At 39.2% G+C, this 106369-nt stretch overlaps 4 protein-coding genes across 8 annotated transcripts; 2 read left to right on the plus strand and 2 right to left on the minus strand.

The window, feature by feature from the left end:
• Positions 1–3064: 3064 nt before the first annotated feature.
• Positions 3065–23892, plus strand: slc17a6a (solute carrier family 17 member 6a). Its single transcript, XM_084397058.1, has 12 exons — positions 3065–3579; positions 5030–5285; positions 5507–5625; positions 6330–6444; positions 10385–10472; positions 10552–10638; positions 10737–10879; positions 12642–12791; positions 15918–16050; positions 16150–16260; positions 16408–16535; positions 20250–23892. The coding sequence occupies exons 1-12, from the start codon at positions 3494–3496 to the stop codon at positions 20595–20597; spliced, it is 1764 nt and encodes a 587-aa protein (XP_084253184.1). The 5' UTR covers positions 3065–3493; the 3' UTR covers positions 20598–23892.
• A 25565-nt stretch (positions 23893–49457) lies between these two features.
• gas2a (growth arrest-specific 2a) lies at positions 49458–97261 on the plus strand. 5 transcript variants are annotated; one of them, XM_084397064.1, is made up of 9 exons: positions 51452–51893; positions 54633–54697; positions 56437–56585; positions 62997–63121; positions 75698–75839; positions 79546–79609; positions 80284–80482; positions 80625–80732; positions 96408–97261. In XM_084397064.1, the coding sequence occupies exons 3-9, from the start codon at positions 56438–56440 to the stop codon at positions 96615–96617; spliced, it is 996 nt and encodes a 331-aa protein (XP_084253190.1). In that variant the 5' UTR covers positions 51452–51893; positions 54633–54697; position 56437; the 3' UTR covers positions 96618–97261. The 5 variants fall into 5 exon arrangements, with proteins under 5 accessions (XP_084253187.1, XP_084253188.1, XP_084253191.1 ...); XM_084397061.1 differs by lacking the exons at positions 51452–51893; positions 54633–54697 and adding an exon at positions 49458–51195; XM_084397062.1 differs by lacking the exons at positions 51452–51893; positions 54633–54697 and adding an exon at positions 49458–51195 and having other exon boundaries at positions 62997–63103.
• Positions 50143–50925, minus strand: fancf (FA complementation group F; the record flags this gene model as incomplete). The annotated part of the gene is made up of 1 exon (XM_084397674.1): positions 50143–50925. One exon carries the CDS (start codon positions 50923–50925, stop codon positions 50143–50145), a length of 783 nt encoding a protein of 260 aa, XP_084253800.1.
• A 153-nt stretch (positions 97262–97414) lies between the features above and the next one.
• svip (small VCP interacting protein) lies at positions 97415–104459 on the minus strand. Its single transcript, XM_084397068.1, has 5 exons — positions 104343–104459; positions 104014–104077; positions 102993–103043; positions 100106–100219; positions 97415–99470 (listed from the first exon to the last, which is right to left on the minus strand). Exons 1-5 carry the CDS (start codon positions 104363–104365, stop codon positions 99456–99458), a joined length of 267 nt encoding a protein of 88 aa, XP_084253194.1. The 5' UTR covers positions 104366–104459; the 3' UTR covers positions 97415–99455.
• Positions 104460–106369: the final 1910 nt, after the last annotated feature.

Consider the following 106369-nt stretch of genomic DNA (forward strand, 5'->3'; position numbering starts at 1 on the left):
CGGTACATTGGTCAGCACCTTATGGCCATAGCCGGCTTTGGGTAAAAGAATGCCTTGACCATCCCCGGTGTAAACTCAAGGCATGCAAGCGATACCAACAGGGCCTGGAGGTCTCCAACTCTTTTAAGACACGTTATGGCAAGAAGAAAAACTGGATCATCCTCCTAGCACAATAGCCAGGTCCCAGGCTGGAACTCTGGTGCGAATTGCAGGCCTTAGCATCAGAGCACCACAGAGAAAACGTGACACCAACTGGTTTCTCCCCACAGATATACCACCCAAAGGGACGTGGTAGGCAGTATGTGGTTGGCTGCCACATATCTTCAGTGTGGTAGGGGATAACCCTGCAGAAAAAAATGATCTTGCAGAAACTCTAGCACTGAATCAACCAGGCGGTTTACTGGATCCCACTGTTGCATTCCACACCAAGAAGCAAAACCTCTCCACTTCAAGGTGTAAAGTTTCCTCGTGAATAGAGTGATGGTCTCAACAACCTCAGTTGAGAGATCTGAGTCTATGATTTGGGTCCCCTCAGAGGCCAAACCCACAGGTTCCATAACTCAAATAACTAGCTTCCGGCAGACGGCCGTACGCATCGACTTGCGTAATGACGAACGCAGTTGCCCAGCCCTGTTTGTTTGAACCGCGAGAGGCGCCAACTGCCGTCATTACGTTGTGCGTCAAGTTCAAGTGATATTCTTTTGGCGTAAGTCAATGCGTTGGGCCGTCTTCCGGAGGCTAGTTATTTTAGTCGATAAAGTTTTAAATATGGATATTTTTCTTACACAAACGCATCGCTTCACTTCAGAAGGCCTTTATTAACCCCCGGAGAGACGTTTCAAGCACTTTAATCATGAATAGATTCACTTTAATGGACTTACAGTTTCCATTAAAGTGATAACTTGCAAATGTCTATTCAACAGGAGGCATCGACAAGCGGTGAATGCGAGCAGTGTACGGGTTCTTCAATGCCTTCATAACCTCTGTGTGGAGGTTGGGAAGGAATGGAAGGCTCACAGGGGCTGGTGGGGTGTGGCCAGAGAGAAAGTGCTTGTCAAGCCTCCCATGAGCGGCTCCCCTCTGACGCGCCGCCGTGGCAACTCAAGCCTAGGGGTAGCGTGCTCCATCACCTCCACCCGCTCTGCATACACGGGGCAGGGGGGCTGGGCAGGTTCAGCCATCTCGGCATCTTCACCCACTTCAGCCTCCTTCTTCTCATCCAGGCTCGAAGCCAGTAGAGCACTGGCTGCTGGACCAGAGGGTGCATCAGAGAGCGCATCCTCGCCCAGCAGCTCGCTCTCGTCAGCCGCCGACAAGTGTGAGAGATTCACCCCTCTCTCAAACTCGTCGGCGAGCTCCATCTGAGACCCCCACGATCTCAGTCTCCTCTCTGCCACAGCGCGAGCAGGACCCGAACCGTGGGGTACAGGTGACTGTCCCTCTTCCCTCGAGAACAGAGACAGACAAGAATGGAGCGTTTTCATTGAAAAACGCTCACAGTTCGCGCGCCCCCTCAAGGACCGAGCATGCGTGTTCTTCACCCAGGCAAAACACGCATAGGTTGTGAGTGTCACCAGGTGTAAGAAACCTCTTACACGGGTCGGCACACTTCCTAAAGCGCTTGTTCCCAGCCATAATTTTCAACTCACAGTGTCAGTAAAACAGTCCCTGAAGACGAAAAGAGGATGAGATGTTCTCTAGGCGCCCCTTTATACTTCCTGGTCGCGCTAGAGAGTGACGTCATGGCTGTTGCCGGCCAATACGATTGTCGTGATTATACAGTGTTTCAATCATCAGTCACGCTGAGGCGTTGACTGATGAATGCCACAGTGCGAGTTCCCTTTCGAAAGGGAACACCAGAAAAACTGAGAAAACTGAAGGCCTTAAATACACAAGATAATAAAACTCAATATGAAACAGGTGTGAACTAATCAATGAAACAATGAATCTGGAAATGATAACAAACTAAAAGTCCTTGAAAAACAAAACATGTTGTATAAGCTTTACTGAAAATTATGGACTTTTGAATTTTTATTTATTTATTTATTTTAGTCAAGAAGAAAAGATTATGTATATTTTAAAAAGACATCAGAATAAGCATTACAGTCTTTCGAAGGCTGTCCCCAAAATCGCTCCCTATACCCTTAAATAGGGTGCTATTTGAGGGGACAGCCATTTGTAGGTGTGTCCAAAACCATAGTGGAAATTATCGTGTCCACTCATTCAATCCCACAATGCACCGCAATAACGAGCCTACAACCATAATATACGTTAAACGGCTAGAGAATACCCATAGTGCATGACGGTATGAATTCCCGCGTCTGACCAGAAGATGGCGCCGCAGCTAAAACATCCATCCATCCATTTTCCAAACTGCTGGTCCAATGTTGCTGCAGCGTAATAGCACACAGGTTTAAATTCCTTTTTACTTTATTATTAAATTGTTTAATTAAGGTTTATACTTGCTAGTTTCCATGGCATAGTTCAAGATTAATCTTTTCATTACTACTGGAGCTGCCAGTTTGCTAAATTTCAAATAAACAGCAATAGATTATCGATTTTTTTTTTTTTATTATTATTTTTTTTTTTTATGAGTTGCACTGCTTATATGTATTTATGAATAATTGAACAGATCAGGGCAAACAACACGACACAGAGTCTAGCGCCCTCTTGTGGTCATTATTCGAAATCTTTTTTTTTTTTTTTTTTATGCCCAACCCTGTTTTAATAAATTATTATTGGTATTTTTGGTATAATCTATCATGAATATTCCTAAATGAATGAAAATAATTATAATTCTGACTCCAACAATAACCTACTCAATTGTCTCGTCACAAGAGCCCATACAATGCCAGTCAAAACTGATGACTTGTTCGCATTTTTGTAAGCATACCTGATAAAACCACTCAATGCATCAAATAATAATAGAATATGACTCATAAATATGTTTGCCAATGGATCTTTGCTAATTGCTAGATTTCAATACATTTCTTTTAAGCAGTTCATGAGTGCACGAGGGGAGCGCGCAGGTGTGGAGCGCGCAGCTCACTCGCTGTCTGTCTCTCTGGACGCGCGCTTTCCCTGTCCACGGTCCCGAACGCGCTCCCGCACCTAGTGCTGGCTTCCACCGCTCCACGTTTATTTTCCTTCTTCTGTCTTTGTCATCTTCCATCTTTTGGCTTTTTCAAAGGTGAAATCTGATGGATTATTCTCGTTTGTGATTAAAAATATGTCGACAAAATGGAAAAGCGAGGAATTACAGAAGTCGGAAAGGGAGTTTCAAAGGACATTTCAGTGACTGTGAAACAAGATTTTAATTGATTGATTATCTTGTTGTTTTGTAAGTCGTCTACAAGGAATAAAAACGCTTTTTTTTTTACTGGGTCAAAAAATACTGCTCAGGTTTCCACACTCAAGGAATATGCTGAAATATCTTACAGCCAATTCAAATTAAAATTTCTTATTCATATCGAGTGGAATATTATCTTTGGAGATGGATACGATGAAGGAACGAGTTTTGGCTCCCGGTAAGGAGAGATTGAGGAATCTGGCCGGGAAAACCCTGGGACACATGCACAGGTATCAGCCCCTTTCATTCAAAAAATGAAGACAGGAAAAATACTAGATTATTATCTCGATGTCAAAGTACAATTTTCATGTCTACAGAAATTCAAATAGCCTATTTCCCTCCCATAGCTACATAAAAATGGCTACATAACGCATCATTTACAGTGATTTAAACAATTTGTAGTGTGGCACATTTTTTGCGTCATTTTTCGTTAGGAGAAAATTCGACAGAAATTACTGTGTGCGTTGAAGATCGTGATATGATCGTGTGTAGATCTAGAGATGAAAGAATTCCTCCGAGGATCGTTCCTCTGCCCACAGCGTTCCTGAATCAATTAATAATTCATGAAAAGAAAGTCGTGACATGACGAGCTTAGAATAAGTCCCTTTAATTAAATTATTATTATTTATTTTTTTCATTCTTTTTAAACGTAAAAAAAAAAACACAAAAAATGTAGGCTTGTCTATTTCTTTTAGTAAATTTCAGAATAGAATCACAGCTTTTTCCGTCCTACTTTGTCAAAAGCGTCTAAATTCTTTGTATTGTATGAAAACAGTGCGATAAAAACATTGTTCAGAGCGTTTTTGTATTTTGTATATTTCATTTTAGGCCAGTGGTTATGAAACGCTCAGAGTCGGAACGAATCAGTAAATGGTTTTCATCACAAAAAAAAAAAAAAAAAAAAAAAATCTTCACTGTGATCCGATACACAACGGTCAATCTAATATGATTCACAATCTAATATTTCTTGTAGGCTATTTCGTTTGTTTTAATGTTTTTCCCCCCTTATATTTAACTGTTGAAGCAGCCATAAAATGTGTTGAAAAAAAAAAAGAAAAGAAAAAAAAGAAGAAAAGAAAAATATGGTCACGTCTGCATTTAAGGCTGTAGATATGTATTTATATAAGGATGTAAGAGATAAAAATGCTGCAATGCGGTGCAAATAACTCAGTTTGCCAAATCGTGATCAGACAGAGATATATAGCCTAACTCTGTCTGTCCTGTTATTTTGCTGAATGGTTGATGGATTTAATAATTAAATAAAATAAACAAACATGATCATATCCAAAAACTAGTGGAATAAAATTAATTTAATGAAAACAATAATAAAATAAAATAAAATGTGTAGCCTATCTGTTTTTAACAGAGATATCTATGTATTTTGAACAGTCTATTAGCAAACACAGAATAACGTTCGACTAACGTTCCGGGATTTTTTTTTTTTTTTTTTTTGGGGAAAAGGTTTCGGGTTTCGAACTTTATATTAGAGTGACGTTTTTGTGAGATGATCGAATATTCGAATGTTGTAGTTTAGCCCAATGGTTATTTTCCCTTGCTTTTTAAATTTATTTATTATAAACTAACGTTCCCAGAACACTCCACACACGTACACGCACACACAATTATAGATTTTTTTTTTTTTTTTGTATGTAGAAAGTGAGCAATGTAGTATCTTCACAGGGTGATGGAGAAGAAGCAGAAGACGGGTGAGGTGATCGAGCTGACGGAAGATGGGCGTCCCGCGCAAATGAAAGAGAAGAAAGCGCCTCTGTGCGACTGCACGTGCTTCGGGCTCCCGCGCCGCTACATCATCGCCATCATGAGCGGCCTCGGCTTCTGCATCTCGTTCGGGATCCGCTGTAACCTCGGAGTCGCGATCGTCGGCATGGTCAACAACAGCACCATTCACAAAGATGGAAAGATCATAATCACAGAGGTGAGCCTGAACCTCTCAGAGCCAGTGCTCCTCCCTCAAGTCCCTGTCACTCAGAGCATCCTCATGTGAAGAAACACCTCCAACTGTTTCAAAAATATCTACATTTTATGAGGAAAAACAAATGGAAAATGTTTCACTGAAAGCTTTTGAAGTTCCAGTGTTTCATATATGTTTATAAAATGACAGCTGAATTAACCGTGCGTTATTGTTTTTCCCATAAGAAAGCTAAGTTTAACTGGGATCCGGAGACGGTGGGAATGATCCACGGCTCGTTTTTCTGGGGCTATATAGTGACACAGATCCCAGGTGGATATATATCCTCACGACTGGCTGCCAACAGGTAATTCACCACACGCATTTAGACAATATATTTAATTATCAATTTATATATTTACAAATAGCCTAGAGATTTATTTCACATAGGTGTTTATATTAGGTTGAAAGGCCTGTGCTTTATTTGGTTGCCATGAACCCTGAATGCAGAAGAGCAGACACGCTTTCCTCTGGAGACCTCATTAACCAGCAGACATGATCACGTGTCTGTGCGCTTCTGAGGCACAACATAACTCCCTTTGACTGATAGACTCATATTTTTACATAGGACCTGTTTAAATAGGCTATATGTATATACATTTTGTAGATTGTGTTTTTTAAATGTTGTGCGCATTTTGAGCCTGCATGCATATAAGGAACATGTCTGCCTTAGGATAGGACCTGTTAAATGTCGATTTTTTTATTTCATTGTCTTTGCATCTTGGCTTTAGAATTTTGAGATTTCACTTATGAATTTGATTTCACACATTAAAACCGATGGCTGCAGCTCGTGTAAATTAGATTCCGCACGCAATTAATAAAACATGTTTTCCTGCCTTTGAGCGTTCTTAGAATGATTTCTCTACTAGACACTGATGCCTTCGGGTAAAGCTGAGTTAAACTGAGTAAATGTTCTTAGCTATCGGGTCCTGGCGTGTATTTCCTTCATCTGCACTTTCAGTCATTAATTAAAGAGTATCACATTGTTTTTCTGCCCACTGTGATTTGCAGGGTGTTTGGTGCTGCTATCCTGCTGACGTCCACACTCAACATGTTCATCCCCTCTGCTGCACGCACGCACTACGGCTGTGTCATGTTCGTGAGGATACTGCAGGGCCTGGTGGAAGTAAGACTCTGTTCTTTCTTTTAATCCATACAATGCTAATCAAATTACTGTTTAATTATTTAACGCATGTTTTATCCAGAGCATTTGCACTAAACATAATATAACAGGTTCAGCCCCCCTATAGCAACCAGATGTTGAAAGATTATTGGGGTCAAGTTTAACTGGACAGCATTTGTAACATGATATCAGTTACCGTAGAAAATCATGTCTACTCATCTCTTAGTTCAGAACAAATTAAAATTGTGTTTACAGTACAAGTCGTTACACACGGATGAATGTTACAGTAAAAGGCACAATTTAAAAAAGCATAGCCATTCACATTAAATAAACATAAAATCGACAGTTAACATGAAAAAAATCGATTACCTTGTCTGTGTGATCAGTAACACTTTACAATAAGGTTCCATTTGTAAAAACTATCATAAAGAATATGCATATCAGTAAATATTTTAACAGTTAAATTTGCATTAACGTTAATGTATTTTGAATGAACATGGATTTCCTTAGACATAAAGCTCAAAGTTTTAAAACTTGGGGAGTGCTTTTAGGGATAGTTCATCTAAAACGTCATTCCTTATTACCTTTTTCAAATGTGAAACACAAAAGAAGATACTTCGAGAAATATTTTGGACCCCATTGACTTTAACAATATGGAGAAAAACATGTATGTGAAGAAATCAAGTCATTAAGGTGAAATTTTTGTCATTGTTTTCCCATTGTTTTGCAATGAGAAAACAGTTCAATCTTTCAATTAAAGGAGTAGTTGAACCAAAAATGAAAATTCTGTCATCATTACATGTTGTTCCAGACCTGTATGAGTTTCTTTCTTCTGTTGAACACAAAGGAAAATATTTTGAAGAATGTGACTTCCATAGGCTGTCTGGTAACCACGTTCTTTAAAAGATCTTCTTTTGTGTTTAAAAGAAGAAAGAAACTCATACAGGTCTGGAACAACATGAGGGCGAGTTAATGATAACAGCATTTTTATGTTTGGGTGAACTAACCCTTTAAAATCTGCCTTGATTTATATGCTATTGTTGACTCTTGTCTGTATGAAATATGATGATATTAAAATTTACCTGGATTGAATTCACAAAAATATGCTAATTTAAGATGGTTTTCAACCATGTATTTTACACCAACGCACATAACACCGGTTAGAGAAAACTTGTGTAGTGTGGATTTGTGTATTGCCTCTATGACCAGTGTAATTCCTTGATCTTACTCCTTGAAAAAAAGGTAATAGGACGTCCCAGGTTCATTATCCCAATATCACTCCTAAAAATAAAGGTTCTTTATTGGCATTGATGGTTTCATGCAACATCCTTGGAACAAAATGTTATTTACACTGGAAAACGGTTCTTTAGATTTTTAAGAAAATGTTAAAACCATAAAAAAATGGTTCTGTTACTGTTCACTGAAAGGTTCCTTGGGGAACCAAATATAGTTCTTCTATGACATCACTGCGAAAACCTTTTATTTTTAAGAGTGTACATCAGCGCAGCAGACACACTGAGAGCACAGGAGTGAATAAACAAATGATGAAAAATGAAACGCTTGAAAAGGAGAGTATACTGACTTATGATGTCATCTCTTATTCAAACAAAACTCAAAAGATGAACATTGAAAGAGTATTAGCAGCTGCTTGCTGGCTTTGTCTGTGCGCCGGTCGCCTGCTATTCTACACTATTGTTCAGTATATGATGAGTGCTGACTGTACATGAATTAAAACTCATTTGAGGTTATTGTAACCACACTAGCTTGTGTTGTGTGTATTGACATTAGCTCTGCGGATGTGCTTTCCTTTGCTGGCTGCAGCAATTTGTGTCTATCAGTGACTGATTCTGTGACAATTACCTAGTAATGAAGATTTAATGGGCAGCATTAGTGTGTCTGTGGTGAATCAGATCTGATCTGCTTGCGTTTGCGCAAGTCTGCATGGATCATTAATCCTTATTTGAATTGCGATTGTATGCGTTACTGTTAATTTGTTAAGGGTTCGATTTATCTCTGTTTTTATGACCCCTTGTAAGGTATTTCTTTACAACTTTTGTTCTAGAGCTTTTAAATATTTTTATTGCACATATATATATATATATATATATAAACGATGCTTAATTGGTACTAACAGTGGGAGTAATACATTACAATCAGATTACGTTTTTCAAGTAACTAGTAAAGTAACGCATTACTTTTAAATTTACAACATATCTGAGTTACCTTTTCAAATAAGTAATGCAAGTTACTTTGTTTTCCAATTTTTTGACTAGCTCTCTCGTCCCCATGTTGAGAAAAAATGTGAGTAAGTTCAGAGGCGTTGTGTGTAAACATGATGGTTACTGAAGTTCTACTCGAAATGTGAGTATGTGTTTACTAATCTCACCTGCACAAAAAAAGATTCAGTATTCCTCAAAATGAATAAGATTTGTGAAATGCAAAATCAGAATATTACGCAAACCTCCAATAATTAAATATGTTAAATAAAACAAATATTTTATGCATCTAATCTCACTTTATTGACCAATGTACTTGCCTCTGACTTTTGATGACTCAGTTAAACCAAAAGTTTAGATTTTTATTGGTGAAATAAAGTCAAATTTATACTTCTGCGTCGAACTCACGCCGTAGCTACGTCGTAGGATGTGTGTAGCGCGCGTACCCTTCGGCGTACCCTGGCGTGCACCTCTCCAAAAATGTAACAACCCGTCAACTCTACGCGGACGCAAGCACTGTGATTGGTCTGCTAGAACCACTCCCTCGGGTTCCACATACTCCCTCTCCATGTGTAATTGTGCGTCAACGCGAACTACAACGCAGAATTATAAATGAAAACCAACGCGTAGCCTAAAGCGTAGAGGCTCCGGCATAGGTCCGACGCTGAAGTATAAATCATCCTTAAGGGTTAAACTTTCTTCTCCCGCATTCTATTCTTCTGCGATCCAGAACAGCAGCACAGCTGAAAGCATTGTTTGAGCTGTGCCCTCTAGTGTACAGGAGTGAATTTGCATTTCCTTCAGCTTTATTATTTCAATTTTGGTGTGAAAGGGCCTTTACATTTGGCCAAAAATATAACTTTTTGTTATAAAAAAAACAACACAAACAAGCCAGGTGAGAAAAAGTAATACTAAAGTAACATAACACATTGCTTTTCTAAAAAAGTAACCAAGTAGCGCAATTAGTTACTTTTTAAGGGAGTAACGCAACATGCATTACTTTTCAAAGTAACTTTCCCCAAAACTGGGTACTAAGAGGCTCAAATTGTGCCAAGAAAATATCCTCCACACCGTTACACCACCAGCAGCCTGAACCGGGATGGATCCATGCTTTCATGTTGCTTTATGCCAAATTCTGACCCTACCGTCTGAATGTCGCAGAAGAAATCGACACTCATCAGACCAGGCAGTATTCTATTGTCCAATTTTGTTGAACCCGTATGAATTGTAGCCTCAGTTTCAGTTCTCAGCTGACAGGAGTGTATTCTGCTGCTGTTGCCCGTCTGCTTCAAGGTTGGACGTGTTGTTCGTTCTGAGATGCTCTTCTGCAGACCTCGGTTGAGTGTTTATTTGAGTTACTGTTGCCTTTCTATCAGCTCAACCAGTCTGGTCCTTCTCCTCTGACCTCTGGCATCAACAAGGCATTTCCGCCTACAGAACTGACTCTCACTGGATATTTATAGTTTCGGATAGTTTCAGTAGTTAATCCCAGCAGATCAGCAGTTTAAATACTCAGGCCAGCCCGTCTGGCACCATGTTCAAACTCACCGTTCTTCCCCATTCTGATGCTCAGTTTGAACTTCAGCAGATTTGTATTGACCATTATGTAATGAAAATATTTAAAATCTTTCTTTTATGTATATATGTATATCATATATAGGTATCTTTTTTTTATGTATACATATATAACACTATTGTAATATATATAAAATATTGTGTGTGTCCAGGGTGTGACCTACCCAGCATGCCATGGAATTTGGAGCAAGTGGGCTCCACCCCTTGAGAGAAGTCGCCTAGCAACCACCTCATTTTGTGGTAAATACAGTTTGGCTTTTTAAAAGCATACACAACACAGAATACCCCAAATAAAACCTTTACAAACACCGTGTTTCAGGTTCATACGCGGGTGCTGTGATCGCCATGCCGTTGGCAGGAATATTAGTGCAGTATTCAGGCTGGTCTTCTGTCTTCTATATATATGGTAGGTTTATAATCTTGACTGCGAACTCTGAAATGATAACAGAATGTTCTTTTTTGTGTGTACTTGTTCTCCATGATTTTCTCTCCATTGGTCTACAGGGTGTTTTGGAATTTTCTGGTACATGTTTTGGATTCTGGTTTCATATGAGAGCCCAGCAGATCATCCCACCATCACAGATGAAGAGAGAACTTACATAGAGGAGAGTATCGGAGAAAGTGCCAATCTACTTGGGCCGTCTGAGGTACGTTTTCTTGTGTGGTTTCTCCTGGAGAAATCCGAAGATCCCATGAAATCAAATTTGGGTAGTAGTCCATGTCTATTAGCTTTAAGGTAGCAGTGCTGAAGCAAAAAAAAAAAAAAAAAATTCTCATGTTGTCTGTGTTCTGAGAGCTTTTGCCCTGGAGAGCTTGAGAATCTTTTAGATTCCTTTTCATTGTCAATGGCAGTTGTGCAGCTTGAGAATATAAATTAGTGATGAGTTGTTCATGAACATTGCATCTGTCACGTGACAAATGAACGAAAGACTCAGAAGGTAAAGTAATTATGTTCCCTGTAAATAATTTTTGACTGCATTATAATGATTTCTTAATTCAGAATATGATCAAGATTGCGTAGGTGGATGTGTTCGGGGAATTTGCCTGTTAAAAGTATAACATTTAAAGCCCCTTAAATGAACGAAATGACTCGGAAAAAGATTTGTTAATTTTTACGAACGAGATCGTACAAGAGAGTCAGTAAAATGATCCGAACTTCCCATCACTAATATAAATACATTACATGCTGTTAAGTGTAAATAAATACAGGAACTGTGTAATGTTCAGGCTGAGGAAGAAGATGAGGCAAGGTGTAGCGGATCTAAATGACAGCATAACTTTATTAAACAAAACAAAAGAGAATAATCCAACACGAAGGAATCAAAGAAAGTGTTCATAAGCACATCCATCACCCAACAATGAGTAAATAAAAAATGAGGGCATTATGTACACAACTAACTAAGGATCATAACAAGGAACAGGCGTGTGAAATCAATGAATTAATAAGTAACCATGACAACCAATGATAAACGTGCTAGAAACCATGACAACAGAAAGGAAACAGGAAATAATGAAGACAAACTAAGGGTTTACACTACATTTACACAGCAACTAGGCACTAAAAATGAAAAAGTTTTTCCTTTGCAACACGACAACGCTGTGACGTACAGACGACAACGTTGTCAAAACGATGTGAAATCGATTAAAAACGCTGTAGTTGGCAATGTTACTTTGTAAAGAAACACTACGCATCTATAGACCTTATGTAGCTCCGTCCCTTTTCAGCGCTGCGCTCGTTGTCTTTTGACTTCCGGTCTGTATTTTCACAGCGTTTCGCGTGTTTATTAATGAACGGCTCGTTTTAAAATCTTCCCGGTCGATTTACATTTGTTAAGTCATCTGCTTTAAACATTACAGTCCTCATGATAACTTTCGTTAACTTTCCATTAAGTAAATCCACTTAAAAAGCTAATTACTCCTGGACAGAAATGCCATATAAATATACAGAGCGACCGCAAAATGGAAGTTAAAAGACAATTTTCCAAAGATGGCGGCGCCCTTGTTTCTCTGGTGCATAAGGTCTATAGACTGAACATGTAATACGCATGCGTATGACATCACCATTTTCACAAATTCAAGTTTAAATGGAGATAAAAAAACGGTATTGGTTTTAAAAACTTGCACTTTGAAATCCATTTTCTAAAGTTTGTTTTCAGGCCCCCAAAACACTGTAGTCATCTAAATGAGCGGCCAAAACGCATAAAAAGTTTTCCGTTTTCCATTAGTCGTGTAAACTGAAAACACCACAGTATGTGACAAACCGGTAAAAAATATATGAATATTATTCATAAATAGAGAGACTGGAAAGTTGTAGTAAAAAACTCATGTTTGTCAAACTGTTTTGATTGCTTAAAATCTTCATGCTACAGGTCTTCTATAGATTTATTAACATGTTTCTTTTTTCTACAGAAATACAAGACACCCTGGAGGAAGTTCTTCACCTCCATGCCGGTCTATGCAATCATTGTGGCTAACTTCTGCCGGAGCTGGACGTTCTATTTGTTGCTCATCAGTCAGCCGGCGTACTTTGAAGAAGTGTTTGGCTTTGAAATCAGTAAGGTGAGAGAATTTAGGGAGAAAATGTTGTTGCATTAATCAAGTCTCAATATTTGACAGCTCGTAAGGCTTACAGCACATGTGCTTGTGTATTTGCTGTATGAATTGGTCTCACATGCAATCCTTTCTGGTCAGGCTTGAATCATTACTGTCTGTTGTGTCTGACCCCTCATTCACCGAGTCGCCGTGTTGGATTGTATTTGAGATGTTGGGCATTCAGAAATGTGTGTTCATAGTGGCGTACATAAATGAAAGCTGACATTGTTATTGATCTTCGGCTCCTGAGCTGAGAGAGTGATATAAATCCTGCAAGCCTGACAGGAGTAATTGAACCACTGCTTTAATTCTGCTGGTCAAACTGTCTCATATAGGTGCAGTATGGGAGATTAGACTTACAAGTTGTTTTGGGGTTTTATCAGCCAGGGCTTGTTTAGGATTTCCATTTTAGTGATATTTTTAAGCCACACATTTGGTTATTTAGGATGCTATATTGTATTGTAGAGGCTTTCAGTGTTTTCACAGTGTTTCTCAGCCAGACACTGTTCACTCCTGTTCACCCGAAACATCTAAACCCGTATGACTTTGTTCTTCTGTGTAAACCTATAGAAAATTAGCATAATATTTCAGCTGTTGTTATGCACCATAAATATCTTACAAGTTGTCCATATGACTTGTGCACTACGTTTTAAGCCATATAGTGAATTTGTGTGAGTAATATGTGCAAATTAGCTCATGTCTAAAACTTGCTATGACTGGTCATAACACATCCACTTTTAATCTGTTCAACCCTTTTAGCATACTTTTAAAAAGGTTATTTTGGAAGTAATCTACTTGAAAATAATATATAAAGTAGTTAAGTGTGAACTGAATGTAATGTTTTTGGATACTTAATTGCATGTCGTCCAGAATAAAATGAAAATGTATTATAGTGTAAATTCATATTAAATGAAATTAGCTGAAATTAAGAGTGCTTTTTGACCCATTTTTATTAGGATTTAAGTACATATTAATGTAATTTCTTAATTGTCTTTGAAATATGGTTAAAGTGTACTGCCGAATGTACTGACAAGCAATTACCGTAAACTAAAATATACTTTAACATTTGAAACGTGTATGTTTTGTATTTAAATATATTTGTAATTACACATTTTGCAATGTTTTTAGTCCATTATAGATGAAGATAAGCAAAGTAGTTCCAAATAGCAGCGTGGTTTATTAAATAAAGTTATGTAGGGGCAGGACATTTCCAAAACAAGCGCTAAGCGCTGCCAACACACTGGCCAGCTAACCAATCACATCACATTCCGTATTTCAGAAGGCGGGGCTTCATCGAAATCAGCGTGTTCGTGCCAGACTGACCTCTCTAGATGCTGTAATAATGTAAAATATGTGAAAAATAGTGAATTTTTTGAACAATCAAAAGCATTAATTCTAGTATACTTCATAAAAGGCCATAGACTTCATAAAAGGGCATAATAGGAGCCCTTTAAAACACAAGGTTAATGAACACAACTGAAGGTGTGCTAATAATCAAAAACCATAGTGAAAAATGATTGCATTTCCTGTAGTTGCGCGCTGGACTACTGCATCTTCTGATAATGTCTCCATTATATTGTCCTTTTCTGCTCGTTCGGCAACAATACAGCATTGTTTCTGCAGCGACTTTCCAACAACAACGTCTGATGTTTATGTTTTCCTTGGCGTGAGAAAGATACATAAACCACGCAAATCTGATCAGAGCAGTCAGACTGAAACAGATTTCCAAAAATGAATGTAGCTTGAAATGGATTTGTAAAAATTGCATTTCACGTGTTTTTTGCCATTCACACTTGCTATCGGATATGCACAAAATAAATCGGATTTGGACTGAACAAGGCTTAAAGTACAAACAAGTACGTGTGTTGTACAAAGTACAACACACTAATCGTGACACATTTGTACATTTAGTAGGCTACATATATTGAACTTTAAATCTAAATCAAGTAGCACACTACAGTTAATATAATAAATATAATAAAGTACAATATAATAAACTATTTTACATGTTAGCCAAGACATTTAAATAAGTATATTTCTTTAAAGCATGACAAAAGATGATTAAAACAATGATTTAAAATGACATTATTACATTTTTAAGAAACCTAGTCATGAAAGTGTACTCTTAAAGTACACTTAAGTGGCATTTTATTCCATTTATATCTGTAAGTACAGGTTTTTTTTTTTTTTACATACGTAAAATATGCATATAGATTTTCAATCTCTCCTCCATAGGCTTCTAAGGCATTATAACTTGCTGGCCCAGAAAATGTATTAAAGACATCGTTAATATAGTCCAAGTGACTACAGTGGCTCAATCTTAAGTTTATAAAGCGACGAGAATACTTTTTGTGCGCAAAAAAAACCCCTAAAATAACGACTTTATTCCACTATTCATTTCCTTATCTCTGGGCCTCGAGTGAGTTCACGTAGTATAACTGCGCAGCGCGTCTGTGTTGGACGTCACACGCATCACACACATGACCAGCGTCGGCCAATAGTGAGCCTACGTGTGACGTACAACACAGAAGCGCTGCGCAGTTATACTACGTGAAAAGACTCGAGGCCCAGAGAGAAGGAAATGAATAGTGGAATAAAGTCGTTATTTTAGTCTTTTTTGAGCACAAAAAGTATTCTCGTCGCTTTATAAACTTAAGATTGAGTCACTTGGACTATATTAACGATATCTTTAATACATTTTCTGGGCCAGCAAGTTATAAGGCCTTAGAAGCCTATGGAGGAGTGATCCAGCTCTCAGATTTAATAAAAAATATCTTAATTTGTGTTCCGAAGATGAACGAAGGTCTTACGGGGTTGGATCAACATGAGGGTGAGTAATTACTGACAAAATTTTCATTTTGGGGTGAACTAACCCTTTAAGTTCACTTCCCTTCTTTTTCACAAGGGAAATGCAAATGAGCTTTAAAGCTTTAGCGGAGGGGACTTAAAGTACAAGTGCATAAAAATCATAAAAATCACCAAAAGTGTGGCTCAGGGATTCATCAAGAATCACATGGGTTTGGAACGACTATTTTTGTAAATGGTTATTTTTTCAGTTTTCATCATTTTGAAGTTTTCTTTGGCTGTTGTCAGGTCGGTATGCTCTCTGCTTTACCCCACCTGGTTATGACCATCATAGTGCCAATTGGCGGCCAACTGGCTGACTACCTGCGCAGAAAAAACATCTTAACCACCACCACCGTCAGGAAGATCATGAATTGCGGAGGTGAGAGTGACCATATTTGATTACATTATTTGTATCTTTTACGAAATTAATACAATAATATTTGTTGGTATGACCTTTAACCCACCCATGTTGCTGTAGGGTTTGGAATGGAGGCAACGCTGCTGTTAGTGGTTGGTTTCTCTCACAGTAAAGGTGTGGCCATCTCATTTCTGGTGCTAGCCGTTGGTTTTAGCGGATTTGCTATATCAGGTGAGATGCTTTATAATTATTTTGTCACACACTGACATGTTATAGACATCATTGCAAGTTTTGAAATCCCATTTTGATTTAAAAATATATATAAAAAGTCTCCCAATATTTCTGAATTTCTTTTTTTAAATCCGGCTCCTCTCTAAGGTTTTAATGTCAACCACTTGGACATTGCGCCAAGGTATGCCAGCATACTGATGGGCATTTCTAATGGAGTGGGCACACTTTCTGGTATGGTCTGCCCTCTCATTGTAGGAGCTATGACCAAAAATAAGGTGAGAAATCCTGAAATTATCCACATTTTCTTTATTCATTTAATCATGTTTTTTTTTTATTTATTTATTTATTTTTTTATCATAACACTTTAAAGCCTGACAGATGATAGTCAGACTTTTATTTTTATGGAACAGTTCATTGAACCTTTAGGATATATATATATATAAACAAAAAGTTTGCATATGTGTTTTCTGTTGAGTATCGTATTTGATACATCAGCCATTTATGGCTCATATAGTAAGAATATGGAGCTCATACTCGAGGATAAAAAAAAAAGGCCCAAACTTAGCATTTGGTGCAGTTGTTTATATGGCCTAAAAAAGTGAGATGAAATTCTGATAGCTTGTAATATAAATCAATGATATTTATAACAGTAAAGCAGACAGTTCACAGTTGTATACTTACATAAAATGCATATAAATATAAGTTCCCTTTCAGCCGCTCACATTCGACGTAGTCGACGAGTCAACCGATTGGGATCCCACTTAGGGAGCCTGTCATCTTCGAGTATTGTTAAAAGAGCCAATGCACATTAGCGTGCGTGAATTACATCACACGCTCCGCCCCGCAGCGCGGGTATAAATACGGAAGTGGATGCATGCACTAGTTGTTTTTCACTGAGGAGCGTAAGTTTAAGTTATTTATTAACTTAAATATTTTTGGTAGTAGAAACTTTTCTGGCTTTAACTAACTAATAGCTTGTTTGCATATGACGTCACCTCACTGCGTTGCCATGGCGCGAAATGCAGATGGAGGGCAGGAAGTGATTTGCTACATTTAGAACCACTATAACAAACTCAAAATGCCTATGTTTTGCGTCGTTTATGGTTGCTCAAATCGATGAAACCACGAGGAGTTTTTATCGAGTACCAAAAGTTGTTGTTCATAAGGGGGAAAAAGGCAAGAAATTGACCGAAAAACGCCGGAAAAAAATGGCTTGCAAACCTACGTCGGAAAATGCCTGTGTGTGCAGTGATCACTTTGTCAAAGGTGAATTAACTTATGTGGCTATGTTTGTGTAACGTACCAGTTTCTGAACTTTGTAAAGTCAAAGTAATTGTTTCTTCTTTTCTTTGAGTTTGTAAGTTACCCCTGTAACTGAAGACAAACTCGTAACGTTACAGGCAAAATCTTTCAATTCAGTTGAAAAATCGCTCCTCTTCATAACGTAAGGATCACGTCCAACATATGTTTCGATTTTTTGTTGTATATTTCTCTTGTAATCGCGTCAAAAGTAGTCCAGTACGGACTTTCCGCCATCTCGTCCATTCCGCTCTTCACTTCCTGCCCTCCATCTGAATTTCGCGCGTCATCACAATCACGTGACTGCAAACCACCTATTCAGTAAATGCTAACTTGCTAATTGGTAACACAATGCTTTGATAGCATTAGAATAGCATAGCAATTGCTGAATGAGTACAGCAATTTAGAATAACTAACTTTTATACCTGTTCTCAAGCAAGCTCATGCTCCACTCTTGGCAAAGCATGCTGAGAAATACTGTCTAATCCCAGCCCACTTTCTGTTAAATTTAAGTGTGTCTAAATTAAAAGAAACAAGTTCATAAAAAAAAGAAAAAAAAAGAAACAATTCAGATTACTTAAGATGTGTCAGTTTGGTGAACAAAAGAAAAAGAAAGGTCTAAATACTCATTAAAGTTAATTTGATTGAACTAATTTGTTGAATTTAAGTTTACCCGACTCAAACCAATTAATTATTTTGAGCAGCTTTACAGTGTAGTAAGATGATATCAAAATGCTTAGCTAAAGCTTTGTGGTTTTGATTTTGGTGGGCAAAACATATAATGCAGTGCAATACAGTGATGACTGAGAGATAAATAAACATTCCCCCAAAGCCTACTTGATACTTACATTTTAACATCCTATAAAATATAAGTTCTTCAGTCTAGTTCTGTAAGTGTTCAACTTAAAATATTAATAACAATATAAATGTTATCCTTACATTTCATTTAGAAAAAATCAGTAACGATTTCACAGCAAAAAGACACCTGAAGGTTGTTGTTTTTACAATTAAAAGAATTGTACTTGCTAAAAATGTATAAACTATCAAACAGACGACAGAAGGCATGTAGATTGTGTAGTCAAATTTTTATCATATTGATAATTTAGAGGCCTTTGAGTAACAAATAAGATACAGGAGGCTTAGAGTTAAAAACACTTTGGTCCCACTCAATGTTAAGTGGCTTTAAGTACCATGTACTTACATAAAAAAATAAGTACAATGTCCTTATTGGGTTCATGTTGTATTGTAAAACACTTTTGCTGCTATTGAGGTGGGATACGGGTAAGGTTAGGGACAGGTGTGGTGGTATGGGTTGGTTTAAGATTTAAGGGTGGGTGAATGTGTAAGTGAAGGATCAACAGTGTAATTACAAATGTAATTACATAAATAAATTACAGCTGTAATTACATGCAAGTATTTTCAAAATATAAGTACAATGTAAAAACATGTATGTACACAATAAGTCCATTGCATCAAATGATTAATTTCAATGTTAGTACATAGTTAAAGCCACTCAATATAAAGTGGGACAGACACTTGGTCAGAACTGCATATTCTACATAAGTATAACTGCTACATTTGACAAACAGAACTCACTGATGAGAATGTGGCATCCCACAATATGCGCTCAACTTGACATTCCATTTCCAGTTTGGCCAATTATAGATATATAAACTATTATTTTTATCATAATTTTTCACAAATTTGGTACATAAGTTCAAAATAATATTTACTTCCATTGACTAAAAATGCATTGTAATAAGTCCATGTGACTGTAATGTGCTAGAGAAAACTGGAGAATGGGAGGATCTAAACGCAGGGTTTTTAATAAAGTAATACATTAAACAGTTAACACAGAACTCAAGGAACAAAAGGAACAAAACCACGAGGATCACAGAGACAGAAGCAACCATTACATGTACAACATCTGACAAAGTAACACGTGAAACACAAGGGCTATAAATACACAGGGGCAAACAACTTAACTAGATAATGAGGAAACAAGATACAGCTGGGGAGACTAATCAACATAAAAACTACAAAGGACTACAAAACATGGCACAGAACAGGAAATAACAAAAGTTCACACTAGACAAGGGGAACACAAGACAGGAATCATGACAGTGACAATAATGTAGCATACATTATTGTTGCATTATGTTGCAGTTTGTGATCAACAGTAGACAATCATTCAATTCTAAACACAGCCAAATAGAACTACATAATATTTACAAAAATTGCATTGTTGTTTTCTGCATTACAAAAAGTCAAAGATTACATTATAAGGGCCAGATTTACTAAACAGGGCAAATTAGTAAATACAGTCGGATTTTCATAATGACCAACATAATCTACCAAGAGCAGCGCGACTCAGCATCTGGTTTAAGACAAGCTTTTTTCAGCATTAAATAATGGCGCAAATACCAGTACATTGAGTAGCGCAAACCGTAGTAAATCACCTTGCATGATTAATTTAAATACGCTCCTCCCATAAATGTTGAAACTCCTACAAATGCATATGCAATAAGATCAGCCGCAAAAATAACCCTGTTCGCGACTTTACAGCGCTAATTTTCCACTGCGTGTCTTTAGTAAATCCTGGCATTAGTTTTTGAACGCCAAAACAGGGTTTGCGCTGGTGCAAGCTGTTAGTAAATCAGGCCCTAAATTTTCTCTTTCTTGTCCACCAGACTCGTGAAGAATGGCAGAACGTGTTCCTGATCGCCGCACTGGTGCATTACGGTGGCGTCGTGTTCTACGGGATTTTTGCGTCCGGAGAGAAGCAGCCGTGGGCAGATCCAGAGGAGACCAGCGAGGAGAAGTGCGGCTTCATCGATGAAGACGAGTTGGCGGAGGAGACCGGTGACATCACGCTGAGCAGCGCTCCTTTCGGAGGCCAGGCCGGTCTTGGAGGCCCCGCCAAATCATATGGGGCCACAACACAGCTGAATGGGGGATGGGCGAAAAGCTGGGAGAAAACCGAGGAATACATCCAGGAGGACGCCGAGCAGACGTATAGAGGAGACGGGTACTCGTAGATATTTCATTTCCATTGAGTCAAAACAAAACAAATCTTTAGAAATAAGACAAAGTAAAAAAGAAATAAAGAGAGATATAAGTGATTATAGACACAGTACTCAACAAGCATAGCTGTATGAGTCAGAGACATCTATTCAGAGGCAAAAATATTTAAGAAGGAATAATGTATTGAGATATATAAATGAGAATATACAGCTAATTAGATATAAAATGTCATATTTAGGATTATATAAAGAATTTATATGGCTAAATCAGTTTAAAGACAATGTAAATGTTTCTTTTAAAAGTACAGATGTTCAATTATTACTGTGGTTTACAACATTTAATCAACTGACAACGTTTAATAGCACAGACATCTGTAATCAAAGCACAGGTCTTGGCTGTTTTTTTAAAGGTTTAGACTAGTTTTGTTTTTAGTTTTGTGTCTTCTACTGTAACTTTAATAGACGAGTAGTTGAGTTTAATTGGTCAGGACCAATCAGAGCAGTAGAGTAGTTTAGATTAACATGTAGTTTTGTTCAAAAGAAACAAGTGTTTACTCTGGTTTAAAGAGCTCTTGCCATTGACCTTACAGAAAATATGCAAAATTTGGGTTATTTAACTATATTATATAACTTAAACCAACAAAGAATGCTGTTTATCATTATGTTCATGTACTGTATTACACATTATAAACTGATCCCTTTAATTGGGACATAAACCTAGAAGGTAGAGCAAAAATAGACATTATACAACTGCTTGGTGCAGAAAGAATCTAATAGCACAAAATTGCAAATATATCTGATACTCATGTGTATTAAAATAAGTGTGAAATATATTGAAAAAACTTTAAATGTTTGAAACGTCCTAAAGTACACTTGAGAAATTTTTAAAGTGCAATCTTGTATACATTTTGTTCAGCTACTTCACATCAACGATACATTCAAGTGTGTGCTTGGCAATACAGTCCTGTATTTTAAGTGGTATTAAGCTGGTCTTCATTTGAAATGTTTCATTTTAACCACCATATAATGACAAACCAGACATTTTGATACTTTGAATGCACTGACATGTTGTTATTTGAAAAGAAAAAAAAGAAGTAATTTCTATCTTAAGTATGTGTTTTGACATGGATTTACTGTTTCTGTGAGACTGTTGTGAAGCTGGGTCAGTGATATCTGTGCTTACTGTTTATTGGGCCATATTTATCATGGAAACTGTCATAAGAGTGAGGCGGTTCATGTGGGATGTATATTGTGATGCAACTGAGAGCCTTGTATGGTCGAATCCTGAATAAGGACCAGGTGATCATCTAACGTATTTAACTGTCGCCATGCAAAGCTGATGTGACGTGTTCTTGAGTGAATCTCACGAAACCTGTCAGGAACAAGTCTACAGGTCTTATTTCACCTATTTCAGTTTTAGTGTTTATTAAAAATGAATAAATGGTCATCAATTGCTCACCCTCATGCCGTCCCAAATAAGACTTTTGTTCGTCTTCGAAACACAAATGGAGATCATTTAAATAAAATCGGAGAGATTTCTGTCCCTCCATTGACAGCTCTGAAACTACCACTTTGATGCTTCATAAAGTACAACTAATCAAATTTTCGGAAGAGACTTGATGGTCTTTTATTCACATATTAACATTGATCAGCGAATATAAACAGAAGTTCAACCATAACTGCTTGACACGTGAGAACAAACCTCATTGGTTCTTCTCAAATGTGCTGCGTAACACCAGAATGACCATCATTCATTGGTTCTTGCATGTAAAGCAATCACAAAACTCAGTTTGAGCTTCCTTTTACCTTAACTGATGTGTGAGTTGATGATTATATGTGAATAAAAGCCTAAATTCAATCTGTTCATCATATAAAGTGAGCGTGTCTCCCCAGAAAATTTGGACTAAATCACTTAATTCATATGGATTAGTTTTACGATCTCTTTATGAACTTTTTGAAGCGTCAAAATGGAAAGCTCAGATTTCATCAAAAAGATCTTCATTTGTGTTCAGAAGATGAACGAAAGTCTTACGAGTTTGGAACGACAACGGTGAGTAATTTTTGGGTGAAGTAACCCTTTAAAAAGACATATTTTGCATTAAGAAAATCAGTTTTTTGACAATTATGACAATTAAGCACATTTCCCCCAAATTCTAATTATAGTAATGCAAAAAAAAAATAATATAATATATTCCTTGATATATATATATATATATATATATATATATATATACTTTTTATTTATTTATTAAACAGTAAAGTATTTCAGTCTTATTATTAATATTATTTGTTATAGAAATGAGTAACCTGGGTGGTGCTTATTTTCATGAAAATAATGTCATTGTAATAATAATGTAATAATTTTACAGTCCTAAAGGCTTAATTTTCTTTGAAAAATGTTACTTGAACATGTTTTGTGAGATTCACTCTGATGCTCCATTCATGACACAAACCAGTGTGTTGTGTTTCGTTAACCAGCAGTAATGTGTCAAAGTCTTACACTGTTCCTTGATCAAAAAAATATGAATAATAAATAACAAATAAACAAACAACTATTAACTATTAAGAACATGTACTGCAATAATTTACTAATAACATCAGCAATCTTGTAATATTCACCATCGACAAATCTGGATTGTGTCTAGTTTACAGAGTCATTCGAATGGTTGCGAAAGTCTTATCGAAACGTCAGAACCAGCTTATGTGTGTTCTGATTAGAAGATACGTGGACATTTTCAGAGGTTGGAATCTGAGCCATGCTTTAAGTTGTTCTGAAACTCAGCTAAATGTTTTCTAGATTTGTGTATTGTGTGATAACTATATCAGAAACCTAAAGCTCTTTTCATGGCCTCTTGCCTGAGACTGAAGTGCACAAGTGATTGTTATATTCTGTTGTTGTGTCAAACAGAGCGATTTGTTGATGTCAAAAGGTGTTAAACTGTATGAACTGCTCACTAAGTGTGATTTTTATATACAATTATTCAAATGAAGACATCATGATGTCTTTCCTTTGATTTTTGTGATCGGTGGACCAAAAATTAAAGGCAATTTTCTGGTTTTGAAAAGATAAGAGTTGATGTTCTTTATAGAGTATGATGATTATTTTTGCATGATATAGTCATTAAAATCATCCTGGGCATTGATTTGTTGTGTCTCTCTTTGATTTTACAGACTTTTCTGTAACAAAGTAAGTTTCTCTTTTACAAACATCAGCTTGATAAAGTGGATCTCACCTTTTTATGATGTGTTGTTAAAGTTCTTCAGCGCCTGGAGTTCAAGCCAGTTTACTGCATTGATTTCAATGAGGATGATGTATCACAGCCCTTGTGAAAAAGAAGTGCGCTAAATAAATCAAGGTGACTTGACTATTTATAAATGTATATAATATTAATCAAATAAAAGACAGCGTAAGTGTACTTAAAGAGAGGACACTTTCATGATTGATTCTCAACACACTGAAGTATACTTTTAAAAAAGTGCACTTTGTAACAATGTTACATTTTATTTTATTAGTGTATTTTAAATCATTACGTTTAATAATCTTTTGTCATGCTTTAAAGTGCAATTATGTTGATGCGTTGACTAACATATTTAAGCATATGAAAAGTACTTGTAGTTCGGTAGTGTGTTAAACGATATTACCTTTGAAGTTAACATATTTCAAATATTCCAAATGGTAACCTCATCGTTACAAATGTGCAATTACAAAAATAGTTAAATAAATGACATATGTTTAATAGAAATTACATTAAATTATACTTAACTAAGTAAATGCTTCTCAGTACATTACTTACAGTATAATTTCCATAAAAAATACTCTTTTAAAAAAAAAGTATACTAATGTGTAGGGCATACACTAGGGCTTGTGAAAATGATGCTCCACATGCTTCCTGCAACGTACATCCTCAAAATATATTTAATATCCATCAAAAAAATCAGTCAAGCATTAGTGTGTAAACCTTATATGTAGCCAGAGTCGATAGATTTGACTCATTACACCAGTGGTCAGACCTGATTTAGGTGCATGACCAACAAAGGACAAATTACCACCAGCAATTAAATGGAAACAAATCTCTAATCAATACCACTTAACAGCCCTATAACAGACTGCTGAGCATGCTGGTCTTATTTGTTTTTAGACATAAAAGTATAGAACAGAATTAGAGACCAAGGCCAATACCAGACCCCCCAAAATCTAGACCATACCAAACCTTCAAAAACCCAGGCCTTCTAAACCCTAGACCAGCACCAGACTCCCAAAAACTAAAACCTAGACCAGTACCAGACTCAAAAAAACTAAAACCTAGACCAGTACCAGACTCAAAAAAAAAACTAAAACCTAGACCAGCACCAGACTCCCAAAATCTAAAACCTAGACCAGTACCGAACTCCCAAAATCTAAAAGCCTAGACCAGTACCAGACTCCCAAAAACTAAAACCTAGACCTGTACCAGACTCCCAAAATCTAAAACCTAGACCAGCACCAGACTCACAGACTCCCAAAAACTAAAACCTAGACCAGTACCCCAAAAACTAAAACCTAGACCAGTACCAGACTTCCAAAAACTAAAACCTAGACCAGTACCAGACTCCCAAAAACTAAAACCTAGACCTGTACCAGACTCCCAAAATCTAAAACCTAGACCAGTACCAGACTCCCAAAATCTAAAACCTAGACCTGTACCAGACTCCCAAAATCTAAAACCTAGACCAGTACCAGACTCACAGACTCCCAAAAACTAAAACCTAGACCAGTACCAGACTCCCAAAAACTAAAACCTAGACCAGTACCAGACTCCCAAAAACTAAAAACTAAAACCTAGAGACCTGTACCAGACTCCCAAAAACTAAAACCTAGACCAGTACCAGACTCCCAAAAACTAAAACCTAGACCAGTACCAGACTCCCAAAAACTAAAACCTAGACCAGTACCAGACTCCCAAAAACTAAAACCTAGACCAGTACCAGACTCAAAAAAACTAAAACCCAGACCAGTACCAGACTCCCAAAATCTAAAACCTAGACCAGTACCAGACTCCCAAAAACTAAAACCTAGACCAGGCAGACACCACAAACCCCAGAACAATAAAGACCCTCTAAATCAAAACATCTCAATCAGTTGTTTGATTTTAAAGGATGTTTCATTGTTTTTAGTTCAGATTCATAGTTTTAGTTCTAAATTCATTAATTTGTTAATCAGTCAGCATAAATATCTTTAAATTCTCCCTTTACGCTTCAACCCTGCTGTCTTGACTGGACAACGGTATGCTCTGTTGAAAAGAAAGATGAGCCGTCTCACTGTAATGACCTGGGCTGGCTTCCTCTGTGGCATGTGTTAATGTGACAGGACACACATTGCTGTCACCAGCCGACCGGAACGTGTTTTCCCACAGCCCACCGATGACACGCGTCACGCCAATTGCCTCCGTGACAAACCCACCCGCGTGATACCCATCATCTTAAACCCCCCAAAATGCAGCACATACAGTATGAATGTATTTGTGATGGTGTATACTGATAGGAATAGGCTAAACTTAGTCAGTTTTGGAATCACTATTCTGTTTTTGACCAAACAAAGAGTAATGGATGTGTATGTGCGTGTGTGTGTGTGTATAATAAATGAGTTTGATCCAGTGCTGTGCTCGGGGCAGCAGGTGTTGAAGGGTATCCCAGCATCTCTAGGGGCCGTGGGGCTCTAATCAGCATCCAGAATGAGTATGTAATGACCAAACCTCTGCAGGGCTCATGGGACACCAGGATCCAAACACAATTATTTCCGTGAACCCCTCCCAAATCGACTTAACTCTCCCTAAACAGTTATTGCAAAGGGGGTGTTTCATCAGATGGACTCATGTCATGCAGAGAGGCAGAAGTAAGGTTTGCTCAAGCAGTCTGTACATTAATATGATGTTCTCTAAACCTGCTGTCACGAATGACTAAACAGGAATGAGTCAATGGTGACTCAAACTGAGCTCTTATATCCTAACCTAGGGGGATTCCAAGATGGCGGCTGTCACAGCGAGCTGTGAAACGCTGCTGCAGATTAACACCAAATATCTGGTATTACAGATGTCTGCAGGTCTGTTTCTTACCAGATTTACTGCAGTTATAATACTACTGTTGTTTCACTTGCTCGAGTACCGTAAAGTGCGGGTCAACCGCTTTGTTTGGACAACTCACAAACGCCAATACGGGCACTCTTTAACAACTAAAGATCAACAACTCAAACCCGGCACGGAGCCTTTACTACACCAGCTGAACTGGGTCCTTTGTTGTGTCGTTGCTGTGTTGTGCCTGTTTGGCATAACAAATGCCTTTAATGTTGTTCAAGTCCCTAGCCATTTTACTTGCCTCGAGAGAGTGATTGAGCCTGAGTGGGGATGTTCGGCCTCGCGACATGGACGCGGCGGAGAGACGGACGCGACCTTCTCACCCACCCGGAGAGGTGGTTTGTGGTATGAGCCCAATGCCCAGCACGGAGGAGCCGTGTGCGGAGAGCAGGCCTGGTTTTCGTCTAGCCGGCTTCATGTACCAAGTTTGCAGTACTCTACTCTGTATATGCGACCGGAGGATCATATAAGTTTTACCTCTCGTCTTAACATCGTTCCCCAGTTCGAACGGACAACCATTTCGACCCGCGCTATCATCTTCCACCAGTGGGTAAATGACTTTAAGTTTAAACCTATGGGCACGAGAGACGCTACTGTAGCTAAGCGCCAAAAGTCCTCATTAAGACTCTTACTCTCTGTTCTTTTATTTATCGGAAATATTGAACTTAACCCAGGTCCGGGCAAAAATGCCTTTATGTCCGCTTTTCTATATTACCTGGGATTTTATACTCATGTTTTAAATAACATTCTGGGCATGGGTTTACATGCAGGTGTCCTACACATGGATTCTCAACCACAGTGCTTTCAACAACCTGTAGGCACATTGATTACACCTCAGTTGCTATTTAGTTCTCCTCTTGTTACACCTCAGTTGCTTCTTAATTCTCTTCCTGTTATCCCAGGCTTTAATTCTAAACCTGTTAGAGCACAAAAAAGACCATTGTGTCTAAAGAAAAATCCAGTTACTTTATGCCAACTTGGTAGAATCAGAGGTTTCAAAGTATGCCATCTAAATATGAGAAGCCTTGTTCCCAAACTGGATGAATTTAAAATCATGCTTACTCAAACAAAAGCTCATGTTATGGCAATATCTGAATCATGGCTGACTCCTGTTATATCTGATTCATTTCTTGCGATTGAAAACTATTTATTATATCGCAAAGACAGGACTGATAGAACTGGTGGTGGTGTTGCTCTTTATGTAAATAAAAAATATGCACATTCTATAGTAAAACTATCAACAGTATCAGAGTCACTTCAATTGGTTATTCATTTTACAAATCAACTTTCAGTTACTATTATTGTCACATACAAGCCTCCAAATGTCAGTCCAACTGCATATTTATTGCAGTTTTCAGACTTAATAAAATCGGTCAAAACTAATGAGCTTGTTATTCTTGGTGACATAAATTTAAATTGGATTGATAATTCATCTAAACTTCTGAAAACAACTGCCATAAAATATGGTCTTCATCAATTAATTAAAGATCCCACCAGATTTGGTAAAACACGAAATTCTATTTTGGACCTTATTTTCACTAATCAACCCTCCAAGTATGGCATATCAGGAGTGATAAACACAGCGGTTTCAGATCATTCACTCATATATGTCATTAGGAAATGTTTTAAACAGCCAAAATGTCATAAAAATAATTACATTAAAAAAGTCCCAAATTCAAAATTGTCTCAGTTTAATGCTGAATTTGCTGATACTGATTGGACCAACGAGATGTTCCTGCAAAATCCCGATCATGTTCTGTCAAATTTCCATAGGAGAGTGGAGACAATACGTCAAAAATATACAACTACCTGTAAAATACATATTAGACAAAATACAGTACCTTGGGTAACTTCTGATATTTTACAGCTCCTAAAAAAGAAGGCATCTTCCTTGAAAGCCTACAGATTATTAAAAACACCTGAAGCTAAGCTTATTTTCACTCAGTTCAGAAATAAGTGTAAATTTGAATTATACAAAGCAAAACAGTCTTACTATGAAAATCAAATTAATCGAACAGTTTCCAACCCAAGAACATTATGGCGAACATTGAAATCTATAACTGGTGAAAATAAAATTAAAAATAATAATAGTTTACAAATATCCATAAACGGTACTCTTCTTACTGATCATGATAGAATTGCTAATTCTTTTAATGAGTATTTTATTGCATCCGTACAAGAATTATCTTCTAAATTTACTATTCCTCTGTTTCTCACATCAGTACCAGCATTATCTCAGCAATTCTCTTTTTCTGAAATTGTACAAAATGATATAACTAATATTTTGTGTTCTCTGAATGCTTCTCATGCTTGTGATACAAATAATTTAAACATGACTTTTCTTAAATCTCATGCCAGTACTCTTATACCACTCTTTCATCATTTAGTTAATTTGTGTATTAGACAATCAGTATTTCCTGCCTTGTGGAAAACGGCCCAGATCACTCCGATGTTTAAGTCTGATGATCCAACTAATATTTCCAACTACCGTCCAATTGCAATTCTCCCAACCATTTCCAAGTTGCTTGAAAAAATATTATATAATCAATTAATTAACCACCTTGAAAATAATAACCTGCTCAGTGATTGCCAGCATGGCTTTCGACCCTTGCGGTCAACTATGTCGGCTTTGCTGATTCTCACTGAGCAAATACGTGCGTCTCTAAACAAAGGTCAGATTACTGGAGTTATATATATAGATTTTCAGAAAGCTTTTGATACAGTCAATCATCAAATTCTGTTAAACAAACTTCTTTCTTTTCATTTGTCATCTTCCGCAATAGATATGTTTGCATCATATTTAAGTGACAGATCTCAGACTGTAAGAATCGGCACAGTAACATCACAGCCACGAGTGTGTTCTATGGGAGTTCCACAGGGCAGTATTTTAGGTCCTTTACTTTTCCTTATGTATATTAATGATCTTCCTTGTGTTTTGAATTTTTCTAGTTCTTTGCTATATGCTGATGACACTGTTATTTTTCTTTCTGGTTCTAATATCGACACAATCAATTACAAACTTAACATAGATCTGCAGCATTTACATAACTGGCTGCAAGATAATCATTTAACACTTAATGTCAAGAAAACACAATGCATGTATTTTTACTCATCTAGGAGACAGCTATCCATATCTAATTCTATTATTTTTTCTAATCAAACGCTTTCAATTGTATCAGCATATAAGTATTTGGGAGTCTATCTTGATTCACATCTTACTTATCAAGAACATGTTCAAACCCTAACCAGAAAGTTAAACCAAAAGTTATATGTTTATAGCAAAATTAGACCATATTTGTTGCTTTCTGTTTCAAAAACCTATCTTCATGCCATCATTCTGTCCACTTTGTCGTATTGTTTACCTGTTTGGTCACTAACAACAAATGAGATTATTGAACCAGTAATAAGACTTTATAATAGAGCTCATAAGATCCATGTCAGGCTTCCAGGCTGGACTCACCACTGTACTGCACTATCTTTGTGTAATGCCTTGACATTTCAGAACTATAAAATTAGCCATGGGATAAACCTGTTTTATCAAATCTCAAATGGACATACTGTAACTGCTCTAACCGAATTGGTTCCGAAACTTGGCTCAAGGTCTGAGCGCACTACGAGATCTTTTACAAATGGACTTTTGCCTTTACCGGCTTTTAGAAACTGTTATGGACAGAGATCTTTTTTTCATGTGCTCACTAAAACCTGGAATGAGATCCCACAGCACATCAGAACTATCACATCAAGAAGACTATTTAAAATAACATTTGCTCGCCATTTAACGGACAGGTATATATGTGACCATTGAGAGGGCTCTATAGCCCCTCCTGCTGCCCAATATCTTGGTTTGTGTGTCTGTTGTCGTCTCTAGCTGTCTAGTGTGTGAGCTTTGTTGTGTATGTGGTTTTTATGTTCTGCAGAGCAGGAACCTGCTGAAAATCAGTTTTATACTGAGCCAGGCCCGATTGTCCTTAATCTTTTCCTGTTTTAAAAATATAAAAAAAAAAATAAATAAAATAAATAAAACCTTCTCTTTTAAATATTTATTTTCTTTGCAAAGGCAAGCATCAATATTAGTATTAATACTATTAGTTACTTGAACAACCCCCATATCCTTAAATATTAACCTTCAATGCAAAACCTATCCCAACATGTTGCGGGTCACCTGTATTAATGTATGTTACCATGTTGAAATGATATGACCGCTAAACATACAAGAGAAACCTTACGCTCATCATTGGATGCCATCATTATTGGATGTCGTATATGCTAGTTGATTAGTATGGTTTGATGATGCTAAGAGCAAAAATTAGGAACACATTTAGATAACAGAAAGACAGACAAAGAAAAACAATGAGCTGAAATATTGGTACAACATATGCAAGTTGGAAAGATTTGATGACAGAGAAAATCCTGAATAGTGATGGCCAAGTTGCAAGTTTTTTGTTGGGTAAGATAATGAATTACTAGACCGTCTAAAACTCACTAGGATCAGTATAAATTGTATACAACTCAGAAGATTATGCTTATCCACTTCAAAAGATGGCAGTGCAGCATCTCAGTGCTTAAAATACAAAAAGAACAACAATGCTAACGGTAGCTAAAGGACTACTGAATGCCCCTTTAAATAAACCCCACTCTAGCAGCCATCTACCACTTCCTAGCAACCACCCTGAACACTGTCACATAGAAACTTCCTATCAATGCTCTAGAAACTTCTATAGAATATTTTAGCAACCGCATATCAGTGCCCTAGCAAATACATAATAGTCACGTCAATGACTCAAAGTAACCTAGCCACCATCTTGCAATGCTCTAGCACACATCTAGTGCAACTGGTACCGCTCAGCCTGGCTATAGCCACTATGGGAGATATCCACGCTAAATAGGATGTCTAATGTCTGCTACAGACTATACAATTTCGGCAATCCTATAAGTTCATTACAAATCTCTCTGTACGGCATAGATCCAATAAACTTGGGAACGACATGTGTGTAGACTTTACAATAATGACACCTATTGAATCGTAGAATAGAAGAATAAAACATCCTCAGCATGCGCTAGTGGTAAACAAATAGAGCGAGATGAATCGCACTTTGACAATTGTGGTTTTTATGTGCGCTGAAAAAAAGAGCGAAAGAGGACAATATGGATGCTGTCATGGTTCGGGAAAAGAGGCCAACTTGGCATACCAATCTTGTAAATGGAGCTTGAGGAAAGTAGTTTTAAGTTTTAGTGCCATTTCGCGTTGATCTTTCATGTTGCATTTTTATTGGCTAGTCAGTAGACGTAGGTCGTAGCAAACACACTGTGAGATGAAGCTAAATTTATGACATCCAAATCGAAATTCATTTGTGGTTTGAAATCCTCTAATCGTATTTCTGGAAATCCGTTTCAGTCTGACTGCTTTGAATCGGATTTTGCGTGGTTTATGTGACTTTCTCACGCCACATAAAATGTAAACATGTCAGATGTTCTTATACAGGAAACATGCTGAAAGTCACTGCAGGTACAAGGTTGTATAATTGCAAGTGCCGGTAAAGCAGAAAATTAAAATAGCTTAGTATAGAGATGTTTTGAGGCCGGCGGAGACGACAGCACAGAATAAAGCCACACATACCAACCTCCAACGCTTCTGCTGCTGACTCACAGTAGTCCAGCACAGCGGCTACATATTCCTTAGAAATGCCAAGGTCATGGGCAAACCATGCGCTTCGCTCTATCGTTTGATCAATGCTTGAGGGCAGGAGAGTGAAGTTTACCTACACAGCACTTGCTAGCTCCCTTACACTAACAACAAACCATGACACCCTAGCAACCACATAGCAACACACCAACCTCCCCTCCGAACTCGTTTGAAATCGCTCTTGACAACGCTCTTGCCACCACCTATAAAACCCAACAAATCACTTATAGGCACAGTATGTAATTTTTTGTCACTAGAGGTATTATATTCAAAACAATACCAAAGGTGTAGATTGGTGGCGCAGTGAAGGAGCGTGGAATGATGGGAGCTGTCGTCTTCACCTCCTCTGCGATGGAAATCAATCCAACAGGACTCACAAATCATGTTCATGGATGAGGTAATGAAATAAAGTTTTATACTAAAAGTACATTTGAATGTACCCACAGCTCTTGCAAAAAAGCTGACTTACTATTTACGTATAACACATACCGTTGGCTATTTAATTACGCTGCCATAGACTTGTTCACCACACTTGTTAAACAGTGTTAGGAAATGCCACTCCGATATTGATCCTCGTTTTATTTCTCCTCTTGTCAAAAACTCATCTTGGGTCATTTGATAGCTCTGTGCTCTTCGATCTATATTTGGCGATAGAACCTGCTGCAAACGATAACGAACAATTGTGGTCCATGGCTACTGTGCGAAACAACAACAGTGGCATGTTCGAAGCTTCAACTACTACTTTCACATTTTTTCATGAGACTCACTGTGTTGCCATGGTTTTTATGGCAGTAAAATCGGAAACCGAGGATAACAGGGACATGATGCCATTGACAGGTGACGTAATGATTAAAATTGGTTAAAATAGCGGATTGTTCTGGATTTGTTGGAAACATTTGGGATAATGTAAGTACACAAGTCAACAAAATAAATGTGCTAGTGTTTTTTGGATATTATAATGTAATAATCTTACATATTGTGCCTTTAAGAACGCACTGCCAACAACCCACAACCGCAACCTAGCAAATAACCACAAACCCTATCAAAAGCAAAATAGTTAAAAAACACTCAGAATACCCAAGCAACCACCAATCAGTGCTTTAGCAACCAACCAAAACATCCTAACAACCATACAGACATGTGTCAACAACTACATGGAAAACTGTAATATTACAGTGGTGAATATTTCTTCATAAAATGTAAACATCAAGTTTCAAGAATCTACAGTAACTGATCAATATAGGTTGTGCTAAATTACAAAGGAAGCTCCTAGGGGAAAGAGACCAGTGACTTATCGTAAGAATGTGTTGGCCAGTTGTTTCTCTCTGTCATGTTTATGAACTATTGATGCCCTGAGGCATTTATTCATGTAATTAGGTTTTAAATTACTTTCCCCATGCACAGGGAATAGAAGTTCAGTCCCTCTGCTGCATGTGTGAATTACACAAATGCTGGCTGACATCTCTGTGTTTGAAACCTGACGGGTTTGCAGGTGAAAGGGGTCCAAAAAAAGTCTGGTAGTATGGCTCAACGGCAAACATATAGGCACAAAACTAAATGAATATTTCATCACTTATCAACACTTTTCCTCTGCTTGAGAGTCGTCCCCTCCCCCTTCCACCACCCTGTTCTTCACACCATCTTAAAATAGTTCGATCTCGCTGATGCCGTGGGAACTGACAGTATTTTTTCTCCCTGGAAAGAGCATCTCTGCATTGGCTCACGTTGCCAGATTTGCTCTGTAGAGACCAGCAGTGGATTATTTAGCATTCTTCCTCCATCCTGGAGAGAGAAATGATGGAGGTGCCTAGAAATGCGCAGTTAAGGTAACTGAGTCACCATGAAATCAAAATCAGCCCTATTTACTTTCTTAATATACATTACTGCATATGTGTACATACCAGTGCCTAAAAAGGCTGTCTAAGTAAGATGCTCACTAGATTTTGAGGTAGAGACTGCTCAGGTCTAGAACTTAAATGTAATACATGTGAGAATATCGGTATCTTTCTCAGGAGAATAAACTGAGAAGCAGAAGACATCGGAAAAACTCTCTATTTGCTCTTTATTTGATCGCATTGCTGTCTAAAAACAACTGAGATATTAGAGAGATCTCCTTTGTTGTATTCTTCCTGTGGTCTGGGACTCAGGTGTGACTCAAGGCCTCTCACCTCTCTCTCTGACAGTGATTAAGAGGAGAGAGAGACTTCTAGAGAAAGACAGGAGAGGGAGACAGACAGAGAGAGAAAGAGCAGGAGCCAAATCCGCTTAAGCACACACTGAGAAGGGCCAACACGTCCCCGGGGACCAACTCTGCTATTCAGAGCTGACCCTCAGCAGATGGGATCTGTGCATGTATGTGCATGAGTCTGAGAGAGACATGGCTTAGATTTTAATGAATCCTACAGCTCTCTCTCTCTCTCTCTCTCTCTCTCTCTCTCTCTCTCTCTCTCTCTCTCTCTCTCTCTCTCTCTCTCTCTCTCTCTCTCTCTCTCTCTCTCTCTCTCTCTCTCTCTCTCTCTCTCTCTCTCTCTCTCTCTCTCCCTCTCTCTCACAGCTTTGATTAAAATGTTATTTAGATGAGACCAGGGAGTGAAGATGAAAAGGCTTGGGACTGAATCGAAATGAAAAGTCCACAGAAATAATGATGGTGTAACTGTGCGTTGCTTGTATCCGTCTTGCTTAGCATCTAGGATGGATGTTTTAGTTTACTTTTTTAGTCCATCTTAGTTGATGGTCTCACAGCTGAAGTCAACAGTTTTGTTAAAACACTTCCACTATGATCCAAGACCTATTTAATTTTAAAGCATCGTGGGCTTTAGATCCAAAAGCTGTTCTAAAAATAAGCAACATTAGGCCTTATAAGATAAGGTATAGAACCTAAGTAGAGAAGGCGTAAAGCTTAAGATGAGAGCTTGATTATAAAAATATTTCCTTCTATACTGAAAAGTATTGATCAAAAATGTTCAGTCTAACATCAAACCATTTCACCTGATAGCTGTGTGTGTTATGTGTTTTATTCATCAGAGTATTGTGTCAATCGGTATGGGAGGTGAGTACGATAACAAGGATGTTAAAGACAGAATAGTTCTCCCACCAAACCTGTATACATTTATTCTGTAAAAACACAACATTATGAACAATGAACTGTTTTGTCAATGGGGTCCAATGTTGTTTTTGATAGTCTTTTATTGTATGGACAAAAAGCATTGAAGCATGCATTTTTCAAAATCTTTACACATCAAGAGTATCCAAATCCACGTTATCACTATGTCAACCGTTCTGAGTCTGTAATTTACTCTTGTATTTCATTGACACCAATCTATAATTTAGAGGTTTAAATGTGTTTGTCACTCCCAAAACTCATTGTCTACTTGGCTTTAATGTACTACTAAAAGAAGTATCCAGTTCTGCTCCTGGATGTCCACTGTACTGCAGAATTTGGATCAAATCTTAAAGTCCCCCTGTCAATAATTGTGTCCCTTAAAACTCATATTTGATTGCCAAAATTACATATTTAAAATTTTTTAAACATGAAACAATTATTTATGCCTTAAAATAGCTTGAATGTAACTCTACACCCTTGCCTCATTTAGTGGTTCTATGAATATGCAAATGAGCCCCGCCTCCACTCACTCACACCAGGGCTGCGTTCAGCCCCGACAAAACGTTGCACAACGTTTTTTAAACAGAAACGGTGATGCGTTGAACACACTGTTCTGATGACGCAAGAGTTGCAACTATGGCAGCTGAGAAGGCCATTCTTTGTGTTCTTTGTGAAGAATTTTCGGAGCCTGATGAAGTCGGTATAAATATGTGTTTAATACTACAAAATATGCCCGATGTTACAGTTACTGCACATGCCGCCCAGAACAAAAGAGAACATCCCAATCGAGTGAAGGGATTTGTGGAAACTGTAATGGAAGCACACATCTTACCTAATTCAGACTAAAACACATCTATTTAGCCTCACATACTGACTTTATTTGTAGTTCATACTGTTTTAATACCCTGTATTTTCTTTCTCATTTTTAGGAAAAGCACTTAATTACCATTGTTTATTTCTATACCAAATGTCATAAACTTGCAATGAAGCTAAAAATATAAACAACTACATCATTATGTTGATAGCCTATATTTTTACAATAAAACTTACGACAAACATGTCTTCTAATATCCTCAGTTGTTGCATATACCGAGCTGCATCGAACACATTTGTAAATTAATTTCCTTGAACCCATTGTGCGAGTTCACTTTAACACCATGTGCTTTATATACATGTTGCTGCTGATTGGACTGCAGTTCTGACACACCCACCAAACAAGAGAAAACGTATCTCAAACCCCGTTGCACACCGGTGCACGACGTTTCCAGGAAACATGACGTTCAACCCGGAAACCGTAGCAAAACGTTGAGCACCGTTTTGAACTTGAACGTGCCCCAGCTCACAGATCCACTCGTTTGACGATCACGTTGACCTGATTGGTTACAAGGTAGTTTGTGACGTCAGGAACACCAGCGATTTCAAACCACGTTTTTGAGACTGTCTTTGGTTCACTGCAGTTTTAAGGAGAAAATACTTTTTACCACAGGGGGACTTTAAATAAACACACATGCAGCCAATCAAGGTCTTCAGAATTACTAGAAACCTCCAGGTAAATGTGTTGGTGCAAGTTGGAGCTAAAGCCGAGGGCACACTGTGCGATTTATAATAGTCCTTTACGATTGATGCTTGTCAGACTGTACGAACATGATCATCGTTGTAAACCATGTCACACTGTAAGATCTCAGTTGTCATTGATGTCAGACTGTACGGCAGTCAAGACGTGTTAAAAACGGACACGCAAGAAAACTTGTCCGGAGTTTTACATCATCAATCAATGACACGTTCGGTGACCGTGAGCTGCATTACACGTGGGATTGAAATGGTAGCTACAAAGAAATCTCTAACGTTAATTTTGGTCATGGCTTGTCTTAAAAAACTAAGTCAATTTGACAGCCGTCGTAGGAGAAGTCACACTGCAGGACTGAGAGGCAAATCTTCTGACTCGTTGGAGGTAAAATTTGTTTGCAGCAGTCATTAATAGGCTGTCGGTGAACATGTCAAACTAACGATCAAAGACTTCAGATTTTAGCCTAGGATCAGAGGAATCTTTTAGGATTAGCAAAATTAGTCTCAGACGGCCAAATCGTGGACCTGTGTGCACCCGACTTAAGCTCTGCAGGAAATTAGCCATCAGGACTTGACATCCCATACTTACAAGGAAACTTTAACAACCATGCCATTTGAAATTTTAAGTTGAAGTTGAAGCCAGCAACTACACCAGGTTTCCTCAAATCTGACCCTGGAGGTCCGTTGCCCTGTGGAGTTAAGCTTCACCCCGATCAAAGACACCTGAGCAAGCGTATTAAGGTCTTCAGAGTTACTACAAAATTACAGGAAGGTGACTTTAATCAGGGTTTCAGCTAAACTCTCCAGTGGGCCTACTCAGATAATCCAGCCCAAATATCCAACCACTACCCTACATGGCAATTGCTTTAGCAGAACCTAAACCACTTCTTGGATTCATTACCCCAGAATGTGTTGCAAACACTCCTACCAAACCTCAAATGTTCTCACTAACAGCAGCTGCTGTGAACACACTGTCTGGTCCATGTGGAGATCTATTTATATAGTTATCTATCAGCAGAGCTGTCGAGCCTGCTGATGAAATCCAGGCAACACAAGGCAATATCACACAAGATTGAGAGCTGTTCTGAAATGCTGTTATAACACAAGAGGAGAGCTAAAAGGGTCATAATTATTCTAAAAAGAAAATTATTTTGTGTATTTGATTTAATGCAAAGTGTTTACGTGGTTTTAAGTAAAATAATGTCATCATTATAATGCCTTTCTGAAACGCGTTGATTTTTTCAAAGCTCATCGTTCTGAAAAGCACGCTGTGCTCTGATTGGCATATACATTCGGGCGGTGTTCTGAAACTCACTGACGTAGATTTGTGGAGGCGTGTTTAAACTAAGCGTTTTAGGAAGGCGTCGCTGAGCCTTAACTTTTACAAAGAATATCTTTTTAGGTTTGACACTTTGAGCTTTGTCCTTATACATGCACAAACAGCTACATAACACACTAAAGAAAAAGGAAAACATGAAATCGCATCATATGACCCTTTAATAATGTCTACAACAAGAGACAATGCATCCTGTATGCTTTAAGACACAGACAGTTCAAAGCAAAGGAATGAAACTAAGTCTATGAAACATCTTACTTTCACACTGTCACACATTAGGCTCTGTGTTCTCAAATACTGAGTGTAAGTCAGATATTCAAACACAAGCAAAACCACCACAATCACACCTTGATCAACAACAGCGCTCTTTCGAGGGGCTGGGCACCTCAGTCACCATTTGACTGCCCCTTCTTTCCCTTTCATGATCCATTTACTCTTATGGTCCTCTTCTCTTTCACTTCACCCCGTTTTCCATTTCTTTTCTGGTTCCCATTCCATTTTTCCTTCCTTTCCCTTGGTTCCCTTTCCGCTACCTTTCTGGTTCCCCTTCTTTTTCACCATTCTGCTGCTTATTCCCATTCTTGTTTGCCTTTCCAGTCTGTTTTCTCTTTATCTTCCCTTTCCCTTTCTTATTCCCATTCCATTTCTAATTTTGCTTACCATTCATTTCACCCTCACTTTTCTCTTCCTTTCTGGTTCCCCTTCTCTTTCACTATTCTGCTGCTTCTTCCCGTTCTTGTTTGCCTTTCTATTCTGTTTTCTTGTTTTCTTGTTGTTCTGTTTCCTTCCCTTTCCTGCCCCATTCCCTTTCCCATTTTGCTTCCCCATTCTCTTTGCTTTCCTCTTCCTTTCTGATTCCCCTTTTCACTTTCCCCATCCTTTTCTAGTTCCCCTTCTCTTTCACCATTCCGCTTCTTCATCCCATTTCCATTCTTGTTCGACTTTCCAATTAGTTTTTTTCTTAACTTCCCATTCCCTTCCCTTTTCTTTTCTGTTTCTCCTTCTTTCTCAGCATCTTAAAATTACCCCAGTGAATTTGGGCTGAAGTGAGTCTCAGAACTTTCCATCATTTTTCACTTCTTCTCTGTGCTCTTGTGCAGAACGGAGAGAGAAAATGAGTGATGGAGGTGTGAACAAATGATCAGCAGACGTTACAAACAGAGCAAGTGCTAATCACAAAGACAGTTTGTCTGAAACCTTTCAGTAATTCCATTACTCACACACCAAATGCTATACAAGTTCTCTTACGAGAGATACTCTCGTACTGCGTAGAATACGCTAGGGGAAAATCCTTTTCCACGAGAATACTGAAGCCAAAAAATTATCCTTTAATTTTGTATTAATGTAAAACGCGTTGCGGCAGCATACAGACATAGGCGAGGCAGCTCGCGCGCCTATTGGCTGGTCTGCTGGCAACTGCTTAAGCCTATCGAGCGAGACCTAGAGTGACGTCAGACCCAATGAGGGCGCTTTGCACCCTCTGCGTCACGTCCCGCCGAGACGGGCGTGGCTTAGGTCTATAAATACCGCTCGCAGGCATTATTTCTCTGATTTTTCATCCTTCAGCGAAGCAACTCACATCGCTGGATCCGAGAAGAAGCCGCGCTGTTGAAGAAGCACCTCAGCGGGACGAGTCGACGAAGCTGCTGGCCGCGCCGCCTTCATCGCCTTCCTGCTGCGCTATCCAGCGCCCATATCCTTTACTGCACTGTGTGTGTGTGTTCGCCGGCGCGACTCACACTGTCTAAAAGAGCTGCGTCTTTTTCAAGATGCCTGCTTGTGGCTCGTGCAAAGCCACACTCAGCGACGGGGACCGCCATGTCATCTGCGCTTCCTGCCTGGGTCAAGAACATGCAGCTCTCGCGCTCGCTGATGGCGGCTGCCATCACTGCGAGCTGTTGCCATTAGCGACTCTGAGGACTCGCTTGGCACTGTTCAACGAGACTGCGCCCACACCTGCTGTTGTGCCGCGCCGTAAAAAGCGCCGCGCTCAGCGAATCCCGGAGCCCTCTCTCAGCCGCCAAAGCTCGCCGGTGCGCCCGCCTGCTTCTCCGGTTTCATCAGCTTCACTTCCGGACGGACAGCGGCCGCGGTCTGCCGCCGCTTCTGTCGATGACGCTGATGAGATCGACGCGCTGCTACGAGAGGGGGATTCCTGCTCTCTCATAGCATCAGGCAGTGAGGATTGGGCGAGCTCTGAGGATCCCGCCCCCCCTGCCCGTGCTTCTACGGGAAAGAGAGCGAGCATTGAGGCGGAGCTCATGCGCGTGCTCACTCAGGCCACGGCGAGCCTCGGCCTCGAGTGGATTACGCCTGAGCAGCCTGCTCACAACCGGCTGGACGGCTACTTCCTGCCTGGGGAGCGCGTTTCACCTGCATCCAAGCCAGCGCCTTTTCTTCCTGAGCTTCATGAAGAAGTCGCTAAGTCTTGGGGCTCCCCTTTTTCGGCCAGGACACGATCCTCTGTCTCTTTGGCGTTCTCTGCTCTCGACGACGCAAAGAACAGAGGCTACCACTCCCTACCGCCGGTCGAAGAGGCTATTGCAGCGCACTTATGCCCGCCCTCTGCTGGACGGCGTGCTAAGATGGCGCTGCCCTCAAAAGCCTGCCGCACGACGTCAGCCCTGCTCCGCCGCGCTTTCTCCGCCGCCGGGCAGGCCGCGTCAGCGTTGCACACCATGGCCACGCTCCAGATATACCAGGCCGATCTCCTCCGCCAGCTGGACGAGAGAGGACCTGACGCAATCTGCGTGCCGGACTTGAGGAGCGCTACAGACTTCGCTCTTCGCGCCACCAAGTCAGCAGCACAGGCCATTGGACGGAGCATGGCCTCGCTCACCGTGTCTGAGAGACATCTGTGGCTTACGCTCTCTGACATGACTGAGTCAGAGCGCACCGCGTTCCTCGACGCGCCGCTTTCCCCTGCCGGCCTCTTCGGAACCTCGGTCAAAGATTTCGCCGATAGGTTCGCTGAGGTGCAGAAAGCGACCCAGGCCATGAAGCACTTCCTCCCGAAGCGCTCCGGTTCTGCAGCAGGCCATGCGAAACCGTCTGCTCAGAGCTCACAGCCTAAGCCTCCGCCCGCCCTCCTCCTCTCAGCTAAACACTGCGGAGGAGTCGAGCGCGGGCATTCTGCCCGCTGTTATCAGCGCGCCCCCCGCCTCAGATGTCATGAGCGCGACGCTTATGTCTCATGTCTCAGCACACAAAAGCCGCTGTATCGCGAGCCGATCAGAGCGTGCTTCGCATCCAGCCCCTAGCTACTCGCGCACCTGCGTGGGAAAAGCTTCCCGGGGTTTCGAGATGGGTGCTGAACATCATAAAAGAAGGCTATTCGCTGCAGTTTCGCCGACGCCCTCGCCGCTTCATGGCGCGCGTCGAGACCACGGTAGAATCGAAAGTAGCTCATCTACTTCGAGCCGAGATTTTGAAACTGTTGAGCAAAGGGGCTATAGAACCCCTATCTCAAGCTCAAAGCGAAGGGGGGCTTTACAGCAGATACTTCCTAGTGCCCAAAAAAGACGGGGGTCTCAGACCCATACTAGATCTGCGGCAGCTGAACAGAGCGCTTATGAAGCGCCAGTTCAGGATGCTCACAACCAGAAAAATCCTCGCGCACGTCCGCCAGGGGGACTGGTTTGTGTCAATAGATCTAAACGACGCGTATTTTCAAATACAGATAGCGTCACGTCACAGGCGATTTTTGAGATTCGCCTTCGAGGGCCAGGCATATCAGTACACAGTCCTGCCTTTTCGGCTTGTCCCTGGCACCCCGTACATTTACGAAGTGCATGGACGCAGCGCTCGCACCCCTCAGATTACAGGGCATCCGAGTGCTGAACTATCTGGACGACTGGCTGATTCTAGCCCAATCTCACTCAGAGCTCGTAGAGCACAGGACCATTTTACTCGATCACCTCGAGAATCTCGGTCTCGCAGTGAACTGGGAAAAGAGCTCGCTTTTCCCCAGACAGATTATATCTTTTCTGGGAATAGAGCTGAACTCGCTGCTAATGACAGCACGCCTGTCATCTCAGCGCACACTGGACATTCGGCGCGCAGCCGGCTCGTTCCGCTGCGGCGCGATAGTCCCTCTCAAAGCCTTTCAAAGGATGCTCGGTCTGATGGCCTCAGCATCTTCAGTTCTCCAGTTGGGCCTTCTGCGCATGCGCCCACTGCAGTTCTGGCTCAGAAAGAGAGTACCACGCACAGCGTGGGCCTCCGGTCGGCTTCGCGTCAAGGTCAATCAAGCATGCATTGCAGCTTTGAAACCTTGGGAGGCAAAAGACTGGTACCAATCAGGTGTAAGCCTGGGGACTTCCTCGAGAGTGATGGTGGTGTCCACGGACGCATCCACCTCGGGATGGGGAGCGCTGCTCGAGGGCAGACCGCTTTTTGGCCAATGGTCAAAGCAGGGGAAGCTCTTACATATCAACTGCCTCGAAATGTTGGCAGTGAGCAAAGCGCTCACGCGCTTTTGTCCCCTCATAAAGGGACACCACGTGCTAATACGTTCAGACAACGTCTCATTGGTGTCCTACATAAATCGCCAGGGCGGCCTCAGGTCCCTGACTCTGTACAGGCTAACCAGGCGCCTCCTGATATGGGCCCGCAGCAACCTGCCCTCGCTGAGAGCAGCGCACGTGCCAGGGCTCCTACATATAGGACCAGACAGACTGTCCAGGAACCAGGTTCCGATAGGAGAATGGTCTTTGCACCCACAGACAGTCCAGCTGCTGTGGAAGAAATTCGGCAGAGCGGGAGTAGACCTGTTCGCGTCTCAAGAAAACGCTCACTGTCCAGAATTTTTCTCGAAGAGCAAGGACGCGCTGACCCACGAGTGGCCTCGCCGTCCTCTCTACGCTTTCCCCCCCGTCTCCCTCCTGACTCAGGTGGTAGAACGGGTCAGGGAAGAAGGATGCTCAGTGCTGCTTGTAGCCCCACTTTGGATGAGCCAACCTTGGTTCCCAATTGTGATGCAGTTAGCAAGCACCGCCCCGTGGCCAGTGCCTCTGAGGAGGGATCTCCTCTCTCAAGCCAACGGCTCGATTTGGCATCCTCACCCAGAGCTGTGGTCCCTCCATGTGTGGGCCATCAACGGGTACCCGCTGACCTCCCACAGGGAGTGTTAAACACTATCACACAGGCCAGAGCTCCGTCTACGCGACGTCTCTATGCCTCAAAATGGTCAGTGTTCTCTAGCTGGTGCACAGCTCGTGGTGTGTCACCCCTGCATTGCGGTGTGACGGAGGTTCTCTCCTTCCTACAGGAGCTGTTGGATAAGGGCAGGTCCCCTTCCACGCTCAAAGTCTATGTAGCGGCCATAGCAGTGTTCTCTTCGACCACGCTCGGCCAGTCTATTGGAAGGAACGATTTAGTCATTCGCTTCCTTCGAGGAGCTAAGAGACTGAATCCTCCCAGACCTCCCACAGTCCCTATATGGGACCTTTCTACGGTACTGGAAGCCATGAAAGGTCATCCATTTGAGCCCTTGCAGGAGATTGATCTTAAACACCTGTCTTTCAAGACGGCGTTTCTTCTGGCTCTCGCTTCAGTGAAGCGCATAGGGGACTTACACGCGCTCTCAGTAAGCGCGACGTGCATGGAATTTGGGCCGAATGACTCTAGAGTTATACTCAAACCTAAGCACGGTTATGTTCCTAAATCCCTCAATACACCGTTCAGAGCACAGGTCATTTCCCTGTCTGCCCTGCCGGTCACTGAAGGAAATATGGACGAAAGCTCCCTTTGCCCAGTCAGGGCGTTAAGAGCTTATGTGTCTCGCTCGTCTGTTTTCAGACAGACGGAGCAGCTCTTTGTTTCATTCAGCGAGCGTTCTAAGGGACTAGCCGCTTCGAAACAGACCCTATCCAGATGGGTAGTGGACGCAATAGCGCTAGCTTACACAACCAAGGGCATGCAGTGCCCGCTGGGTGTCAAAGCGCACTCCACGAGAAGCATGGCTTCATCGTGGGCATGGTCAAGTGGGATTGCCTTGCAAGATATTTGTATGGCGGCAGGCTGGGCCTCTCCGTCTACATTTATAAGGTTTTACAACCTAGAGGTTCCCGCACTACAGGCCAGACTACTGTCGGTCTAGTATGGCCAAAATCTCATAACTGGCGCTGTCAGTTATGCAGCTATTGAGTATTGCAATCCTTGCTCTATGCTGCTATAAGGAAGATAGTGGCTAACCCCCTCTCTTCCAGGATTCCCTGTGAGTCCCCTGGGTGATTATGCACTGTATGAACTCCGGGCTGTCGCCCTTGAGTCTATGGTATCAGATCCCAGCACGCACGGCGTTTTACAGTAGGTTCCCCTAGCGTATTCTACGCAGTACGAGAGTATCTCTCGTAAGAGAACGTACTCGGTTACTAACGTAACCTCGGTTCTCTCTAGAGAGAGGAACGAGTACTGCGTATCCTGCCGTGCCTGCACGCGCTCTGGTTGCTTCGACTATGAAAAAACAGAGAAATAATGCCTGCGAGCGGTATTTATAGACCTAAGCCACGCCCGTCTCGGCGGGACGTGACGCAGAGGGCGCGAAGCGCCCTCATTGGGTCTGACGTCACTCTAGGTCTCGCTCGATAGGCTTAAGCAGTTGCCAGCAGACCAGCCAATAGGCGCGCGAGCTGCCTCGCCTATGTCTGTATGCTGCCGCAACGCGTTTTACATTAATACAAAATTAAAGGATAATTTTTTGGCTTCAGTATTCTCTAGTGTATTCTACGCAGTACTCGTTCCTCTCTCTAGAGAGAACCGAGGTTACGTTAGTAACCGAGTACGTTTTCACTATTGAACGACATCTGTTAGTCATTTATCTACAGTTTGTGTATTTCCCATGTGAAAGAGGATAGGAATGTGTTTTAGTATACTGTCTGATGGATTAGACTGCATGGTAAAATAAGCATTAATTTGAGCCTTTTATGTAGAAATTTCAGGGCATGGTCATGGACTCTAAAAGTAGAAAAAAATCAGTTAGTAATTTCAGTAAAAAAGGTGCACCTCAGTAATGGCTCTCTTAACTTTTATAGTCAAATAATACGTACTCTTATATTATTATTTAAAAAAATATATATTTTCACATTTTAAACTCAGAGTAAACAATTAGAACCAGTGATAAGGAATATCACTGTTTGGGTGTTTGTTCTTCAGTATTCGTCAGCTTCTGTTCCCCTGTTGTTCTAAAAACCAGTGTCCATCATCTGTCTACAATCTCTCAGAGCTTTTCATCACATGCTTAACAAACCATGTCCTCATTGGTGCTGTCACCACCCCGCCCCCAACACACACTCACACCAGCTCGCCAAGTCCATAGGGAATACAGATAATGAAGGTGTGTTCATATGTGGAAAACATGTGTTTTTCTTTATTTTGTGTGTTCCAGTAAATAAGCCATTTCTTTTGTAATATTTTAGTTATTTAGAAGCCATTTAATGACATTGAGTGCACAGATTGTGTTATGGTGCTTGAATCAATACTATTGCATCTATTTGGCATTCAAAACCACTGCAAATCCACCACAGACAGATCACATGACCTTAGATTAGTCTCTCAAGAGTCCATTGAAATAATGGACTTTTAAGATCTCATGAAATCAAAATGATAAACTTTATAGCTTTTGTTCATTTGTTTATAGCTTTTGCTCGTATTGATGACAGATCAACAAAATCAGATGAACTACACAGATTTTTGTCCAAACAAATGCTCTCTAGAATGAGTATGTCCCTCCCCCTTAATACCACCTGCAAAAAATAACAAGTGGCATGGTTTATGGCTGTGGCATTATAATATTTACTCTTCGATACTCTCCATCCAAAATGCCAGTTTCAATAGGAAATACGGTAACATAGCTCATCAAACGATTTCATTGGTTCTTTACATGAAATATCGACAAATCAATTATGTCAATGTTGAATTAAAATGATTAAGATGTGCATAAGCACAATTATGGGAAGGAATAAGATAACCTGTGTGTACGAGTACTGAATTTACATCACTTCAAAGACATTCCAACATTCCTGCATAATGTCTCTCCAGAAGTGAGAGGCAGGAAAATGTCTGTATTATGGAAGAATAATGACATCAAGTCCCCCTAAATAATGAATTGCTGTGTTTGGGGGGAAATCTCACCTCTGATTATTCACTGTGGAAACGGTTGTGTTTTCTCAGCATTGCCCTGCTGCTTTCTCACTGCATATTTGAGCTGAGAGAACACATTTTCTTTGTTTCCAAGGAGACAGGGATGAGAAAAAAGAAGAAGTACTATTTGTCTGCTGTCAAAGAAACCACAGCATCTCCAGAGCATGTGCTCTAGAGTCAGAAAAGAGAGACACTAGTGTGTCTGCCATTTCTTTCCTGGGTGAATGCAGGATATAGAGCAGGTATAATTGTAACACTTTTGGGTTTTTGCTCATTAATTAAAAAAATGTTAGCAGTCCATCTGTAGTCAATAATTGTATCCCTTAAAACTCATCTTTGATCACCAAAATTACACATTTAAATGTTTTATCCTTGAAAAAAATTCTTCATGCCTTAAAATAGCTTGAATGTAACTCTACGCCCTTGCCTCATTTAGTATACACGGTTCTATGAATATGCAAATGAGCCCCGCCTCCACTCACTCACTCAGCTCACAGATCCACTCGTTGACGATCACGTTGACCTGATTGGTTACAAGGTAGTTTGTGATGTCAAAAACACCAGCGATTTTAAACCGTGTTTTTGAGACAGTCTTTGGTTCACTGCAGTTTTAAGGAGAAAATACTCAGCAATGGTGTCGACTTATGAATTTACACATGGTTTGTCTTAAAGCATATTAAAAACACCACTCATATAATCAAGATTATATAATACATACAAGACATATAATCAACATTAAAAACTTGATTTCCAACACCGAGGGTCTTTAAGCTCAAAGGGGCTCTATGTATAACTCAGAAACCCTTGATATTGGCGACACCAGTGGCCGTTAAGTGAACTGCAGTCAGCAACTTATTGCTGCACTCTTAAGGCTGATTTATACAGTGGGTACGGAAAGTATTCAGACCTCCTTAATTTTTTCACTCTTTGTTATATTGCAGCCATTTGCTAAAATCATTTAAGTTCTTTTTTTTTCCTCATTATTGTACACACAGCACCCCATATTGACAGAAAAACACAGAATTGTTGACATTTTTGCACATTTATTAAAAAAGAAAAACACAGCACAGAAAAAGATCACACATTGGCCATAAAAAAGTGATTAATACATGAAATTTCTTACAGCCCCTTTAAACATCATTACAAATAATCTGCCATAACTCAAGTGTATTTTAAGTGTGAATAACTTAGTCAAAACACAACAGATCATCAAACAATATAGACAATACAGATTTATTTATTTATAAATATCCCAACCAAATCAGGCCTAAAAAACAACCTTAAAACATGTAAATTGAAACCATAACTGTTTAAAATATAGGATTCAGTTCTTCACAATTCAGTTCTGCTTTGATACAATCTGTATTGTGAAAAGCGCTATACACATAGGCTACTTGACAATGATCCTGTTTGTCATTGGACGCAAAATCAATTTAGAGATAAGACTGACTAATTATTTATTAAGAGTACAGGACCTGTTTGAAAAGGAAATGAAACTGCCACTTTTCTATTTTAAAGCATTAACAAACAACGTGATGCTTTTGAGATTTCAGATGAAGTCATGAGCAATGAGGTTTGATTGTGGGTTTCAACCATCTCAAGTGTCCTCATAAATCAATGAACGTGTGACCCTGGCCGACGCAGATCCCAGATCTCTTTCTCCTCCTCCTTAATGTGACAGACATATGAAACCCAGCCCATGAAGCACGCGCCTGCGTGTCCCCGGGGACCAATTTAAAAGGCGCACGCGTTTGCTGCCTGGCCTCTTCCTTCTATTCAAATGGAATCCTGTGCTTAATGCCAACGGTTGCCACGGCGACTGTGATGCCACCATCTGTCACGCGGCCTATTCAAAGCAGCCCAGCACCATTTCTCTTTAATGAAGGAGTGATGTGTATTTATTAATTATACAATGATGAAAAACAGAATTACAGTTTAGACCTATAGCGCACACTGACATGGAAAACTGCTGTTTTGTAATGTTTCTCAGGGTTTTCACACTTTCACACCAATGAATTTCAAGGATTATTTCATTCTGCTTAGAAAAGGCATTTTTAGCTGATATTTTTTTTTACCTGATACTATGACCGTGAAGAACTTTGTGTTTCTGTATTATCCATCTTAAAGGGATATTCACCCCAAAATGAAAATGTTGTCATTACTTACTCACCCTCAAATTGTTCCAGTATGAGTTTCTTTCTTCTGTTGAACACAATAGAGGATATTTTGAAGAATGTTGGTAACCAGTTGACGGCACTCTTTTACTTCCATAAGGAAAAAATATTATGGAAGTCAATGGGGTCCATCAACAGTCTGGTTACAAACATTCTTCAAAATATCTTCTATTGTGTTCACCAGAAGAAAGAAACTCATACAGGTTTGGAACAACATTAGCGTAATTTTTATGTTTGGGCGAACTATCCATTTAAGAGGAATTTAATGAGGCAGAATATCACTGATCTACTACAATTAATTTATTTCTTAAAGTCCCCCTGTGGTGAAAATCCAGCTTTTAATGTTGTTTATATGTCTGTGGTGTATTAATGTGCTTTAAGACAAACCATGTGTAAATTCATAAGTCATTCATATTTTCTCCTTAAAACTGCAGTGAACCAAAGACAGATAATATTGGGTGTTTCTGAAGTCACAAACTATACCTTATAACCAATCAGATCAACGAGTGGATCTCTGAGCTGCTGTGAGTGAGTGGAGGCGGGGCTCATTTGCATATTCATAGAACCACATATACTAAATGAGCCATGGGTGTAGAGTTACATTCAAGATATTTTAAGGCATGAAGACATTTTTTTCAAGGAAAAAACTTTTAAATATGTAATTTTGGTGATCAAAGATGAGGTTTAAGGGATACAATTATTGACTTTAACAATTTTTAATGATTAAAACCAAAAAGTGTTGCAAGTATCCCTGCTCTATCCTGCAATCAACCAGGATAAAGTTTTAAGTGATGAAATTATTGAAAACTGTAAGAAATGACTGTAAGAAATGCATAAACGTCAAATATGATAGCAACACTGTTAAAAATATAATTTAAGAGCTTTATTTTTTATTCAGCTATAAATAAAATAGCTCTAAGAAGTCAGCTTTGAAATAAAGCACATGTGTGATGGTGTAAAGAGCGCTGTCGCCCCCTGTCGGCCGGGAGCTCGGGAGAGGAAGGGTCTTTATATTTTTCTCAGTGAGGGACAAAATGATGTTTAGAAATTTCAATAATGAAAAAAAAAAAAGAAAAAAAAAAGACACAATATAGGCAATGGAGAAACAAAATCAATATTATGATGGCTCTTTTTAAAACAATAACTAATATAATAACACCTGAAATTATTACAAAATGACAAAATATCAGATTTTACGAAAGAGAAAAAAATTATTTTTGTTCCCAATACTAAGAAGAAAAATAGATAATATATAGATAATACAAATTATAATTGCTGGCTCTTAAAGAAAAAAAGTCAAAATATAAAAACATGCCAAATATAGGCTATTAATAATTATAATATGTATGGGGGAAAAGGCACACAGTTCTAACCTAAAATAGAGCACATTACCATTAGTTTAATTAACATCAAATGTTAAATAGCCGAGCTAATAATATTATTGAATTAACTTCCAATCTTCAGTTGAATGATTAGATCAGTCCATACACTGATGCCCTTCACATTAAAGTCTCCATCCTCCAGCTTGAGCGCCTTAAGCTCAGTCTCAGTGTCCTCTTTTAATGGTGCTTCTGAATTTAATAAATCTTTTAATCGATCAGCCAGTGCATTAAACGTCACTGGCCCCTCTGACGTCGGCACCCACACACTCTCCAAGACGTCATACTGCAAGCAGGACGCCCACTGTTTCACAACACCCCAATATGCCTGTTTAAACTCCGGACACTGTCGGGAGAGGACAGTACACAGTCCGGGAGACAGCGATCTGCACAGTGCACTCAAACACCCGTCGCGATCTTGAATCCAGGCGAGGATAAAGTGCTGAGTGACGGCGCTCGTGTCGTCATCACTGGAGAGGAGCGCAGCGGCTATGACGTCATAAAGGCTTCCCGGTTTTCCCGCGCTGTCACGGAGGATGGAGTCCAGCACTGTTCTGGCATACTCCTCATTGCCGGAACGAGTTAGCAGAGAGTTCAGGAGTTCCCTGAGCAGTTTGCCTCTCACTTCTGCCTCAACCTGTAACCCAGGATGACTAGTCCGGTCTAACGAGCAGCATAGCAGATTAAACGCAGATTTGCATGTTATGAAGCTGCTTTGATCAAACTGGAATTCCTGTGCTGCAGTTTTGGGATTTGGGAAAAGCATTTGAACGACGGAGTTCGGCGAGTAAGGGTTTGAGAGTAGATGAACGAGCAGCTTGTGTTGACACTGAGCCAGGTCCGAGAACATGACTGGGGAGTGCGCCGGGAGCGCGTCCTGCAGCCGCTGGTTGGTGTCCTTCAGGCCGGCCTCCAGTGCGGACCGGACCGTGGGGTTGGACTGGAAGCGGGAGTGGAGCTGCTCGCAGTACTCGGCCCACTGGAACGCCCGCTGTAAGGTGTGCTGGTCCCACTCACGCACGCGGTCCGTCTGAGACACGGCCAGTAACTCCAGGATGTTCTTCAGTTGTCTCAGCACAGCCTCCATGAAACTCCATGCACTGTTTCCGCACATAAACAAGTAAGCATGGAATATGAACTTCAGCCAGCGCGTGCTTCGTTCTTGATTCGCTATTGGTGGAAGACGCGCACGACGTCACTTTTTTCCGCGGTACTGAACTTCCGTGACCGTTTTTCAAAATAAAAGTTGCAAATATATTTATTTATTTTTTAATTTTTTTACACAAAACGATCTATAGAATAACTTTGATCACTTGTTCCAACGTATAAATAGATTCTAATTTTACAAATTATTTTCTTTTTTGTGTGTGTGTGTGTGTGTGTGTGTGTGTGTGTGTGTGTGTGTGTGTGTGTGTGTGTGTGTGTGTGTGAAAAGCACGTTTTGTAGCCTATTTTATTTTAAATGTTGTATTAATTTTTATCTGTAGCCTACTTTATATAATACTATTTCTTTGTAAGATGTGTATGGTATTTGTATTTTTCCGGCCAGTTAACGTTTTTCTCCACTGTGTGGCTCGTTTTATGGTCTCTCCTGCACGGAGCTGTCGCATCGCGCTGATAAAGACGCGTCGCGTCGCGTCTCTCAGGGAGGCGGTGAGATGAGCGCACTTTGAACTGAGACTCGCAATGACATTCGGCTCTTTGAGGCTCAGTGTCATGGTAAACAGTCTGAGGACCCTGTGCTTGAGAAAAACATGAATTCGTTGGAAACGAGAGTCTACTGTTGAAGAACCGACTGCAGGCAGTGCATTCTGGAGGGTGAGTGGGTATTTTTCTGGAAAGAGAAATATGTTTCTGATAGATAGATGTATAGATAGATGGATAGATATATAGATGGATAGATAAATGGATAGATATAATTACATATAGTAGCCTACAGTAAAATATTTTTATTCTTTTTAAAATAAAATGCATTAACGTTGAAAAAGTTCCTTCAACATTCATTACCCTAATTATACTTACATAAGTACTTTTTTGAGGAATGCATCTAGTTTAGATCTGCCAACAATATAGTCTGTTTTTGTGGTTTCTCTTTAGTGTTAAAATAGCTCATGAAAGCACCAGCAGCTTGGAAATATTACTACAGTCATAAAATGTCACGCACACCCACTTGAAAACAAAAAGAAAATAACAGTTTTTTGCTATTAGACTGCAGAGGGTATTTGAGTTTGTCTCATATATGAGCTGCCTCAGTTAAATGTGTTATTGTGCACTTAAAACTAACAGTTAAAGCCTGCAAATATAATTATAGCCAGTCTGATACATCAAGCATTAAGGAATTGGATTGTGCAGACAACTAGACTGAGTAACCTAACTGGGAAAGGAAATAGACTTTGAAATTAACTTCCAAAAAATTCAGGTTGAATTTAGACAATGTGATCAAATGACCACTGCGTGGAGACTGAAGGCGTCCTGTGTGTGTGTGTGTGTGTGTGTGTGTGTGTGTGTGTGATTTACCCTTCACAGTCCTTTAAGGGCAGAATACAATGTGTGTTCTGTGCTTGATGAACATGACACAGCGTTGAAGCTCAAATAACTGCACCAGAATCAGATAATCGAGCTGGAGTATTATCACTTATATTTCTGCGTTAGTCATGGTCAGTGTTAGGTTTACGGATGGGAAGTTCACACAAACTATGGGAGACACTTATTGCCTTTATATAACTCCACTGTCGCAAAAATATTGACTGAAAGAATATCATGTTGTACAATATAATTTTCAGAGCTAAAGGTTTGTCTGTCACACTGTACACTAACCTTTGGTATCAGCCATATGTGTCCAATATGTGAGTTTATGTGTGGTGGTGAATGTACCATATAAATATAAATGTACTCTCCATCTTTGAACGGCTTGTGTTTGCCGAGCATCTGTTTCAAGGTGGTGATCATGCAGTTTTGTGAGTGTCTAATGTCAGCAAAAGGTAAGCAGTCTTTGAGAAAAGAGAGAGATTTTAGTGAATGCTTGTCTGTTTTATGAAGTGCCACTTTTCTGAAGGAAATCTGTGTGGTACTTTTTCATACAAAACCTGATGCCATAATGCTATTTAGTTGTATATCATATCATTTCATAATAGCCAACCAAGTACAAACACTGTTTGTACTTCGTTGGATATTATGAAATAATTTGAGCATACAGAGCTCACGCTGAACAAAAACTGGCTTAAAGGGATAATTCACCCAAAAATAAAAAAAAATTCTGTCATTATTTACTCACCCTCATGTCATTCCAAAACTGTAAGACTTTCGTTTATCTTCGGAAAACACAAATGAAGATGTTTTTAATGAAATCTGAGAGCTTTCTGTCCCTCCATTGACAGCTATGCAACTAACAATTTGATGCTTCAAAAAGTTCATAAAGAGATCGTAAAACTAATCCGCCTGAATTGAGCGGTTTAGTCTGAATTTTCTGAAGAGACTCGATCGCTTTATATGATGAACAGATTGAATTTAGGCTTTTATTCTCATATAAACATTCATCAACTCACACATCAGTTGTGGTAAACAGAAGCTTATATTTGCTTGACGTGCGAGAACCAATGAGGTTCATCCTCGTGTTACGCATCACGTTTGAGCTTCTGCAAGAGGTTTGTGTTCATATGTGAATAAAAGCTTAAATTTGGTCTGTTTATCATATAAAGCGATCGAGTCTCTTCAGAAAATTTGGACTAAACTGCTCAATTCATATGGATTAGTTTTACGATTTCTCAACTTTTTGAAGTGTCGAAGTGGTAGACTGTCAATGGAGGGACAGAAAGCTCTCAGATTTCATCAAAAAGATCTTCATTTGTGTTCTGAAGATGAACAAAAGTCTTACAGGTTTGGAACGACATAAGGGTGAGTAAATAATGACAATTTTTTGGGTAAACTAACCCTTTAACTTGAACACATCTTTGCCATTGTGTTCACATGCTCAACAAACATGTCTGTGGCTATGCTCAACGCTTTACAAACACATTGTAAACAGAGACGCCTCTCTCTCTCGCTCTCTCTCTCTCTCTCTCTGTACACACACACACACACTTATATATGTGTGTGTGTCAGTGCTAAAGTGTTGTGTTTAGAGAGGTTTTTATAGTAGCTATGTTCTTGGGAGGTTGCTTGTTGGTTGCTTACTGATTATGTCAAAAAGTCTAGCTATTTGGGTCTCTATATATCGCTTGGCTTCCTTCTTTAGTATAAGTGTGCAGGATCATTTTCTCATGCTTTTTATCGTCTGCCAGATCTGATTATTTTAGAGTAGTAAAAGTGATGCAGGCACTACTAATAATAAGGCCAATCTCAGATCGTATCAGCTTTATCATTCAAGCCCTGATGATCACCGAATCAGTCGGGGAAATATTAAACACAGACATCACTGATATTATTAGTGGACTACTGTTCACGTCTCAAAAGGCATCTTCCTTTGTCCATATGGGACAATTTGTCCTCTTTTTAATTCCTTAGAGTGCCAGTAACACCTCTTTTTTTCCTCTTTCTGTTTCTCTCAACCTTTTCCAGCACAGGAGCTCTTTCATAAAGAAAAGAAAAGAGGAGATTTGGGTTTTCTGATAGACGTTTGGCAGGTAAAGTGAACTCTGGCTATTTTGTGAAACAAGAAAAATATACAGATTGACTTTCAGTTCGCATTGGACTGCCAGCCATTCAGAGCTCAAGACAACAATGTGACAATTGTTGGACCCAAGTTCTCATTCCCAGGTTGCTTAGTGGGATACAGCAGAGAAAAACTGAAGATATTTACACTTCTCAGAACTCATAACTTTTCTCTTGTGCCTCTGGAATTCACATGTGATGCAGTGAATTATGGGTAAGGGGAAATCCCTCGCAGTGCTGGGTGGCATCACAAATTATCGCCACATTTCTGTGTGCATAATAAACCAGACCACTGCCACTGCACTTAATGCATAAAAAAAAGAAAACTTCAAACAACAATATAATGCAGTAACAAGTTTTGCTGAGAGACAGAACCAGATTAACTTGACAGGATTCACTAGAATTAAAAAAGAATGCACTGCCTTCATCCGTGTTTGTGTAGATCACAGATAGATATTAAACTGGATTGGTTCACATTCTTCTGCAAATAGCCTCAGGTTGTTACAGGGAATTGTAACTGCTTTAGACAAACAGGGAAATGCCTCTGTGACTAATAGAGGCTAGAGCAGTTATTGCAGAGACACATTTGTTATCACTAAATTGAACAAAACCTCACAAGGGTCATAATCATCAACATCACCACATAACCAACTAATAACCAATCCACACTTTCATGACGCAATGCCGCTTTGAGTGTCGAATAAAAATAACATAAAAACAGTAATTTTGTGAAATATCATACAAAATAAAATAAATGTTTTTAATATATTTAAAAATGTAATTTATTCCTGTGATGCAAAACTACATTTTCAGCATCATTACTCCAGTCTTCAGAAATCATTCCAATATGCTAATTTGCTGCTCAAGAATCTTACTATCGGTTGTGCTGCTTAATATGACTATAATAACTTTGATGAATATGAAGTTCAATTATAACTATTTATTTGACATAGAAATCTTTTGTGATCTTTACTGTCACTTTTGATCAATTGCATGCATCCTTGCATTAGTTTATTTCCAAAAACCCAAACAATTGAACTGTAGTTTATGTAGACCAGAATAGCAAAGATAACTGGCGGTGGACTCTTTTGACTTAGGGAAGTGAGAAACCACTCAAAAAAACTCTAAAAAACACACCCTAACAAACACTCTGAGCACCTTATCCCATGCCTAGCAATGCCCTGACAAGAACATTCTAGATACGTCCTAGAATCCAGTCAGAACACCGTAGCAATGGATCAGAGAATACTGTCAAAGTTTTAACATCATCTAAGACGTATTTTCTTCAGGAAATTGAATCTAGTTAGATTATCTGAATATTAAATGGCAATTAATTCTGAGGTTTTATTGGGAAAAGCATGTCTATTTGTGTTTGTATAGCTTTTGGGTCAAAGAGAATCACTAGGGCAGGACTGGAGAGAAGCCACACAGTGGCTGTTCTGTCTTTAAAAAAAGAGAGTGAATATTATATCACAGGACAAAGAAAAGAGAGCCTGGAGCTGGACTGTGATGAGAGGATCAGTATGAAGGATAAGAGTCTACTGTGAAACAACAGAAAGTGCTTGAATGATCAGAGGCACTTTAGGAGAGAAAGACAACGTTTGTGCTCTGTGGGAAAGTGAAATCGTTCATTTGAGGAATTTTGTCAGAGCCAAATGATTGAATTAATGTTATGTAATTGTACTGATGTGGATGTGTCTGTTTTCTGCAGCATGTGTAGTCCTCTGAGCGGTAAGCAGCAGCCGGCTGGCCCGGGCCTCACAGATCTGCAGCAGTACAGTCAGTGGCTGGCCAGCAGACATGAGGCCAGCTTGCTGCCCATGAAGGAAGACCTGGCGCTCTGGCTCTCCAGTATGCTGGGTAAGTCATTTATAATTTGCTCCAATATCTTAGCGCTGCCCATATCTTTCAAATCAGTTAGTATCCATTGAGTCTCAAACAAAAATGATCACTGGTCTGTTCTGAGTCATGGACAACAGGGAAAACTGGGACAGTGCTACTGTATAAATACAAATAATGCAACTAACTATAAAATATAAATAAAAAATAATGCAGTCAACCATAATTATACATTAGGATAGCCAATAAATAGCTGTATTTCAGCCTACATTTCTGAAAAAACCTGAAATGCATTGCTCTGGGTACATTTTGCTGCACTTTACAAGTGACACGTCCACAAGAGGCGCTATTGTTTTTCTCCATCGCATTTTGTAAAAATTATATTGTGGTGCTTGTAGTATGTCTCACAGGAAAATGTTACCAGCATTAAATATCATGTTCAATTTTCTCTAAAACAGTTAAATGTGAATGTGGCAACATATTATTACGTTGGTTGCTTTTTGTATCACGGCAGTTCGGAAATTAAATGTAAGTGAGTGGTCAGTGGCGTTGAAAGGTGAACTGTTTCCCCGCCAGCGTTTCTGAAAAAAAGTTGCAAAGCCACCCCAAGCATTTTTTATCACTTTCACAAAAGTTTCATGGCCCCCAGATTATTTTGTTGTATGAATATCTGAATGCAATATATCAAAAGAAAGAACTCTTGCTTTTAAACTTTTATTCTATAGCGTCATGCATTATAATTTTTTTCAACACTTCAATGTTTCATAAAAAAAAAAGCAACATTTTGAGCAAAAGCATAGATAGAGTAGATCGAGTCCATCAACTCGGTTGCACAGCCCTATACCTCATCCTGGGTCGACATTTTATTTTATTCTATTTGAATTTTGCCAATAAACCTGATTTGCAATGGGGGTTGAATAATTTCAATTACAACTGTATGCACCTGCTTACATATGCTATCGCTGGGCTGCGTTCCAGTCCACTTTTAGACACACACTTGCAAACTTCCCTAAGCACTTCCCCTCGGGGGAATCCCTGCCGCCATTTTGAAGTGCGTTCCACTTCGTGAAGTGGACGAGGGAAGTTTATACGGACAGACCCTCATTCCCTCGATTTTGACCGAGGGAGCGAGTCTACTTCATATGTACACTTCAGGTATGTCCCACAATGCAGTACGATTGTGACGTCCCCACAAATCTCATCTAATCACCACCACAACAAACAACTCTATGATATATTAATTCTATTTATTTATTTATTTAAACAACCCAAATACACCTATATACATATGGATGCTGAATTAAACAAATTATTAAAGGGAATTAAAAATAAATAAATAAATCAACTCCATAGCTGATTCCAAGTGATCAAGGGCTTAGGACGTTCCAATTCAGCCCATTGCAGTTTCCGCCAGTAGTGGGCACTCGTGCAGTGTAAGCAATGACGTACATCCGAGTGAACGAGACGGAGGGAAGTTAGCGAATGAAGGCTTCTTCTTCACATCTCTTTTGATCTGGAGATTATCTTCTCTTTCAGAAGATGCCTAATAGCGCCCCCTACCGTATAACAGTGGAAATACTGGAACCCTGAAAATTCCGTCAATGGCGGGGAAGCATTGCGTCATAAATGACGAAAATTACCAGGGAAAGAGTTAATGCTCTATCACGTTTAAAATGAACATTCAAATATACCACGATACAACGCTGCGTGTGTACATGTTTGATAACTGAACAACTGAAGGAAATATATTGATACATTTTTTTGATAAACTAATTTGATTCATATTCTTTTGGTTTCTCTACCCAATAATTTTAAAAATTACAAATGCAATGAATATACAGGTATCGGTACTCTATATCGGCAAGTATCTGAATCAAACTTGTTCTAGAAAAAGTAGTATCGGTGCATCCCTAATCCCTACCCTAAACTGATAGTTAACAAAAGCAAATGTGAGAAAAAATGCATTTGCTGAAGCAAACATGACGCTTTTGGATGACAGTCCAACCTACTGGCCTAAATAAACCAACCAACAGGCTAAATAAAAACTGCTGTGAGCTAAATGAATGAACTGTGCAAACAGAACATGTTTGTGCTTTTAAAAACATTAACAAAACAGACTAGAGCCCAGGGTCTCGAAACATGTTTTTTTCTAAGTTAAACTCCTTTTAACATAACACAGCTGCAACGGGTTCTGTGTTCCCCCACTTCATTATGTTTCATTTTGGTTTAGTCCTGTGACCTAGTTTTCCCCAGTCTTTTTGATTAGTCATTTCATTCACCTGTTCCTTGTCATTCACTCATCAGCTCCCTTTGTTTGCCCATGCATTTATACCATGTGTTCTCCCTCAGTCTTTGTCCGTTCTCGTTAATGTTATGTTGTGTTTAAGTGAGTGTCTCCTGAGTTTTTTATATTAAATACTGTTATTCCTCTTCATCGTGCTTTTCACTACACCACATACTGTAACAACAGCATTATGAAAACCTTGTTGTGAGCCCAGACAAGGCACAATGGTCATAGACATTTGTTCGAAAACAATTCATTCGGTGCCAGTGGCTAAACAAATTTCTGATAATGCTATAGCCCTGACAGGCCTTGCCCTAGTGCTGCCACTGGTTGTGACTTGTGTTTTACAAGACTCATACCCAAGTGCAATGCTGTATCAGGTGAGCGACTGAGCAAGTTTACTACGTCTAAAATCCGCCATACAAAATGGAGCTGCTGTCACGTATTTCCAGTGAGCCTGGGCGCTACTAATATATGTGTGTGCATCAAGGCTATGTCCTAAGTCCTCCTTCGTTCTGCTGATGTACAGTATTCTGCAAGATGGAGAGGAAAGGTTTAAATGCATGTCTCATTATTCGCTTAGGTTGCTCAGGGCATGTCCAGCAACACTCTGTGTATCTTTCTTATCTTTTTATTTATTTATTTATTTAAGCTGCTATCTATTAGTTTAAGTCATTAACAATTATGCTGTCCTTAACATGTCACATTTGATGAATTGCTAGATCACGCCCCCCCTTGCCACATGAATGTTTTGATTTTATTTAATATAATTTATGTACATATACAAGCATGATTGCATGTGTATGCGTTTCCTTTTCTAACATTTCCCATCGTTAATTAGATTCTGAAATACCACTCACCATTTGAACCAGGAGACAAATTCTGAACCGAAAAGAATGGTAGTGTGTCATGGTCCTGGCGTCTGTTCTGTGTGTGTGTGTGTGTGTGTGTGTGTGTGTGTGTGGATGGATGGAGGGGGATGTCTGTGGAATTTCTGGCAGCTTGCGGGCTGTGAACAGCCAGCTGAAACCAGGGCTTTGTCTTTGGTCTGCCTGGAGCAAAAGGAAGCCAGGAGCCGCAGTGGGCCGCACAGGGGCTTCATATACAACCACACACCAACCACTAGGTCCCTATCCAGATCTTCCACACTCTTTAGTGGCTTACTCCTGTCTCTGTGTTATTTCTTTAGGCAAAATAACTCCTCAGATCTCTGAAACTGATCTGTGCTACAGGAACACAATTTGACCTTTTGCTGGTCTTTCCAGGAACTATATTTGTTTTACTCATTTGCATTTTTAGTAATTGTTGTTGCACTTTTTATTTGTGGCGTTTTGAGCTAAATAAGCGCAATTTATAATGCCATTGTTAAAACATAATCTTGACAAACAGTAGATTACTTAAATGACTTTGCCTAGAAAGAAAATATCCATTCACCCTACACTAACCATGCTACTATTGTGACAGTTTTGCACGGACAAAGCTCATTCACTTCTCTTCCTTGGAAAAATACACAGGAGAAAACAAATGGTGGTCGTATAGTGAGAGAGGTTCAAAGATGGCTTTTGTCACGGCCTTGTGATCAAAGACAGTATCAGAAATTTATCATGATCATCTCACAGTGTGTTTGCTGCTACGACCGACGTCTAGTGACTAGCCAATAAAAATGCAATGTGAAATGGCGAATTGATCAATGTGACATGGCGCTAAAATTTAAAACTACTCAAGCTCCATTTGCAAAATTGGCATGCCAAGTTGGCCTCTTTTCCTTAACCATAACTGTGACTAAGATGCTGTATTATGCATGCCAGGCCAGTAGTTGGCGATGTCACTTTGTAAACAAACTCTACGCACCTGCGCACATACGAATTATTTTACAGAGCACTGTGCCATATGCACATGCCTAAAACACGTAATAACCATGTGCATGCCTTCACTTTTTTTCACAGATTCACTTTTTTTGTAGTTTACATGGAGATAACGGTATCTTTTAAGTATCTTAAGTGTGCAGCGAGGAGTGAGACAGAGACAGTTTGTGTCAAGACAAGAGCAAGACATCAATGAATACTTTTACATCACTGCACCATAGAGTGTTGTGTCATGATGGAAGCAGATAGAACACATTATAATCACTGATTCTATCTATACTGGATACAGTATACAAATGTGCATTTCATTTCTAACAACAGTATTATTGATCTGACTGCACTCACTATTCGATGAGAACCGAAATGAACTGGACAATGACATCACTGCTTTCTGCAAAGCTGCTTTATAGCCGAATTGAACTAATTTAATAATTGATGATCTTTACAATGGAACTAAGCTGAATGCTTCTTTTTAGAGCTGCTTTACAGCCAAATTGAACTCGGTTTGTATCATTGAATCATTATTTTCCTGTTGATCACTGTAAAGCTGCTTTGAAACAATCTGTATTGTATAAAGTGCAATAAAAATAAACGTGACTTGACTTGACTGACACTCCATGCGCTTGAGCTACTCCCGACAAAGTCTAGAAAGTTTGCTCTGACGCGTCCGGTTTAAACAGGATGTTTGTGTCTCTGTACAGCCTTCAGAAGGTCCCCAGCATCAGGAACAAGTAAATGGTTTATTTTTAATGCTGTCCCGGATTGCATCATATGATTATGTGTGCAATCATACAGTGGTCGATAAATGACAAACCTTAAAATTGAACATTTCAGGAATGTTGATAATAATAATTATTATTTTGCGAATATATGACTTTTTTGTGTGCATAACATTATAAGTGAACCTCAAAGAAAATAATAAACTAATAATTACATGCCATGATCCCTTCAATACTGCCAGGAGACTGAGTAACTTCAAAGTAATCTGTTCAATCAGTTCTCACCTATCTTTTTGATATTGGATTCATAAATATCGGGATAGGTGGTGTATATTTTGCTTCTGATATTCAACAATATTATTGATCTGTCTGCATTGACACCATTATATGAGAACTGAACTGAGCTGAGCTGAGCTGAGCTGGATGATGACATCACGGTTTTGTCCAGAGCGGCTACAGTATATATATAAATTAACAAAATTAATAACTTTTTTACATCACTGAACTTGCTTAAACTGGACTGTGACGCTATTGTCTTCTAGAAACAAACTTTGTAGTATTATTTTCCTTTTATCTATGGAAAGCTGCTTTGAAACAATCTGTATTGTAAAAAGCGCTATATAAATAAAGGTGACTTGACTTGACTTCTTTGGAGATGGAGCGAGTGTAAGATATTGTCTGAGATGAAATAAAGGAAGTACATTCAGAAAGAATTTCACAAGCCCTCCGTCTCTCCTCTCCACTGCATGGGCTCAATTACCACATTTGGAACTCATTAAAACATCTAAACCCCCTCGACCACTGACTCAAAAAAAAAAAAAAAAAAAAAAAAAACCTTGGAGTAGATGAGAAAATATGCTCTTTCCACAGAAACTCCAACCCCCTGCTACCACCTCCTGTTTCACAGTGACATCATGTAGAAAGAATGATAGTCTGGAAGTCAGTAAAATGCAGCCGCCACATGTTGATCTCTGTAGAATTGAGTCTGTGTCTCTGTGTTTGTTTCATCTGGATTACTATTGGAAAATAAATCGGCTGTTTCCTTCCAAAACACTTGTCTGTTTTTGGGACTGAAATTTGTTTATTTGTGAATCATAGCTGCAACAGATGTCTGGAGTTGGGACGGTTTTGCGTCATTAGAGTATGATCTGGGAATGCCTTTAAAATCCCTGAATTTTAATTTGAGTTTGGTGCAGATTTTTAGTTTAAATTTGAGTTTAAGCGAGAATTAAGATTAGATGAAATACAAAGAAATGTACATATATTCTGTAAGCTAGATTTTGATAATATATTTCATTTTTCAATAGGAATACCTATATACATGTCATCGTGCTCATTACAATAATAATGTAACAATGAGTATGATATAACGAGTAATAAGTATAATGAAATGAGTATTTCCAGAATGATATTAACAATCCAAAATGATATTAATAATGTTTGAAATGTTACTTTATAAAAATTAGTTCATAAAGATAACCCAAGTACAATGAAGAACAACCAAATCAAAGTTTTTTTTTTTTTTTGTGAAATATTAATCTCCTTCTTTCATATTTTGCATCAGGTGTGGAAATCACAGCCGAGAGCTTCATGGACAGGTTAGATAACGGTTTCCTGTTGTGTCAGCTGGCTGAGACTCTGCAGGAGAAGTTCAGGCAAAATGAATCCGATGTGAGTTCACCAGAAAAGGTACTAATTTATTATTATTTATACGCAAAAAGCACTTACTCTGTAAGGCCATATAATCGTGTTAAGAAGTTATATTTCATCCTAACACGACTATAATTGTTTTGAAGCATGTTGCATTAATTGTATTTTATAATCCATATATAAAATTATATAATAAAATCATTAAATAATACAATTTATTTTAATCTTAAATATATTTCATCATATAGGCTGCAGTTAAAGAGTAAGATAAACTGCATTATAGCTTCAGCTGCAAGGTTTATCTGAATAACACTGATATATGCGTATACAGCTGGCTAATGAGACGTCTGTAATCTGGGTCCGTATAAAAGGTGTTTATTGTGTTTTAACTGGTGAGAATGGCACACTTGGCAAGTTTGACGAGTGACGAAAGGCTGTGAGGAAAACGTGTGCGGAAAGCCCTTATATGGAGATGATTTGGGCGTGTTTTATGCAAATGACTAACCTTGTGCAAGCGGCCGATTGTTTAGAATACTCCAAATTCACTAACATCAGAACGATGTTAAGAACAAATTCATGTGCGTACGAACGTGTTGTGAATTATGTGGAGATTTTTCATGAGAAGTTCTCCTGTGCGTACAAATACGAAATAATCCACGCAATTATTAGTGAATGAGACCCATTGTGTTTAGGAATGAGACTCTGTGTCATTGCGTTGACGCTATGGTAACTTCTTCAGTGTGCGCCAGTGTCTGAATCACATGTAAACACACACCAATACTATTGGCCAAGGACAAAGTCAGGTGACGTTACATAGTATGTGAATACGTCCATAAAATGGCACCATCAAACAACATCACTTGGTTCATTTGTCTGAAGAAGCTGCACAGGTGTACGTAAAGTATGGGAACTCCCATTCGTTCCAGAGAACCGGGTTACATACTTTGCAAAAGTCTTAGGCACATTACTATTTTCACCAAAAAAACAATTATATTTCTAAACATTAATTTTGCCATCAATTGTAATAATCCAGTGAGATTTTTGTATGCACAAGGAGTCTGGCAACAGCCATTATGCTCCACACGGAAATCTGGTCTCACCTTCATCGAGTCTACAAGTGATTACATGAAGAAACAGAAAATAACTGAGAATCCAGAAGAACTGTGGCAACATCTACAACTTGCTGGCAGGAAATAACTGAGCTGACTGAGTGATAATTGTGAGTGGAGATGGGGTGGAAACGCCGCCGGAAACTACCGGTGGTGGGGTTGGCGGAAAGGTTTCCTAAAGTCATCAAGAAAGAGAAGGGCTATGATATCGAGATACCCCTCTCTCTCCCTCGAATACGCTTTTTCAACGATGATGCTGAAGCGGGTGAGAGATAGCCTGCAAGCATCTCAACTCATGGTTTGGTTATTGTGGTCTAGCCCCACAATAGCTGAATAATCTGACTTCGCTGGTCTTTGAACATGGGCCGAATATGGAGATTTCCATGACCTAATAAATCGGAGAGCGGGCTTCCAAATCTGGAACGGGACCCTCTGAGTCCATGGAAAGAGCAAGAGAAAAGTCATTGCCTTTCTCAGGCCCATCCAACAGCTCCACCTTCGACCCCAATGATTTTGCCTCGCTGCCTCAGTAGATGCAGGACCCAAACCACCGGTTGCAGAGGCCAAGCTCCCATCATTATTAATAGAGCGAGGTGGGAGCGGAGCTTCCTCATGTAAATCTCTCACAGTGAGGACAGTCAGCCCCCTCGAGGGCTGACCTAGTGTGCTTTACTCCCAAACAAACAGCACAACGTCATCCCCAGAAACAAAGCGTGGGCATGGCAGAACACATCTCCTTAACTTATTCATGATTTAGTCAAAACTTCTGTTCTAAAACAGAAGATTTAGACAAACGATTGACAGACATGTGGTTTCTTAAGGCAAAGATGCTGGTGACATCATTTTCAGGCACCATTTTATGGATGTAGTCATCTATTACTTAATATCTCCTGACTTCGTCTATGGCCAATAGTATTGGCGCGTTTACATGTGATTCAGACACCGATGCATGCTGAAGACGTTCCCATAACATCAACGCAAAGACGCAGCACTGATGTTCCCTCGGAAGGGAACATACAGTTAATTCAAAAGTTACTAAATATGAAGCACATTTTAGGTAACATATGGAAATACTGTTTTCAGTGTTAACTGTGCCATTTTTTACAAACTAAGAATCAAGATCAACTAAAGTGGCAGGACCCTGACAGCTACACCTGTGGTTGGTGTTCAATTTTAGTTTTATTTCTGTGCTGCGCCTGCGCAAATCATGTTATTTTTCGACACTTGATCAAGCCACTCTTCATGATGAGATTTTTTTTTTGTCATTTCTTAGTGTTGGCATTGTCGCTCCTATTGAGCTCTTTTGCACCGCAACCATTGAAGTTCCCTTTCTAAGGAACTTAACTTTGAGGCTATGGGAACATCCATTGCATGACCGGTGTTTGAAGCCTGTGTGAAAATATGCCAGTTGATTGGCAGATGGCAGCCCTATGATGTCACAAGAAGTGCCTATGAGTATAAAAAGGTGCCTTCTTTAGACTTCATCAGCCTTTTTGTCTTTAGGATCCGCTCGTCTAAGTGTGTGCGTGTGAAGATATTTCCTGTCAATGTAAGCTTGAGATCAGAGTGAATGCTGTCAGCTCTTGAGGGAGCTGTATATGCATGCACTGTGATGAATCGTGGTGGGGAAGCTCTGCTCTTGCTTGATTCTTTTCTTGAAGGATCAGAATTGAGCGTCTGCACCTCGCGTTTTGGACTCTGCGTTGCAGAGGCATTTGTTTGATCTTTGCTCAGTAAAGCTGCTGGAGTATGATGTTCATTCCCACCCCTCCATGGAGAGTTGCTGCATAACCCCAGGTTAGCCCTCCATGCCGCGTAGCTCACAGCCGTTCAGTGTAAAACTGCTATGGTGGTCACGGAGAGACGTCTGTGACAAGGATAATTGCAATCTTTCTCCTTGATTTCTCTCATCTTGCACTCTTGACTGCCTGTGAGATTGTCATAGAAAAGTTCACAGAGGTGTGTTCTCAGCTAGCAGCTTTTAAGAAATATATCCCTCTTTGGGGTCTGTGATGGTTGAAGGAGTAATATGTAGCAAAGATGGAGGTAACATATTTCTCTCTTGCTTTAGGCTCCTCCCTCTCCATCCTTTGCTGATGTCCTGTCTGGCTCTCATGGACAGGTTTTTCCTATGGAGAAGTTTACGAGCAGTTAGAGCTTTTCTCAGCACTGATGCCCTTTTCAATCTCTCATGCTTAGAGATTAGAGAAAATGCATGTTATGTTTGCTCACTTCTCTTGGAGAACCTTGCTTAAAACTTATATGCTGCTTTCTGCCTCAGTAAACACAAAGATATGAGTTTATGCTCCTTTCATATTTGCATATGAAGGATTGGTTAGACATAGCTAAAAGAAGATAGGCTATTCCGCCTCTCACATCCCACTTTATCAGCTATTATCTCCCCACTGTTGTGAATTTGGAAATAGTAGTAACATGCTTTTCCTGTGTTTATAGTTGTGCACTGGTTGGCATCGGTGAAGAAAGATGGGCTATTCCACTTCTCATGTCCCACTTCCTCACATGCCATTTCTCCTTTATAAATACGGAGATAGAAGTGTATGCTCCTTTTATATTCGCATAGGAAGGGTTGCCAGACATAGCTGAAAAAATGAGCTATTCTGTTTCTTGCGTCCCACTTCATCAGTTATCACTCCTCCAGTGTGGCTTTGGGGTAGAGCATACAGTAGATGGGCCTCCTCTCGCTCAAGAGGGTCTTCATGCTGAGGCCTCCCCTCCCCAGAGCTCCGTCTAGACAGTGACATAAAGTGTGAATGGTTCTCTGTGGGCCTCCTTGGTAACTTTATGGTGTCTTTATGGTAGAGCGTAGACAGTCCTCTTCTCATTTTAGTGGGTCTTCATACTCCCCAGAGCTAGACAGTGATATCAAGTGTGAGAGTCTGGGCAATACAGCCACTGCCTCATCAGTCGCCCCTCCATTTTGGACCTGGAGGTGATAATGAGGGAAGCGTTTATATACCTGTTTATATACTCTGTCTTATTAGGAAGATTGAGCAAATACCCCTACTTCTCATCTGTCGCTCCTCCAGTTTGGACTTGGAGGGTATAGTGTGGTCATAGTGGAAATATGTAACACGTTTCCAAAAGGTTCGTGTGGAGTATGAAGACAGAGTATAAAGGTGGCATCGCGCTGTGGCAGCTCATTGTCTTTCCTCCTTGCTAGAGCTGTGGGAATAGGCAATCATTAGTCGATGAGGCTAAGGGTATAGAGCTTGGCCCTCCCCAGTCATCATTGGGTGTTAAAGTAGGGTTACATTCTCCCCTGGGTATAGCTGCTGTTAATAATGCCCTTCTTCAAAAAGGCGTAATGAAGGTTGAAGCGGGCTCCTTGACAGAGCAGAGGTAGATTGAATCGTGATCTGTGATTCATTCTCGCATTTATACTTTTACTCCAGTACTTTAAATCTGAAAATCAGCCTGCTGAGAAGTTACCTTGCATGCTCTCTTTGCTAAGGCCATTACTATTGCGAGGTAGTAACGGATTGAGGATTTGTAGATAGCATCATATTCTATTCAGCATATTCCTTATGGGAATTAAGGGCATTCATGTCTTGGTGATGTGCCTGAACGAACTTTGACATTTAATGTTTCCAGTGTAAGTCCTTTGAGTTATCGGTGCTAGCTCACTATGATTGTGCATATCTTCACAACTTTGTGAAGCAGGCACTTGTTCATTTAAAGTACCCATGGTGTCAACGTTATGGCACAGCGTTGAATTCCCATCTGATCTGCCAATCAAAATGATTTTCCCTATCCTGTAGACCTGATTGATTCATTGGATTAATTGACTAATTTGGACCTTATTAGGTTAATTGATGTTTTGGTTTATGGGTGTGACTTTACTTGCTTATATTTGCTGCCATTCTCTTTCTCTGTGTGACTGCCCTGATGAAGACCATTTTGTTGGTCGAAACATGTAGGTGCATATATTTTTTTTTTAAAATGACTTAAGCCACATTCATTAAAGGTGCATTGCGCAACTTTTCATGTTAAAAATACCCGTTTTCTAACCCATACATGCTTAAACAATTGCCTGATGGGCTGACTGAGCCCTTCTCTGATCACTGCGATTGCCTCTATAATCCTGTACAGTAAAATAAATAAGAGGGATTCGGGTCGGAATCTGAGACTGGGCGTGACGTCATGCGCGTTCACGGCACGCTCATATGTCTGGCAGGTTTGTGTATGCGCCGACGCCGCCATTCTCCGTAGAAAATGGATTCTAGACCGGCTTGTAGTTCATTTCAAACACCAACGCAAACTCCACGTAAGATAAAAAAAAAAAGAGAACTTTTGTCTAGTGCAACCAAAAGGTCCAAATTGGAGTCAGACAGGCGTCGGGGTAAGACGAGAGTAAACATAGGGAAGGCTTTCAACAAATGGAGAGATCTCCGGTCTGCTCTAGGGCTCAAACGGGATCCTCAGTTGGCTTTTTTCTTGATAAAAAGGTAAGATATATCCCATTCTCTAATGTCTGATACGGCCAATAATGACAATAAATGACGATCCATAAAATGTGTAATGCTTTAGCGTAAGCTAGATAAATGTACAATCGGAATAGGTTTTACTAATTTACCATTGTCAGTGATCAGGTTCAGAATGATTGTGATATAAAATGCTGATATATAAGTTAGATACTTAGACACTAATTTTGAGCAAATTACTGCTTAATTACGATGTATTGCTATTGGAATATGCTACTTAGCTGATCAATAAAACAGGCTAAACCCCCGCAAATCTTCGGCGGATTAGCCTGTTTGGCTTTTATGGTAACGTCATAGTGCCACTTGATTGTTTATTACCTTGAGACATTTGGGTGTACTTTGTTGACCGACTGTGTATGGTATGGTATCATGATTACAATTTTGAGCTTTTACAAAGTTATAACTTATATTGTTCATGAACGTGTTTCCATAATAATAGTCATAAGTGGATACAGTAAACACATAACACAGTTCAACATGGAGATAGATGGGAATAAAAAACGAAGTTTTCTACTACCCCCATTTTTTCCCTCACACATAAGTGTGTTATTTACTCAATTGCCTTTCCTTTCACATATTTTAAATTACTTGCAGATTTAAAACTTTATTACCTCTGAAGACATTATGATTGTAAACAAAAGATTTGTGCGGCTGATGCTCCTTGGGTTATGACCAGCTCGAGCTCGTGCAAGCGTGCGTGTGCGTGTGGTCCGTGAGCGTGCACACCTCTGGTTGCAGTTTCGCTTGCCGCCAGAGGGGGCGTAGTTCTGCGAAAACTCAGACTCTCGCGCAATGCACCTTTAAAGGCTTTTTAACCTGATCCTTCTCCTGTTATTTTGACTGAGTGCCTGGGACCTGCTTTTGTTTTCCTGTGGATTTTTTTTCCCTACCCCAAGAGCACCTATCTTAAACTCCTCTGACTCTACCTGAGCGCCTGGTTGAACCTCTCACTGATCTGCCAATCAATTGGCATGTTTTCACACATGCCTCACACACTGGTCATGCAAGGGGTGTTCCCATAGCGTCAACGTTATGACGCAGCATAACTTAGACGTATTCCACACAGCAACTCATCATTCTTTTTCTATGAAACCTGTAAACCACATTCACTGGTTCTAATTGTATTGCGAAAATAGCTCTAGCGGTTAACCCAAACACAGCAATTATTTATCGTTCACTAGAATACAATCAAATAGCTTTTCCCACATATTTTGCATTTGCCTTCATTTTATGTATTCTGCACAGGTTTATTATTCTGCAACATCAGAATTGCGTGGCCATACATGCGTGCAGCTCAGAGGAAACATTGGTCCTGACCCATCAATACTTTGGAAACTGCTCGGTCTCTTAAATTATTAGACCTTTTTTCTCAGACTATAGACGGTTTTTGCTGTAGTTTCCATATAATCAACTCAATTGCGGTTGATGGATAATTCCCAGTCATCTGTTGTATGATTGTGAATTGAACAGTAGTCAAGTCAAGTCACATTTATTTATATAGCGCTTTTTACAATACAGATTGTTTCAAAGCAGCTTTACAGAGATAACAGGAAAATAAAGTAACAAAGTTTGTTTCCAGAAGAAAATAGCATCACAGTCCAGCTTAAGTAAGTTCAGTGATGTTTCATTTTTGTTATAAAAAAGTTATTAATTTAGTTCATTTATTTATATATATATAGCCGCTCTGGAGAAAACCGTGATGATCAATAATTATTATTGAATATTAAATTAAATGTTAAACTTAATGTCCCCAACTACATACATATGTACATAACATACATTAGAACATTAGTACTTTGATTTCATTATTTCATTGTTTCATGCATTTACTCTAGCAATGTTGCATGTAATGTATTTTAAATACTGCCATTTATCGGGTTCAGGTGCTTGTATTGAATGCATTTTTAGTTTCTCCCTCACACAAAGACTTTTGTCTGGATTTAGGGCCGCTTGCATTTTCCTGCCAAACTTCGGCATTGTGGGACGATGAACTTTGGAAAATCACTGAGCTTTTTCATTTTAACAGAGCAGTCTAATGAAAGCCGTGACTTGTTAAGTGTTCAAAAACTCCTCCAGATGGGAAAACCATTAAGATCAGGAGATTTTTTTCGATGGTAAATTAAGAAAATATTTCTGCTTGTCTTGGCCAAAACCCACCTCTTACAGATACTCAGAATGGGGCTTTCTGTTAGTTATGACTCGGTCCAGTTCTGCTAATAGAGTCCCTGAAGGATAACAGCACAAGAACTACACAGTAGAACTCATGGCCTGTAGTTTTCTCAGTTGGCATATCAAAGCAATCATGATGTAAATACCTGGATAGTTTTGTATGCACTGAATATTGCCCACAACAAAGAGATGTTTAAATAGAGGAGAGTTAGGTAAGAAGACCACATATTTACCTGTAATATAAACCTGCCTGTGATTGAAAGATGTACTAAGAAATGTAATAAACCTTTAAGATAAATGTATTTTGCCCGTCAAAACAAATGTCAAACATAGCAGGTTCGATGTATTAGACCATGTAATTTGTCTAAATATTCTCCATGAAATATAAAAGCATATTTCTGCGGCCTTGTATTACAGATGTTTTCTGGATATCATACACCCTGCCCTATGTGAAATAGAATGCAGTATGTCACAATAAGCCTGTCACAGACTTTGCTTCTGGGAAACATAATCATTTGGTCTCATAAGAACAAGATTGAATTTCAAGACTGTTTAATTTCAGTCAATACTTTACAGTCATATAGTTTCGGTACAGATCCATTCAAAACACCAATCAAAAATGGCTAAATAAATAGCAGGTTAAACATGACTGTTATTACTATTTTTTAGTTATGTAAATCAGGCTATTTTAAGCTAATATGATTTAAGTTAAGATGAATATAAGTGAGATAATGAAGGGTGCCAAATTCTGCCAATGTTTTTAAATGTGTGTAAAGGTGTCAGAGTCCTGCTGGATGCTGGGTTGGCAGATCGCTATACATGTATGTGTGAAAACAGCACGGATGTGAGGAATATTTGAGGAAGTGACTCCTCAGGGATAGAAAGAATGAGAGTAAACAGCAGTTCATTGATTACACAGTCCAGAGGCTACAGAGACACAAGATCAAACACATCCACTGCCCTCTAAAAGAGAAAGAGAGTGAAAGAGAGAGGTTTTTTGTGTGTAAATGTCTTCTGAAGCAAAACAATAGGTGTGTGTAAGAAATATACCAATATATTAATTAAACTTTGTAAACATAAGCACATTGTGAAGCATCACATAAGTGTTTTCTGAAGCATGTAGTAAAACTTGCGGGGGAAGAAACTGCACTTATGTCATGCTTCATGTCATGGTTCATAAGCGTTACACCAGGGGCATGTCCTCCATGGAGGCAAGGGAGGCAGTGTATCCTAAAAGAAATTGGAAGAGAAAATAATTCATTTTACAAAAATAAAACAGCTAAAATATTACAAAATGTGACACTTTAGTAGATTTAGGGCCAGATAACCTTATTGCATATGCATTTGTAGGAGTTTCTCTTTAAGACTTGATTGGAGGAGAATATTTAAATGAATCATGCAAGGTGATTTACTAAGGTTTGCACTAGTCAATTTACTGGTATTTGCGCCATTATTTACTTGCCAAAAAAAGCACGTTTTAAACCAGATACTAGATTGTGTTGTTCATTATGGAAATGATCCGGCTGCGTCTGTGTTCTTTAATTCGTGTGTTGTCAGTAGATCACGTGCAGAACTTTACACTATCATCGGTGCTTTTTTGGAATTGCACTCTCACACTAATTTGTCCTGTTTAGTAAATCTGGCCCTAAAAAGTGTATAAATCACTCATTTTCTAAAGCAGTGGTTCTCAAAGTGTGGGGCCAGATTTTTTTAAAGGTTTAAAGGGGGGCGCGACGAAAAAGGTAAAGTTACAGTGGGAGGCTTGCCCATTGACTTTTAACAGACCCTCCAAATCCTGTGGTGAGAATGAATGGGGGAAAGCCACGTGAGAGGAGGCAATGCTTCCCTCACTCTATGATAGGATATGATGGGTTATATTTCGTTATGATTGGTTCATGCAATAAATCCCGCCTCTTGTTTTCGTGTGCGTTTGCGTATCGGTCTGGATAAAGAAAACAATGGCGTTAATGGAGGACTAATTAAGTCCTGAGTTTACAACTCAGCCTCTTATCACCGCTTTGTCACATCAAATTCAAACTTGAAATGGCTTGAAAACATGATGACTATGTTTTCTTTATGTGAGCAATCAGCGTGGTAAAATAAAGGTACATCTTCATGTGACCAATGTTTACTGAGCTTGATGACTGATGAAAATAAGTTGACTACTAAACACTAACTTGATGAGATTTATGTTTTAATAAATAGAACATTAATTGCATAGTGTAAACATACAAAATATAATTGAATGAATAAATTTACATTTGATAAAAAAAAAAAATTAATACTATGAGGACTTTGCCTCCTCGTTTTAAAATACTACTGCATGCCACTGGTTCACATATTTTTCTAACACACACCTATCATTTCGCTTCAGAAGACATCATCCACCGGGGTCGAATGGATAACTGTCATGATGGCTGTATCAAAATGTTGGTGCCCATTCACAGAGAGATTGTTTTAAAATGTTGTGTTTTTCTTAAGAAAGTCATATACATACTCATGGCATGACGGTGAGTAAATGATGAGAGGATTTTTATTTCTGGGTGGAGTATCCCTTTAAAGGGAAATGAAAATGTTTACTTACCTTCAAGTTGTTTCAAACCTGAATGAGTTTCTCTCTTCTGTATATATGTATATAGTCAATGGTGCCCCACAGATGTTTGGTTACAAACATTCTTCATAATATCTTATCTTGAGTTCCACATAACAAAGAAATTCATACAGCTTTGGAACAACTTAAGGGTGAGTAAATTATTACAGAATTTTCATGTTTGGGCGAACTATCCCTCAGAAACAATCCCATTATCCCATAATTCCCAAATGATTGCCAACAGATCACAATTTTTCAGCAATGGTGTATGGGCCCAAGAATGTATTAAGAAATGAACCGGTGTAAATTTTGGTTTTATTTTGGTTTTAAATGTTAGCTTTTATAGCATTAGCTTAATTCAACGTTCTCACACGTGGGACACTTCTAGAAAGGTGTTATAGATTATAACAGCTGGTTTTGTTTTTGTTGTAGTTCTTCTCGTCATTCCAGTGATCAAATATTACTTTACAAGATGAACTAATACTTTAAAAACTAGTCATTGGGGAAGATTGAGAATGTTCTGGAAAAGCGAGAGAAAACAATCCATTCCAGCAACTAGTACATTCTTCCAGCATGACCTCATCTAACCTTTCTTAGTGTGCTGTATGAAACTATACACTGGGTAAATCTCCCATTGACTTTCATATGTTATTTGACCTCCACCATCTCTTTGTGCATGTATTTATCAATCAAGGTCACTCTCATCCTTATTGATTATTGATTAGAGAAAGGGGGGATTGTGTTTGTGAAAGCATTTGTGATAATAGAAGCCTGCAATCCGGACCCCTGTGGGGGAAGAGTGAGAGAGAGAACAGACAAAAAAAACAAGAGAGATCACAAACTGTTCATGGTTAGTGGGTGACGTCTGCCGGCTAAAGCATGAAGAGAGACTGTGGCGGAAAAGGAAAACTGTAGGGAATTAGAAAGGAAAGAAAGGAAATGCAGGGGGAGAGATGAGAAAGGGGGGAGTTCCTAAAACTTTTCTAAATCCATGGCCAGTAAAATCATTACTTTTAACCAAAAAATACTTGTTTACCCCACACATAAAGCATGTGGTTTTGCCTTAACATGTAAACAGAATCTCTGGTTTGCTGACTGGAGCTCTGCTTCGAGACCTATAGTGAGTTGCCTAATCAGCATTTTGAAGAAATAGTTTGACCAAAAGACCCTACATTGGACAAGCAGTTTGGAAATAGATGGATGGAGCTCGCCTAAAAATAATATGGGCATTTGAGATTTGAACATTATGATGGGTACATTGTGGCAAGCAGAGCGGGGCCGAGGGCGTGATTGATAATGAGCAAACTCGTATCTCGTATCTCTCACGGAGGAGCGGAAGCATAAAAGAAGGAGCGACGACAGTGAAGGATGAGAGAGGACCAGGCCTGGACTATTTATGTTTTGCTTATGTGTGTGAGGCAGTCGTCAGTGAGGGACTGTTTTTACTTTCATCTTTTTTTTATTTTTATATATGATTTAGGGTTACAGTGTGAAACGTTCAGCGGTTCCCATCTCTTTTTTCCCTGATCCTTGATGAGTTAGGTCAGACACATTCTTTACACAAGTATTCAAACACATCTGTGAGTGCTTGGCCAGCATACTTGCATTTGGTTATTAGCTTCTAGCAATGCAAGATCGACATGCTTTGTTGCATTGCAGAATGTGTTAATGCGCAATTCATAACCAAATGCAAGTAGGCCTATGTGCGCTGACCAAGCTGCATTTGCGTACTTGCAAATGTTCACCCCAAAATGAATTTTATGTCATCATTTACTCACCCTTATTTCATTCCAAACCCATAAGCCATTTGTTTTATTTTGTTTTTTGCTTCGAAACTCAAATGAAGATATTCACTCATCATTTTTGCCCATCCATTGGAAATGAATGCAATGCGAACGGTTTAATCAAAGTCTTCTGAAGAGACATGATGGCTTTAAATGATGAACAGATTTGATTTAGGCTTTTATTCACTTATATACATTGATCAACACACATACATACAGCTAATCAAATATGGTAAACATGAAAGCTCAAATATGCTTGCTACGTTTGTGTTCTGAAAATGAACGCAAGTCTTGCGGGTTTTAGCAACACTCATATGTTTTTGGCCTTAGAATGTTTGGGGTGTTTAGATTTAAGTCAGCCTTCTCTTCAAGGCCATTCCTCTTGCATGTAAGATAATTTAAATGCAAATGTCCGTCTACAACACCATTGAGTAACAAATTGAGCAAATTCTGTCTTTCAGTCGATCCCCAGTCGCAGGATTCCTTGCCGAGCCAACGCCGCATCTGGTTCCTTTTTCGCCAGGGATAACACAGCCAACTTCCTGTCATGGTGTCGAGAGGTGGGCGTAGGTGACACCTGTCTGTTCGAGTCAGATGGGCTTGGTGAGTCTTTTAAACAAATCCATCTTGACACAGCAACAAAGATTTATGGGTAAATAATAATCTCTACCTTTTTGAAATCTGCCCTGTAAAGACTTTAAGCCTGATTTATTACAACAACTGCATCTCTGTATTTCTAGAGTAAAAGCAGTGAGAGAGCATGTTGGACTTGTACGCCTTGTGATCAGACACAAAATCACATTTTATTTTGTTTTGTGCCTACGTGTTTGATATGTAAAAATGCATCTTCACATCGAATTGTTAGAAAGCCCCTATTATGGTCATTTAAAGGTTCATAATTTTGTTCAGGGGGTCTGCTAGTATAGGGTAACATGATTTCATGTTCAAATACACATTTTCCTTACAAGTTACATTGTTGCAGCACCTGTTTTCACCCTCTGTCTGAATGCTCTGTTTTAGTTTAAGTTTCTTTTAAACCCGCCTTCCGAAAAGCGTCGTCTGCTCTGATTGGTCAGTTGGCCAAGTCTGTTGTGAATGGTCTTCCGCTTAGAGTGTGTGCTACAAATGTAATGCCTTACCTTAACCAAATGTGTTACATGGAGATGTCGCTACATAATGGAAATAATGGCAAGATTATACAAACAAGGTGTTGCAGGGGGTTTCTGCTGGATTTGAGATTCACTCCCTTTGGCGTAGACTTTGTACTTTGCAGATTGTTTACATGCACAAACAGCTATATTACACACTAAAGGAAAGGTTAAAAAAATCATAATAGGTCCCCTTCAACATTTATTTAATACAGTTAAGCCTGATAAGAGAGACTGAACCCAAGTCCCCTTGAAAAAGTGGTTCATGTGGCGATGAACAGGAGATGTCAATGAACAGTGTGATTTTCAGTAAAATGCCCTCATAAAGTGGTAAATATTATAACTGACACACTCTGATGTAGGCCCATGTTCACCTAATAAAGTGTTAAGTGACAACATGTAAAGTGACAATTATTCTTGGGAGAAAAAAATCAAGGTTTTATTAAAGGGTTAGTTCACCCAAAAATTTAAATTCTGTGAGTAATTACTAGGGCTGCACGATATTGGAAAAAAAATTACATTGCGATATTTTTCCCCCAACGATATATATCGCGATATTGCGAGCCATCAATCCAGGCTAAAGTCAATAATTACCATTCCATGTTATTAATAATTTCACTAATAAGCAAGCTTCATTACAAGTAACAAAAAGGCCACTTAATATTTTATTCCAGAAACATATTTCTCTCAGAATTCGGTGAACGTTCTACACAGGACCTAACGTTCTTCGGGTTCTAGGACCTGAAAAATTATGTTTTCTGTGCTGATTCAGTGACGCATTCATGTAAACGCCACCTAGACCCAGCAAAAGTAATGATTCATAATATGTAAAATATTACAATGAGACATTTTAATTGTTTATTAATAAACAAGTGTTTTCTGTAAAGATGAAGTTGACAATATACTGACTCGCGATCTTCGCAGCAGTGATCGGGAGAAATGCACTTTTCATACAGATTAAATATAGCTATATATTTTTTTAATGGTTCTGTTTAAAAGTAGAGATTTCTGTAGATAATAGATATATTTCTTTTCTTTTTTTTTTAGGTGTGTGAGGCGAGTAGGCTACCTTTTACGCTGAGTTTCGGTTCATGGATGATAGCTTAATCTCCGGTTCAGGCGCTGGCTGCTATATTTAATTATTATTAATCATTATTAAATCCAGGAAATTGGATAATGAAATACTGATTAAAATTAAGATACAATTAATACAAAACGAAATTCGTTTTAAAGAAAGGCTTTGTGTTTTCTGTTTGAGGTCTCTGTGAAAGTTTTAAAGCAGTCTTTTAGTGCCGCTTTCATAACGGTCGCGTCCGTAATGTCACGTAACATTGTTTTTTCCTCATAAATGCGAACACGAAAAATAAACGAATGTTTTAAAAAGACAACCATCCACAACTTTATAACACTCCAGCAAAGTAGCCTACCTCTTTTTGGTCAACATCCTCCTTTTTGTAGACGAAATAGGCTAGTCCCAAATAGCTGATTTTGACTTTTTTTGCGGCGGATCCTCTTCGTCGCGCATTTTTGAATGTTGGCTGTGAGCGCGGTGAGCTGCGGCACAGCGAACCAATCACTGTGCAGGCACGCAGAACGCGTATGTCACCCCAGCAAAAAGCCATACAACAAACTCGTGTTTACTGTGTGCTACCGTTCTCTTATGGGTACTACTAACGTTACCCTTCACATCGCATGTCGATGTTAAAACAGAATATCGTTCAGCCCTAGTAATTACTCACCCTCGTGTTGTTCCAACCCCGTAAGACTTTGGCTCATCTTTGGAACACAAATTAAGATATTTTTGATTAAATCTGAGAGCTGTCTCACTCCTCCATAGGCTTCTACATGTATGTTATTGAAACTTGCCGGCCCAGAAAGTTAGTAAAGACAATGTTTAAAATAGTCCAAGTGACTACAGTGGCTCAACCATAAGTTTAAAGCGACGAGAATACCTTTTGTGTGCAAAAAACAAACAAAAATAATGACTTTATTCAACTATTCATTTTCTTCTGTGTGGGCCTCAGATGTGAGTTCACGTAGTTTAACAGCGCAGCGCAACGTCAGAACGTAGGCTCACTATTGGCCGACGCTGGTCATGTGTGTGATGCTGGCCAATAGTGAGCCTACGTTCTGACGTTGCGCTCCGCTGTTAAACTACTGGAACACACAAGAGAATGTACAGAGAATGTGTGGTGTGTTGTGTGTACATGACGCAGAGATCGAATGTAGATGTATTTGTCAAAACTTAAGTATGAAAAGCTGTCCTAACCTCACTTTCATATGAAAATTCATAAAAATCTACTTGGATGCCCTTAAGATTTGAAATGCAAACCAGTGCAGGAACAGATTTGTGAAGTGTGTGTTGCTGTAAATCTGTTCTACAGGGTGGGCCATTTATATGGATACACCGTAATAACATGGGAATGGTTGGTGATATTAAAGTCCTGTTTGTGGCTTCTAAATGGCCACCATGGTCACTACCCATCTTGAGGAGTTTGCCCCCTCACATATACTAATGTGCCACAAACAGGACTTTAATATCACCAACCATTCCCATGTTATTACGGTGTATCCATATAAATGGCCCACCCTGTATATACCACAACTGGCTAATCTTCAAATTAGCATATTAGCAAGTGTGGTGCATGATGTGGTGAGTTATTCAGCCATATTTCGATTCAAAAGAAAAAAACACATTTAAAAGCGAAAAAAAAATAATACTTTTTTCTTCCTTTCCCCCTCAGAAATAGCTAAATGAAAACATGGATGCGTTATGTTCAGGTGGGATGCTCTGAGGTTTGATATGGAGATTACGGATTTTAATGCATGTTGTTTTGTGTTACCATCACTCAACCTCACTGTATCATCATGGGAAATGTAGTTTGTATGCTCCACAATTCCTTATGAAAAGCATGGCGTGTTGTTCAATCACTTCATGCTAAAAACACACTGAGAGTCTCCACGCTGAGAGAACATTAGTTGTCAGTGAGTGTAATAGTGTCATGAATGACTAATTCATCATCACCGTGTCATTCTGTGGTCTTGGTTTCATCATTCATCCATATTGATGTTTTCAGTAGTTCTTTGATTTGTACAGTATGTTAGCACAAAATACAAGTGTCTGTTTTATGTCTCATGTTTTTATTTGTATGTTCTTCTAGTGTTACACAAACAGCCAAGAGAAGTTTGTCTGTGCCTGCTGGAGCTGGGAAGAATAGCATCCAGGTAGTCCACAACATTTTATTTTTTAATTATTCTTTCAGCACCCGCACTCTCATGTCGCTCCAAACGTTATGACTTTGGTTATGTGGTGAAACATAAAACACTGCAAAATTATGTTCTTTTTTGATGTCTTGTATTTTTGTCTTGTTTTCCTAAATCATTCCTAAATCAAGATACATTTACTTGACAAGCAAGTTTAAACAAGTTTATTTCTCTGACACCTCATTGGCAGATATTTGTTCTTGTTTTAAGCATAAACTCACTTAATTTTAATCAGTTTGTAATTAAACAAGACTTATCTTTTCATTTAGCTTCTTAAGTAAATGTATCTTGATGTTTAGAATGTTTAGCCTATACATTTGTACTAAATAAAAAGACAAAAATCCTGAGGAAGATCCTGAGGTTTTTTTTTTTTTTACTGAATTAGATATTTTAAAGAATGTTGGTAACCAAACAGTTTTGGTTCCCATTGACTTATATAAAGTATATTATTTAGTATCAAATCTTACAAGTAATGGTAAATTAATTTGGCCAATCCCCTTCAAAGAATCTTGTGGTTCCATGGCTCTATTGCTTTGTTTTTTGTAAAATGCAATTTTGCATTGTATGTTTCAAAATCACAATTTTGTTGTACTTGTAATCAAACCATAAAGTGTGAATGGTCACTCTTGTGACAGGTATAAGGTAGAGCCACCTGGACTTATAAAGCTGGAGAAAGAGATTGAACAGGAAGAGAAGAGACCTGAACCTCCACTCTCACCTGTACCTCCCGCTTCCAATTCTCAATCTCCATCCGTTTCTCCGTCCATCTCGTTATCTCCATTCAACAAGACCAACTCCAGCAAAAAAAGTACCGGCAAGCTTCTGGATGATGCTGTGAGTAAAATTTTTTCTTTCTCAGATATCACTATTGTTATCTGTACCACAGTACCTTGAACTCTGACAAAACTTTATTTTCATCTAGTCTAGAATGATAATGTACAGTTTTCTGTCATTTTGCATGTAATGTGTGTTCCAGGTGAAGCACATTTCTGAAGATCCACCTTGTAAGTGCCCAAATAAGTTCTGCATAGAGCGACAATCGCAGGGCCGTTACCGTGTTGGAGAGAAAATGCGTTTCATCAGAGTAAGTAAAAATCGCAACAGACCTTAGTCAGGTTAGATGCCATATTTACAAAAAATATGGAAATATGTGACTCTGCCTACATAGACGTTACTCCGTGTTCATTTTGCTGCACTTTTCAGGTGACACGTCCACAAGAGGCACTATAAGCAGTAAAAAAAAATTCTCCATTGCAGATATAGGTGCATTAAAGGGGTCATGTAATGGTACATGCACTTTTACAAGTTGATTGTTCTGAAATGTGTGTTGGCAGTGCCTGTACACAACCATCATAAAATGATAAAAATCCATCCAGTGTTTTTTTTTTTTTAAATCTCCTTATATGTTTTCCCCTGTCTCTAATCAAGCCGTTTGACCGTGTGACGTCACAAGATTGTTGATTGACAGCAGCGTTTCAACACAGACCCGCCCTCGCTCGTGAGCGAGCTGTCAATCATAGTCCGCGGCCGCGTGGTCATTGTTGATATGCTGGAGCACGATTGTGGTGTTCTGTTTTTGGGTGCAATAACGAACACAGCAGTCTTTTTGATGTTCCTAAATCCGAACCGCTGAAGACTGGTTATTTTTTAAACAGATCAGTAAAATGTTAGTGCTTCAGCCCTGACAGCTGTACCTAACAACACTGCATAGATAACGTTACGCATCACGGACAAGCCTACATTTACCGAAAAAAAGTTTTTCATGACCATTAGCTGTAACATCAATCTGTCAATAAACTAACGTATACATCAGTAAACACACAGCGTTCGTATCTCACTACTCTACCCTGCCAGTACATACAAAGATAGATCAAAGTGACATTATGTTAACCAACAATTCAGAAATGTCCTGTTCTCCAACTCTGGTTCAAATTGATACGGTTGCACAGTTTCCTCAGAGACTCCCGCTGCCATTCTTCAAAATATAACGTTACCCTCAACTGTTGTCAAGGCAACACTCCACGTGTGTTGTTGTGGCAAAACGCCCACAGAACAGAGGGGCGGGGTGAGCAAAGCTCATTATCATTTAAAGACATGGCGTGCTGAAAACAGAGCTGTTTTTGACCAGGTAAAATGAGTGTTTTCTTACAATACTAATGAGAATTTTTAATTAAATTATATTACAAACTTTTAATTTAGACCCTAAAGATTCATATTAGCTTGTACAAAAATGGCATTATATGACCCCTTTAAGCAGACCAGGGTCATGAATATAAAGTGCCCGTGAGTACAAAATGGTTGCAAAATTATAATTTGTGCTAAATTGAGTGATACATTTTAAATTCCAAAACAGTTAAACGTTACTTTTGTACTCTGTTGTACATTACTCGTACCTGAGCGCTCTGCATCGCTGTATCAGGACAGGTGAGCTACAGAGCAAGTTTACTATGTCAGAAAAGCCATGAATATGGAGCGGATTATGTGGTGCAAATGTAAAAATGTAATAGTTTACAAATCATGCACTATAGTAAAAGTGTTTTGAGGTCAGAACTGTAATGTGTATGCTGTGTTTCTTTGTTTCTGTTTCTCCCCGTGCCCTAATTTTCCTACTGTGTCAAATTAGTCATTATGTTCACCTGTTCTGTCAATCAACTTTGTTAGTTCTTCTGAGTATTTAAACTCGTTCTATGTCCGTTCTCGTCAATGTATGCGTTAATAGGAATTGTGTATATCTCCTGATATTGTATATATCTGAGTTTATCCTGTTTCTGAGTATTTGCTATTAAAATCTATCTCCTAGTATTATTACTCGGCGCGCAATTTACTATTATACCACATTACGTGACAATAACGTAGTATTTACGGAACTGCACGAAAATATATGATGAATCTGTGATTTGGCCAAAATGTCTTTTATTTTGTAAATTATATACAAATTTTGATTTTGATGGCTGCAACACACTCCAAAAAAATTGCCACAGAGGCAAAATAAAAGTGAAAAGATTGCAGAATATCCAAGTTAAACTGTTTTGAAATAGTGTTCACAATTAGCAGGTGAACTGGTAATAGGTGAGGGTATCGTGTTTAGGTATAAAAGGAGCATCCACCAAAGGCTCGGTCTTTTCAAACAAAGATGGGTCATGGCTCACAACTTTGTGCCAAATTATATGAGAGAATTGTCAAAGAAAATTTTCTCAATGCAAGATTGCAAAGTATTTAGGTCTTTCACCAACTACCATACACAATGTTGTGAAAAGATACAGGGAATCCAGAGAAATCTCAGTGCATGTAGGGCAAGGCAGGAAACCTCTGTTGAATATGTGTGACCTTTGACTCTCAGATGGCACCGTCATGCTGCTGTGTTAAATACAGCCACATGGCCTCGGGATTACTTTGGAAAACCACAATCTGCCACTGCATCAAGAGATGCCACTTGAATCTATGTTACACAAGGTGAAAGCTATACATCAGTTCAATGCAGAGATACCGGGGAGTTCTCTGGGCCCGAGCTCATCTCAGATGATCCAAAACACAGTGAAAATATTTGCCAGGGTCAAATGAGTCCACATTTCTTTGTTACTTGGGAAAAAAACAGACATCAAGTTCTCAGTCCCATGGACCATCCAGACTTTCATCAGCGACCGATGTAAATGCAAACATCTGTCCTGGTATGGGGTTCATCATGGGTGACTTGCTTATGTGTGAAGGCACCACTGATGTGGAGGCGTATGGAGGCAGAGACATAAACTGCCATCAAGATCTTTCCTGGGAAGTAAGACAGTGCCAGGCCTCATTCTGCACATGCTAAAACAGAGTGGTTTCACTCTGCACCATAGAAGGGATGTGCCTCATCCCTAGTCCATATCTGTCTCTTATTGGAAATGTATGATGGCCCATCATGAAGAGGAGAATCAGACAGTGACGACCACAGACTGTTGAGCAGCGGTCTTGTATCAGGAACAGTTTGGCCAAGATCACTCATTCCACTTGTGAAACTGCAACAATTAGTATCCTCAATTCCCGTGTTATTAAAAGGAAAGTGACACAGTGGTTAAACATGCCTCTGTCCCAACTTTTCTGGAGTGTGTTGGAGCCATCAAAATCAAATTTTGATTCTATTTACAATATTAGGTTAAAGAGAATTAACAAATCACAGATTCTTGATTTTATTGCATTTTACAAAATGTCCCAACTTTTCTGGAAATGGGGTTGTATACTTTAACAGTTCAGACAGGCCACGTCAGCCAAGCTCGCATCAGCTGATAGCCAGCTGTTCGTGACGTGTTCCAGTCCAGTGTCGACATCTATCACTGCGGCACATAGAAACTCCCATTCCTTCAGCATTTCCTCCATAGCATCTAACTCCACCCAACCGAACCTTTAATCATTCTGACTATTTTGTTTTTCCTGTACAGTTCAATACATTGCAAGCTTTTCTATCATGTGTTTGTATTTGCACAACTCCTGACTGAAAATATGAATAATGCATAATGTACAATTAATTCTAAAGTGAAAATCATGGTAACATACTTTTAATAATGGAAGTCATTGTAAGCTTTTGAAAACAGCAGTAATAACACAAGTGTTTCTACGTCCTTTTAAAGGAAATACCAATTACTAGGAACCGTATATATATAATATTTGGAATATTATTTTTTTTTTACTTTTTATATTAAGTATATTTATAGTCTTTCACCATCTTGGGTCACTTTTTTTTGCTAAGCTTCAAATGTTTTCAGAGATACATAAAATTCTGCCATATAACTCCACTGTGCTACTTCTCCATTTTAGTAAAAACATGTGCTTAGATGGATGTGTTTGACCGTTGTGCTTGTGTCTTGTGTCTTTTCCAGCGTCTTAATCAGGATGCAGCATTCAAAAAATGAGACGTTCAACTTTTAAAAAACGCATCTCAAGACTTCGTCTTTTTCCATTCCACAATTTTAACCATAAAAACGTGTTTTGTGTGAATGGCCCCTTATGCTGCTTTTTGTGTGTGTGTGTCAGGAAGCCTTACAATGATTTCTAGAAAGGCAGCTCACTAGGTTTTGGAACAGAGATTACATTTTATTATCCACCACTGTGTGATCACTTTCATTAGTCTGTTAAACACACACACACGCACGGCAGTGGGGTGTCCCATAACAGCACAGACTCCACTAAATAGTGATTAGTGAGGCAGGCCTGGTTACCATGGGAACCTGTTACTTGGCAACAAACGGTTTAAAGATGCTTTTGATCTGAGTTATCCTCATTGTGTATCTGTGTGTTCAGTTGTGTGTTATTACTCCGAGCTGTGCAGTAATACACTGATAACTGCTCTCATGAGAGGATATATGCGTGATTACATCACTCCCATCCGTCATAGCTCATTAGAAGCTGTGTTTAAATGAGTGTTCTCACTCATAAATAGGACATGAAGACTGGAATTGTGGCCAGGTCTTAGAAACTCCTGGTTGGCTGCTTAAACTTTAATAAAATGCAGGTGCCAGTGTTTTGAAGTTTAGATATAAATTGAGAGAGAAAAAGGAATAGATTGAATAATCCATGTGAATAATACTGACATCTCTGGTTAAAACATAGCTCACCAGCATATGTTGTGTTTTGTGCTGGCGTCCCCATAGACCTTATTCACAGCAGCGCCATCTTTGATTTTTAATGGGAATGCAAGCAAGGATGTAGAGATAGACATTCATCTCTTCAGTGGGTTGTACTACTATTTAAAGTGTTTTTGGATTGTTCTGTGGATGAAACACTACAAAAATATCTTGCCAAGAAATGTCATTAGACAAAAAACTCCCGACAATATGAGCTATAGAAAATTTTAAGTGATCTAGGAGCTTTGTACAGCCTCTGCTAGTCCCCCATGGCCCAACCAGCGACATTCACCGGAGAGGCGGAGGATTGCAGCGCGTTCCTTTTGCAATGCTTTCTATATTTTGAGATGCAGCTTCACCAGTTCACCACCGATTGTGCCAGAGTCGCATTTGTCATCTTGCTGCTGGCTGGACGCGCCCGCAGTGGGCTGAATCAATGCCCAAATCATTACTTCACTCTCAGATTTCTTAAGACACTTCAAGGAAGTGTTTGTACAAACTTTGGAACTCTCTGTTCATGATCAACTGTTCAATTTACGCCAAGCGGATAATTCTGTAAGCACCTACGCTCCTCAATCCCGCACTCTAGCTGCCACGAGTAGCTGGAATGAGACTGCATTGCTCACCACTTTCCGACAAGGGGTTAATCCCAAGTTTCGTCAACTTATGGTTGTTTATGACGACGCAATGGGTCTCGAGTAGCTTAACGTCTCACCGCTTGTTCTCTCTTGAACCCCGCTGTGTATACTCCGCCCTCTGCACCATCTGTCGCCCTTCCAGCACCTGAACCCATGCAGGTTGATTCCTACCATCTAACTCATGCGGAGCGTCAGAGGAGAATTCTCCATCAACTGTGTCTCTACTGTGGGAGAGAGGGTCATATCATAACCGCCTGCCCGGTTCGACCACCGTTGAGCACTCAGCGTTGAGTACCATTCAACTTCCACCTCAGATAGACTCATATACTGTAGATATATATCATATAGATGTCATAACTCCCCGCATTTGTGTTTCAGAGCAAGCTCTCATCGACTCGGGTTCCACGGGGAACTTCACCTCTCCCCAACTTCTTCAAAAACGAAATATCCGTAAGAAACGCTGTTCTCAGGATTTGAGGATTCACTCCATCCAAGGGAAGCCGCTGGGTTGTGGTCATATCCGGCATCTCTCTCCCACACTGACGCTCCGCAACACTGAGGAGATCACGTTCATGGTGCTGGAAGGATCCACCGCAGACCTCATCCTGGGACGCCCGTTGATGTCACAACACCAACTGCAACACCGGTGAAGTATTACAGTGGAGTAGTGCCTGCTTCCAATCCTGTCCCTCCTCTGTCCAGAAATTCTCCAAGTCTCGTTCTCCATCACTCGCCACCCCGGAACCACCATCACTCTCCCTCAATTCTACCTGTGTTGAGAGCCCGGAGGTGGATCACAAGGTGGAGATCCCTCCAGAATACCGGGCGTTCCAGGATGTCTTCAGTAAGCGATTGGCAACCCAACTTCCTGAGTTCCCTCTTCAAGAAGGTCGAGTTTATCCACTGTCCATCCCAGAGCAGAAGGCCATGGAGGAGTATATCCAGGAGGCACTTCAACAACGCTTCATCAGACCATCTACATCCCTTGCCGCTTCGAGCTTCTTCTTCGTGGCAAAGAAGGAAGGAGGCTTGAGGCCGTGTATCGACTACCGTCACCTCCACTCACAGACTATAAAGTACAGCTATCCACTTCCTCTGGTCCTCTGAAACAGCTACGGGGAGCTTGCATCTTCTCCAAGCTGAAACTGCGGAGTTCATACAACCTCATTCGCGGAGTGCATACAACCTCATTCGAGGCGATGAGTGGAAAACAGCCTTCGTTACCCCGTCAGGACACTATGAATATCGGGTCATGCCGTATGGCCTGTCCAGCTCACCTTCTGTCTTCCAGGGCTATATGAATGAGATGTTCCGGGAATTCCTCCAACGATTCGTCGTGGTCTATATCAATGACATTGACAATGACCTCATCTATTCCCGGAACCTGGCCGAATATCACCTCCACGTTACGCAGGTCCTCGAGAAGCTCCGCCATCACCATCTCTACCTCAAGCTGGAGAAGTGCGAGTTCCATTCCACCTCCGTACATTTCCTGGGATATGTCATAGGCAAGGCAAGGCAAGGCAAGGCAAGGCAAGTTTATTTATATAGCACATTTCATACTGTACACAATGGCAATTCAAAGTGCTTTACATAGAAGAAATTAAAATAATAAAAAGAAATAAGAATAATTAAAACAGTTTATAAAATAAAATAAAATACAGTACAGTACAAACAGTCGGACGAACAGTGGCACAGTGCTCATTCAGTAAATGCATAGCTAAACAGATGTGTTTTGAGTCTGGATTTGAATGTGATTACTGTAGGAGCACATCTGATCTCCTCTGGAAGCTGGTTCCAGCTGCGGCTGGCATAATAGCTAAAAGCGGACTCGCCATGCTTAGAGTGAACCCTTGGTATTTCTAGCTGATATGATCCTAATGATCTGAGTGATCTGTTGGGTTTATATTCAGTGAGCATATCTGCAATGTATTGAGGTCCTAGGCCATTGAATGATTTATATACCAGTAATAATACTTTAAAATCAATCCTAAATCTAAATGGGAGCCAGTGTAAAGACCTGAGGACTGGTGTGATATGTTCATATTTTCTGGCTCCGCTCAGAATCCTGGCGGCAGCGTTCTGTATGAGCTGCAACTGTCTTATGGTCTTTTTGGGAAGGCAAAGATCAGCATAGGTCATAGATCAACGTGGCATCCAGATGGACCAGAGGAAGGTGGATACCATTCGGAACTGGCCTCAACCCACTACCATCAAGGAGCTCCAGCGCTTCCTAGGATTCGCAAACTTCTACAGACGGTTTATTCACAACTATCGGTTACTCAGTTCACCTCTGACCTCTTCGCTCAAGGGCCGGCCCAAGTCTCTGTCCTTAACCCCGTCTGCCTCAGAGGCGTTTCTACAACTCAAAGAAGCCTTCCAAGCAGCTCCGATCCTAGTCCACCCAGATACAGATCTCCCGTTCATCATCGAGGTTGACGCCTCCTCTACCGGGGTCAGAGCGGTCCTATCTCAGCGGCAGGGTGATCCTCCTAGACTCCATCCATGTGCCTTCTATTCCAAGAAGCTGTCCCTGGCAGAGCAGAACTACGACATGGGTAATCGATAACTGCTCGTCATCAAGCTAGCTCTGGAGGAATGGAGACATTGGCTGGAGGGAGCCTATCACCGGTTCGAGGTAATCACCAATCATCGAAACCTCGAATACCTGCGGGAAGCTAAGAGATTGAACCCACGTCAAGCCCGGTGGGTTTTATTCTTCAACAGGTTCGATTTCACCATCTCGTATCGACCTGGAGATAAGAACGTTAAGGCTGATGCCTTATCACATCTTCATCAACCTGTGTGTCTTCACAATAATCCTTCACAATAACTGATTGCTGCTGAAACTGTTGCTGTAGTTTCATAGTGATAGTATGGCCAATTTTGAGTGTATTATTTACATAACACACTTTTAAAAAAAGGAATTAAACACTGGATTAAATCAGTGAGTTAAGAGACTGATATTGCTTTATTTAAAAGCAGTATCTGCGTAGTTGCTGATGCAGTGATCATATCTCACTTCCGCCAATATGGATCAATGATTTTGATGCTCTGCACTTCAGCTTTTCATAAAATTTTCTGTCCAATCAAATGCTCTCTAGAATGTAAAGCGTCCCGCCCCCTACATTATAAATAGACACTGAAGCTGCAAATCAGTCACTTTTTCACACATTTACTATTTTCTACATGGTGAATGGCACATAATGCCCTATATTGGGGGATAGGGAACAATTCAGACAATGTAAACATGCTTTATATTGGGGCGAATAAAGTCTGGGTTCACGTTACTCTGTCTGTTCTGGTCCAGAGACATGAGCGATAGCACAGAGCGGATCATATGCGCGAGTCGGCGCAGACCACAAAACATACAAACCAATTTGAATTCTGCAGAGAATGCTGTATTTTAAAACGATACGGAGGAGATTAGGAGGAGAAACGGTTAGAGATTAGGAGGAAACTGCAGCTTTACCGAGCTCAATGGCACTGGCCGAGCTGTGATATAAACAAAATGTTATTGACTATTTAAAAAAATGGGAGGAGCTGTTTGATATGTTTCGCCCTGTATTCCTGTTTCAGTGTAAATTACGTCAACACACTGAATAATGCTGCGTGTTTCAAAGCACTTCAGTGGGCCTTTAAACTTTTATTTTGAAATCGTGATGAACAGGTCGCATATTTAGAAACATATTGATGTATTCTCTTATGTTGGTGTAGGTTTATACATGATTTACCTTACAAATCTGATGAAATGGCACACATTGTGTTCCCAGATGCACGTTATAAGCAACCCAAACTCTCAGCATATGCAGAGATGGAGTTTGAGTTGCGCTCCACGCATGTGATGATGATAACAGATCATGTGGAGCAGAATTTACTGTGAACGGAGCTGCTCTGAGACACACATAACTACACGCATAAAAAAATTAGAGCTCAAATATTAAACCCGAAGAGCATATGAAGTGCCATCTGAAATTTTCTTCTAGAATGATCATTTTTATTAAGCTTGTATATTTAAGTTCGATAATTTTACTTTAATGGCAATGAAGATTACCTATTAATTGCCATTTAAGTGAAATTACTGAACTTAAATATACGAGCTTGATAAGAATTATCATTCTAGAAGAAAATTTCAGATGGCACTTAGAGGCTTTTGCATCAGAACTCTTCATATATTTATTTTGAATTCACAATAGCTCTATGATATAGTATTTAAATGGTTTTGATACATTGTGCAGCCTTAGAAAACGGTCAAATAATGTGTTTCTTGGATTTTCCAATATGCACCACTTCCGGTATTTTGCCGGTTACTCGACAAGGGTAAATTGCAGTGGAGGATTTTTTTTTAATCAAGTACTGGAATTGACTAGCATGACTGCCAGAACTGATGCTAAATGCTTGATATTCACTTTCTGACAGTAGGTGGAGCTTATGGAAAAGCAGAAATACAGCGGTACACAATTAGGGCAGCACCGCACACCGTTTTCTGACACCTGCTTTTCACGGATAAGAAAGGAAGTCAAACAGTATTTAAACAGCTAGTCAGCCATTCGCTATGGTGTTTACCAAACAAAACCAAATACAAGAGTACAATAGGGCTGTAATCAACCAAAGAAAATCTTGGTCGACTGAAGTCCTAAAATTTTAGACAAAAAATCGACTAAAAATTATGTAAAAAACAAACAAAAAAACGTTAAATTAATTAGCTGCGCACTGTGCGCTGTACTTGGTAGCCTTGTTGTCCGCCTAAATGAATTATAAATAAACATAAAAAAACTAGTAGGCTATTTGCAGTATATTAAATCGTTTTTGACCTAATTATTTTGCACTGAAATGAGTCTGACACACGAGTCTGTCGGCTCTGACAGCGTTGCATCACGTGCACCTGCGCAATATCATAGCCTATGATTTCCGAAAATAGTACTATGTTGTCAACTAGTGATATCATCACAAGAACTTTTGAGGAATATGCAACATAATTTAGACAATTGTTTTTGTCATATGTATTATAACAACTGACAGACACTATCATTTCAGCCGCTCTGTGCAGCTCGCACACGCCGCTGCATAGGAGCTCAACTTCACGGCTGAGACACGAATAGATTATTAACTTTAAACAAAAAATGCTGCCACACTGCCGATGTCTTTGTTGACATGGTAGAAGAGGACTGACTGACTATGAATTAAACGCTCTCACAATTAAATAAATAATATTCAGCAAACCTTCTAGTAGCCTACTTTCTTCAATCTGTCTCTCTTCTCCAGTGGGTTGGGCTAATCCAAAAGAAGTGAAAACAAGGGGGGTGTTCTGAAGACAGACTGTTACCTGTGAAACAGGGGTGCTCTGAAAACACCCCCATTAGCAATTAGTGCTTTCCACCTGATGAAATGAGCGCGGCAAAACTGATGAAATGATCGCGGCAACACTGAACGCGGCAAAAAATCGACCAATCAGAATTTTGGTCGAGCCAGAACGTATCGATCAAATAATCGACTAATCGACTGGGAGATTACAGCCCTAAGAGTACAGAAACAAAAGTTCTGTATTATTTCTTATTTCTTCACATTGATGGCATGTGAATGTCCATGTTGGTCTGAACAGATGCATTAATAGTCATTTCAAATTGAAAATGTTTAACAAATTTTAGTACCAAACATTCATATTGGTGTGAACAGGTCTTTAGATCGTACAAATCGAATTGTTCGAAAAATCGAATAAGATTTAAACATTTTAATAAGTATTTATTTTGGTTGTATTGTTTTACCCTTTTCCCAGATCCAGACTTTCAATCGGAAATTTGTTGATGAATTTTCACATTTTATTACAGTTTTTAGAAAGTAAATGTATAAACATCTAAATATTTATTGTCTCCAGATGTTCAGAGTTTGACATTTTATTCCAGAAATGTTTGATTTGAGATGATATTGAAATTACATTTGTATGGAAGTTTGTTTCCGCCAGGGAATTGAAAAAAATATTACAAGATAATTGCGACTTAAAATCTTACAAGTTTACATCTCGCAATTCTGACTTTATGACATGCAAGTGCGAGTTTATATCACGCAATTCTGAGAGAAAAACGTCACAATTACCTTTTTATTTAAGAAATGCACTGTTGGACATTCATAGTAGACAAATTAAATATGCTCTCTCTTGCTCTCCTTCTCTCTGTCCATGAATGCAGTGATTTGATTTGATTTGAACTTTCCTCTAGCTGTCTAGATCTCATTACTACACAACTAATGTGATTCCTCATTTTCAGGTTTAGATGCGAGTGCTCAGATTTCATTTAAAACACTGACTGCAGCGATTCATCAAGCTAAACCACTGAAATTGATATTAATTCAGTTGCCTGTGGAGAATCACATTAGTCAGAGCTGATTTTAATTGCTCTGTCCCCGAGAAATGAATCAGGCTGCATCACTGCCGCCCCCTATAGAGAGAAACTAACAACTGCACCAGCAATTTCATTCCTTATGCACCCAGAACGAAGACTGTGATGCTTGATACATTGAGAGCCCCCTTTAAAAAACAAAACAAACAAAAAAAAATTTATATATATATGTATTTTAAAATCAAATTTGGCAGATGTCAACATGGACAAGTTACATGACACCCTCATCCTTGAAAACCATGAACAAACCTACACAAAGTTAAAAATACCTGACCACACTGAATACAGTTTGTGCCAACCGTAATTCAAGTAATTCATGTTTTGTGAATTCCTGGCTGCTTTTTGCATGAAAATTCAAGAGACACTGATATTCAACAGACCAAACACAGTCACACTTCTGCTGTTTATGCATTTCTAGGCAATAATAATAAATAATGTTTAAATTAAAAGTCATGTTTGTTCACTTTTGTAAGATAACTCTAGAGAAGAGCATTTTCCCATTTACTGGAGATATATGCAATTGGTTACAACATGTTTAAATATATATATATATATATATATATATATTAAAATCATTTTCTTTTATTTTCCAAAGAGACTGCCTTGAAATGTGTTGCCCAGCAACCAAGGCCAAGGCTAAAAAAAATAAATAAATTCTGCTTTCTTGTTCGTTTTGCAGTGAAATGAGCGAATCCTGTGAATACGTCTCAAGGACACATTCCTTTTGTGTTTGTCTTTGAGAAAGACCTTTCTTGTTGAAATACCCCTCAGATTCCCCAGATGGTTTAGGATAGAGTTATTAGAAAGCTGTGTTTTCATTTAGTTGTCATTTAAATACACCATTTGCTTCAGTGTGTGTTTTTCTTTTAGCCTGTTGAACTTTGGTGCTCCTGAGAGAAATTGACTGTGTATGTTCCCTATTGAGGGACTTTTTGGGGGGATAACCTTCAACATCACAGACCTGAACTGCTGTATTTAACAAAAATGTGTGTGTGTGTGTGTGTGTGTGTGTGTGTGTGTGTGTGTGTGTGTGTGTGTGTGTGTGTGTGTGTGTGTGTGTGTGTGTGTGTGTGTGTGTGTGTGTGTGTGTGTGTAGAAGTCATGTGGTGACTTGTAGAGTCTGATTGGTAATATATTTGTGGCTCCAGTGCCTGAGGGCCACACAAACGCCCATCTGGAGGGGCTGACCTGTGAATGTTCCTCCATCAGCCAGCTAAGAGCCTTATGAATCTTTAATATAATTTCCCTGCAGGGTTAATATGAGCTGCAGCTCACAGTATGAGATTTTTTCTGCTGTTGTTTATTGTTTAGTGTTCAGATAATTCTCCTGTCCTCACATAACTGTTTTGAGTGTGTGTCTGCAGGCTACGGCTGGTTCAGCTCTTTATCCCACAGGGGAGGGTTACAGTGCATTATCAGAGTGACATTTTGTCATTTCTCACCCTTTATGAAAGATTCTTTAGCAGCTTGTGTGTTCAAGGCCGCTGGGACGGAGGCTGTAATAGAGGGATGAATCACAGCAGAATTGCTGCTTTTTATTGGGACTGTGACTAACTGTTATGTGATGGGGGTTTGAAGTGTATAAATGGCATTTTTTAGAGCTTGAAGCGATTTTGAGAAAATCAGGATCAGATTCATTGTTATCGGTTGGTGAAATAGAAGATTGTGATACTAGAAGATGCTGTGCTTTAAAATTTTTGTAAAAGTAAATTCAAACCAAAGATTTGACTAACTGGGAAACAAAAGTTGCACATACACTAAAAAAAAGAATCTCACACAGAAATTTCAGGCTCATATTAAGAATTAAAAAGAAGTCATGACATGGATTTTTTTTTAATTATTTTAATATGTTCCTTATTAACCACTTAATAATATTAATAAAGTTTTTTTTTTTCCACAATTTTGCAAATGTTTTATATAATTAATGTAGTAATTTATTATTAAGATGATGTCATTTTAAATAGTTTTTTTTTAGTCTGTCCATTTGATCGGACAGTTTTGGGGGTTTAAGATAAAACAGAAAAAAATAGGTTTTATAGAATAAAGTGATGCAGTATATGTCATGCATTTATCTAATTATTTTAGAAGTAAATAATGCACTCTTGGACACAAAAATATGCATGTCATGTCATTGACCCTAATAATAATTCTTTCTATTTAGGAACTGTCTTGATCGGATAATCTGAGGTAATAACAGATGTTGTGACAAGGCAGTGGACTCCTACATTTAGACCTCTGGAGAATGTAGGCAGCTGAAAAAAAATAATTTACTGCAGCCTCTCTGCTCCTTCACCATAATCTCAGTCTCACACTTCTCTTTGCCTTGAGGGAGTTTCACAGTTGGAACCGCAGGTGACAGATAGCCAATACAAGGGTGTGATTACGCCACTGGAGGTGTTAAATGAGTTTAATGGCAGGTACTTTATTCTTCAAATGAGCTTTCATGAATGATTAGGCCCAAAACTTTTTCGAATGCTTGGCCAGAGCATTGGGTCCACCTGGGTCACGGCACCAATTTAAATGGTTCCACGTTGCCCGCTTAAAGCAGAACTTAAACCATCAACAATCAGCATGGAAGTTGGATGCCCTAACGTGGACACTGAAGAGTGGAGCCCCTAGCATAAGTCGCTAATGTGTCACAGCACCAGTGTAATCGTTCAGTATGGCCCACTTTGAGCAGGGCTCGAACTGATGATGGGAGTTGGGCTTTCTAACAAGGACGCTAAAGGCCGCAGTCTCTAGTGTCAGTTGCTAGCATGCCTCTTGACACCAGGAGAGTGAGGTTTACCTGCACAGCTATCTCGTACCAGCTGGCCTTCATCACACTCATCTCCATCCGACTCACAATACCACTGTAATCAGTTCCACATATCCTGGTTTGAGCTCAATAAATGGCATGGGAGTTGGGCATGCTAACAAGAAAGCTATTTGTGACAAAATTGCGCATTAACCAAGATTCAAATACGTAGCCAATGTAATGTAAGTGTGGAGTCCCATTCAACTAAATTAACATGAAGTCTTGCGTTCCTGTGGCAGTGACAACCCTCAGTTCTCAAGGGAGTCATAGAGTTTATTGGAAGTAAAACATGTTTTCTTATACACTTAGCTAGCTATAAACGATGGTCTGGTTGTCTTCAGACTCTTGCTTTACCAGATTAGCCTGGAAATCCAGACCTAAATCTGAAAGATTAATGGTCTAGCGTCGACTAGTTAAAATCGGCCAGCTCGAGGGGCGGCACCAAGCATGCATTTGAAAATCTCACTGCACGCAATTGGATAACACTACGACCAATCACAACAATAAGCCCCATACGCTTAGCTACCAGCGGAGCTAACTGGTAGATTAGACTCTTACCGTATCCGTTCGGCAAAACAGCAAAAACATCCTTCTTGCAAAGGAACGATTCGAGCGGCGTCTTCTGTTCCTGTTTTAGATAAAAAGCCAAGTCTAACTCGTTCATTGTAGTGGCCAAAGCCGTTTCAAACAACTGGTGTTCATCCATAGCCATCTTGCAATGTTTACTAATGACTTCGACGTCACAGCGCTGTCGTCATCTGTTTAGTTCGCCTATATCAGATAACCCGATGTGATTGGTGCAGCTCAGATCGAGGGGCATATTTAATGAGCATCATTACTCGACACCAGAGTAACTCGCTGAGAAAATTCAACTTGTGCTCTCGCGAGAACTCTGGATTACCAGGGTATTACCAGATAGTAGTTAATCAAAAAAAAGGGGCTTTTCAAGTTGTGTACTTGTGTTGCGTCATGAATTGTGTTCTGACAGAGTTTTGTGGTAGCTCAATCCATGTGTATTATCCATGATTGTAAATTGTTTGCTCCCAAACTTCCAAATTGATTCCATTTGGGAGAAGTAACATGACCTGAACAACAAGACTTGTTTACACTTAGAAGAGTTGCGTCTAGTACATGCATCTCACCTCCTGATGAATACGAGTCATCTTGCACAAAAGTGCTTATCCAATCAGTATGACACTCAAAAAAAAGCTTTTAGCCAAGTGTCTACTTTCACATACTTGCATAGAGTGCAGTGTATGTTGGGATGTAAACTCAACCAGCCAATCGACCTAGAGATGTGTATCTCTAAACTCTTTTTCTCTGTCTCCTCAGATGCTGCATAATAAACATGTGATGGTGCGTGTTGGTGGAGGCTGGGAGACGTTTGAGAGCTACTTGCTAAAGCACGACCCGTGCCGCATGCTCCAGATCTCTCGTGTGGAAGGCAAGATCTCGCCCATCTCTGGAAAATCTCCAAACATCAAAGACCTTGCGCCTGACAGCTACCTGGTAGTGGCGGCCCACTACAAAAGCAAGAAGTAAAGAAGAAATGTACAAACGAAACAATGACTTTTAATGTAACTTTGAAGCACAGCTCACTGGCTAGCCGTTGTAGATGCCACAAGGACATGTGAACTTGTGTTTAACTTGTGTTTAAAGGAGAAAAACTATTTTTAACACAAAAAATGACAGTGTAGATCAGCTAGTTTGACAATGTACAACTAAAATACTGAGGCAACTGGAATACAGAATCAAGGTTGTTTTATTTGTATACCATTTTCTTTTATGTAATAACCTTATACTGTAAATTCAATCCTGACTAATGAAATCGCTGGATGAATCCAAACATTCACTTCTACACTGGTGGTTATTCCTTTTAGTGCTTCATTTGCTAACAATATTAATGACTTTTTATGGGGGTATTATTATTATCTTTTGATGTCATGATATATATTTTCTGACATTTATTGTGTTTGATTGTGATGGCCTTCCTCTTTTGGAGAATTGAATCTAATCAGCCAATCATTGTTCTTGCCAAACATCAGAGTAGAAAGAAATGTGATGGAGATGACTATGACCTTGCAATGGTGGTTTTAGAAACTACTGATCTCCTGAGACCATCCAGTGAGCGACAGGTCTGTGCAAAGTCAATGGAGAATAGCCAGACTGGAAACTTCACAGCAGTGTAAGGCAGAAGAACACACCCGAAGACACATTACAATAAACCTTTGAAGTCGGCAAAGAGGAAACTTGAGTTCAGTGTAATCCAGTGGTCCATAAGAACTCAATCCAATGAATAGAGCACCTTTGGCATGAGGTGGAACGGCAGATTCATTTAACAAACCTGCAGTGACTGTTTGATGTCATTGTTAACAATAACCAGAATCTCCAAGGACTTATGTCCAGCTCTTTGCTTAGCCAATAAAGTGAACAGAGCATTGAGTATTATTTGCAGTATAGTAGCAGTGCAAGAGGTTTGAGTGCGTCGTTACAAGACCAGATTTTTCCGCTTAGCAGCAAATAGTTGCAAATAATAATAAAGAGTTTTTTTTTTTAATCAAACACAATCTTTATTTAAGCAATGAGTCTTTGCAGTTGTTCTTCTAAAACAGTTCCTGGTATGAAAGTGTGTCACTGCCCTCTACTGGTAAACATGAACATTGCAATACTTTGTCTGATTTATTGTATTATCATACAGTGTTAAAAATGTTCACAACTGGTAGGACCCATATCTTTTTCAAAACTCTACACACAGTTCTCTTTACCAACTTTCAGCTCAGCTCAGCAGTACATTTAACATTAAAAATGCACTAAAACTACCAAAACACTTCATACGTCTCAAATCAACTCGCCTCAAAATTTCCACCCAACAAACACACTTTGTCACTCAGAAAGCAATGACCAAAAACACTAACAACATGTAGCATTATACAATGTCTTCTTTTGTAAAAATCTTTACAAAACAAGAATTACACAAGTTTTCCCCTTTAGTGGATGTTGATGAAATTGAAAGACTAAAACCTGTGTGTTAGTCTTGTGTTCAGCTCCATCAAATTGTTTTTTTTATTTTTTAGATTTGGAATATATTCAATATGTTATTACTGTAGAAATGCTGTCTTATTTAGTTTCATATTATGTTAGGTTTTAAACTTAAAACAGTTGAAAAGAGTGTAAGCATGTGCAAATTGGCCTGTAGGAACATAGTTTAGTTTGAGAAAGTGATTGTCGTCATTGATTGCATTTCGTACCAAAGAAATGATAAATTAGAGACTGATGCTGTGCTCACTGTGTGAAGAGTTTTGAAAAAGTGGCCTAACTATTGAGTAAAAAAGAAGAACGAAAAAAATATCCTTTACTCTCCCACTCTGAAAGACACCTGGGAAGATATTCCTGTTGATTATTTGGTGCAAACCGATTTCCCTGTCACAAGCACAGACTGTGATTGCTGTAGGCAGAGGTAACAACTAATTTAAACCGTAACATAAACCGTTTCTTAAAAAGAAATGCATCAAAGGCAATATATAAAGAATTCACTCAAGAGTTCCCATAGATACAATATCTAATCACAATAGCTCAGGCTGCTACATAATTGACAAGTCATATCATGTCATGTCACTGTTGCATGGCCTAGAAATATGGATGTTGAGTTTAAATGCTAAGATTTTCTTAACTTTAGACAACCAAAGCCCTTCAGAAAGAGTAAGTAATTGAGGTCCAATAAGATAAAGTAATGCACATTCTACTTGGTTCAGCAAGTCATACAATCAACAGGCAGTGAAAGTGCTAACTGACAGAATATCCTTCATTCATGTTTAACTTCACTCTTAAATATCACACAAAATTTCCCACTTGCTCACTGAAAAATCCTATGAGCTTAAAAACCAAAACACACTGGTAACTGATGCTTAAATATAAACGGCTAGATATGGATTAAATGACCCAAAATCCAATATAAAACATGCTTTTCAGTTGTATAAATGTGTATTAAAATGAAAAACGTCAAAAATAGAGAGCACACTGGTACAAAAGCTGCGTCTGTGAAAATGATGCAAGAACATAAACGGAATAGGTTGTGAAAAAAAACAAAAAAAACATTATTAGCTAAAGTCGGTATCCCAGGAACCCACTAGCTAGCCCATCTTGGCATTAAAGGGGCGTGGCCTGGATGCACTCTGGCGAATCAGAAGAGCTGGAGGATTAGCTTTGTGCAAGAGCTTGGCAGTCTCTATGCAAACTCCCCTGGCTAGTGTACACTTCAAAATAAAGAAAGAAAGCACAAAGAGTTTTAAGAATCTCTCAAGTCAGCGGAAAATACTGCAGATGAAGGTTCAAGGTTGATCCCCAATGTAGACACACCAGTGATCGTCCCTTCAGCCTGTGTTAGCCAACCTGCCACTGGAGAGAAGAAGAGAAGAGAACACTAAAATAATCTTACTTCTCTTCGTTCAGTGGGGAAATAACATCAAATATTATATCAAATATTTTCTATTTATTTTAGAAATGTATTTTTATGTATGTATTTCAGGTTGGCTATAATCCTTTGGAGAATTTATTTTCTAGAATTAAAGCAATACAGTGTTTTTAATTAAATCCTGGATCCTGAAACTAGTTTTATACAAGTTATTTAGTCTTCAGTCGAATATGCTGATTTGACATTTCTTATTATTATCAATGTTGAAAACTGTTGTGCTGCTTAATATTTGAGTGGAAACTGTAATAGAAAGTTAAAATTAACAGCATTTAATGTAGAAATCTTTTGTAACATTATAAATGTCTTTAATGTCACTTTTGATCAATTTTATGCATCATTGCTGAAAATATGTATTCATTTTAATTAGATAAAAAAAAAAACTGATGCCAACAGTAGAGCATTTTATAAAAATCAATATTGATTCATGTGTCAAAATATAATTATAATTGTATGTTGTATTTTAAATTAAAGTCTACAGAAGTGATACAGACTTTTGATTAAAATTACTCCATGGCATGCTATGCAAAAACTAATAATAATAAATGAATGAATAGGTTACCCTTAGCCCCCCGCCTCCAGAGGGAACAGAGTTCATGGTCTGTTTCTCTGTTTCTTCCTGCTTCTTCTTTTTCCTCTCCAAGGCTTCCGGGTTTTTGACACCTCTGTAGGTAATCTACACAAAATACAGCAACCACACCATACTCGTTACCCAAACACTTGATTTATTCAGTAAGAACAAAAGCAAATTTCAAAAATGAATCAAAGCATGAACTAGTAGTTGAAGTGTGTGATATTATTCAGTGCTCACGTGCTGAGTCATGGTGCACCTTAGACAAGCTGGAAATGTGAGTACAGAGTGTGCAAAAACTAAAACTCACCCATCTACAATAACACCAGACAATGAAATATAACTAGCCTGATAACTAGCCAATGCCATCACTGACCTTATGCAATGACAGTTTTAATCTAGATCTGCTGTACAGCCGAAACAAACTCGGTTTGTATCATTATTTTCCTGCTGATCACTGTAAAGCTGCTTTTGAAACAATCTGTATTGTATAAAGCGCTATAGAAATAAAGGTGACTTGACCCTGAGAGCAGCACCATGACAGGTATGAAAGCGAGGCTGTGAAGGATAAACGTATACCGTGTTTTCAATGGCATCCGCAGTAAAAAGCTCTATAAAGCTAAAGAAATATATTTATACAAATGCAAAACAATATATGTGTGTGTGTGTATATATATATACACACACACTTTTACAATTTAAATAATAAAACGTTGTTTTGCACTCATAAGAATATGTTTTACTCATACAGACCCTTTCCAAAAATTTAGAATATCATGGAAAAGTTTATTTATTTCCATAATTCCATTCAAAACGTTAAACTTCCATAGATTATAGATTCAGGGCCCACAACTTAAACGATTTCAAGCATTTAGTTGTTTATTTGTACATAATTTGGGCTTCCAGCTCATAAAACCCACGAAAACAGGATTTCAAAAAATTAGAATATTACATGAAATCACACAGTAATTACACAGTGATACCATGGTCATTGAACCAGGTTTTGGTTCTTTTGGCAGTGTGGGCAGGTGCAAATCCTGCTGGAAAATGAAGGAAGCATGAAGTGCTCTGAAAATGTCCTGGTAGACGTCTGCGTTGACTCTGGATTTAATAAAGCACAGTGGACCAAAGTCCTCTTTTCTGATGAGAGCAAATTTTGCATCTCATTTGGAAACCAAGGTCCCAGAGTCTGGAGGAAGAATGGAGAGGCACACAATCCAAGATGCTTGAAGTTTCCACAGTCTGTGTTGGTCATCGGCTGGTGTTGGCCCACTGTGCTGTCCACTCAACGCAGCCGTCTACCAGGACATTTTCAGAGCACTTCATGCTTCCTTCATTTTCCAGCAGGATTTGCACCTGCCCACACTGCCAAAAGAACCAAAACCTGGTTCAATGACCATGGTATCACTGTGTAATTACTGTGTGATTTCATGTAATATTCTAATTTTCTGGGATTTTGATTTCATGGGTTTCATAAGCTGTAAGCCATAATCATCAAAATTATAACAAATAAAGGCTTGAAATATCTCACTTTGCATGTAATGAGTCTATATAATATATTAGTTTCACCTGTTAAGTTGAATTCTTGAAATAAATCAACTTTTTGATGATATTCTAATTTTATGACCAGCACCTGTGTATATATATACATATTAGTCTTGCAATAGTTCTTCAATTTGAATCGAAGTGGTTCTTTTGTTAACGACTCACATCAACTCAAAATGAACCTTTTCACGAGTCAAACTTTATAATACTAATAAATTCAGTAACAGAGGTAATGGGACTTTGTTAATGATAATCACAGAAAAAAGAACTGTACGGCCACAAGCATTATGAGATTCCAGCAGCAGTGAGAATCAGTGTCATGTGTTTCAGCTGTGGGATGCGTCCAGAAGTGTGGAAGGAGGACAGGAGGAGGAGGAGGACGTGTACTTACCGTGACGCTTTAGCAGTTCTATGCTTTCCCTTAAACCTCTGAGAGACAGTGAAATGGCCCTCCAATTACATGTGGTAAAACTAAAATCACTACACCATAAAACACTGGGTGTTTAAAAAGGATCTCAAATGGGATCCCTATTTCTCTTTCTTAGATATTTGTTTCCTTGAAAGGTTGAAGAAGAATGAATAAAAGCAGAAAGATGCAGAGCAGGACTGTATAATGCGAGGATGAGTATAACAAAACAGATTTGTTGTAAAGTGATACCTGTATATTGATATACAGGTACCACTTTACAACAAATTATATTTTTTTACTCTGACAAGTAAATGACAGATTTACTTGTCCGAAGGACAAGCACATGAAAAGGCTTAATGTCGAGCCCTGTTATAGTAATGAATATACAGTGTGGTGCTGCTGAGGCCTGTTAGACTATCAGTGTTATGAATTTGATCTTGTATTGTCATTGTGGCTGTAAATGTGTAATGCCTCAGTGACGAACTATCTACTGACAACAACTGGGGTCAGAGCTGGTGACGATGGCAGGACTCCATTATAAGTGGTCAAATCCTGAGTTTGTTCTGATCCACAAATAATAGTAGAACTCTCCTGAAGCACAATTCACCAATAGTATTTCGAAGACAAGGTATTTCAACCCCATTGTATGGTCATTTTCAGCTAAATCTGATTAATACATGAATCTAACAAAAGCTCTTTTATAAAGTGCTTGAAAAAATGTAAAGTGTTTACTGTCGTGTGGTTGTTTGTGAACAGTCGTTTCTCATGAAAGCAGTTTTTAAGGAATATTTGTATTTGTACATTTATTGGTCAGGATAAAGGACTATTTAAGTTTACACTAAACTGATAAAAATGGTAACAAATATGCACGTTCCCCATTATAATCATATAATGTTTAAATTAAAAAAAGTTTCAAAATCAAACCTCTTTCTGTCTCTTCTCTGCAGCTTCTGCTAGCTGTCTTCTCCTTGTCTCCTGTGAAAAATAAATGTTTTCAAAATCACCTGAACGTCTGTCAAGCTCCAAAAATAACAAAAGTGAGACCCAAATCTTTACAAATATAAATTATGCCTATTTATACATTTCTTTAAAAAACTGTTTTATTCATTTTAAATTAACACATTAATCAATAATTTTATTTAAAATCATTTGAATACAATGTATTATTATTAATGAATTGTAGCAGACACTGAAGGAAAAGCTAACACATGTTCAGCCTGCATGGGAACTCCTTCAATATTCTGGAAGCCAAAAAGCTTCAGTATACTTCCGACAAACTATCATTATATATGCGCACGCTCTCTCTCTCTCTCTCTCTCTCTCCAACAAAACAGAAATGATCCTGCACAAATAAACAAATAACTTAATAAAATTAAAAATAGATATGATTTAAAAACATATTCATTAAAAGTAAATAAATCAAACGGACAACATCAACAAGCAGGAAAAAACATTATCAATAGTATTCATTCAGGAACCGGTCACATTTTTTTATTTTTTATTATTAGGCCTAGTTAAACAAAGATATTTGAAAAGTTAGTCTGCCTAAAAATAATAATAAAAAAAAAAAAAGTAAAAAAAAAAAAAAAAAAATGTGCGAGTATGTAACTTTATTTTATGGATACATTTTTTTTACCAAACAAAAAAAGAAAGAAATGAGGACATATTCCAAATACTTGCTGAAAGTATGTAAGTTAAAGTATAACAGTGGGTTAAACTACATGAGAGTATTTCACAAACAAAAATAATAATAAATAATAGTAATAAAAAATCGTTTTATCCTCACGACCACAAAATGTGCAGGTCATTATATTCTCATTCATAATGTCACTCAGTACCATTATAACGAAGTTGGCGTTCCGTTTAGGAAATGATAACACTTGAAAGATGAACACAGTTAAAGATGTAATGTAAATTAACGCATAAATATATTAAAAGTACTCACAGGGTCTGGTGTGACTACTCCATCATCTCCAGCTCCACTCAGACAGGGTAAACACATACCCATACTGATGTAGTAGCACAGGGACAAACACAACTCGTTCAGCCAAATTACAGTAAATTTGAGATCACATATGACGATGCCAGGCCGCTAAGATGAACTCTACAGTTTTAAAGCTTGTCTATGCTGATATAAAGCCACTGTCAAAGGCAAAGCTGAACAGAGCTAGCACTGTAAACAAAGCTGCGCTGAGCTAACGTTACTTTAGCCAGCTACCGCTACTGATAAATAACGTTCACCACACTAACGGACTAATATAATCTCCAGCAAACCTCCTTCTCACGGCTCCCGACATATGTTTTTTTGATTTTGGTGTGTAAATAAATTTGATATTAGTTTAGCTGAAAGTGAAGTTCTTCTTCTTCTTCGGGTTTATAGCGGGTGGCACTAACGTTAAGGTACATTATCGCCATCTACTGTATTGGAGTGTGGATCAGAGTTTACCCATGGATGGATGGATGGATGGATAGATAGATAGATAGATAGATAGATAGATAGATAGATAGATAGATAGATAGATAGATAGATAGATAGATAGATAGATAGATAGATAGATAGATAGATAGATAGATAGATAGATAGATAGATAGATAGATAGATAGATAGATAGATAGGCCTACTCTTAATCAGCTGTTCTCTTGAGATAAAGAAATAAACTCTCTTATAAGTAATATTTTTAGCTTTAGTTCTTCCATTCCCACCTTTCTAAGGTCATTATTCATTGTTTTTTGTTCATTATAATACTTTTGACAGACACAAATAACATGTTCTACTGACGACTCTATTCCGCAGTGCTCACATAATCCTGTTGGATGTTTATTTATTAATTTTAAAGTTTTATTCAGCATGGTATGCCCAACCTTTAATGTTATTACAATATTTTCCACTTTGATACTTCTTTTAGTTATCCTCACTAATCCTACTTCTCATTGTATTTCATAAAGTTGACATCCTGCGTTTCTTGTATCCCATGTATCCCATCCCATTTTGTTGCCACTCCTTAGTGGTAGGTATGCTTTAACTATTGCTTTTGCTTCATATTTACCAAGTGAGATATTCATGATCTCCTCATTTTCCAAAGCCTGTTTTGCTGATCCATCAACCACTTCATTGCCCTTTATCCCCTATGAGCTAGTATCCACATAAATATTAGGCTATCATGATGTTCATATTCTTAAATCTATAAAGATTTTCATATATCTTATTAATACTGTGAGATGTGAATGACTGCAGTGACTTTAATGCCAAACCATTTTGATTTGTATATCTCCTATCCACTGTAATGCTGTTGTGATTGCCATCATCTCTACTGTGTATATACTGACAAATGATCTGATGTTCTCCTATTAAAATAAATGTTTGAGGATGGAATACTGAAAGCAAAACCTGTTCTCCCTATATTACCCTGTATCAGGAAATTTAGATCCATATGTAACAAATGCTTGATATACAGTTTGTAGCCTATCTTCAACAACAGCTACAGTGTTTCCAGAGTCTTTATAAACTTTCATCAACTCTAGTATATAAAAATGAATGAATACTGCAGGAAACATCCATTGTGGAGTTGAAAGTGAAGTTATCATGATGACAGTTCTCTTACGAGAGGTTCTCTCGTATTGCGTAAGTTGCTTACGCTACGGGTAAAGTCATCTTTTCTCGAGATATGAAGCCAAAAATTATCCTTAATTTTTATAATCTTGTCAACGCAGTGCAGCAGCAGTCAGACCTAGAGCAGGCTATCTAGCGTGCTCATTGGCTGCCCTGCGGCAACTGCAGCAGCCTATCACTGAGCCTGGCGTGATGTCACGCAAGCGCCCTCACGCGTCACGGCCCGCCAGAAGGGGCGTGGTTAAGCGTATAAAAGGAAGGCTCGGAGGCTGGTTCACTGATTTTCGTCTCTTCAGCGAAGCTCTCCGCATCGCTGGACTCTTGAGAGAAGCCGCCGTCGAATCAAGCGACAAGCAAGCCGAGGATAGAGTCTGAGGAAGCCGGTCGTCTTCGCCGCCTTCAGCCATCCGTGCCTGCTTCGCTATCCGGCGATAGTATCCTTTTACTACTGTGCTTCACTGTGTGCTCGCCGCCGCGACACACTTTTCTAAAAGAGCGCGAGGCGTTTGTTTCAAAATGCCTCGCATTTCCTGCGGCTCGTGCAGAGCCCCGCTCAGCGACAGGGACCGCCACGTGATCTGCGCTCTCTGCCTGGGACGAGACCACGCAGCCCTCGCTCTCTCTTCCGGGGGCTGCGAATTCTGCGAAGAACTGTCGATGTCGACCCTGCGGGCTCGACTCGCCTCGTTCG

This window comes from Rutilus rutilus (assembly GCF_951802725.1).
Source record: "Rutilus rutilus genome assembly, chromosome: 23".
In the NCBI taxonomy this organism is placed as follows: Eukaryota; Metazoa; Chordata; class Actinopteri; order Cypriniformes; family Leuciscidae; genus Rutilus; species Rutilus rutilus.

Coding starts and splice junctions, on each gene's coding strand:
- svip (XM_084397068.1), bottom strand. CDS start 104,365: ATGTCGGGAGCCGTGAGAAGGAG. Junction 103,044..104,013: donor GAGTAGTCACACCAGACCCT/GTGAGTACTTTT, acceptor TATTTTTCACAG/GAGACAAGGAGAAGACAGCT. Junction 100,220..102,992: donor CAGAGAAGAGACAGAAAGAG/GTTTGATTTTGA, acceptor TATTTTGTGTAG/ATTACCTACAGAGGTGTCAA.
- gas2a (XM_084397061.1), top strand. CDS start 51,131: ATGTTCTTCAGTTGTCTCAGCACAGCCTCCATGAAACTCCATGCACTG. Junction 79,610..80,283: donor CTGGGAAGAATAGCATCCAG/GTAGTCCACAAC, acceptor CTCTTGTGACAG/GTATAAGGTAGAGCCACCTG. Junction 80,733..96,407: donor AGAAAATGCGTTTCATCAGA/GTAAGTAAAAAT, acceptor CTGTCTCCTCAG/ATGCTGCATAATAAACATGT.
- slc17a6a (XM_084397058.1), top strand. CDS start 3,494: ATGGATACGATGAAGGAACGAGTTTTGGCTCCCGGTAAGGAGAGATTG. Junction 3,580..5,029: donor ACCCTGGGACACATGCACAG/GTATCAGCCCCT, acceptor GTATCTTCACAG/GGTGATGGAGAAGAAGCAGA. Junction 10,473..10,551: donor AGCAACCACCTCATTTTGTG/GTAAATACAGTT, acceptor ACCGTGTTTCAG/GTTCATACGCGGGTGCTGTG.